Consider the following 128,637-nt stretch of genomic DNA (forward strand, 5'->3'; position numbering starts at 1 on the left):
CACACACACACACACACACACACACACACACACACACACACACATATACACACACATGCACATGCTTGTCTCCCTATACTGTGCTCATTAGGCTGCCAGCTCTTCCCTGGCCCACGATGAGTGAGGTGGGGTACAGAGTGGGGGAGGGTGAGGGGTGGAGAGAGGCAGGAGTGAGTGAGGGGGCTGGGGGCAAATGTCTAGTGGCTCATGGGAGAGTGGAGAGCCACCTATGGGCTAGCTAGGGGTGTAGATAGAGGGGGCTGGTGGCAGACGGCTAAGCATGCAGTTTCACAGATTAGGGCATGAGGTGGCAGCACATAACTGGCTGACACATATTGCGAGTGGTAATGGAAAAGGAATGGTGTGTACATACTGGATGGGGTGCTGGGGGGACAGCGAATTATCAGATGTTTACGCCAGGTTGGTCTACAGGAGTGGAGGATGTGCTGTAAGGATCGATACCATCTGCACAGCTTGGAAAAGTTGGTATTGGTGGGGAGGAGGTACTGAAATCTCACATGTTGCACTCTGCTGAATGTCGTGCCGCTTGGTGGCCCACTTAGCTTTTGGCAAATATTTGACAGTGGCCATTCATTGTGGTTGACAGCTGGTTGGTTGGCATACCAATGCAAAATGCTGTGCCATAGTTGCAGCAGAGCTGGTATATAACATTTCTGCTTTCACAGGTGGCCCAGCCTCTGATGGGGTAGGTTAAGCCTGTGACACAACTGGAGTAGCAGGTGCTGGGAGGGTGGATGGGGCAGGTCTTGCATTGGGTCTTCCATAAGGGTATGATCCCTGTGACAGGGGGCTGTAGGCTGGAGTGGCATAAGGATGAACTAGGATGTTGTGAAAGTTTGGTGGGTGGCTGAACACCACTGTGGGAGGGGATGGAAGTATCTAGAGTGAGATGTCCCTCATTTCAGGGCACGATGATAGATAACCAAAGCCCTGATGAAGGATGTGGTTCAGTTGTTCCAGTCCTGGGTGTTACTGAGTGACAAGGGGGTGCTTCTTTGTGATTCGTTCTTGGGATGGATGTGAGGATGAGGTGTGTGTGTGGTGATATGGCACGGAAGATCTGTTTGTGTATTAGGTCTGGGGGGTATTGCCTGTCTGTGAAGGCCTTTGGAGGCCTTCAGCAGCCTGGGAGAGGGAGTTATCATCACTTCAGATATGTGTGCAACATATGGTTGCGCCTATGGGTCACTAATTCCCTTTTTCAACCTGAAATGGAAAATCACTGTGAGGAATGATTTACTCAAAAAAATAATCAGCTTCATTTTTGCCTTCATAGTCCATATGTACAGCTTGTGATGAAGCAGGCTGGAATATTTTTACCTCCCCTCTTGTTTTGCCATCTGCCTCCTTAAAATTCATTTTTCATGTCTGACCAATTACCATTAACATAAGTGAGTATAATATGCATTTTCATAAGAGAAAAAGGTTGGTCCTCAGTTTTAAAGAACATAACAGCAGATCTAAATTTGTGCTTAGTTTTGTAATTATTTTCCTGATTTATTTAGACTATTCCTAGTTAATACTTTTGTTATAGGGTGAAAGCAGTAATTGTTTCATAACTTAGATTCTGTTATTGACTTATAAACAAATATAAATTCTATAATAATTATGAACATTTGGAGGAACAACAAATAGCATTCTGTAAGTATTTATTTGGCTCTATTCGAAAACATATTAGCAAAGCCAATCTCTTCATTAAGTCCAAAGTAATTACCAGTTTCATCAAAAGTATTGTTTGCCATAACTATATCTATTAATTTCATCATTTAAACTAATAAATTGGCTTAACCCCTTGTAGTAGAAGAAACTGTTAAAAAGAAAGGATCTTTCCATGTATTCAATTAATTCGGTGAGTAAATTAAATATCAAACAATGTATAGCCATGTGTTAAAACAATAACAGCACCTGTTCAGTACACACCATAATATTCTACAAGACTTGTGAACTGTGTGGTTAGGTTTTTCTGCTCATAGATATTCAACAGTAAATTATTGTAGAGTATGCTGATGTATGCATGCAAACTATTAATGAGGCTTATCGAAAGTTAAACAATAGTGCACCGGTCATATAACTGTGTATTATTGGGGGGGACTGTGAACAGTGAAAGTAAAGAACTGTGAAACGCAACTATGCATCTGTTGGCTACGTTATTTGCAGTAATCAGTGTTGAAATTCCACCCCCCCATTTTTCAGCCAGTATCACAATGCAGTATGTCGACACTCAGGACCATCAACGAAGAAATGAAGCACGCAAACATCACAAGCTACATCTGCATTATGAAAATCATATCAAATACATGAGTCAGAGTACTTTATCTTGTCCTGAATATTAGTGATTCACCAAATTCCATTGACAGAAGGAGCATGGGAAGAATAAAGAGCTTATACGCCTCTTTGTTTTTTTAACTGTGGGAGTGAGATGAAATGACTAGAAGGACACAGGGTGTGCATAAAGTCCACAAACATTTTCAATTATTTATTGCAAAAAAACTAAACATTGTACAGATGTCATACATATTGCATTTTGAAGAGAAACACTGAATTTTTTATTTATTTTATTTTTTATTTTTTTTACAAACATTCAGTATGTGAAGCATGAGTGACCCGGCAGACATCAATACAGTAATCGAATTCTTGCCATAAACGTCCCACCATGTCTTTATCGACTGTGGCAATTTCTTCCCATACTCTCTCCTGGAGCTCTGCTACATGATTTGGTAGAGGCGGTACTTACACCAGATCATTAATGTGTCCCCACAGAAAAAAGTTACACGGAGTGAGATCTGGTGATTGGGGAGGCCATTTCATGAACTCCAACACACAGAAAGCTTGCTCCGCACCTGAACTCACCATGTTTGCGACTAGCGCTATCAGCAAATTACCAAACTACACTGTAGTGGCATACATGAAAAAGAAAAACTTTCAGAGTTTCTCTTCAGAATGACGTATGAATGATATCTGTGAAATGTTTAGTTCTTGTGCAATAAATGATTGAAAGTGTTCCTGGACTTTATGTACACCCAGTATTTATATATTTTATTCTCTAAACTAGTCCTGGAAATTTCTAAGTCACTATTTATGAAATATTTGATTTTTTTGAGGAAGTTGAAATTGATCAGAATTTCTGTCACATTCTCCCACAATGCAAAAGGCCATATGGCGTGAGTCGTGCGTCGGTAGCTCAGATGGTAGAGCACTTGCCCGCGAAAGGCAAAGGTCCCGAGTTCGAGTCTCAGTCGGGCACACAGTTTTAATCTGCCAGGAAGTTTCATATCAGCGCACACTCCGCTGCAGAGTGAAAATCTCATTCTGGAAACATCCCCCAGGCTGTGGCTAAGCCATGTCTCCCCAATATCTTTTCTTTCAGGAGTGCTAGTTCTGCAAGTTTCGCAGGAGAGCTTCTGTAAAGTTTGGAAGGTAGGAGACGGATACTGGCAGAAGTAAAGCTGTGAGTACCGGGCGTGAGTCGTGCTTCGGTAGCTCAGGTGGTAGAGCACTTGCCCGCGAAAGGCAAAGGTCCCGAGTTCGAGTCTCGGTCGGGCACACAGTTTTAATCTGCCAGGAAGTTTCATATCAGCGCACATTCCGCTGCAGGGTGAAAATCTCATTCTGGAAACATCCTCCAGGCTGTGGCTAAGCCATGTCTCCACAATATCCTTTCTTTCAGGAGTGCTAGTTCTGCAAGTTTAGCAGGAGAGCTTCTGTAAAGTTTGGAAGGTAGGAGACGGATACTGGCAGAAGTAAAGCTGTGAGTACCGGGTGTGAGTCCTGCTTCGGTAGCTCAGATGGTAGAGCACTTGCCCACGAAAGGCAAAGGTCCCGAGTTCGATTCTCGGTCGGGCACACAGTTTTAATCTGCCAGGAAGTTTCATATCAGCGCACACTCCGCTGCAGAGTGAAAATCTCATTCTGGAGATATGAGGAATACAGAATGGTACTTCTGTGGATCAGTTTTGCTGCATTTATTGAGGCTACGTCAGCCCTGATCGCCAGTTCGTACTTCTTGCTGAGAGTCTTCTTAATTACATCCAGTGCTAGGTCACAAGCCTTGCTGAGATTTTAGCCGCAATCTCGCCTAACTGGCGACCAGGGCAGATGTAGCAAGCACATCGATGCTACGACAGCTTCCGATACTCACATCTTTGCGACCGCCGGCGCGCAGGCGCGGACGGCGAAGAGAGCGGCCCACGGGGGGAGGGGATTTAAATCGGCCGCCCGACCTCAGGAGCTCAGTTCGTCAGCACACCTGAAGATGGCGAAATGTCTGATCACGGAAATATTGTGCCCGTTGAACACTATGAACCGGCAGTATTCCCGTCGACTGTTTGAGCAACAGAGAGCAGTTATCTAATGAAGTTACCTATGTTGTATTATGGTTAACAATGGAACTAATTTGCTTGCAAATCCTTTGCCTTTCACATTATTTGTCTTTTAAATGCACTTTGTAAAGGTTTTCTACTGTTTCTTTTTTTTTAGTATATCATATATTGTGCCGGCCGCAGTGGTCTAGCGGTTCTAGGCGCTCAGTCCGGATCCGCGGGACTGCTACGGTCACAGGTTCGAATCCTGCCTCGGGCACGGATGTGTGTGATGTCCTTAGGTTAGTTAGGTTTAAGTAGTTCTAAGTTCTAGGGGACTGATGACCACAGATGTTATGTCCGATAGTGCTCAGAGCCATTTGAACCATTTATCATATATTGCAAGCAGGCACCTTTTCTTTTGCTGTAGTTTGCACTTTTATATTTGCATCCATTTGAATTTTATTGACAATTTTTTCCCAGTACCGTGTATTTTATTTTTGGTTTCTAAAATTGTTATTTTTTATGTCAACTCGATAGCTTTGATTTTAAGATTATACTTTACACTGTTAACCGATTTAATAAGTTTTTCCCTCACAACATTGGTGTCCTTATTATCTGTTATCAAGATGAAGATACCATTTGTGGTGGTTGCATGTGCACCTCTGCCACGGTGCTCAAAACTGTATTTGTATTTTTATTTCCAGTTGAGGCAACAACTGGTACATATGAGACAGTTGGTCTTGCAACTTGAGTTTTACATTTCCTCCTCTTCAAACAATTTTAGTTTTATCTTCAGGGTGGCACTGATTTTCTGACCAATTTTTCAGGTAGTTTCTGAGTTTAATGGTGAATGTGTTAAATTGGCTCTTGTATTAGCACCAGTTGGTGCCTCCACACATTCAATTTGCTTTTGATCTCTTATATGGTTTATTTTGGAATTTTCTTGTTTATGGCTATGTTTGGAACATACATTGTGATGTCAAGAATGGTGTTTTCAATTATGCTATTTTGTCAAATACTGACATTTTGAGAAATGTGCATGTAATACTGTAAAGTTTATAACTGAAACAGCAACCAGCTACAAGTATGGTTTATCAAGGTTTATGAAGTCTGTTAGAAAAGTATCCTATCTTTTTCATTTTTTTGCGAACACCTGATGGATTGAATATAGCTTGTTTGCATGAGCCAACCTTGAACCTTGATGCACATGCATAATTTTTTTACTGTCTGTCGATAGCCCCAGTTGCTTGTGAGCAGCAGTTGAGTGAGGCTGTGTGTAGTGCTTGCATTGGTTCTTCATTGCAAGGGAAATGACGGAACGACTTGAGCAGTGCTACTGCAACAGATTCTGCCAGAAACTGGGCAGCAGCCAGGTAGAACTCTCGGTGATAATGCTGTTGGCATCACACAGATGAAAGACTAGTACAGCAGTTTTAAAGATAGCGGTACATCAGTGGGGAGCGAGTCAACACCTGTCGGTCATCAACATGCTGAAATGACCATGTCATTGCTTAAGTAAACAGTGTGGTAATACGAAACTGTCACTCGACTATCAGAGAAATTGCGGAAGAGGTGGACATCAGCACTTTTTTGGCACATTCTGTTGCGACTGAAGATTTGGCTACGGAGAGAGTATCGGTGAAATTTGTGCCGAAGCTGTTGATGGTGGAGCAAATGCAACATCATGTTGAAGTCTCACAGGGCATGCTGGACTCTACAAACAGCAACCCTGGCTTTCTGACCACCATAATCACTGGTGACAAGTCCCGGATGTATGGGTAAGGCCCGAAAACCATATCCCAGCCATCACAATGGAACCATTCCTTGTCACCAAGACGGAAGTGCACAACAACAACAAAGAAATCCTGACTGCTTTTTTTTGCCTCCCACGGTGTGGTACACCATGCGTATGCGCCACAGGGTCAAATAATCACTGTCGCCTATGCAATGCTCTGTGGCTCAAGAGATCGGATTTGCGGTCAACAGGAAATTGGCGCCTCCATCAAGACAATTCTCCAGCACATTCCTCGCACTTGTACAGACTTTTGTTTTTAGTGAAAAACTAGATTCCTGTGTTTCAACAGACGTCCTAAGCTCCTAATATGGCCCCCTGCAAATTCTGGCTGTTCCTCAAACTCAAGGGACCACTGAAAGGAGTGTGATTTCAGAGAAGAGAGGATATTATGGCAGCAATAACAAAAAGCTACATTCCAAAAGAGGCTTTTTCGGCATGCTTTCAAAAATGGCGGCACTGCTGGGAGAAGTGTGTGGAGTCCCAAGGAACTACTTGGCTAGTCTTTATTCCCGGCTAAAGGTCTAACAGGCATCATATTTAGATTAACGCATGACCAGTGTCAGATTTCTTACAAATCCGTCTTCAAGTGGTTTTACATGTTTCATTGTTTTCTTGCTGGGGTCTCGTTTTGACTTTCTGCACTAGCACAGAAAGCTTTTTGTTTACTATTTGGTAAAGTTTCCAAGAGACTTATGTCTTATGATGTCTATTGAAGCATTTATGAAAAGATTTTAAAGTTATTAGAAAGCAAAATGTTGTGAAAAATTTCTTGCTGTATGATTCTGTGACGAAATTGCCTTGCGTTATTGTTGTGGTTTTTAAACTCAAATAAGAATTAAATCTCTGGTAAACTTTAACACATAGTGAACAAAAAAAATTTCTGTCTCTCCCAGAGGAGCAAACCAGTGACAGATATCAAACGATGCAGCAGCAAGAAAACTATGAAACGTATAACAGCCATCTGAAGATGGATTTGTAAGAAACCTCAAATCAAATAATAGTTTCTTAGAAATAAACATTGTCGAACCATACTTGCGGCTGGTTGCTGTTTCAATTACGAATCTTTTGATGTTTGTTTTCTATTCTGTGGAGTTGTGAGTGGTAGCAACCCATTTCCTTTCTGGGAGAACTTAGGCCCGCACACCCACCGTCATCGCGACAGCACAGATATCGCTTCGCGGTCCCCCCCCCCCCCCCCCCCCCCTCGCGGTTGCGGAGCTGATCTCAAAAGTTTGTGTATATATTGTCCCGGTTATTCCCTGCCGTGTGGGTCGGGCATAAAGCATCTCTGAATCACGTTGTGAATCTAGTCGTGTAAACTAGCAGATGAAAATTGATCGCGTTTTTACAGAGATTTCACACAGTTTCGACCATGACGGATCCAAAGAGTTTTGTTTTTTATTACTCTGGAGTAAGATATCAATTGAGTTCCAGTCTGTTTTTACTAATTTGTTTCCCTGAGTAATTTAATTTTCTTACTCTAGCAGTCTGTATGCGTTCGTTGAATCCTATTAAATATGTTTGTAAAAGGTTTATCAGCTTTCTTCAATAACTCTTGAATGTTCACAGATATTATTGTCTATGTACTAGCTGATTATGGAACTTAGTAAACACTGGGAATGTCTCATATATTTCTGTTTTATTGACACAAGTAAATTCTTAAATTAATGAGAGATAGCACTGGGGGATTAATGAAAGGAGAGTTGATTCTAGTGTGTATTGTTTCGGTACGATAACAGCAGTCCGTACTACATTCCTTCGTGTACTCACTACCAGAGATACGTTTTCCCATGAAGCTGTCCTTTGCCATTAATATCCGGTAAATTATAAATATGTCTCTCGGCCTTACAATGTCTAAGCTTCTCAATTCTCATGACACGACACTAATTATCGGTTCGAATCCTTTCAATGACTGTTCAGCACAAGTTTATTTTCTTAATGGGCACCATTTTTCACTTCTCGTTTATTAGCGGAATCACCTTGAGAACGCGCGGCAATGATACTAGTGTGATAAGGTTCAAACTATTTTAGGTCCCAATACTCTTTAATAATCGCATACAGCGAATAAAATTCTAATTCCACGTAAAAGTTTGCGTGTTGTCAATAAATCACTTCACAATTGTAAGTATACGATCGCAGCGTTTTGTTTAACACGTACAATCATCATTCACTTGAATATCAATGTTCGTACAGCCAATCACCTCCACTTGACTGCGTCGCTGCATTTATCCCAAAATCATCTATTCTCCGCCACTCCAATGTTTAATCCAGTTTTAAGAATGCAGTTTAATTAGGCTTCTAATACCAAAATTTCGACTGCCACGGAAGAACTGTGAACACATTCGACACCTTTGAAAACAAAAATTCAAGAGACCTAACAATGCTGTGCGTTGGTTTATATATTACATTCAAAACAAAACGCAGCTCTGTTATGTCTTCCTTGGATTCCCTTTGTACTACTTTGCGTTTCGCTATTTCGAATATTTACTCTTTATAAATTTTTAACTAACTATTACTTTGAAATACACCACTGGCCATTAAAATTGCTACACCACGAAGATGACGTGCTACAGACCCGAAATTTAACCGACAGGAAGAAGATGCTGTGATATGCAAATGATTATCTCTTCAGAGCATTCACACAAGGTTGGCGTCGGTGGTGACACCTACAACGTGATGACACGAGGATCGTTTCCAACCGATTTCTCATACAGAAACAGCAGTTGACCGGCGTTGCCTGGTGAAAGGTTGTTGTGATGCCTCGTGCAAGGAGGAGAAATGCATACCATGACGTTTCCGACTTTGACAAAAGTCGGATTGTAGCCTACCGCGATTGCGGTTTTTCGTATCGCGACATTGCTGCTCGCGTTGGCCGAGATCCAATGACTGTTGGCAGAATATGGAATCGGTGGGTTCAGGAGGGCAATAATACGGAACGCCGTGCTGAATCCCAACGGCCTCGTATCACTAGCAGTCGAGATGACAGGCATCTTATCAAATGGCTCTGAGCACTATGGGACTTAACTGCTGTGGTCATCAGGCCCCTAGAACTTAGAACTACTTAAACCTAACTAACCTAAAGACATCATACACATCCATGCCCGAAGCAGGATTTGAACCTGCGACCGTAGCAGTCGCGCGGTTCCGGACTGAAGCGCCTAGAAACGCTCGGCATAGGCATCTTAGCCGCATGGCTGTAACGGATCGTGCAGCCACGTCTCGATCCCTGACTCAACAGAAGGGGACGTTTGCAAGACAAGAACCATCTGCACGAACAGTTTAACGATGTTTGCAGCAGTATGGACTATCAGCTGGGAGCCCATAGCTGCAGTTACCCTTGACCCTGCGTCACAGACAGGAGCGCCTGCGATGGTGTACTCAACGACGAACCTGAGTGCACGAATGGCAAAACGTCAATTTTTCGGATGAATCCAGGTTCTGTTTACAGCGTCATTATGGTCGCATCCGAGTTTGGCGACATCGCGGTGAACGCACATTGGAAGCGTGTATTCGTCATCGTCAAACTGACATATCACCCGACGTGATGGTATGGGGTGCCATAGGTTACACGTCTCGGTCACCTCTTGTTCGCATTGACGGCGCTTTGAACAGTGGACGTTACATTTCAGATGCCTTACGACCTGTGTCACTACCCTTCATTCGATCCCTGCGAACCCCTACATTTCAGCAGAATAATGCACGACAGCAAGTTGCAGGTCCTATACGGGCCTTTCTGGATACAGAAAATGTTCGACTGCTGTCCTGGCCAGCACATTCTCCAGATCTCTGACCAACTGAAAACGTCTGGTCAATAGTGGCCGAGCAACTGGTTCGTCACAGTACGCCAGTCACTAATCTTGATGAACTGTGGTATCGTGTTGAAGCTGCATGGGCAGCTGTACCTGTACACGCCATGCAAGCTCTGTTTGACTCAATGCCCAGGTGTATCAAGGCCGTTATTACGGCCAGAGGTGGTTGATCTGGGTACTGATTTCTCAGGATCTATGCACCCAAATTGCGTGAAAATATCAGTTCTAGTATAATATATTTGTCCAATGAATATCCGTTTATCATCTACATTTCTTCTTGGTGTAGCAATCTTATTGGCCAGTAGTGTACTACTACCTTTTCTTGGCTCTTAGGTCATTACGTGTTACAGGATATAATCTAATACTCATTTCTGTATAACCACTCTCCAAAGAGCGATTTCACCCTGCATTTACTTGACCTTCAGGTGGGCGTGGTGGTGAGCTTGTAATGCTTGTTGACCTGTCTCGAGGCCGCTGATGACGCTGCACTGACGCATAAAGAGCGTCCAGCATTGACAGCACATCCGGCTCCGCTGACGCTCCATCACAGAGCGTGGCGACGCACAGCACTCCAGTGTGAGCAAACACGCGACTGCTTAGATAAGTAGGACGACGGTCACCATCAGACCTGTATACGGTGAACTCACCAGTCACTTATTTGACTAAAATTCCTTTGGCGTTTACTTTGTACTTTTGGAGCAGAGATTCACCACCATTGCCATAGACGTCCTGCACGATTGACACATATGCTGTAGTTCCCATTTCGCTCGTTTTGGTAAAAGCTCTACTTCGTTAGAGCGACAAGTCAAGTAATCTGATGGTGTGTGTAGCGAAGGTCTTACAGTACGCACACCACATGACGTAAACAAAGAACACGACGCATCACCAATTACTTGGATTCAGAGTCAGGTTCACGAATTAATCTGGAGAATGAGCTCCACACAGAGTGCCTGTGAGCAAGACTGCGTCATGATGACCATACCGGAAGTTGGTGACACTGACTGTGTACATCCTTTTTTAAAATTCACCGCTGTTTGATGACTTTTTTTTCATACGAGATATGCCATGTGTAGCGGCTCCTTTTCAGTCTATACCACAGTGCCCAACTAATTAATTAATTAGGCTGAGAGATAAGGATTGTTCCTGCTGTGACACGTTATTAAGTCGGAAATGCTGATGGTGCGAGCTTTTCCTCGTGAATTGTTGCATGTGGAGGGCTACATTGAACAGCTTGTAAAGAGAACCACCCTACCTGCAAGTTCCCTATCTCACAGAGAAAAGATTGTCGTACCTCGTTCCTAGTGAAAGTGTTTCCATGTCCCAATCGGTCTCCTTTTCCGTCGACCGCCGGTTTCAACATGCATACTGTCTACTGTGAATGTGGAATGATGGACTTCAATGAAAGTCAGTGTGGAATGATGGACTTCAATGAAAGTCTCGAAATAAAAGGATGCCGCCTTGTTTTTAATAAAACTAAGAAAAACTAACAGTCTTTAGAGCCACTCTTGAATCTAAATTGGCGATGCCTAATCTTCACTTGCCCACCCCGATAGCTGAGCGGTCAGCGTGACAGTCTGTCACGCCAAGGGGCCCGGGTTCGATTCCTGGCTGGGTCGGAGATTTTCTCCGCTCAGGGACTGGGTGTTGTGTTGTCATCATTAGCATTTCATCATCATCAGTGGAAGGCAGCGGGAAACCACCACTGCAATCGGTTCTCTAGACGCTCATGCGGTGGACCTCTCTGACGAGGCTTCCCCCATGACAAAACCTGCCGTAAGGTAGAACGCAAAGTTAAGTTTAATCTTCACTCATCGAGCACCATTCCAAGCTCTCCAAAATCTTCACGCGAGATCGTATATAAGCCATTTCCAAGGCCGAGTAATGCTTTCACTTAAGTAGAAGAACATAAAATACCCACTTACAGTGGGTAAAAGTTGTCGGCCTGATACTAATCGACGACTGCCTGTCAATAAACTGCTTGAAAGTTCGTGATCCGCACTAGCCTACACAGAGCGCGTTTTTGATTGGTCGGTTTAGTTGGCCAATGCCTAATAATATTATATAAAATTTTAATTAAAATGTTAAGCTTGATTTTGGAAAATGTCGAAAGTGTAGGTGGAGGCGATTATAAAAATTTAAAGAGTTAATACTAATAAATAGTTCTGCATTTGCTGCCAAACCTCGCAGTATGAATCACTGCATTCTCTGTACACTCCAGCAAGGCACGGCTCCTACCAGCTTATCTGTTCTCACGTTCAGTGACCATCTGTCTTTTTATCGGATGGGAACTGCTAACGATCTTAACTGTTTGCTGATATACAGCATTGTAAAGTCTTTCTACACTAAGATAAAATCTAATGCAATGGTTCAAAAATGGTTCAAATGGCTCTGAGCACTATGGGACTCAACTGCTGTGGTCATCAGTCCCCTAGAACTTAGAACTACTTAAACCTAATTAACCTAAGGACATCACACACATCCATGCCCGAGGCAGGATTCGAACCTGAGACCGTAGCAGTCGCACGGTTCCGTACTGCGCGCCTAGAACCACGAGACCACCGCGGCCGGCTAATGCATTGGTGGCTGACGTAATTTTTGCGTAAATATTTTGCCTACATTTAGTTGTATATAGCTGCAGATGACAAACGGTAAATACTCGTAAAAACAGACACTGTAAAAACGTAATGCAGCGGGATAACCACACCATGTGGTAAGAAGGTATGAGTACATAATTTAATGTGCTCTTCAAAAATCTGTAATTACGATTTAGAAACTAAAATTTCCATGTAGTTAAACAGTAAAGAACATTCCTTATGTTTAACAGCCATAATAATAAAAAAGCCACTGATGTTGCTGCAACTGCAGTGAAACATGTCTGCCGCCCAGTGTTGCCGTGCGGTTCTAGGCGCTTCAGTCTGGAACCGCGTGACCGCTACGGTCGCAGGTTCGAATCCTGCCTCGGGCATGGATGTGTGTGGTGTCCTTAGGTTAGTTACGTTTAAGTAGATCTATGTTCTAGTGGACTGATGACCACAGATGTTAAGTCCCATAGTGCTCAGAGACATACGAACCATATGAAACATGTCTGGGACAACAAGCAAAATCGTGTTTTGCTAAAGGAGGGTCCTACCCAAAAACATAGATCACCATATTGTGCATGGCAAAGGCTATCTTGTACTGGTGCTCGTCTTTCGCAAATGGAGCGACGAAAAGGCGACTTTTTATGTCCTTATCTTCTGTTCGCTATTCTTATGGAAGATGCAAACCGGTGGCTGTCAGGGGCGATTCTAGAAGTCGGTCGACTGGGGGGGGGGGGGGGGGGGGGAAATCTGAGCGAATGGGATATCGCTTAACAAAAGGAGAGCTGAGGTCCTCTCCCGACAAACTGGTAAAATTTAGTATTGCTTAAAGTAGGTTTTTTTGTCACTGTTTTGGAGTTCAGGGTAAAAATGCGTTTTAATAAATAATAACACGCCAATTTAAATTAAATGATATTTATTGGTTTAGATAGTAAGCTATCTGCCACTCTTACTCTTTTGTTAAAATGTGTTTGAAATAAACTGAAAGCTGTATTGGTACATAATTATTAAAAAAAAGTGATTGAACCTGTTGGAGTAATATATACGTGACCGCTGAAGTCATTTTATCCAGTGTAATATGATTCTCTATTGGGGGGGGGGGGGGGGGACTATAGCCCCCTTAGCCCCCCCCCCCCCCCCTCCTCTACAATATTATTTCGCCAAAGAAGGTCTTCTTCTCCTCAGAGGTCGCTGTTTGAGTGTATGGAATATTTCTGTAACACTCGAGTGTTGTTCGAACCTAATTGTAACAAATCTATCAGCACGCCTCTTAATTGCTTCCGTACCTTCCTTTAATCCGAGCTAACAGGGTAGCCCAAACAATGCAACGGTGCTCAAGAAAAGGTCGCACAAGTGTTATGTATGCTGTCTCCTTTAAAGATGAGCTACACTTTCGAGGAATTTGCCACAATAAACCGCAGTCGTCCATTCGTCCTTCGCCTTCTCAATCTGGCACCCACCTTACCAACAACACCTTTATATCATCATTCCACTTCAAATCGTTCCGTCGCATACTCCCAGATATTTTACAGAAGTAACTGCTCCCTGTGTTTGTTCTGCTATCATATAATCATACAATAAAGGATCATTCTTCCTATGTATTCACAATACATTACATTTGTCTATGTTAAGGGTCAGTTGCCACTCCCTGCACCATGTGACTATCCGCTGCAGATCTTCCTGCATTTCGCTGCAATTTTCTAATGCTGCAGCTTCTCTTTATACTACAGCACCATCAACGAAAAGTCGCATGGAACTTCCGACACTATCTACTAGGTCATTTATATATATTGTGAAAAGCAATGGTCCCATAACTCTCCCCTGTGGCACGCCAGAGGTTACTTTAACGTCTGTAGACGTCTCTACATTGAGAACGACATGCTGTGTTCTGTTTGCGAAAAACTCTTCAGTCGAGCTACACAGGTGGCCTGATAGTCCGTAGGCTCTTACTTTGTTTATCAGGCGACAATGCGGAACTGTATCGAACGCCTTCCGAAAGTCAAGGAAAATGGCATCCACCTGGGAGCCTGCATCTAACATTTTCTGAGTCTCATGAAAAAATAAAGCGAGTTGTGTCTCACACGATCGCTGTTTCCGGAATCCATGTTGATTCCTTCAGAGTAGATTCTGGGTTTCCAGAAATTGCATGATACGCGAGCAGAAAACATGTTCCAAATTCTACAATAGATCGATGTCAGAGATATCTTGACGATACTGTTCTCTCCGATGAACACTTGCTGTTCAGGACAACGCTCTGAGTTCTGTACTAACAACATCTTCGAACCAGTCACATATCTGGGAACCTGTTCCGGATGTTCATACATTCGTTAACAGTCTGCAGTGACGCATCCTATCAAATTCGTTGTGGAAATCTAGGAGCATGGAGTTTGTCTTTTTCCCTACATCCATGGTTTGCAGGATATCATGCCAGAAATGAGCTCTTTTCATTTATTCCGTTTACTCGCGTTGGATTTATTTATGTTCCTTATTCTTACCGGTCTTTAGATTGTAGAAGAGTTAGCCGCTGAAATTGTCAGCGTTTCCAGGTTGCACCGAACTCTAGATCACAACATTCTTCAAGGGAATTCCTTCTTTGCACCCCATAAAGCAATATGGACTGCGTTCGACACATGCTGCATTCCCAGAACACCCTCTATCGAAAGGTTTCTCACTTTTTTGTGGTCGCTATTTGTAGGTGTCCAAGAGTGTGACTGGATAGGACTGTAGAGGATAAAAACTTTAGGAGAAGACAGAGGTGGAACATACACAATAAATACACTACTGGCCATTAAAATTGCTACACCACGAAGATGACGTGCTACAGACGCTAAATTTAACCGACAGGAAGAAGATGCTGTGATATGCAAATGATTAGCTTTTCAGAGCATTCACACAAGATTGGCGCCGGTGGCGACACCTAGAACGTGTTGACATGAGGAAAGTTTCCAACCGATTTCTCATACACAAACAGCAGTTGACCGGCGTTGCCTGGTGAAACGTTGTTGTGATGCCTCGTGTAAGGAGGAGAAATGCGTACCATCACGTTTCCGACTTTGATAAAGGCCACATATTAGCCTATCGCGATTGCGGTTTATCGTATCGCGACGTTGCTGCTCGCGTTGGTCGAGATCCAATGACTGTTAGCAGAATATGGAATCGGTGGGTTCTGGAGGGTAATACGGAACGCCCTGCTGGATCCCAACGGCCTCGTATTACCAGCAGTCGAGATGACAGGCATCTTATCCAAATGGCTGTAACGGATCGTGCAACCACGTCTCGATCACTGAGTTAAAAGATGGGGACGTTTGCAAGACAACCATCTGCACGAACAGTTCGACGTCTTTTGCAGCAGCATGGACTATCAGTTCGGAGACCATGGCTGCTGTTACCCTTGACGCTGCATCACAGAGAGGAGCGCCTGCGGCGGTGTACTCAACGACGAACCTGGGAGCACGAATGGCAAAACGACATTTTTTGGGATGAATCCACGTTCTGCTTACACCATTATGATGGCGACATCGCGGTGAACGCACATTGGAAGCGTGTGTTCGTCATCGCCATACTGGCCTATCACCCGGCGTGATGGTATGGCTCTTTGAACAGTGGACGTTACATTTCAGATGTGTTACGACCCGTGGCTCTACCCTACATTCGAACCCGGCGACACCCTACATTTCAGCAGAATAATGCACGACCGTATGTTGCAGGTCCTGTAAGGGCCTTTCTGGATACAGAAAATGTTCGACTGCTGCCCTGGCCAGCACATTCTCCAGATCTCTCACCAATTGAAAACGTCTGGTCAATGGTGGGCGAGCAGCTGGCTCGTCAGAATACGCCAGTCACTACTCTTAATGAACTGTGGTATCGTGTTGTAGATGCATGGGCAGCTGTACCTGTACACGCCATCCAAGCTCTGTTTGACTCAATGCTCAGGCGTATCAAGGCCGTTATTACGGCCAGAGGTGGTTGTTCTGTGTACTGATTTCTCAGGATCTATGCACCGAAATTGCGTGAAAATGTAATCACATGTCAATTCTAGGATAATATATTTGTCCAATGAATACCAGTTTATTATCTGCATTTCTTCTTGATGTAGCAATTTTATTGGCCAGTAGTGTAATTGAGGACGTTTACTCTAAGAACCACTTGGTAATGAACTAGTTAGCAAAGGAGAGAAAGTCGTGGTGGACCGGGTAAAACCAGTCAGAAGATTGACGACAAGAAAGTTTTAAAAATTTCGACACAGATATCCATCAGGAAACTATTGTCGCTCGAGTACGTTCGCAAATAAGGACGCAATATGCGAGCATTGCTAGCAGAAACAGAATGCTTGATATCAGGCTGTGTCAAAAAGCGTCATACCACTGTGAGACACACCAAGATTTCTATGATGAAAGCATGGCAAAATGATTGTGTAGTCGAAAGGTGTCACCAAGATATTAATTTCCATTAGATTGTGATCGTATTTCTAGTGTGTAGAAAGATAAGGATGAAAGTGTGTAGCTGCATCCTGTTGCTAAAACTCCGACCATAACACTTGGTTCTGATGGAAACTTATTACTATTCTGAATTAAGTTGACAGAACAAAATATTGTAGTAATTGGAAGAACTTTGCAAACCAGGATCGCTAAAATGCGTTTTATACGATGACGGGTTTCAGCAGAGCTTTTGAGGTACCCTTGTCTGCAGATAAGAGTGCATTTTACTGTATTTCCAGTGTTGCTATTTCACATACACCGTGTAACTTTCTTTGAAAATAGTTTGAGCAAGGCTTATTTATATCACTTACTTTCATTGATGTCAGTGTTCCACCTTGGGATACACTTTGAAAGTGAACAAACATCCATTGTTTAGATGATTGCAATTTAAGATAGTTTGTGTTATCTTGTTAAGAATGGATTAGAGAGTAATTTCATGTCAGAAAATACGAGAAAGGTCTTGATAAGCGCTAGGGAAGAGGGCCCTGATAAAGAAGCTGACAATTTTGAGCAGGAGGCTATTTCGTTGTATGGCGAATGTCTGGGCTATGTAGATAAATGGTGTGTGTCCTTTTCAGAACTCAGTTGTTTTAGGTGGTTAAATTTAAATGATTAAGTATGCATGAATAATGTACAAAAGTGTATACAGTTCTTGAGTGATAAAGTCATTGTAATAGATGATGTCAAGTGTTGTGATGAGATATGTAATGTGAACCAGTTTTTGTAGCGTCTTAGTTCTGAAATTGAGAAATTGTCCTGTAATGATAAGTGGGTTAGACATTTTAGTGGTAGTAAGCGTGGGGACTGCCATTCTGAGCTGTTGAAACTAATTCAGTATTTTTTTGCTACTCCTGCACATAATGCTAATGTTGACCGAGTATTTTCACTAATACGAGCACAGTGGACAGATGAAAGGAACAGGTCATCTGTTGATTCCGTTAAAGGTATTGTTTTTGTAAAGCATAATTTTGAAAACTTAAGTGTTTGCAATTTTTTGATTATATTTCAAACAAACTAAATGTTTTGCACAGAATTAGTTCTTCAGAGAAATATAACTGACTGCTGTTGACTATCGTATTTAACATTGTATGTGTCAGAATTTTTAAAAAAAATTAATGAATATGTCTGTGGGTATTATAAATAGCATTTAAATTTGAAATTTACATAATTTTTTCATTGAGGGATAATGTCCTACACTTTTGACAATGTCCTATATTTTTACCAATGTGTCCTACATTTCCATTAGATAATCTGGTAAACCTACATACACGAAGTGAATGTATCAATGTTGCTGTGCATATGGAGTGAGGAGCTTGCGGTAGGTTACCACGTTGGCTAGCGGGGCGGTTAACCATCTGGCGCTTTGAGCTGGTGGGATGAGGTGATGATGTAGAAATCGTTCGTGACGTCAGCAAAGAGATACGTAGGGAAAGTACATGTCTTCTGGCGCGAATCAGGTAACTGTTATTAATAAATATTTTCTAACAAATGTAGCCATTTGCAATTCAGACATTAGGAGGAGTCTATGGGTCATAAATACTATCACCATCTTCATCCATACTCGCAAGCTACCTGACGGTGTGTGGTGGTGGGTACCTTGATTACCACTATCGATTCTCGCTTCTATTCCAGTCTCGTATTGTTCGTGGAAAGAAGGATTGTCGGTATGCCTCTGTGTGGGCTCTAATCTCTCTGATTTTATGCTCATGGTCTGTTCGCGAGATATACGTAGGAGGGAGCAATGTACTGCTTGACTCCTCGGTGAAGGTATGTTCTCGAATCTTCAACGAAAGCCCGTACCGATCTACCGAGCATCTCTCTTGCAGAATCTTCCATCGGAGTTTATCTATCATCTCCGTAACGCTTTCGCGCTTACTAAATGATCCAGTAACGAAGCGCGCTGCTCTTCATTGGATCTTCTCTATCTCTTCTATCAAACCTATCTGCTACGGATCCCACACCGGTGAGCAGTATTCAAGCAGTGGACGAACAAGTGTACTGTAACCTACTTCCTTTGTTAAGGGACTGCATTTCCTTAGGATTCTTCCAATGAATCTCAGTCTGGTATCTGCTTTACCGACGATTAATTTTATATGGTCATTCCATTTTAAATCACTCCTTATGCCTACTCCCAGATAATTTATGGAATTAACTGCTTCCAGTTGCTGACCTGCTATATTGTAGCTAAATGACATGGGATCTTTCTTTCTATGTATTCGCAGCACATTACCCTTGTCTACATTGAGATTCAATTGCCATTCCCTGCACCATTCGTCAATTCGTTGCAGATCCTCCTGCATTTCAGTACAATTTTCCATTGTTACAATCTCTCTATATACTACAGCATCAACCACAAAAGCCTCACTGAACTTCCGATGTTATCCACAAGCTCATTTCTATATATTGTGAATAGCAACTGTCCTACAACACTCCCCTGCGGCACCTTGAAATCACTCTTACTATCCTGAGGAATTTTACAATCACAGTAAGTGTTGGTAGTAGTAAATAAATGAACGACTTTGACGTAACCGAAAATGTACGATCTAATACAAACTATACCGATTGTACGCTCTAGTCACAGACTGTTTGCCATAGTCGCCAGTCGTAGATAGGATGCCTTCTGATCTTGTAACGCCATTAATAGATAGCTTCTAATCAGTGTGAACAAATTCACTTTATAGTGTTCCTTACATAAACGTACCAAATGACATCTTGTGTAAAATTTATTTGCACAATAAACTTCTTTCCGCTTCACTACGTAAAACATAGTAGTAATTCGGTTTCAGAACCAGACGGCGCTGCCACGGCTCTGCAAGGGGACACAAAACTACGAGAGCATCTCTACATAACTGGTAGGAAGAATTCCTACACTGCAACTCACTAAGTCAGTTCAAGGACGGACTGGCTTAATTATCGCAAAACTCGCGTGGGAAAGTGTGGCCAGTTACACTGTGCGCCCCTTGTACCACCATCTACGGACTCAGCGGCTAAGCTGAGACATTTCTGCAGGTTTAATACGAGTGGGGCGGGAGTTTCTTGCAAGCTATGCTGTCATCGTCGGATCCAGTGGCGGATATATACATAGGGGAGGGCGGGGCGCGCTTCCTCCCCCCCCCTCCCCCCTTGCGGGGCCACCGCATTGCCACCACACAGTATAGAAGGATACCCGCGCCGCCCCCGCCCAACAGCCCCCAAGCTATTCATTTCTTTCGTCAGCCGGCTCGACTGTATCGAGTTATCGAGTAGTTATACTTTCGTACGTAGCATGCTCGACCGCGTCATCGTATTTTATACGTTTCCATATGGCACATAGATAGCTAACACATACCTACGACAGAACTCGCGGCAATTCCAGTGATCTCGATACGTTATTCTGTCTGGCATTTGTTCGAGAAAAGTCGCTAATATTCTACCGTTTTCTTGTACAGCGAACCTTCGAGGTCGACAATGGAGGAGGATGGACTTCACGGCTTAGCACTGTTGAACACTCACCCCGACATTGATTATCCTAGTGACGATGTGACTAACAAATTTTTCAGGAAATAAATGATGTATTTTCTGCGTCTATTCTCCCTGAAAATTGTAACTTTTTTATGTCATAAGATGGCGCAGTTTAAATAAAACTTTCTTAAACTTTGCACTTGATTATTTTTTATTACGGTAAATGAGAAGGTAGCTCAAGATACCTTTAGCGCCCCTCCTTGTGGTTTTTGTGTATCCGCCACTGGTCGGATCTCATGCTTTAATTTTTTTACAACATTCTATCTTAGCGCCCGTTGCTTCACCCATGTTGACTTTACGGTCTGCACATATTCTTTTTGTTTTTCTTTAATCGAATTTTTATGTTGTCCGCAATTTGTAACACCGTTAACACTTTGCAAACTTTTCACGCTAATTTAGTCCATCATAGTCTGTTCCGAATGTTACATCTGATCAAAAAGCGATTCTGAACGCTAAAGTCCAAGGTTTTTGTTAATCGTGCCTTTTTGCATTCTTGTGATGATCTCTCCACAGAAAATTTCGACTCCTAACACATATTTCTCTACATCTTATCAAGAAGTGAAACACCCGTTTTCGTAGCTTTAAGACTTTTGTAGTATAATGAAATATTTTCTTGAAATTTTTCATCCTCTGAGGGGTTGAACGTCCAAAGACAGTGAAACGCAACTTTTTGTTTCTAACAGAGAAGCCAATTAAAAATTTTCATAGATTTAGCTTTGGAAATCATTTGATAATGAAATAATTTCCAAAAAATTTAATTCTCCTATTTCATTCCTTAGGTGCTTGAATTGCCGAAAACATCAGAACACTCTTATTATTTGTAACTGAGAAGTTAGATACCAATTTTCATAGCTGTAGCTTTAAAAATGCTTTACTGATTCTTGAAGAACGATTTATTTTCAGAAAAACCTTCCACCCATTATTTTAATCACTTAGTGGTTGAATTTCCAGAAATGCTGAAGCACATATTTTTTATTTCTGACTGAGAAATCAAATACCAGTATCCATAGTTCTACTATTACCTTAATAGTGACATATTTACAAAAAGCCATTCATTCCATATTTGCTCCCTTAGGAGTGGAATTTTGAACAATCCCTTCTTAAATGATGCCTACAATATAAGATCCACAACCTGTTGTGATATCAAGTTTCTATCCTCAGTTGTTTTAGCTGGGCCGTAATGAGTCAGTGGATCAGTCCGACCCTATTTCACCCCCTTATGTGTTGATTTCCCTAAAATACTGAAACATGCAACTTGTAAATAATAGATTTAAGCTATCAGTCGTCTTTTTTAAATTTTATTGGTAGATCTAGATTTCAGCTAAAAACTACCCATTCTCAATGCACTATCATTTTTGATCAATTTATGATAGTGCATTGAAAATGGTTAGTTTCTAGCTGAAATCTAGATCAGCCAATAAAATGTAAAAGGACGACTGATAGCTGAAATCTATTATTTACATGTCAATATAACAGTCGCTGAGTGCAACAGCCTTCCGAATGGAAGGTAACATGACTGAAACGTGTATTTTTCGTTTCTAATCGGGACCCAATTATGAATTTTCAAAGATTTAGCTTAAAAATGCTTTCACAATGAAATATTCTCGTAGAAAAATTCAACCCCTATTTCAACCCTTTAGGGGTTAAATTTTCAAAAACAGCGAAATGCTTTTCTTTTCATTTCTAAAAGACAAGCCAATTACAAATTTTCATGGATTTAGCTTCAAACATGCTTGCATATTGAAATATATCCATAACAAGTTTCATCCCCTATTTCATTCATTGAGTGATTGAACTTACAGAAACAGTGAAACATGTATTTGTTTTTGTTTCAGCTGGGAGTCGAAATACCAATTTTCAAAGACATAGCTTTAAAAACACTTTAGTAGTTTTTAATAATGATTTATTTTTAAAAAAATCACCCACTAATTCAACCCTTTGCATTTTAAATTACCAAAAATGCTCAAACATGTATTTCTTTATTTCTGATCCAGAAACCAAATACCAGTTTTCATACGCCTAGATTCAAAATTGCCTTAATAGTGATATTTTTTTTTTAAAAAGTCCCCTATTGCATCCCCTTAGGGGTGAAATACCGAAAAATCCCTCATCAAAGAACGCCTACAGTGTAAGATTAACACCCTCTCCAAATTTTAAGTTTCTATCCTTAATAGGTTGGGCTGTGCGGTGAGGAGAATTCAATCAGGACACTGCCTTTTATACACCAATCAGTCAGAATATTACATCCACTTACTCAATAGCCGGTATGTCCACGATTGCCCCGGATAACAGCGACGATGCGTCGTGGCATATAAGCCGTGACGCCTTGGTACCGTTAAGTCGCTGAAGGGAGTTGGCAGCACATCTGCACACACAAGTCACCTAATTCCCGTAAGTTCAGGGGAGGGCGACAGTGAGCTCTGATGCCACATTCAATCACGTGCCAGATGTGTTTGATTGGGTTCAGATCTGGAATCTGGATAGCTGGGGGGCCAGCACATCAATGGAAATCACCAGTGTGTTCCTCGAATCACTCCATCACACTTCTGGTCTTGTGAGATTATGCTGTTGCAGAAGCAACGAAAAAGCATGTCAAATGTAAGAGAACGCACAATCCCCAATATTGACAAAGTTTTGCAGAAATTCGAAATATAGCGCGTGCTTCAATGCGAGATGCTTTTAATAATTTCCACAACGAAACTCTGCCTCGGAATCGGGCAGAAAACCCAAAGAGGTTCTGGTCATACATAAAGCACACCAGTAGTAAGACTCAATCAATATCTTCACTGCGCGTTAAAAACGGTGAAGTCACAGATGACGGTGCACTAAAGCAGAGTTATTAAACACGGTTTTCCGAAACTCCTTCACCAAAGAAGACGAAGTAAATATCCCTGAATTCCAATGAAGAATAACTGCCAAGATGAGAAATATAGAAGTAGATATTCTCGGTGTAGCAAAGCAACTTAAATCACTTAATAAAGGTAAGGCCTCCGGTCCAGATTGTATACCAATCAGGTTCCTTTCAGACTATGCTGATATAATAGCCTCATATGTAGCAGTTATATACAAACGCTTGCTCATAGAAAGATTCGTACTAATAGACTGGAAAATTTCTCAAGTCACACCAATACCAAAAAAGGGAAATAGGAGAAATCTGCTGAATTACAGGCCCATGCCACTAACGTCGATTTGCAGTAGGGTTTTGGAACATATGCTGTGTTCGAACGTTATGAATTACCTCGAAGAAAACGATTTATTGACACATACTCAGCACGGATTCAGATAATATCGTTCTTGTGAAATACAACTAGTTCTTTATACTCATGAAGTAATGAGTGCTATAGACAGGCGATGTCAAATTGATTCCATATTCTTAGATTTCCAGAAGGCTTTCGACACCGTTCCTCACAAGCGTCTTCTAACCAAACTGCGTGCCTATGGAGCCTCAGTTGTGCGACTGGATTCGCGATTTCCTGTCAGAAAGGTCACAGTTAGTAGTAATAGACTGAAACACATCGAGTAAAACAGAAGTAATATCAGGCGTTCCGCCGGCCGAAGTGGTCGAGCGGTCCTAGACGCTATAGTCTGGAACCGCGCGATCGCTACGGTCGCAGGTTCGAATCCTGCCTCGGTCATGGATGTGTGTGAGGTCCTTAGGTTAGTTAGGTTTAAGTAGTTCTAAGTTATAGGGGACTGATGACCTTAGTAGTTAAGTCCCATAGTGCTCAGAGCCATTTGAACCATATTTTCAGGCGGTCCCCAAGGAAGTGTTATAGGCCCTCTTTTGTTCCTGAGCTATGTTAACGACATAAGAGACAATCTGAGTAGCACCCTTAGATTATTTGCAGATGATGCTGTCATTTACCGTCTTGTAAAGTCATCAGATGACCAAAACAAATTGCAAAATGATTTAGGTAAGATATCTGTGTGGTGCGAAAAGTTGCAGTTGATCCTGAATAAAGAAAAGTGTGAAGTTATTCACATGAGTACTAAAAGAAATCCGCTAAATTTCGATTACGTGATAAGGCACACAAATCTGAAGGCTGTAAATTCATCTAAATGCTTGGGGATTACAATTACAAATAACTTAATTGGAACGTTCACACAGATAATGTTGTGGGTAGAGCAAACCAAAAACTGCAATTCATTGGCAGAACACTTAGAAGGTGGAACAGGTCTAGTAAAGAGACTGCTTACACTACGCTTGTCCGCCCTATCCTGGAGTATTGCTGTGAGGTGTGGGATCCGAATCAGGTGGGACTGACGGATGACATCGAAAAAGTTCAAAGAAGGGCAGCTCGTTTTGTATTATCGCGAAATAAAGGAGATAGTGCCACAGGCATGATACGTGAATTAGAGTGACTATCATTAAAACGAAGGCGTTTTACGTTGCGGCGGGATCTTCTCATGATATTTCAATCAACAGTTTACGCCTCCGATTGCGAAAACTTTTTGTTGGTACCCACCTACATAGGGAGAAATGATCGTCGCGATAAAATAAGAGAAATCAGGCCCTGCACAGAAAAATTTAAGCGCTCATTTCCCCCCACACCATTCGACAGAGGAACGGTACAGAGACAGCTTGAAGGTGGTTCACTGAGCCCTCTGCCAGGCAGTATATTGTGAATAGCAGAGTAATCACGTTGATGTAGATGCAGATATGCATTATCTTACTGAAAAATGCCACTGCCGTTGGAAAACATGATCGCCATGAAGAAGTGTATGTGGTCTGCAATCCGTATACGATACTCCTTGGGCATCATAGTTCCTTGCATGAGTTCCACTGAACCCATGGATGCCCAGCGAATGTTTCTCAGAGCGTTCCCCAGAGCATAACGGAGCCGCTGCCATCTTGTCTCAGTCCTGCATTACAGGTGTCAACCAGCTATTCCCCCCGAGGATGACAAATTCACGCCCTTCCATCGGCATGATAAAGAAAGTATTGGAATCCATCAAACCATGCAATGCGCTGCCACTTCACCAACGACCAGTGCCAGCGGTCATGTGCTCATTTCAGTCATAGTTGCCAATGTCATAGTGTTAACACTGGCACATGCATGGGTTGTCGGCTGCAGAAACCCATCGTTAGGTGAGGTCGGTGCCTTGTGTGGTCAGACACTTGTTCGCTACCCAGCATTAAAGTCTGATGTTAATTTCGCCACAGTTCGCCACCTGTCCTATTTTACCAGTCTTCCCAGCTGCCAACATCTGTAATGAGGGGTGGCCATCCAACCTCACAATATCTGGACTTGGTTTCACCTTGGTTTCTCCACATATTGAAGACACTCACTACAACACACTTCAAACACCCAACAAGTCGTGCAGTTCCTGGAATGCTCTTGCCGAGCCTCTGGGCCATCACAATCTTCTTGGTCAAACTCAAACAGATCGCATGCCGTCCCCATTCTACATGCGGACAGCACACTCACTGATACGACACGCACCATGCATGTGTCTGACTATGTGCCATACCTCGCCTGGAGGCGCCTGGACTGGTTTACACCGATACATATCATAATGTTCTGGCTGATAAGTGTATATACAGATTACACATTTGTGTTACAAGTCGCTTCACACTGCTAATGTATCATGAAGATCACTACACATCGGCATGTCATATGTAAATGTAATATTTACAATACAGTGCGAAGTAACTTGTTACACTGATGGACAATATGCTGTAAAAATTCAAAAGTGTAAGATCTGATGATGGCAACAAAGCTCTGTCGAAACCAGTCATCCAATAAACTGCTTTTTTAGCGATCTTCACTTGTGAAGTTTTCTTCAGTTACCATACATTACAGGTCATCCCCAGACTGATCGTATCATGGATATATAACAAAACATTATTATCTACTTAAGCGAGCACTCTGGTCATTTTGGTGGGCGGTGGATGGTGTGGAACTGATACCAGATTGTCATGGGGCCCTCCATTAAAGTCATGACAGTCAAATGGTGTGCATGTGACAGTCATTTGTATAGCCTACAACCAGAGCAATAGGAGTCGATGTGGAGGCAGGGCATAATGAAAGAAAATGATTATCGTATTTGGACGTGCCCATGACCACACTATGAATGAAAATGTCTAATTTGATAGTATTTCAACATAGAGTCACGGTTAAAGCAGGCTCAGACATGGTAATTGGATGTCTCTATAGGCCCCCTGGCTCAGCAGCTGTTGTGGCTGAGCACCTGAAGGATAATTTGGAAAATATTTCGAGTAGATTTCCCCACCAAGTTATAGTTCTGGGTGGAGGTTTTAATTTGCCGGATATAGACTGGGAGACTCAAGCGTTCATAAAGGGTGGCAGGGACAAAGAATCCAGTGAAATTTTTTAAAGTGCATTACCTGAAAACTACCTTGAGCAGTTAAGCAGAGAACCGACTGGTGGCGATAACATATTAGACCTTCTGGTGACAAACAGACCCGAACTATTTGAAATAGTTAACGCAGAACAGGGAATCAGCGATCATAAAGCGGTTACTGCATCGATGATTTCAACCATAAATAGAAACATTAAGAAATGTAGGAAGATTTTTCTGTTTAGCAAAAGTGACAAAAAGCAGATTACAGATTACCTGACGATTCAACACAAAAGTTTTGTCTCAAGTACAGATAGTGTTGAGGATCAGTGGACAAAGTTCAAAACCATCGTACGATATGGGTTAGATGAGTATGTGCCAAGCAATATCGCAAGAGATGGAAGATAGCCATCGCGGAACAACAACTGAGTTACAAAACTGCTGCTGAAGCAAAGGGAACTTCACAGCAAACATAAACATAGCCAACGCCTTGCAGACAAACAAAAATTACGCGAAGCGAAATGTAGTGTGAGGAGGGCTATGCGAGAGGCTTTCAATGAATTCGAAAGTAAAGTTCTATGTACTGACTTGGTAGAAAATCCTAAGAAATCTTGGTCTTATGCCAAAGCGGTAGGTGGATCAAAACAAAATGTCCAGACAATCTGTGACCAAAATAGTACTGAAACAGAGGATGACAGACTAAAGGCCGAAATACTAAATGTCTTTCTCCAAAGCTGTTTCACAGAGGAAGACTGCACTGTAGTTCCTTCTCTAGATTGCCGCACAGATGACAAAATGGTAGATATCGAAATAGACGACAGAGGGACAGAGAAACAAAATCGCTCAAAAGAGGAAAGGCCGCAGGACCTAATGGGATACCAGTTCGATTTTACACAGAGTACGCGAAGGAACTTGCCCCCCTTCTTGCAGCGGTGTACCGTAGGTCTCTAGAAGAGCGTAGCCTTCCAAAGGATTGGAAAAGGGCACAGGTCATCCCCGTTTTCGAGAAGGGACGTCGAACAGATGTGCAGAACTATAAACCTATATCTCCAACGACGATCAGTTGTAATATTTTGGAACACGTATTATGCTCGAGTATAATGATTTTTCTGGAAACTAGAAATCTACTCTGCAGGAATCAGCATGGGCTTCGAAAAAGACGAAACCCAGCTCGCCCTACTCGTCCACGAGGCTCAGAGGGCCATAGACACGGGTTCACAGGTAGATGCCGTGTTTCTTGACTTCCGCAAGGCGTTCGATACAGTTCCCCACAGTCGTTTAATGAACAAAGTAAGAGCATATGGACTATCAGACCAATTGTGTGATTGGATATAAGAGTTCCTACATAACAGAACGCAGCTTGTCATTCTCAATGGAGAGAAGTCTTCCGAAGTAAGAGTGATTTCAGGTGTGCCGCAGGGGAGTGTCGTAGGACCGTTTCTATTCACAATATACATAAATGACCTGGTGGATGACATAGGAAGTTCACTGAGGCTTTTTGCAGATGATGCTGTGGTGTATCGAGAGGTTGCAACAATGGAAAATTGTACTGAAATGCAGGAGGATCTGCAGCGAATTGACGCATGGTGCAGGGAATGGCAATTGAATCTCAATGTAGACAAGGGCAATGTGCTGCGAATACACAGAAAGAAAGATCCCATATCATTTAGCTACAATATAGCAGGTCAGGAACTGGAAGCAGTTAATTCCATAAATTATCTGGGAGTACGCTTTAGGAATGATTTCAAATGGAATGATCGTATAAAGTTGATCGTCGGTAAAGGAGATGCCAGACTGAAATTCAATGGAAGAATCCTAAGGAAATGCAATCCGAAAACAAAGGAAGTAGGTTACAGTACGCTTCTTCGCCCCCTGCTTGAATACTGCTCAGCGGTGCGGGATCCGTACTAGATAGGGTTGATAGAAGAGATAGAGCGGATCCAACGGAGAGCAGCGTGATTCGTTACATGATCATTTAGTAATCGCGAAAGCGTTACGGAGATGGTAGATAAACTCCAGTGGAAGACTCTGCAGGAGAGACGCTCAGTAGCTCGGCACGGGCTTTTGTTGAAATTTCGAGAACATACCTTCACCGAGGAGTCAAGCGGTATATTGCTCCCTCCTACGTATATCTCGCGAAGAGACCATGAGGATAAAATCAGAGAGATTAGAGCCCACACAGAGGCATACAGACAATCCTTCTTTCCACGAACAATACGAGACTGGAACAGAAGGGAGAACCGATAGAGGTACTCAAGGTTCCCTCCGCCACACACCGGCAGGTAGCTTCGGAGTATGGATGTAGATGTAGATGTAGATGTAGATGTGTGTACAAGAAATGGTGCAACAGTCGTAGCATTGTGACGTGGGCATTAAAATAGCCGCCAAAGAAAGATCCTAACTGACGGGGCTGGAGATGAGCATCACACTTTGCCAATTACAGTCAGTTTCGAACCTGACAGTAACTGCTACACTATCTGAAACAGTTTTCGAGCAAGCATTAAGAAGCGAACTGCACGCAGTGGAGATCTGGAATTGGGTGCCTCGCAGACGGCCATTGCTCACAGTGGCATATAAAGATGTACGTCTTCGGTCGGCTAAATAACACAGATCTGGGCAGAAGCTGACTGGTCGGTTTACTGCTGTCCAACGATTTGCAATTTTACTTGCGCTTAAATGATGCAGGGCATCAGATGCAGAGATGGCCAAACAGTGCTCACTCATTCACGTTACCTGATCATGCACCATGTAGTTTATTTCAACACTTTTGATGGACAAATGTTGCCCTGTCTTCTACATCTTGACAGTAGTATGCTGGTGTGACGAACATTCAGGCACACAATCTCACCATAACCGGCCCGCTAAATCACCAGACGTTAATTCCATAGAAAATGCATGGAATATTTGGAATAGTGGGTGGAACATAGCGGTTAACATCCCTGTAGTTTGGTAGCTCTACCGATCGAATCGTTAATGAACGGTGTGATGTGAAAGCGACATATCACTGAGTGATACGTAATTATTTTTCTATTCATTTCCTGTATATTTTTAAGAAGAGTACAAGGCATGATGACTCTGGAGGGAGGCTTCAAATTGTTTGGTTAACAAACGAGCAGGCCCAGGCGTTCATCCTATGGTCTACCTTGTCACAAGAGGTTACAGGGGCTCTGGAGAAGGGAAGTGGGTGCCGAGGGCATTGCAGTTTATCGAAGCATATGCGATAAGCCCCTACCTCTCGCTTTCACAGTGAATGTGGTGGCTTTCTCCTTTGAAAGCAACTGCCGCTAAGCCACTGCAAGTCCCTTGAGTGCACCACAGTGACGAATGTCATGGGATACCTGCTAAAATCGTGCTGGACGTCCTTTCCTCCGGGATGCTGGAGCAGTTCGACGTGGCATGCGCTCAACATGTTCGAAGTTCCCTGCAGAGATATTGAGCCGTGCTGTCTCTACAGCCGAGCATAATTTCCCAAGTGTTGCCGGTGCAGGATTTTGTGCACGAACTGACCTCTCGATGATGTCTCATAAATGTTCGATGGGATTCATGTTAGGCTGTGTGGGTAGTGAAATTAATAGCTCGAAATATCCAGAATGTTCTTCAAACGAACAGTCAACAATTGTCGCCCAGCGACATGTCGCACTGTCATCCATCAAAATTCCGTCTTTGTTTGGGAACATGAAGTCCATGAATGGCTGCACATGGTCTCCAAGCAGCCGAACATAACCATTTGAAATCAATGATCGGTTCAGTTAGATCAGAGGATCCATTTCATTCCATGTGAACACAGCCCACACCATTATGGACCCATCACTAGCTTGCACAGTACCTTGTTGACAACCTGGGTCCACGGCTTCGTGAGTTCTATGTCACACTCTAACCCTACCATCAGCTCCTACCAACTGAAATCGGGACTCATCTGATCAGATAACGGTTTTCCAGTCGTCTAGGATCCAGCTGATATGGTCACGAGCCCAGGAGAGGCGCTGCAAGTGATGTTCTGTTGGCAAAGGCTCTCACATCAGTCGTCTGGTACCACAGCTCATTAACGCCCAATTTCGCCTCACTGTCTTAATGGATACGTTCGTCGGACGTCTCACGTTGATTTCTTCGGTTATGTCATGCAGTATCTGTTAACACTGACAACCCTACACAAACGGCGCTGCTATCGGTCGTTAAGTGAAGACCGTCGGTCACTACGTAGTTGTGGTGGGAGGTAATACGGGAAATTTGATATTCTCGGCACACTCTTGACGCTATGGATTTTGGAATATAGAATTTCCTAACCATTTTCGATGTGGAGTGTCTCATGCGTCTATCTCCAACGTCCATTCCGCACCCATTGTCGTGCGGCCATAATCATGCCAGAGATGTTTTCATGTGAATCACTTGAGTAAAAATGACAGCTCCATCAATCCAGTGCCCTTTTAGACCTTGTGCACGCAATACTATCGCCGTCTGTATGTATGTATATCCCATGACTTATCACCTCAGTGTATAATTGTGAGCGACGAATTCATCTTCCCATACGCAGATCTATAACCAGGCTGACACGGTACTGCTCGGCGACTGTGAGAAAATTTGGTGCCTTTCTCTACAACTCTTGCTATCGAATCAACTGAATCTTCCCCGTCACTGTGTTTGTGCACAAAGGGCTCGACTAATGAGTGGTACATGGTTGGGCAGCTGATACCAACCTCTGTAAGCCAGGAAGTGGACATTTCTGCACGGTTTCCCTTTATTTATGTACATAAAGCGAAGTTCTTGCTGGTCACTGTGTTAGTGGTTGGATGTCCTCTCCTCCGTGATAGTTTTTCAAAAAGACGGGAGCTAGGTTTGGACGAGGTGAATTTTGAGCGCTTTTCGCTGGGAAGCTGTCTGGGGCATACATAATCCAGAGGTCGTCAAGGGCAGGGCTTTTCTGCCGCCATTTTGTCTTTCTTTATGCTGTGCTGACTGGTGCGTTCTTGTGAACGTTTGCTTTATTTTGAGCAACTGTTGCATTTTATCTTAGCGTTAATCACTCTCTGAGCAGCTCATAGTTTGCGGCGTTTACTACGCAACTTGTGTTGCCTGATTAATTATACTGTTTCGCGGGTCTTGAGCTTGTTTACTATGCATTTGCAAGCTACACAGATTAGAAAAGCTTGTAGCATTTCCCAAGCAGTCTTTCAGGTATACTGGATACCTCCTCACAGTGTTAATGGGACATTCAAATTAAAGAGATCTTTGTGTTTCAATATTTTAGCTGACTTGGGCTCGATGAGTCTGACCAACTTATCGTTCAACATTACGAGATTTTATGTTCATTTTGTAGTTACCTTACTTATTCTCTCTCATTCTGATATGATATACGTCGAGATATTATTGTAAATAAATGAATTACTAAATTCACAATTGATCTGAATTACAGAATCAGTCCATTGTCATACAACTTATTCTGGTTAGGCAACCCTGTAAAAACAAAAGTAAGCCCTGATTCCTAATTAGTTTTCCACACTGTAGCGGTGTTCCATTGCCAAACAGGTGCCGACTCTTTTGTTCAAATATTAAATGTGAGTGTATTTTGATCTGTGGTAATGATTTGTAATTTACGAGCATTGAACTGAGCGCGTCTTCGATGAGCTAAAGGCAGCTTAAAGAGAGATGAAAGTAAAGATAGGCAATGCCCGCCCGGTTAGCTGTGCGGTCCAACGCACGGCTTTCCGGAGTGGGAAGGAGCGCCTGGTCCACAGCATGAATGCGCCCGGCGGATTTGTGTCGAGGTCCGGTGAGCTGGCCAATCTGTGGAAGGTTTTTAGGCGGTTGTCCATCTGCCTCGGCGAATGCGGGCTGGTTCCCCTTATTCTGCCTCAGCTACACTATGTCGGCGATTGCTGTGCAAAGGAGTTCTCCACGTACGCGTACACCACCGTTACTCTACCACGTAAACATAAGGATTACACTCATCTGGTGTGAGACGTTCCCTGGGGAAGAGGGGTGGGGGTCTACTGGCGGCCGGACCGCACAATAACCCTGAAAGAGTGGTTCGGTGTGGGGCGGCGGAGGGGTGAAGTGGACTGCGGCAGTCATCTGGACCACTGCAGCGGGAACAGAGCCTCTCCATCGTTTCTAGGCCCCCTGTTAAAATACAATACAATAAAATACAAAGATAGACAACGCAAGTATTGTTCATTTCGCCTCAGATAGAGGAAGCAAAACGGATATTATTCACTGAGTTCAGCTGGATGTGGAATTCCTAAAGAAACTTGTGGACTCTCTTCTTCACCGAAGCGAGGCCATTCTACTTTAGAGGTGGCATTACTGGGTATTAGTGCACTGTATGTCTGTATCGATAACCGAGGAATACCGGCACGGTAGCTCAGGGTGTTCGGTCAGAGGATTAGCAGCCCTCTGTAATAAACAAAACTAAGTGAACAGATCAACAAAGAACCTGAACAGGTGTCATAGGACGTCCGCCCAGAATAAATACAACGCAAAATGTAGAATAAAATGAGATTTAAAAAAAATGGTCAGTGACGCCGAATGCTGTGCAAAGGGGCCTGGGTTTGATTCCAGGCTGGGCCGGAGATTTTCTCCGCTCAGCGACTGGGTGTTGTGTTCTCTTCATTATCATTTCATCCTCATCGACACGCAAGTTACCGAAGTGGCGTCATCCTAAAAGACTTGCACCAGGCGACCGGTCTACAGACGGAGGCCCTAGCCACATGACATTTCACTTCAATGTACTGTATCCTGGGAGTGACTCATTTTTTGTTCAGTGTACTTACGTATCTTGATTTCTCTAGAAATCGCCGTGTACTTTCTGTGAGTTTTATACAGGTGTTTTCATTCAGATGCAAGTAATTTTGGAAGCTATCTTTGACATTTACTCATAGTTCACGTAATGTGTTTAAGCAGCTATGGAACTTTCGTTACAAATTCCAACTGCTTGGCTAAAATCCGTGTTTCCTGTTCTTTCGTTGACACATTGTCACAATGGCAGCGAAACGAGCAATCCTACACTGAGCAGAGATGGGAACTGTGATTGGGTTGTTAGGAGCCACAATGTAGCATTCCGTGAAGCTACTGCTAGTTGGTAGTACGGTGACATGCCGGTCAGAATAACATGTACGTTAATGGATTGTAAGACACGCTACCCATACTCAGCAGGAAACTGAACCACTTAGGAGTAATAGTTGTAGATGGCAGGACGGTGTCACCACACCAGGGAAAGACTCTTGTTGTGAGGTATGTTTCTGGGTGCAGGGTTCTAGTGTAACAACTGCGCACCGGAGCCATGTAAACAGTAGGGGATTGAGCAGAGGCATTTGGAGTCCACCATCAGAACTACGATGGATGGTCCACACTGGATGATTGGCAGACTGGGCTCAACCAGCTAGCTGCAGCCATGGGTTCGAGACCGGGTCGGACCAGCTGCCGCCAGCAGTGAGTCTCCTCTCAGTACTTGGTTCCACAGTGCTGCTGACTGGTCGTCGGCGCTTGTCATCGCCAGATTCCACCAGAGGGCAACGGGTTGTGTCCATTGGGTGGAAGTCTCCACTCGCCTCCACAGTGGATGCGTGGAGACGTGACGCTGAGAGCAGCCATTCTGCAGAGGAATTCTATCGCAGCAAAAGTAGGGGGACGCCGCTGGTGTTGACGCTGTGGCCTACAGTCAGGGTAATACTGACTCGTCCCAACGTCAGCATTACGGGGCACTTGCACGAGCATCCCCTCAATTAGATGAAAACAGAGACAGACGGGATGCTCTATTCTATACTGTGATATATGTATGTAGACTGAAGCGCCAAATGAAAATTTGTACCAAGGCCATAATTCAAGCGTGGGTCTCCTAATGATTAGGCAGATGTGCTAACCGGTATGCCACCCTGGCACAGTGAATTTGCACAACTGCGTGGACTATTCTAGCACACTACCTCCTCAATCCCCATTCACACTGCAGCCCACTTTGGTATTCCCCACGCAATGCTGTTTGAGTTAAGGGGGAATTGAAAAGTGGGCTGAGGCGTGAAAGGGAATCTGGATTGAGGAGGGAAGCACGGTAGAGTAGTCCTTGTAGTTGTGAAAATCTACTGTGCCAGGTAGCGCATATGCCCAGTAGGCAGGAGACATGGGTTCGAAACCTGGCCGGCACACTGAGCGGGGTATCGCAGTAGTTAGCACACTGGATTCGCATTCGGGAGGACGACAGTTCAATCCCGCATCTGGCCATCCTGATTTAGGTTTTCCGTAATTTACCTAAATCGCTTTAGACAAATGCCGGGATGGTTCCTTTGAAAGGGCATGGCCGCCTTCCTGCCCCATCCTTCCTTCGGATTAGTCCGATGAGACCGATGACCTCACAGTCTGATCTCCTCCCCAAATCACCCCCCCCCCCTCCCTTTCCATTCATCACTTCAGTCTTCATATATGCATCATCGTAGACTGTTATCATCCCGTACGGCTCTGCAGAGGCGACGTGACGTCTATTCGTTAAACGCTTGAGGTCGTCCTAGAAGGCGGCGAACTGGTATGGAAACCTCGTTCCTGCGATAGTTGGAGACCCACAGTTGCCGCTATTGACCTCGGAAACCCAAATTCTTGCGTTGTTTTCAATATGCTATGAGTCGTGTCTTACACCGATTATCACCCCACGTTCGAAGTCGGTTAACTCACGACGTGCTGTCATAACAGTGCGGTCACAGATCATGTCTACACTCGTCCCATAACGCACATCACGCCGCAACATTCAGGCGTCGCACGGGGGTATTTATTTTATTAAATGCTGCACTACCCTTCCAGTGGTAGACATACATGCACTAATTTTCAACACAGCTACCAAGTCTTCATAAACAACTGTTGCAACTTTCAACAAATCGTTCAAATCCTCGACGATAGACGTCCGCTCCTTTGTCATGAAGTCATTTGAGAACCGCTGCGTGAGCGTCCTAATCGTCGGAAAACCTACGATCGCCGCGATTCAGTTTCTTGACACCTTGGACTATGTCGTCTGTGGTCGATGTTAACGGTCTTCCTTCCTGATCAGCACCACCATGGCTATGTGGCTGTGGTCAGTTGTGCACCATTTCACTTCGGCTATACGTGGCATTGAATTTGTTCTATTTAGCGCCAGAAATTCGCTGTGAATCTGTGTGCAGTTAGGAGTAGTGCCCACAAGAACCATACTGATCCACGTACTTCAACTTTGGAGTATGTCTCCAGTTGTCACACCGTATCATATCACTCCCATTCTGTGATGCACTGTGATTTGTAGCGCAGTAGAATTGTCTGTAGGGAATCCAGACAAGTACCCCCGTCTAACAACAAACAATTCTTGTTGCACAATGGTGTTAGTGTGGGATGTCATGTGTAATTTACTTTTCCAAGTCCCCTCGTATGAGACACATCTTCACCCTGTCGGTAAGTAGGATGCACCACCTCATGTAATTGTCGACGTGTTTCTCTAGTGACATGGGCGTGAATCAGTGTGTACCGCAACTTGTCAATGCTGGAGACTGTTCTCCTTGCTTAGAGCACCTAATGGCAGTATTACCACACCTATGCTAATCTCTATCCTGTGAGGTGTCGTGAGGAAAAGCATACATTTGAGGCGGTGGCTTCTACGCCTCATAGTGATGAGGTAGTTCTGGATGGTACACATGTTGACTTGTTGTGGGGCTGGCGAATAACATACGGCTCTATTACCTGTCTGTTACAGTCCCACGTTGTATATGTGTACTCCAGCCATCAGCACGTTATGCCCATGGGACTTAAATGGCTGCGGCTTTACTCAAAGAGGAGTACTCAGTGGGCTTTGAAATGGTGGCCTGTGAAAGCCAATATCTGCCTGATGTCTGAGATGAAGTGTTCGTTGGCACGAGTGCCCACGATCTGGCTATGATTAAATACGCTGGTATTGGGCATTTTGCCCATCTTGCTCTTGGTAGTCATGCCGGCATTTAGTTCTAGGCCTGACTAGATCCTGATCACGTGACTCGTCAAAATATTATATGTCCAGCACTGCTGTTTTGAGTGGAGTCTTGTTAGTAAGTAAGTTGTTGGTAATATCTCGGTACGTTCTTCTGGTCTGACTACATAAAAACAAAAATGAGGTATGTAGTTTTGAAAACTACGAGAATAACAGTGCTGTTGTTTCCAGATAGCATTTCTTAGGTAAGGGATATGGAAGCAAATGGGATTGGAGACGAAGTCGTGTGGCCTGAGTATTGTAATGGGTCAAGAGACGGGATTTAGCTGGGTGGAGGTGGATAGGTTTACACTTATCCAGTGTTGGAATATTAATTTGGGAAATGGAGAGATTGGGTACGATACAGATGAAAGCAATTAGTTCATGTTCTTGGAGGAGAAGGTGGTAGAAGTGACCCTAAAAAATGACATGTAGTGCGTGGAGATATAAAGAATGTGAGGCACGTTGCCAGAGTCATGACAGCAAGGCAGTGTTGTCAAGGACTGACGATACAATTGGGTAAGCATTCTGATTTTACAGGAGACGATGGAGTTCTAGATCATTCGAGAGACGAATGACCTGCGAAGGTATTCCAGGTATTTGAGGACGCATGGCAACTTGGAGTGTAAATGGATTCAGAATGCGGAGTGCGTTGCAAGTAAGGAATTGGAGGGATTCCTGAAACATAGGAGGGTTGAACACTCCTGCGACATTCCCTGGGTGAGAAGGGCATGGGTGAGGGAGGGTCTTGTAAGTAGGCATGACAATCGAGAGATTTAGTGCCCATGGCTGGCCGGTTAGTAGTTTTAGTCTACTGTGAGCTTTCTTTTTTCTTTTCGTTAGTCGGCGTGGGAGGTCGTATTTGATCGAGTTTGTAGTCCAGTGTGTTTTGGTGATTCAGTTAGCTGAGTTGGGTGGTTGTGGATTCTATGGAGAAAATTTCGAGGACGTTAAGCTCTGGTAATTTATGCTATAGTTATTGCTTTGGTTTTTGAAGGCTTGACGAACAGGAACCACTAGTTAGACCAGGAAGTGAAATTATTGAGGTAGAACTGGAGGTGGAAACTGGTCGAATGGAAGGCAGGTAGGACAGCAAGCAAAGTGATCTCGTTGGCATACTGGAGTAGGTACACGAGAGAGGATGATTTAGGAATATCGGTTGTGTGTAGGATATGAAGGGGCGATGGCAGGATGAATTGTGGTGGACCCCCGCAGTTGGACGGGATTTGCCGGATATTTAGTTTGAAAAGATGCTGTTAGACCTTGGGTAGAAGTACATACTAACAAAATTTTAACGGGAGACCACTGTGGTGTACACAGTCGTAGGATCCGTAGGCTTTTTCCATGTCTGGAGATAGAAAGCGAGAGGGTCGGCATTTGTTCTGTTGTAGGTATGGGGCCTGCGGCAGCTGCAGAAGTTGATCATCAGTTGGGGCCAAAACTACACTTGATGACGGAGAGACCATGTTATTGTTCGTGTGCTCGTGGACGAGTTTGGAAGTGACGGGTTGATGCATCTTGCGGAGGGCTCATGGGCTGAAAGAAAGAAGGTTGTCTAGGAGCCTGGTTTCGCTAAGAGGAGCCTTTTTAGGCCTTCGGTAGTTTGAGCTGGAAAGCAATGTAAAGAATGATTTTACACAGAAATGTACGTGTTTCGAGGAAGACGAAAGAACTTTCTTCTGGGTTGCGGTATGTGACGTCATGATGACCAGGACCTTTCTTGTGCACCTTTGCAACTGATGCTTTTATGTGTTGTGACTGACGTACTTAATTCTGTGCGTTGTGTGGAAACAAGGAGAAACGGTAACAGCAGACACGATTTAATTTTTCTTTGTTGAACCTTATCATTGTGTTCTTGAACAATCATCATGAAAGAAGGCAAACGTTGATGGGGTGATCCTGCATAAACAAACTTCTCCTCCAACTCAGCACGTGCTCGTAGCTTCCCCACCCCTTTCACACGTCGGTAATTGGCTGTTAACGGAACGCCGCGAGTGCAACACCGCATTGTACGTACTCATATATTAGCGGACCGCTTCGCGCCTGCCAGCTCATCAGCGCCAGTCACAGGCGCCGTAGCCATGCCTTCGCTCGCTCCTACAGTGAAGCTCAACGACGGCAGGAGCATGCCGGCTTTCGGGCTCGGCACCTGGCAGGTAAACATTTAAAAAGGAGCGCTCTCTGAATGAGAACTCACTAAGTATTTTATATTCTGGGTATCTGCAGTTGCTGAAAGTCATGGTGTTAAGAAGAATTCCACTGACAGCTGGTAAAATTGTTGTTTTATTGTTTATAACCGGTTTCGTAGCCTAAAGCTGCATCATCTACTGCCGCGCGGGATTAGCCGAGCGGTCTAGGGCGCTGCACTCGTGGACTGTGCGGCTGGTCCCGGCGGAGGTTCGAGACCTCGCTCGGGCATGGATGTGTGTGTTTGTCCTTAGAATAATTTAGGTTAAGTAGTGTGTAAGCTTAGGGACTGATGACCTTAGCAGTTAAGTCCCACACACATTTGAACATTTTTGCAGCATCTGCTGTAATTGAATTGGTAAAGAGTAATATACAGTGTATAAAATTCGTGGTTTTTAAAATTAATAAACGCCGTCTCTAAAATACACACACAGTGTTAAAAGGTCATGTACCCCGCTCCCATTCAAAATATGTTATTCAGTAAATACTGTCTACATCACATTGGCGAACGAAGGGAGACAAAGGCGTGGGGCTATCCTGATTTAGGTTTTCCATGATTTCCCTAAATCGCTTCAGGCAAATGTCGGGATGGTCCTTTTGAAAGGGCACGGCCGACTCTTTTCCCCATCCCTCCCTCACCAGATGAGACCGATGACCTCGCTGTTTGGTCCCCTTCCCCGTATCAAGCAACCAAGCAACAATTAATTCCGTAAAAATCGATGGTGGCTGGATCACGTTGTTATAGACCCTTGTTTCAAATTTGCCTGCATCTAAAAGGATGAAAAAAAGGTTAAAATGAGAGGGCACCAAAAATTTTTTTGGGAATAAAAAATAGTTTCTACTAACGTGATTACTTGGTGCACAATGCAAGTTATTGTGTGGAACGGTAGAAGGTGGCACTTTCTTACTGGTGTGACGGCAGGGCGACCCGCTGTTGGGGAGAATAGAAGCAACCCGCACGAGAGACTAAGATGGAATAACAAGCTGGCGGAACGGAAACTATCATGTGGACGGTGTTATGTCACATACTCATGGCTAGGAACGCTTGGTCGCTCCCTTTACAAATCAGAATAATAGTGAACTTTATAACGTACTCGTTACTTAACCGTATAAACAATCCACGTTAGCCAGAATGCCATTGTAAGGCAACGGTTCGCGACAAGCGGAAGATCCGCATGCATGTTCGAAGGGATATTGTATCGTACTTTCGGACTACATAGGCACTGCAATATCGTATTGATTGACAGAGTTGTTGACATCCTCCTGAGGGATATCGTACCAAATTCTGTCCAATTGGCGCGTTAGTTCGTCGAAATCCCGACTTTCTCAGTTGTGGAGAGATCCGGCGACCTTGCTGCAAAGGTAGGGTATGGTAAGCACGAACAAAAGCAGCAGAAACTGTTCCAATGTATAAGCGGGTGTTATTTTGCTGAAATGAAATGGCACGCACCACCATCGAGCTTGTTGGACCATTTGGCGGGCGACAGTCACGTTGGTCTCCCACCGCCTTCTGAGTCTTCTCCTGACACGTCCTCGCTGGTCATCACGGGTAAGTTAGAAGCCGACCTCATCACTGAAGACAATTCTACTCCAGTCAGCGAGATTCCAGACTGAAAACGTGATGGTGGGATACAAACTTGACTGTCACCCGCCAAACGGCCCAACCAGGACTAATGTTCTGCTGTAACCATTTCATTTCATAGCAGGACCCCTTTGGTGTCGTCCGTGGCACCTTGAAGCACAGCAGTATGCCAGCGATATTCGACGTCCCATTTTGTTGTCCGTCATGGTAAGCTATCCTGAGCTTACATTTCAACAAGATAATGCCCGCCCACCCATGACGGAGAGTTTCTACTGCTTGTCAAACCCCACCTTTGCCGGATCTCTCCCTAACTGAGAACGTTCGGAGCATTATGGGTCGGGCCCTGCAACCAGTATGGGATTTTGACGATCTAACGCTTCAATTGGACAAAATTTGGCACGATATCCCTCAGGAGGACATCCAACAACTCTATTAATCAACACTAAAAAGAATAACTGTTTTCATAAGGGCCAGAGGTGGACCAACGAGTTGTTGAGTTGCGCAATCTGTGAAGCTCTTCCTCTTGAATACATCATCCATTTTTTTCTGAAATTGTAATCGTTTACTTGTCTGCACGTGTACTTCATATCCAGTGATTTCCATCCCGTTTGGCCAATTACTTCGCTTGACGTATTTTTAGATATTAAAAGCGTACTTTCACATTATAAGCGGTTGTGTAAAATTTTAATAAGTTGGCAGAAAATGCCCGAGCATTCAAACCTTGTATGAATCCGACATATCACTTAGTAAAATCAGTTCAGCATGGAATATTGTTACATAAGAGACAGAGGAAGAAGCCATAGAAGATGACATTATTCCTCTTAGTGAGTGGGGGCATTGTACAACACAGTTCACATGTAGCAGATACAGTGCAGCGCCAAAGAAACTGATGTAGGCATGCGTATTCAAATACAGAGATATGCAAACAGGCAGAATACGGCGGTGCGGTCGGCAACGCCTATGTAAGACAAGTGTCTGGCGCAGTTGTTAGATCGGTTACTGCTGCTACAGTGGCGAGTTATCAAGATTTCAGTGAGTTTGAACGTGGTGTTATAGTCGACGTACGAGCGATGGGACACAGCATCTCCAAGGTAGTGATGAAGTGGGGACTTTCCCCTACGACCATTTCACGAGTGTACTGTGAAACCGGTAACCTCCGACATTGCTACGACCAGAAAAAGCTCCTGCAAGAACGAGATCAACGACGACTGAAGAGAATAATTCAAAGTGATATAAATGTAACCCTTCCTTATGGTGTGACATGCTGTTGCCTCCTTGAGCCCCCCGGTTCTAGATGTACTCGTGTCCGTTTCTAAGCTACGCTACAGATCAGTTTCCAAACAAAAACTTTATTTATGAAAATATACACTACAATCACCAACAAATTTCACATATTCACATACACCTTTGCCTTTAACCCATATAAATACAGATTCGTTTATAGATATTTTCCTCCTATTACGAGTATATAATGAGAGAGAAAAAGGAGAAACATATGCTGATTTTCCAAAATCCTTATTAGCCAATTCAGAAATATGATACGTGCGAAAAGCAATAATGTCTCTGTCAACAAAACTTTCAAGTCCAGCAACACTTGGTACTCCTGTACCACCACGAACAATGGCTACGGTAAACCATCCGTTACCATGGCCAAATGAATCGTTTATATCTAAACTAAAATTGAGTCTACAACTGACGAAAACAGCAGGACCATCCAGAAGAGCTTGTGCAGCGACAGACTTAACTGGAATACGATTCTTCTTGTCTCCAGCTGTTGTAGCAAATTCGATGTTCTCGATGGTCTTGTAGACTGTTTGTTTAGAACGACGGCGATATCTTCTGTACGGCATCTTGGCAGCGTTCAATGCAGTGCTGAGCCATCCACAAGTGTCAGCGTGCGAACCTTTCAAGGAAACTTCATCGATATGTGTTTTCGGAGCAGAAGGCCCTCTCGTGTTCTATTGAGGACTCCACGACACAAAACTTTACGCCTCTCCTGGGCCCGTCAACACCTACATTGGACTGTAGATAACTGGAAGCATGTTGCCTTGTCGAACGAGTCTCGTTTCACATTGCATCGAGCGGGTGGAAATGTATGGGTGTGGAGACAGCCTCATGAACCCAAGGACCTTGCATGCCATCAAGGAACTGTTGAAACTGGTGGAGGATCTGTAATGGTGTGGAGCGTGTGCAGTTGGAGTGATATGGGACCCCGTCTAGATACGACTGTGACAGGTGACACATATATAAGCATCCCGTTTGATCACCTGCATCCATTCATGCCCAGTGTACATTCCGACAGACTTGAGCGACACCCCATACGTCCAGAATTGCTACAGAGTGGCCCTAGGAACACTCTTCTGAGTTAAAACACTTCCACTGGCCACCAAACTCCCCAGGTATGAACATTATTTAGCGTATCCAGATGCCTTGCAACGTGCTGTTTAGAAGAGATCTGCACCCTTCGTACTCATACGTATTTTTGGACAGCCTTGCAGGATTCATTGTCTGTTCTCTCCAGCAATACTTCAGACATTAGTCGAGTCCATACCACATCGTGTTGCGGCACTTCTGCATGCTGGCTGGGCCACTACACGATGATACGCAGGCGTACCAGTTCTTTGGCTCTTCGGTGTATTTTTAATAGTTAATTTCTAAAAAGTATGTGAAAATATTGTTGCTACCTAGTGGAGTGGTAAGTGAGGCTGATGCCATGCGGGTTCGATTCCCAGTACTGCCTGGGATTTTTCCTTCGTGAGTGGACTAGTACGAGTTGCCCTCAGCCTCATGATGCAAACTGTGGAGCTACTCGACCGATCTGTAGGGCTTCCAGTGTCAAGAAACCCAATAACGACTGGGAGAGACGTGTGCCGGCCGACCACTTGCCCCTCTATAGCGCTCACAGTAACGCTATTGATGAAGGATGCCATGGAGGTGGGCGAGCCCGATTGACCCATCAAGGGTCAGAGCGTTGAAAGTGGAATTTTTGCAAATATTTCAGAAGAGAAAGGAAACCAAGTCACGGAAGAAGCAGTGCAGAGGACAATAAATATTGATGGCACAACCCCATCTGAACTAAGGACTGTCATCATGACTCTAATAAGTGAAAGTTCATATGGGGCGGGTAACACCTCCAACGTGTTCATATGGGGTGTGTAACGTCTCCAACAAGACACTAACAGTTGTGGCCCAATATATACTTAACCACTTACGTAATGCATCATTAATTCAGGTTGGTTTCCCAGACAGATTAAAATTTATCACCGTTGGGCCCCTCTATAAAAGGGTGACTCCACGGATGACAGTAACTACTAGCCATTGTCACTCGTTACATCATTTTCTAAAGTTTTCCAGAGTTGTCATTCACCTGTGTAGTGGCGGGATACTTATCCAGGCACAATTTTGCATTTCAAAAGGCACTCTACGGAGAAATGAAACCGCCCATTTGTCGCTCTCTGATACAGTCGACACTTGGCAGCTTGACAGAAGGAAGAAAATATAGACATGTGTTTTGGGTTAGGTGCCAACACGCCATAGCTTCTGAGAGAAAAAAAGGTTGGAGTTTCGACGCGAGTTCATCAAGCAACTCAAGCGGCCTACAGCCAAGTGCGTTGGTGGTGCAGAGGCTAAGACAACAGTCCGAAATTTTGCGCCCTGTGATCGAATCCCATCTTAAATCTTTTTTGTTTCGTTGTCTCGAAAGTGTGTGACATCAATATTGGTTATGACATCGTGAAGTACAATGGAACTGATAGCTAAAGAAATAAGAATTTTATTAAAAATAGATTTTATCGTCACAGTTGACACTGATTAACTCTTCTAGAAAACCGCCACAAACAGTTTTCGTTTGTCTGCAAAAAGTTAGTGACAAATTTGGTCCTTGAGTAATCCAGTTAATGGAAAGACATCAGGAGGCGCGCGCAACAGCCGCACAATCTGGAAAGCTGACAAAAGGAACCTATCACCAGTTTCTGGACAAAGTTCGACGACCTTACGTTGCTCGAGGATGCGCAAGACGATCCCTTCTTATACGATGGGCTGTTTGTCGATGGACTCGGAACACCGACATGTTCTAGTCTTGAACATGGCTGACGTTCAACATATGTATTTAAGATCGCGAGGTTGTTTTCCTGAAGATATTTTTATGCTTTGAATGTTTTTATGAATGCGCTCATTCTCTTCAAGCACAAAATACAAAGCAAATGTCGAAATACTAAAATCCTTATGTTTTAGTTTTTCAACTACTATTAATTACATAGGGTGTCCCAGGTGGAATGGTCAGCATTCAGTGTAACGATCATTCGAAGCAAAAACGTCTCCACACAGCTTAAAAGATATGAGCGCTTCCTCATCTTCGATACTGTGAAACAAACCTCTTCTACTTTGCTTTATATAGTTTGAGAGGTGACAGTGTGGACCAAAAAACGGAAAAAATGTCCAATAAACATGGGTTCTAAAGTGCATACCTCATGAGATACGAGGACTTGTTCATATTCACTACTGTGCAACACATTTCTTGCACTGAACGAGTGCTCATAGCTCTTGAGGTACGCGTTTTAGAGCCTATTTTTACTAGATAATTTTTCCTTGTTATGATCCGTACTACTTACTCCCAAAACATGGGAAGAAAAGAACTCGCAGTAGAATAGCTACTTTTCACATTATCGAAGATGAAGAGCACCTCATAACTCTGAAGGTATACATTTTACAGCCGAAGTTCACGAGACTTTTTTGCTTCGAATGATTATTCCTGTCATGTCCTTGAGCATTGGCTGTTCGTCCTGGGACACCTGTATAATATCTGTGAAGATACAATCTGTTTTAGCCAGATTTGATACGCAAATTTGTTTTGACAACAATTCCATTTCATTTTACAACGTCACAAAAAATTGACGTGACATACTCGTACTTCTGCGTCAACAAAAGATAAACAAAAATTGGATTCGAACTCGGGGCACAAAATTTCGGAACTGCACTCTTGGCCATTGCGCTACCAACCCCACTGATATACTGATATTCTTGGTATACTGCGAGAATATATTGATGAAATAACGTCGAAGTTTGATCTTTATTTCCTCAAAAATTATTGAATGTTGGCACCTAAGCCGAAACAGATACACCTTTGTTTCCATCCTTCTTTTACCATTCCGAGTTTCGACTGTATTAGAGAGATACATACAGTGGGTTCCCCTTGCGAGTCAACTATTTACACATTTAATCAGCCATAATAAAATCTTTAAATAATAAAAATCATCAGTTGTGATCTTCTGGATTTCCGAAGGCACTTGACTGTGTCAGTCATAACATTCTATCTCGGAAGTTTTTATGGAGTATGTGGTTCTGCACAATACTATTTTAATTTGTATTTAAGAAAAAAACTCCAGAATGTTACTCTATGATGCTCAGTTAATATAAAGAGGAACGTCACATGAGGAGAAACAACAATAGGAATCCTACAACGTTTGAACATTGATTCACTGCTGTTTTTGCTTTATGTTAACGAGCAATCATTTTACTTGAATCAGGATACAGAATTATTCCTGTTTGAAGATGACAGAAGCACTGTTGTGAAGCCGAGCAAAGCATCATCAGTGAAAGTTTCTGAGTGGTTTCACACAAATGGACTATCTTTAAACTTTGAAATACGCACCTCAACTAGTTATGTGCAGCCGAAAGTATCTCTCCTCTTATTAACCTAGCATACCAAAAAGAAAGAAAGAATGAACAGGATAGAAAATTCTGAGTTCTTTGGTGTACATACTGCTGAAGAATTAAAGTGGAAAACTCATATAGTAGACCTACTATGTATCACGTTTAGGTTAGGCTACTTTTGCCAAAAGAATAACTGCAGCCTTGAGGACACAGAAGTCAGTAAGTTGACGTATTTTCATTCATTGATGTCTTATGGGAATATATACTGGGGTAAATCCCCACCTTGGCAAAAAGTATTCATTCCACAAAAGAAAGGAATTAGATTTATGTGTTGGGTTCACACGCACACCTTGCACCCATCTCTTTAAGCAATTGGGAATATTAACCGCAGCATTACAGTGTACTTATTCACTTATGAGACGGCCAGTGTGGCCGAGCGGTTCTACGCGCTTCAGTCTGGACCCGCGCTAGCGCTACGGTCGCAGGTTCGAAAAAAATGTTCAAATGTGTGTGAAATCTTATGGGACTTAACTGCTAAGGCCATCAGACCCTAAGCTTAATCACTACTTAACCTAAATTATCCTAAGGACAAACACACACATCCATGCCCGAGGGAGGACTCGAACCTCCGCCGGGACCAGCCGCACAGTCCATGACTGTAGCGCCGCAGATCGCTCGGCTAATCTCGCGCGGCAACGCAAGTTCGAATCCTGCCTCGGGCATGGATGTGTGTGATGTCCTTAGGTTAGTTAGGTTTAAGTAGTTCTAAGTTCTAGGGGACTGATGACCTCAGATGTTAAGTCCCATAGTGCTCAGGGCCATTTTAACAATTTTATTCACTTATGAAATTTGTTATGGACGTTCCATTTCGGTTTGAGAGTAACCGTGATATTCACGTACATACAATACCAGAAGGATAAATTATCTTAGTTACCATTTAATCAATCTCACTTTGACACAGAAAGGGATGAAGTAAGTAAGTACAACATTGAGCGACACTCGACCGACAGAAATACAGGTAAAGTATGTGACAAATACCGACGCAGAAACGTTTTCAATCGTTCATTAATGATTTTTTCTTAACAAGTTCTTCCACATTTCTTAGAGGAATTCTTGAATGGATATAATTTGAAATTTTTACACAAAAAAGTAGCTGACCAATACGAGGCCATCAAATTATTTGTGTTATATTTTTAGATGTGCGCTCTAACATAAAAAAGACGAGGCACTATGAAGGGGTAATCCGAATGGGATGGAAATCGATAGAGATTATGTACATGTACAGACAAATACATGATTGAAATTCCAGAAAAATTAGATGATTTATTCAAGAGAAAGAGCGTCACAAATCGAGCGAGTCAACAGCGTGTTGGACCACAAGCAGTTATTTGGATTGGCATTTATTGGTAGAGTAGTTGGATGACCTCCTGAGGGATTTCGTGCCAAATTCTGTCCAACTGGCGCGTTAGATCGTCAAAATCCCTGGCTGGTTGGAGGGGCTTGCCCATAATGCCCCAGACGTTCTCAGTTGGGGGGAGATCGCCCGAGCTTGCTGGGCAAGGTAGTGTTTGGCAGTCCCGAACACAAGCAGCAGAAACTCTCGCCGTGTGTCGGCGGGCATTATCTTGTTGAAATGTAGGCTCAGAATGACTTGCCATGAAGGGCAACAAAACGGGGTGTAGAATATCGTCGACGTACCGCCATGCTGTAAGGGTACCGCAGATGACAACCAAAGGGGTCCTACTGTAAAAACAAATGATGGCCCAGATTGTCACTCCTAGTTTTTGGGCCATATGGCAGGCAACAGTCAGACTGATACTGCACTGGTGTCTGGGACGTGTCCAGACATGTCTTCTCTAGTCATCGAGGCTCAGTTCGAAGACAACTATACTTCGGTCAATGAGATTCTAGATCAAAGACGTGCCTGAAGAAGACCCAGTAAGCGGTGGGATACCAACCTGACTATCGCCCGCCACATGGACCAGCCATGAGTGATGGCCTGGTGTACCATTTCATTCCATAACAGGACCCCTTTGGTTGTCATCCGCAGCACCCTTACAGCACAGTGGTAGGTTTACAACATTCTATGCCCCATTCTGTTGCCATTCACGGCAAGCCACCCTGGACTTACATTTCAGTAAGGTAACGCCCACTCGCACATGACGAGAGTTTCTACTGCTTGTCTTCGTGCCTGTCAAACCCACCTTGGCCAGCAAGGTCACCAGATCTCTCCCAATTGAGAATGTTTGGACTATTATGGACAGGGCCCTGCAACCAGTCCAGAATCTGAACAATACAACATGCCATTTGGACAGAATTTGGCACAACAACTTTACCAATCAATGCAAATCCGAATATCTGCTTGCTTAAGGGCCAGAGATGGATCAAAGTTTTATTGACACACTCAATTAGTAAAGCTCTTTCCCTTGAATACATCATCCAATTTTTATGATATTTCTGCCCATTTCACTCATAGTTGCTGACGTTGTGATGTTAAAATTGGTACATGCATGTGTCGTCGGCTGCAGAAGCCTCTCTTTAGGTGTGTTCATTGCACTTTTTTCCAGACACACTGTTACTCAGTGCAGCATTAAAGTCTGATGTTCGTTCTGTCACAGTTTGCCGCCTGTCCTGATTTACAAGTCTGCCCAGTCTACGACGTATGACATCTGTGGTGAGGGGTGGCCAACCACAGGACGTCTGGACATGGTTTCACATTGTTTTCTCTGCATGTTGAAGACACTCATGACAGCACTTCTCGTACATCTGACAAGTCGTGCAGTTTCTGAAATGCTCATGCTGAGCCTCCAGGGCATCACAATCAGCCCTCCATCAAACTGTTCTGGCTCATCAGTTACATGTTTTGTGATGTTGCAGGCAACTCCAGAACAAGTCGGGGAGGCGGTTAAACATGCAATCGATGTCGGTTATCGCCATATCGACACCGCAGCTGCATACTGCAATGAATCAGGAGTGGGCGATGCACTGCAGGAGAAATTTAAGGAAGGCGCAGTCAAGCGGGAAGATGTGTTCGTCACTAGCAAGGTAAGGGCGTAAGAAGAAATAATAATATACAGGATGACTTTTTGACGTGTACAGAAAGTCAAATGACATGCAGATAATTCAGAAAGAAAATGAAAAATGATGTGCGTTTTTCACACAAACCAATATTATGGAACTATAGCCACTTTTTGGCAGCTCACTAATGACATGTTGAAAGATCGTAAAAGTAACTATTACATACATAAAAGATAACATTATTTATATTTCACGTGGTTGCTTCGTCTAAAAGAACTACGTTTGTTGAAAAATGCACGAAAATCTGTGGCCAAGCGTCAAGCTGTGGAAACACCACACTTCCTGTGGGCTTGATCTCTCCATGTACATGGTGGGTAAAACACACTGCTCTGCAAAACCTAAGCACGTGACAGATACAGTAACATAACATTTTAAATACTTGGCCAAAATGAATGAAAGTACGGGAGCATGTTGTTAGAGATCTCCAAGCTGTGTACAAAAAGTTGGACATCACATAGCCCGAGGTTAGCTTGACTATAGCGCCAAATGGAGCTGACTCCATAACAAGAGGCTATTGAAGAAACGGGAAAATACTGTGTATGTGAATCAGTGAGCAGTTACGGTGCACCATGTTGGTGTTCTTCATTACAACATGGTCCGGAGACAGCATTTGGATGATTTCAGACAGGGTAGAGTCATCGAGAAACCGGAAGAAGGACGAAGTGTGACCAGTGTAGCCCAGGAGTTTGGTATTGCTTACAGGATTTTTCACTAGCATGGGGAGTGTTCTGAACCAAGCACACTGCCGCCAGAAGGAGGCGATGACTGGTACATTGTGAAACAGACAAGGAAGGACCCACTTCAAAAGCCAGGTGCAATAGAGTGACTACATTTAACAGGTCAAGAGCATTGGGACTGAAGCAAGGAGGGGTGGGGGTCATGAACTCCTTTCAGACGAGGGCAGATTCAGTCTGAGAAGTGATTCTGAACGTACCATCATTTGGTCCAAGGTGGGGATATGTAATGCACCCAGTAGCATTGAAAACGTGATTTTTTTGGTTGTCAGGTATTACGGTGTGGAAAATCACAATGCTGCACGGCATAATTGGTCTCTAAATTTTTGAACATGGTACACTCTGCAGTCAACATTACTGTGACACTGTACTCCATTCCAAAGTTCGTCTTTTCTGGGGTACATTCGGCTCTGATTTCATTTTTATAGATGACAGTGTGCAACCACATCAAACAATGCAGGCGTTTATTATAGTACTGTTAGAGACCAGGTGTTTCTTTTTCTCCCACATCTTCATGATGCGTATGTTATGGATACTTCTGTTTTCCAAGACGACGAGAACCAGGTTCACACATATGTTCCTGCTATGAAGAACACTGAGGCAACCTGGGCTGCTAAATAAACTTATCTTAATCCCATAGGAAATGCCTAGGACTATTTGGAACAGCATGTGAAATGTAGCAGTTAGGACCTTCTCAATCTCATAGCTCAACTGGACCTAACAACTGAATGGTTCAACTGGATATGGAATACCTTAAGAAACTTGTGGACTCTCCTTCCCATTTGTGTAATATGGAATTCAAGACTTGGTAATAGTGAATACACTAAAAGACTTAGCAGGAAAAACACGGTTTACGTTAGACTTACCAGGAGCAACACAGTTCACGTTTGTGTGTGTGTGAAGAGTACAATTAAGAATTATTATTTGCAAGAAGGTAGATGTCAAGTGCCAGTCATGGTAGAAATGTGCATGAGAAGAGTTGAGAGAGCGAGAGCAAGAGCAAGCTGAAAAGCAAAAGGAGAAAGAACGGTAACCCTCAGTGATGAGTTAATCTACTTCACTGTTCGACAGAGAAAAATGGCCAAACATATTAATCTCTGAGAGAAGATGTATGAGGAAGATGGAAGTGTTTCAGCTTTTACTAAATGCAACAGGATACTGTATTGTGTGTGGAGTACAAGGTACTTTTTCCAGAGGCAAACAGCAGTATGCGAGTATTCACATGACTCATCTGGCCACAAGCATTCTAAATGGGTATGTGAGGCACTAATATGCTCAACAGGCAGCTGGTGCATATGTGAAGCCCACATAAATTCATGACAAGTTGTAATGGTGTAGAATTTTCACTACTCATATAGTGTTAAATTTCATTGCAGTCGGGGATGTTTGTTTTAAAGTATGACTACGCAAATTCCACATCATGTGTAAATATGTGCTGGAATATCTGGAGGTCATAGAACTTAGCAGAAGTCTTCTTAGTGATTGAAAAAGTACACTGCCTGACAAAAAGAGTATAACACCCAGAAGACATGGTCAGATGTTACATTGTGCTGACAAGTGGATATCTACAGTCAAGATATTTATAAACTTGACTTGACTTGTGTATTGTGTGTGTTGAACCAGGGACCTAGAAATGATGGAGAGGCTTCGTCCTGCCATAGCCCTCAGTGGTTCACAACCCCACAACAGGCCACAGCAGTCCATCCACCTCAACGCCACCCCACACCGGACCCAAGGTTACTGTGCCTTTCGTCCCCCACAGTGTACGTGTATGTGGAGAAAGTGTTTGTGAAGTAGTTGCCGACATAGTGTAACTGAGGCGGAATAAGGAGAACCAGCTCTCTTTCGCCAAGTCAGATGGAAAACAACCTTAAAAATCATCCACAGGCTGGCCGGCACACCAGACCTAACCATTAATCCACTAGGCAGATTTGTGCCAGGGACTGGCATGCCTTCCCACTTGGGAAGCAGCACGTTAGACCGCATGGCTAGCTGGGTGGTTTGACTTGACTTGCTAGTCACTGAAATAACATCACATGTGATGTTTCATTTTGTTTCCTCTGCCCCTTCTGGGTGCTCCACATTTTTTTTGACAGGTAGTGAATGTCCTGCTCAGGTGAGGTTCTCATCCTGAGTTATGTACAACTTCTTCATCAGTTTCTGGTACTGTATTGTATCATCATAAAGAAGATTACAGAAAGCAAAAAGTATGGTGCAGTTACAATTTCCAGTAAATGTGAAGTAACATCCTGATACAGATGGAACAAACACTACAGCAAACTCATAGGATGTGGTGTCAGTAGTCCCAGTAATCCTGCAATATGACCACGATACTAGTGAGAGAAACACTGTGAAGAAAGCAGACAGTGTGGTGGTATTAGCAATCTCACTGAAAGTTGAGTAAAACACTGATGAACGTGGTAAAATCAATTAGACAAAATGAACAGAGTGGTGGTGTGGGTAGTAGTACAGAACATGCAGTCTACAAGTAGTGCAGACACTGTAAAGGAAGTACACAGTGTGGTTCTGTTAGCAGTTCAAGTGATTGTGTTATGACTGTGCTACAGGTGGGGGACACACTGTAAAGAAACTACATAGTGTGGTGCTGTTAGTTGTCACAGTGAATGCACAGTAAGACCCTCCAATAGGTGGGACAAACACCAGTGAAAGTACATAGCATTAAGTTGTTAGTTGTCCTGGCAAATATGCAGTAGGATCCTGTTACATGTAGGACAAACACTCTAGAACAGCACACAGCATGGTTCTATTGATAGTTCCAGTGAATGTTCTGTATGTGCATGCTGGATGTGAGACAAACACTGTAGAGATGGTGCACAGGATGATACTGTGGGTAGTTCCAGGCAATATGCAGTACAACAGTCTGCAGGTGGAACAAACACTGTAGAGAAATTTGATAGTACAGTGCTGTTAGTAGTCTCAACGTATCTGCAGAAAGACTGTGTGACAGGTGGGACAAATACTGAAGAAAAGTACAATGTCCAGTGCTGCTAGAAGTCCCAATGAACATACAGTAAGACCCTCTTACAAGTAGGACACTGTATAATAGTGCACAGTGTGGTTCTGTTGACAGTTCTGGGGAACATGCTACATGACTTTGCATGTGGGACGAATGCCACAGAGAAATCATATGACACGGTTACATTCCTGGTCCCAGTGAACATGTAGTACAACCCTGTTACATGTGGGGGAAAAGGAAGGCACATGGCATGGTGCTGTTGGTAGTCCTAGTAATAGTTCCAGTGAACGTGTAGTGATATGCTGCTGTGGAAGGAATGGACAGTGTTGAGAAAGTGTAATGTATTGTGTTTTCAGTGATCCTAATGTTGCTGCAGTAAGACACCTCTTCACATAATACAAAGACTCTGGATAGCACACAGAATGGTGCCGTTAATAATGACTATCACTTATTGCAGATACTGTTCTGATGGTAAATATAACAGCTTTTAGTGTTTGAATAAAATCCTGAACATGAGCTTCCCACAACAGCTTACCTCATATCTGAAACACTAGGAACTTTAATTGCTCAAACACACTAATTACATGTCCATTCTGTGTTATCAGAATGCCAGTTTTAATTGAATTGTGTATTACAAATTGTGAAAACTGAGTTTTACTGTAATTTGGCATCAGTTTACTTTCTACAAGCCATGAACTTATGTGTTCACCTGCACTATTTTATACATTGCCCATGTTGCACTTAATATATTTTACTACTAAGCTAGTGTCATCTACAAACAAAAATATTTTGAATTACTTATCATATTAGAAGACAAATCATTTATATGTAAAATAAATGGTTGTGGTTCTAGCACCAACTCCTAAGGCAACCCCTTGTTAACTGTGTACCAATCAGATGCCACTTCATAGCTATTAATATAGAGAATGAAATTTTGCTGTCTGCTTTTAAAGTAGAAGAGGAAATAATTGTGAGCTACCTCTCTTATTCCATAATGGTCCAACGTTTGCAGTAACATTTTGTGAGCAACAGAATAAAATGCCTTACTTAAATCAAAGAAGATGCCTAGTATTCATAACTTTTTGTTTAATCCACCCAGTGCCTCACAGAGAAAAGGTAATATAACATTTTCACATGTTACACCAATTCTAAAACCAAACTGCACATTTGATAGAAAATTATCTTCATTTATACAGCTTTTTCAATAACTTTTGCAGATACTGATGGCACAGCAACAAATCTAAAATTGTCTATATTACTCCTTCCTCCTTTTTATGTGGCAGTTTCACTACGGAGTACTTCAACATTCAGGAAAATAAATATTTCTATAGGAAAGGAAGTTATTACAAATGTGGCTAAGTACTGGCCTAACATAAGCAGCACATTCCTTTAGTCTCCTGGTTTATATCCTATCATATTCACGACAGTCCTTAGTCTTCAGTGATTTAATTATTGACTTAATCTCTCCCTTATCAGTATCATGAAGGTGTATATCAGCTGACGGTCTTGGAAAGCTGTCTTCTAAGATTCCCTGCAGGAACTAAATTTTTATTTAGTTCACCTGCTACATTCAGATAGTTATAGTTAAATACTGTACATATATCTGACTTACCAGTAACAAATACAGTTTTCCTATGAACTGATGTTATACACATGCCCTTGTGCTGTTTACCAGATGCTTCCTTCATGACTGACCACATGGTTTTAATTTTTTCTTGGGACATAACTGTTCTATTTGTATATTTTATGCTTTTTACCTTCCTAATGATATCTCAAACACTTTACAGTATGATACCATTTTAATGGACCACTGAAGCTTGACTGTGATTATACACAACTGGCCATTAAAATTGCTACACCAAGAAGAAATGCAGATGATAAATGGGTATTCATTGGACAAATATATCATACTAGAACTGACATGTGATTACATTTTCATGCAATTTGGGTGCATAGATCCTGAGAAATCAGTACCCAGAACAACCACCTCTGGCCGTAATAACAGCCTTGATACGCCTGGGCATAGAGTCAAACAGAGCTTGGATGGCGTGTACAGGTACAGCTGCCCATGCAGCTTCAACACGATATGACAGTTCATCAAGAGTAGTGACTAGTGTATTGTGATGAGCCAGTTGCTCGGCCACCATTACAAGGCATTTTCAATTAGTGAGAGATCTAGAGAATGTGCTAGCCAGGGCAGCAGTCGAACATTTTCGGTATCCAGAAAGGCCTGTGCAGGGCTTGCAACATGTGCTCGTGCATTATCCTGCTGAAATGTAGGGTTTCACAGGGATTGAATGAAGGGTAGAGCCATGGGTTGTAACACATTTGAAATGTAATGTCCACAGTTCAAAGTGCCGTCAATGCGAACAAGAGGAGACCGAGACGTGTAACCAATGGCACCCCATTACCATCACGCCGGGTGATACGCCAGTATGGGAATGATGAATACATGCTTCCAATGTGTGTTCACCGCGATGACACCAAACACGGATGTGACTATCATGATGCTGTAAACAGAACCTGGATTCATCCGAAAAAATGACGTTTTGCCATTCATGCACCCACGTACGTCGTTGAGTACACCATCACAGGTGCTCCTCTCTGCGATGTAGCATCAAGGGTAACTGCAGCCATGTTCTCCTAGCTGATAGTCCATGCTGCTGCAAACATCGTCAAACTGTTCATGCAGATGTTTGTTGTCTTGCAAAGATCCCTGTCTGTTGACTCAGGGAACGTGACGTGGCAGCATGATCCGTTACAGCCATGCGGATAAGATGCCTGTCATCTCGACTGCTGGTGATATGCAGAAATTGGGAGCCAGCATGACATTCCGTATTACCCTCCTAAACCCACCAATTCCATATTCTGCTAACAGTCATTGGATCTCGACCAATGTGAGCAGCAATGTTGTGATACGATAAACTGCAATTGTGAGAGGCTACAATCTGACCTTTATCAAAGACAGAAACATGATGGTACACATTTCTCCTCCTTACAAGAGGCATCACAACAACGTTTCACCAGGCAACACCGCTCAACTGCTGTTTGTGTATGAGAAATCAGTTGGAAACATTCCTCATGTCAGCATATTGTGGGTGTCGCCTCTGGCGCCAACCTTGTGTGAATGCTTTGAAAAGCTAATCATTTGCATATCACAGCATCTTCTTCCTGTTGGTTAAATTTTGCATGTGTAGCATGTCATCTTTGTGGTGTAGCAGTTTTAATGGCCAGTAGTGTAATTTTTTGATGGACACTATCCAGTTACAATAATGTGACCACCTATAAAAATCCTGAATAACCAGCTTTGCAGTGTGGACCACTGCAATATGTGTAGGAAGAGAGTCAGTGAGGTTATGGAAGGTACCAACAGGAAATTGGAAGATGGAAACTGGAACGAGAACCACAAAATGAGACTGAGGTGTCAGTTAGACAGACCTGAAAGAATGGTGAACTTCAGTTTCTTAGAAGTCTTTCATTGGTCCTTTCACCCAGTCAAGTGAACCATTCCTGTGGATCCATTCCTTCACAAAGGACCTATCTGCAGTGGGCACTCTGTTTGCTTGCTAGGATGTCTCACCCAGGATGTGGAGAGGCTCTGCAGGTAACTATCAAGAGCACTGGCACAGCCTGTTGCAAATAATGGCTTGTTCACCATTGCTGTCACCTGCTGCTTTGGTTCATAGTGCACACTCAGCTGCTTCAGGTCACTGACTGCTTTGGTGAAGTCAACTAGCCTCATGCACTGGGTGGAAGCGTAATTCCAAGAACTGATCGTAGTCCTCTGGTTTGGAGCAGAGTGGAAGGCTTAAACCAGAGGCTCATATGACTTTGAGACACCCTTGGTTGTGGATTCCTTGGTATCTGCTATGAGATGGAGAACTGTAGGACCTTCTCCTCACCCTGCAAATGATTTTGAATGACTAGGCTAGCACCACACTCAAGAAGCAGCAACTAAGCTAGCAGAGTACATGTGGCATTCACTTTTTTTTCCTTTTTTGCCACAGAAATCCCTCCATGACCCCAATAAGACACATTCTAATTTCAGACAGGGAAGACTGTCAGCCACATTATAGAAAAATAATAGCATTCATCATGGGAGATCAGAACAAGACTATTAATACAGTATTGTGTAGCCACAGGACAATCCACAGAAGGCCCCAGAAAAATAAAGAATAGCATTCATCATGGGAGATCAGAGCAAGAATATTAATATAGTATTAGTTTACCACAGGACAATCCATGGAAAATCCCTGACCTAGTCTCACTTATAAACAGTACTAATGCCCATATAGCACTAGGCACAGAAAGCTAGTTAAACTAAGTTTTAACAGAAATTAAATTCTAAATCCTGACTGAATGTATATCACAAAGATAGGATGAGCACTGGTGATGGAGGTGTGTTTATTGCCTTAAAGAATACATTACATCATGATGATTTCATTGTCACCAATGCACAAGTCGCCCAATGTGACATCACCTGAAATAAAACTTACAATCCAGCAGGCAAACTTCCCTGGTTGGGGCCACTGGCCAACAATTCTACATCATCATTTTTTCTACTACAGATACTGAATGTGAACTAATTTGGGTAAAGACAATTATTATATGTGGATCAAACATGATAATCAGTTCCTTTAATACACCCCCTACCTCAGAAGCCTTGGAGGTGGAACATTTGAGTGGAAACTAGGATCAGATTCTGCGTAAGTTTAACAGTCATGTTGCAGTATTGGAGGAGATTCCAACTTACCACTTGTGGATTGGGAGTCTCAAATGATTGTAGTATGTAATAGGGACAGGGAATCACATGAAACTGTTATTCAGGCTTTATTCAAAAAATACCTTGAATTGTTAATTGGAGAACTGCTTCATGAAGATAACTTCTGAAATATTGTGGTTGCAAACAGGCCTGGACTTTCTGTCACAGGGAACATAGAGAAAGGACTCATTAATCAAAAGAACATTATAGCATTACTGAATACAAATCTAAAATGGATTGTAAAGAAAGTTAAGAAGAGATTTCTGCCTAACATATTTGACAAGAAGCAGGTTTCAGGATACCTGAGCACATGTATCTCTGAGGCTGGAAATGTGCAGTGTAAATGGACAAAATTCAACAGTATTCCACAACACTCTTTGAATAGCTACCAGTATGTTATGAGCATAGCTGTAAGGGGTGGTACTGACCTTCTGTGGTTCAAAAACTGTTTTAGAAAGCTGCTCCAAAATCACAGAGTGCTTTACTTCAGATGCAAATGTAGTCAAAGCTTCATAGATAAAAACAAACTGAAAAAGTAAAAATTAGCATAAGGAGTGCAATTTGCAAAATGTCAAATGAATTCAAAGGTTAAATTATTATATCTGCTGATTTGACAGAAAATCATAAGAAGTTCTGATATTCTGTTAAATCAAAGCCATCTGTACAAATATTCTGAATCCATTATGGCAATGGAATGTTTCACACAATGCCGGCAAACAATTTAAAGGATGACGTTGGAAGTTTCATCAGGCTTTTTGAAGAAAGTGTTGTATTGCAAAATAAACAGAAAAAACTCATTAATTTATTATTATATGATTGCATAACACTCACAGGAAACATTCACAGCAGTAAAATATCTTTGAACACGTGTATGGAGAGTTTTTAAGTGCAACAGTGACATAAATTATTATTATTATTATTATTAAACCAATAGCTGGTAAGATGTACAAGTATGCTGCACTGAGAATCACTGGAATCTTCAGGAAATGTAGTTCATCCAAAAAGGATGTATCTTACAAAACACTTGTCCAATCAATTACTTTGATATTTTTCATCAATTTGGATTCAGTACTAGACGTATTTAGCAGAGGAAAAGAGAAGATACAAAAAAGAGCAGCATTTTCATCACAGTTTAATGTAGTAAGCTCAAAAGTCTCATGAAAATGCTGTTCCATTTCCACTGGTAGATGCTACAAGAGGTGAACCCTGCATTATGGTATAGTTTAGTGTTAAATTTCTGCAACTGTACGTTTATAGAAAAATCAATAGGTATATTGCTTCCTCTTACATGTATCTTGCAAAGGGATGAAATTGTAGAAATTTGAGCTGACATGGAGGCTTAGTAACAATACTTTTCCTGAGGACAAATCTTAACTAGAATAGAAAAGGTGAGAAGTAACCATGGTGCATGAAGTATCCTCCACCACACACCCAAGGTGTGAGTGTAGATGTAGATGTAGATAAACACATAATTACTTTGTACACAGTACTTGCAAACCAAGGCAGAATTGTAAATGATATTTAAATGTGTTTAACTTTCATTTGTTACTGTAGGGCGAAATGACATAGGATGACATTCTGTCTGAGAAATCATTATTTTGAAAATAATGGTTAGAGTCTGCACAGAGAGCCATGGCTGGCAGATTCACAGTCAGCAACAGTTGGCACTGCACATGTGGGGAGAGCAGTAGTGGTGGGGGTTATGGCCAGACACTTAGGGGAAATGCCGAGAGCTAGAGGGGAAGTGCCATTCTAAACTGAAGCCTTCACTAACATTTTTTTGTAAATATTAGGTGGACCCCCTCCTTGCCCATACTTGCTTGGTGACCAATCAAAACAATCTGTCACCTCTGCTTTGGCTAGCATCTAAAAAGAATTCCAATGAAAATGGACCGATTTATTTTTACCTGGCTTGCTAACCATTTGTAACTTTCAGAGAAGTATCAAGGGTGATGAATTTTTAGTAAAACCTGCACATTTCACTTGTTGTCATGTTAAAATTTGCTTCTTTTGCCAAAAAAGAGCTGAGTTGACACAGTGTCACCTCTCTAACATGTTATACAGATGCAATTGCAAGAGAACTCTGGAACGGCTGTTGTTTAAGTTTATTAAGTGAGGAACAGAGAAAAAGTAAAGTAAGTATCTTATGAAAAAGCGCATCCTTCATACAAAACAAGCATGGAACCTCTCCTTTATGTTGTTCCAAAACCTGTAGCATTTTTCATTTCACCAGCTATCAATGTCCCCCAAAAATTAAATTCTTTCATCGAAAAGTTTGTAGTATGTGGAATAACAAGGCAGATAATGGAGATGAATAATAAACACATGGAAAAATGCTCTCCTCTTTGTGTGCTACCATTCTCCAAAATCTAATTTCGATATCTTGAACCAATTATGAAACACGAGGAATGTTGTGGATATTTCACTCTGGGTTTATCACTGGCAGGATGCAATAGCAAATGAGTGTGCTATATAACATAAAATTTCTTGAGATTGGTGTCAGATTGGGATCTCCACCCAACACTAAACATTTTTACATAATATGCATCAAATGCAAAGTCATAGCAACTCCTATTTTTAACTTAAAAATTTTTCAAATTTCATGCATGGCCTTACTTCCATGTAATTATGATAAGAACTGACACCATTAATGAAATCATGATCATATTACTATGGACCTGACATACAAAGCTATAAGCAATGCAAAAATGAATTTCTTTTTTTACTTAATAGTTTCTGTAAAAATGTTTGAAAGAGATTGTAGTGTGTGCGCTTTGATTCTGCCACTGTCAGTCAGCTGAAAGCTGGAAAATATTGTTGGCCTCCCCTTCTGAACAAACAAACGAACGAACTCTCCCAGTACTTTGGAGGAGAACTAGTCACCATGTATTGGCCACTGTATTCTGTGTGGACTATAACTTCACCATTACAATGATTTATAAACTGGTTGTTGTTTAGATATTACGCAAAACAATGGATTTTATTACTAAAATATAATAAAGGAATTTGAAAAAATAAAATACATGACTAAACAACAAATTTAAGCTTTAAAACAGGGTTTGAATATTTAATTTTATGCTTTATTTATTTACTTAGCATCTTTATTATGCAATTATCACACTGATCCCTTTACAGTCATCGTACTTACACCTGCTGCTTAAAATTATTTGTAAGTAAATATTCTACTAAGACTTTTTTCTCAGAAAGAATTTTAATTCTATTATGAATTATTTTCTTTAACTTGTTGCAACATCAACAAAAATGGCCTTACTGGAGATGGCTAGAAAAGCATTCCTGACAAAGAGAAATTTGTTTACACTGAATATAGACTTAAGTGTTGGGAAGTCTTTTCTGAAGGTATTTGGCTGGATTGTAGCCATGTATGGAAGTGAAACATGAATGATAAACAGTTTAGACAAGAGTGGAAGAGAAATTTTTAAATGCAGTGGTACAGAAGAACGCTAAAGATTAGATAGGTAGATCACGTAACTAATGAGGACATATTGAACAGAACTGGAGAGAAAGGAAATTTGTGGCACAACTAGAGTAAAAGAACGGAACGGTTGATAAGACACTTTCTGAGAGATCAGTTTGGTATTGAAGAAAATTGGGGGTGGGGGAGCTAAAAATTGTGGAGGGAAACCTAGAAATGGATACAGTAAGCAGATTCAGGAGGATGAAGTTTGCAGTAGAGATAAAGAGGCTTGCACTGGACAGAGCAGCATGGAGAGCTGCATCAAACCACTCTTTCGACTGTTGACCACAACAACAATGACAACAAGAACAACCTGTTTTGATAGTGAAGAGGAGCTTGTTAAACCGAATTTGATCACTGATATTTGTGTTATGGGTCTGTTATTCTTTATTTAGTTGTCTATCCTTTTTCCCTCTAAGCAAATGTGGCCTAAAGTGTAACATTAACACAGGAACAATACTATCAGATTCAGCATGTGGTAACATTATTGTTACAGTGAACTTTATCACTGATGAGAAAAAAACAATAAGTATAATAAACAATGGAAACCCCAGGATGGAACAAATACAGTATTATAAAAGGATAGTTGTTACTCACAATATTGCAGAGATACTGAGTTGCAGATAGGCACAGCAAAAAGACTGTCAAACAAAGCTTTCAGCAAAACAGTCCTTCATTAGAGTAGACAAAACACACACACACACACACACACACACACACACACACACACACACACACACACACACATGCAAACACAACTCACAGACACATGACCATAGTCTTTGGTTGCCAAGGCTTATCATTGTGTGTGTGTGTGTGTGTGTGTGTGTGTGTGTGTGTGTGTGTAATCTGATGATGGCCTGTTTGGCTGAAAGCCTTGTTCACAGTCTTTTTATTGTGCCTATCTGTGACTCAGCATCTCTGCTATATGGTGAGCAGCAACTATACTTTTATAATATTGTTAAAAGAATAAATATGTCATTTAGCCTAATATGGTGTCTAAGGTGTTTTACTCTATTATATTTTCCGCTGACTTCCACAACTGAATGACTAGTTTTGTCTTTTCCAAGATTAATTTATTTTTTGTGCTTCATATGCTATATTTATTTTGATTGCTCTTATGTGGTAGAAAAAATAAATTTGGTGTTCTTTATTAATTTGGTGGAACTGAATACTACAACCAAAATTTCAGGACACTGAACAGTTTTTTAGATAATTATTATTTGGTTGGTTGGTTGTTTGGGGAAGGAGACCAGACAGCGTGGTCATCGGTCTCATCGGATTAGGGAAGGATGGGGAAGGAAGTCGGCCGTGCCCTTTCAGAGGAACCATCCCGGCATTTGTCTGGAAAACCTAAATCAGGATGGCCGGACGCGGGATTGAACCGTCGTCCTCCCGAATGCGAGTCCAGTGAATTATTATTTCCATGGTATAAATATGTCCTGTTATATATTTACACTATAGTATTTTTAAAACACAAATGTGTCAAAATTACTTGAAGCTTGTTGTTCTACATAGTGCAATAATACAGTTTAAGTGAATTGCAAATGTCTCAGAAACTTATGGAGAATAAATTATTGTTTCAGTTGTTGAACACCTGTCATAGCCCAGAATTGGTTGTTCCAGCCTGCAAGAAGACATTAACAGATCTTAAGCTAGATTATGTTGACCTCTATCTTGTGCACCGGCCATTTTCAAACAGGGTGAGTTGATCAAATATGGAACTGATAAAGTAGTCATGGTAAAACACTCTGATTCTTGCTGTAGGAGAATGACACTGTTTTAATCATTAAACAGGTACAAAAATATGATACTTAATGCACAGAGACATTACATGAAGAAGGTAGTCTCTCTGCCACTGAGTTCAGTCTGTAAGTCTCAGATGGCAGCATAGTATAAGCAACTGGAAAGTATGTCAAATACAAGTGTGAAAATATAACAATATTTATGAATATCAGAGAAACACACAAAAAACATTATTAATTGATTACCATAACAATCCCATTTCAATTAGTGTCTTTTGTCTTTAAGATCTTCAATGTTGACAACAAGAACTAGCTGTCCTAGTTTATTAAAGATGCTTCTAGTAAATAGATAGGTGAGAGTACCTGCTTGCTGATCTGATTTAAAATCATACTTCATATCTAGGTGTTATGTTTGCCTATGATGCTCATGGTACTTGATCAACCAGATATCACTTTGACAATCCATATACAAGTTGGCAGATTTCATTACAGGAAGAAGGCTGTCTCTCTACCATCACAATGACTCAGTAAGTCTCAGATGGCAGACAGTATAAGCAACTGAAAAGTGTGCCAAATACAAGTGTGAAAATGTAACAATGGATATGAATACAAGAGAAACAAACAAAACAAAACATTATTAATTGATTATCATAACAATTCCATTTAAATTAGTAAGTGTTTTAACACTTGCACTGTCTTTTGTCTCTAAGACCTTCAATGTTGACAGCAAGAACTAGCTACACTGCATGGAGAATTAGTAATTTGTGAACTGAGTCCTAGCTCAGAGTGCACTTGTCCATGTCACACCATTGGCATTCTCCATGTTGTAGTGTTCTGGAATAGGTCTTGCATATGTCTCTTGATTCAAGAAGATAGAGCCCTCTTGAAACTTAACTGTTTGAAACCCAAGATAGTGACTAACACTTTACATAGATACAAAAAATTCCTCCTCAAGATAATTCAGCAACATACTGATGACTCATCTGCTCTGATTGATGTGAACAGCTAAAATGGTCAAACGTCCATTGTTGTCATTTCCAAAAATGTAAGAATCTGCAGCTGTTGCTGTCAGACCAAACTGATATAGCATACTGGAGAACTAATGATGCTTGTTCATTCAGTTCCACAGATAATTTTCTTCAAGTAGTATACTCTTTTTTGTACTCTCCTGAAAACCCTCTGGTTGTTGCATATATATTAAAAACATAGATTCCAAGACTTACCAAGCGAGAAAGCGCCAGTAGACAGGCACAATAAAAAAACACACAAACACACACACAAAATTTCGAGCTTTCACAACCAGCGGTTGCTTCGTCAGGAAAGAGGGAAGGAGAAGAAAAGATGAAAGGATGTGGGTTTTAAGGGAGAGGGTAAGGAGTCATTCCAATCCCGGGAGCAAAAAGACTTACCTTAGGGGGAAAAAAGGATAGGTATATACTCACACGCACACGCACACACACACACACACACACACACACACACACACACACACACACACACACATATCCATCCATACATACACAGACACAAGCAGACATATTTAAAGGCAAAGAGTAAGGGCAGAGATGTCAGTCGAGGCGGAAGTACAGAGGCAAAGATGATGTTGAATGACAGGTGAGGTATGCGTGGCAGCAACTTGAAATCAGCAGAGATTGAGGCCTGGTGGATAACGAGAAGAGAGGATATATTGAAGGGCAAGTTACAATCTCCGGAGTTTGGATAGGTTGGTGTTAGTGGGAAGTATCCAGATAACCCGGACGGTGTAACACTGTGCCAAGATGTGCTGGCCAAGCACCAAGGCATGTTTCGCCACAGGATGATCCTCATTACCAACAAACACTGTCTGCCTGGGCCCATTCATGTGAATGGACAGTTTGTTGCTGGTCATTCTCACATAGAAAGCGTCACAGTGTAGGCAGGTCAGTTGGTAAATCACGTGGGTGCTTTCACACGTGGCTTTGCCTTTGATCGTGTACACCTTCCGGGTTATAGGACTGAAGTAGGTGGTGGTGGGAGGGTGCATAGGACAGGTTTTACACGGGGGCGGTTACAAGGGTAGGAGCCAGAGGGTAGGGAAAATGGTTTGGGGATTTCATAGGGATGAACCAAGAGGTTACGAAGGTTAGGTGGACGGCGGAAAAAGACTCTTGGTGGAGTGGGGAGGATTTCACGAAGGATGGATCTCATTTCGGGGCAGGATTTGAGGAAGTCATATCCCTGCTGGAGAGCCACATTCAGAGTCTGATCCAGTCCGGAGAAGCATCCTGTCACAAGTGGGGCACTTTTGTGGTTCTTCTGTGAGAGGTTCTGGGTTTGAGGGGATGAGGAAGTGGCTCTGGTTATTTGCTTCTGTACCAGATCGGGAGGGTAGTTGCGGGATGTGTGTGTGTTTGTGTGTTATTTTATTGTGCCTGTCTACCGGCACTTTCCCGTTTGGTAAGTCTTGGAATCTTTGTTTTTAATATATTTTTCCCATGTGGAAGTTTCTTTCTATTTTTTATATATAGTGGGAAACATTCCACGGGGGAAATATGTATCTATCAACAAAGAAGATGTGACTTACCAAATGAAAGCGCTGGCAAGTTGATAGACACACAAACATACACACAAAATTGAAGCTTTTGCAACCAACAGTTGCTTCATCAGGAAAGAGGGAAGGAGAGGGAAAGACGAAAGGATGTGGGTTTTAAGGGAGAGGGTAAGGAGTCATTCCAATCCCGGGAGTGGAAAAACTTTGCATAGGGGCAAAAAAGGACAGGTATACACTCGCATACACACACATATCCATCCGCATATACACAAGCAGACATTTGTAAAGGCAAAGAGTCTGGGCAGAGATGTCAGTTGAGGCAGAAGTACAAAGGCAAAGATGTTGTTGAATGACAGGTGAGGTATGAGTGGCGGCAACTTGAGATTAGCGGAGGTTGAGGCCTGGCGCGTAACGAGAAGAGATATATATATATATATATATATATATATATATATATATATATATATATATATATATATATATATATATATATCACTGTAGAAACATGCAACTTTAACATCACCCTTCCTCATGTTCATGGATGTTGATAACACAATATATAAGATTATTCTTACAGAGTTCTGGGGACACTAGCACAAGTAACACCACTGACCAGAGAACACTCAGCTGAGTACAATATCTGGCTGAATCTCAAAGAAGTCTGTTCAGTTTGTAATCTGTGTCATGTGGATGTTGTATATGTCAGGTTATGAGCAATAAAGTAGTATTGTCATATCAATATGTCATTTCATTGTTGATACAATCGCTGCATCTAATAGGGAAAGTTGGCATATAGTCAAATTACCATTGGACTGAAGTTTTCAGTATAGCCCATGACACGCATCTGTCAAAGTCCTGTAGCAACACGTTGAGCTTTGAATCTATTCATAACTCCATCTGTTTTCCTCTTCAGTTTGAGTACCCACTTACTGTTAGTTTTCCTTAGTTTTCTGGGGCTAGTCATGATCAAGTTTCATTCCTGCTTGCATGAGTGAGTTCCAATTTTCCAGGTTGTCACAGCCCACTGCATAGTAGTAAAAGACAGGTTCTTAACACTGTGCCACATATTCTCAGTTTACACTAAGGTTGGGATATCTTTATTTGCTTTTTGATTTTTGCACTGTCCCATAGGTTTCTTCCTATTTGATTCAAAGATTCTGCACAATTTTCATTGCTATTCTGTTTGGTACAGCTGATTTTAGGATATGGTACATCATCAAGGAATTTAATTTCCTCTTATTCTGCCTGATTCAGGCTTTCTTCTTGAGTATGCTGTGCATCCTCGGTGGTGGTGGTGGTGGTGGGGGGTGGGGGAGGGGGGGGTGGTGGGGGGTAAGACAGTAGTTCTAAAACTGTGGGGCATGACCCCTGGGGGATATGGGAGAGGGGGCAGGGGCATGAATGGCATGCAACAAGGGGGTGAGGCATACGAGGTCTGTTAGAAAAATTCCGGAACTTCGTCCATAAAATTTTTGTGCATTTACCTTTTTCTTATTGTGAATGGTCTCCTTTGAAATACTCTCGTCCACAATTGATATGCAGGTCTCAATGCCACTGCCACATCTAGAAGCAATCTTGGTAAGCCTCTTGTTGGATCGTGCAAAGCACCAGTTGCAAATTTTATTTAACTCATCTATCATTGCAAATCTTTGTCGTTTCAATGAGATTTTCAACTTTGGAAATGAAAACAAAAGAACATCTGCAGGGCCAGTTCTGGATAGTATGGAGGATAAGGCAGTACAGTGATTTCACTTATTGTGCAATAATCATGTGTCGACAGGAATGCATGTGCGGGTGTGTTATTGTGATGCAAGAGCCATGAATTGTCTTAACACATTTCAGGCCGTTTCCTTGGCACATTTTCTTGCGGACATTCTGATGGCACCATCAATTAACAGTTTGTCCCTGTGGAACAAATTCATGATAATATAATCCTTCAAAGTCAAAGAAAACTATCAGCATGGATTTGATATTTGACCTGACCTGTCCTGGTCTTGGAGAACCTTTTCTGACCCCTTTGTGAAGACTGAACCCTGGTTTTAGCATCATAACCAAAGACCCACTTCTCATTACCAGTTGCGATTCTCTTAAGGAACATCTTGTTCTCATTTGTGGAATCCAAAAGCTCTTCACAGATTGTGAGGTGAAGGTCTTTCTGATCTTGACTCATGAGCTGTGGGATGAACTTGGCAGCAAAATAATGTATTCCATGTTGCTGTAGCAGTATTTCATGACATGATCAAACTGAAATGTTACATTCTTCTGCAGTCCCTTGAATGGTCAGTGTTCGATTGGCACTGAGCCTGGCTTAACCACTTATCACTGAGACTCCCTGCATCATTTGATGTATCTCTGTAAAGGTTCTCATGAGTTTCACACAAAATTTAATGCAGATGTATTACTCATCTAACTGTGCCATTTCAAAATTCGCAGACTGTGTGACACAATGTTCTATTCAATACAGCACTGAACAATATATAACAGACACAAAACAATGAAACTTCTGGCAGTTACACATCAAACACAGGTGTATGCAGGGATACCACTATTTATTGATAGGCTTCACAAAAACTACAATCAATGGTGAAGAACAACTGCAGTGTTTAATCGTTTAACCTTTTTAGGTGCTAACAGCATTAAGCCTAACAGTTTAAGATGACATCTTGAAACCAAACATCTAGAATTGACGCGAAAGCTAAAAGAATTTTTTGTCAGGAAAGTCAATGTTTTATTATTTACCTAGAAGAACCTTGCTGAAACAATGAATGTCACTTCTGAGGTCCTTTTGTGTCACTGTTAGAGGACATGGATACATCTTACATCCTATTGGAGATTAAAGCATGCGTTCTTTGTCACCTTACAACACTAAAAGTTCACTTTGAAAAGTGTTTCTGTGATGATTTTGAAAAATTTATTTGGACTGAAAATCCTTTCAAAACTCTCTAGTCATACCTACAAATAAAAAGTGCAAGAACAACTTATTGATCTCACTTGCGATACTTCACTGAAGAGTGAATTTAATAAAGTGTCTTTGTTGGAGTTTTAGAGACATATTAATAAGGAATTTTCAATACTGAGCCATAATGCAATGAAGATCCTGATTCCTTTTACAATAATATACTTTTACAATAATATAGACTGGCGTTTCAGCTTTGACACCTTTGAAGTGAAACTACCACTCAGAGATAAAATTAAGCACAAAACTTTGAGTGGCTGTTTCTGCTATTACACATGATCTTGAGAAACTTTCCTCTCAAAAGCCAGCTCATCCAACACACTGACATTCATAATTTAAAATATTAATGCTCTTGTCATCATTGTTTGCTGAATTGTAAATGCTGTTCATTTTATAATTCTTGAATAAATGAAAATGTGGTACATATAAATTTTTTTTCCATATTTTAATGATAATAATTTACATAGTTTTGGTTTCTGCTATGTAAAAATCTTATAAAATGAATTTAAAAGATACTGTTTCTATTAATACAGTAACACAGGCTGGGATGACCTAATACTATTTTTCCTCATGAAGCGGGCTCCAGAGTAAAAAGTTTGAGAACCACAGGCCTAAGGTATTAGTAATGATTCATCTTCTTCAGATTGACAATTGTTGTATAATTTGCTCATGAAAACTACACATGATGTATTTTAACTTGATCTTCATGATGGAACCAAACACAGTATTCTTTTAGTTCTGTATCACATCCAACTAGAAAATCTTTTTCAGCTTTGGAATTCTGTTCATAGTCTCTCCTTTGGGATGTGTATGTAAATCAGATGTCCAAATGTCCTGAGTATGGCCACATGTCAGTCAAGTCCAGTCCATAATTTGTGAGATGATTTTCCATCAGCACTGTTTGTGCCAGGTTTGTTCAAAATATAAGTTGCCATTTTTATGGCTTCAGAGCATAATTGTACAGAATAGTCATATAGTCAGCTGTCTTGCATGAAGCATTGCACTTGTAGTCTCCACCAAAATTCTATTCTCCTGTTCAGCTGCACCAATCTGTTTTTTTTTTATTTATTATTTATTATCCCAGAATGTTGCACACTATCTGCTTCATATCCTGCATCTACACTTGCTGAAAAACATTGATTTTATAAGTGATCCTGTAGTCAAAAATTATCTAAGGTTGGCTACTATTGGGAATTAAACACAAAAGTTGATAATTGTGGAGAGAATAGCTTGCTGCTCACCATAAAGGTGAGACATTGAGTTGCCGGCAAGCTCAATGAAAGGACTGTTATACATTGAGCTTTTGGCTAAAGTATTTGTCAGAAAAGAGAAACACACCTGCATTCATACAAGTAAGCACACCTCACACTACATGACCACTATCTACAGGTGCTAAGGCCAGACTGAAACTGAAGCATGTAGAAAAAAAGCAACAATCCATAGGGAGTGGAGAAGGGGAACGAATACAGAATATGGGTTATTGATGGGGGAAGAGCAAGCACTACTGACTGGCGGAGCGTGTAGGGCTACAGATGGCAGACAAGGCTAGCCGGTGCAGTGTCGGAAGGCTTTTGGGGATGGAGGCGAGGGAAAAAAAGGGAGCTGAAAGGAGATCAGAGAAGGGGAAAAGATTTGCGGGTGTTCTGGCAGAGAGCAATGCATAATGAGGGTCAGGATGTGAATTGACTGGAGGGTAGGGGATGGGGGTAGGGGTGAGGGTGTAGGGGGGGGGGGGCAGAAACTGTTGGATGGAGGGCACAGGGACAGTAGGTTACCATAAGTTAAGGACAGGATGACATAGTGTAAGGATGATTCCCATCTGTGTGCTTCAGAAAAGATGTTGGTGGAAGGGAGGATCCCCCCACCACCAGCTGTCCCTCCATCACCAGCTTTTCTGCACTGCGCAAATGGAAGGTATCCATACAACACATTCTCCACTCCCAAAATCATCCTGGCCTCAACCTATGGTAACCTACTGTCCCCACAACCTACATCCAACAGTTTCTGCCCCCTCTGTCTTATCACCTCCTCCCAACTCTGATACACCCACTGATCTTTTCCCCTTCTCTAATCTTCACCTTTCTGCTCCATTTTTTCCCTTTCTTCCCTTCCCCACAACACCCTGGCATGGCACAAGGTAACATTGTCTGCCACCTCTAGTCCCTACTTGCTCCCCCAGGCAGCACTGTTTCCACTTCTCCCACCTGTAACATGTAATGGTCTTTTCATTGTGCGTGTCTGCAACTCAATGTGTCATCTCTATGGTGAATAGCAATGTATGCTTTCCATTATCATTCCAACCTGGACTTTCAATTTTTGAAACATAAAAGTTGTATAATTAATAAAGAAATGTTACAGATGATTAAATCCTTTTAGATAAATAATGGTAGGGTATATGAAATGTTTTAATTTTAACAAATTGATGATTTTTTTCCATCTAATCAACATACAACAAAATGAAACAGTGGTTGTACAAAAATTGCAAATAAAGCATACAATAAATAAATATATGAGGGAGGCTGAGAAAGTAATGCACAATAATTTTTTCTCCTCTAGTATTGCAGCTGGGGTCCTGAAATTTCAGAATGATAGTCTGAAGTTTGCGCTACAGTAGGAATTTTGTTTTTGTGTGCAGCTCTAGTGAGAGAAGCTTGAAACAAATGTGGCACACATTTTACAATCAACTTGTGAAGAGCAGCAAGTGTAGTTTGATATTTTTGGGCATAAACCAAGTGACATTCACAGGGACATGTTTGGGTGTGTGGGGATAAATGTATAGACCATAGAAATGTCTCTGGTGATGTGTATTTATCCAAGAAGGTTGTGTGAATCTTAGTCATTTGCCAAGCTCCAGGCAGTTTGTAACAGCTCAAACCCCACAGAATGTCAGAGCCATTGTACCAGCGCTTTTGTACGACTGTCATGTGCAGTTGTGAACCTTATCACACCTGTTCAATGTTTCCTATGGAGTAATGTGTTATATTGTTCATGGCACATTGAAATTTCATGAAATTGGTATTTGCTGGATGCCTAAGAACCTGACAGATAGATACAAGGGCCAGTGATTATAATAAGCTTGGATTACTTAAACATTACGCCTCAGAAGGGCATGATTATCTGAAAGGAATCATCTCTGGTACAGAGTTGTAAACATACCACTACATGACCAAAACCAAGCACGGCTGTATGGAGTGGGAGCATGCTGGTTCATCAGGATGAAAAAAATTCAAAGCAACTCAATCTGCTAGGAGAGTGTTTGTGATAGTGATCTTGGATGTGCATGGTATGTTAATGGTGGACTTTGCTGAATACAGGACCACTGTGAATGCTGCAGCCTATATTAAAACTTTGGTTAAGTTGCATTGTGCCCTTCATGACAAATGTCACAACATTAATGCTGGGGGTGTCAAAGTTCTTCATGACAATGGTTGCTTCCATGTTGCTAATCCTGCTCATGAGAAAATCAGCAAATTTGTGTGGGAGGTGCTCTAGCATTCACTTTACAGTCCGAATCATGCACTGTCACACTTTATCTGTTTGGTTCCACGGAGAAATTTCTGGCCAGCCAATACTTTGCAACAGATGCGGAAGTGAAATCAGCAGTCCACAGATGGCTATACTCCAAGCAAATGGACTTATATGTACAGAGCATATTGAAACTGATACCATAATGGGAAAATGTGTTGCGAATGTTGGTGACTATGTAGAAAAGTAGGTACAAGATGTAAGTTCATTTGAGATTTTTTTTTCTTTTGTTACCTATTAAATTTCTTTCCAATAAAATTATCAGATAAAATTATAGCTTGAATGTGATAAAAGTGCTAACAGATCCCCACAGTTCAAGTAATCAACTCAAATGTGTGTATTACAAAGCTCTATACCACTTAAACAGTTTGCAAATCAGTTGCTATCTCATGTACGCTTTAAGTTCACTAGTGTGATAAATACCTCTAAACTCCAGCAAACATTGATAGAGACTTTCAAGTTAACCCACTGCAAAACTCAAAAGCAGTCAAAATAATTAGTCATGTGGTGCCGTATTCTAAATTCAACTTAGCAGGATATTTTTCTATGTCACCACAAATGTCAAAGTATTGCATGGCCACCTGTCACTCAGAATCCATTAGTTTACAAGCTCAAATCAACCAAAACAGACCTTAGCAGACAAATTATATTCATGGTAGCTTGGAACAGAATGACCACAAGTTGCTTTTCCCCTCCCATTTCTGCATTTTTAAGCTGACAAAAATACATAATTGGACCACAACTTAAAATATAAATCGTTCATGTACATGTTGAGAGGAATGCTTCTCTGTCCACCTAACCTTCTCAGACCACCACAATATTCAACACCTAATAGTTTCATCATCTACATTTTAAATACAAATTATGCAAACATATGCTTAACATTTACAACAAAAAAACCTCATAAATAAACAATTCCCATGAATATGTCCTGCCCATGAGAAGCATCCTTTTTAGCTCTGTTCAGTGGTAGTGTCTCAATGACATCAGTATCACCAATTTCATGTGACTTACGTCTTTATTAATTGTCAAATGAAAATTTAATTAATTAATCTATAAATTAGCCTAAAAACTATACAAGTAGCACGTTTAACAATAGAGTATGATTCAGGTACAACACAGTGCATTCATTCTGAGTGTACGCGTGGAGGGATTGTTGTTATGACACAGATGCTTAATTTCCAATAACTAAAACATGGTACCATTTAGGCTGTATAGTAGTTAGCAATGAATGACTTTCAGTGACAATAGCTGGTGTCCTCAGTTACAGCCTAATATCTTGCCTGTAAATGTCACTCTAAGCATTCCTGAGACATTTCTGGATTTCTGAAAAGTATTTGAGATGGTGCGGCATTGCACACTGTTATTGAAGGTACAGGCATAAGAACAAGTGGCCCAAAGACATCTAGTAATAGAATCCAGTATGATGTCCTGAATGGCGAGTGTTCCTCAGAGACAAAAGTCACTCCAGGGAAGTGTGATTGGACTGCTGTTATTTTCAGGTGTATGATCTGGCAGATATGGTGGGCAGCAATCTGTGATTGTTTGCTGATGATGCTATAGTGCATGGGAAGGTGTCAAAATTGAGTAACTGTAAGAGGATGCAAGATGAGTTACACAAAATTTCTAATTGGTGTGATGAATGGCAGCTCAATGTAAATGCTGAAAAATTTAAGTTAATGTGGATGAGTAGGTAAAAAACCTGTAATGTTAAGATATAGCATTAGCAGTATCCTGCTTTATACAGTCACATCATTTAAATCTCTGGGATTAATGTTGCACAGTGATATGAAGTGTAATGAGGATTGTGGTTGTTGTTGTTGTTGTTGTAGGGAAGGCAAATGGTCAACTTCAGGTTATTGGGAGAATTTTGGCAAAGTGTGGTTCACCTGTAAAGGAGACTGCATGGAGGATCCTAGTGTGACCTATTCTTGAGTACTGCTCAAATGTTTGGGATATGCACCAGGTTGGATTAAAAGAAGACACTGAAGATTCCATGGAAGGCTGCTAAATTTGTTACCAGTAAGGTTGAACAACATGCAAGTATTATGGAGATGCTTTGGGAACTCTAATGGAGATCCCTGGAGGGAAGGTTACATTCTTTTTGAGGAAAACTATTGAGAAATCTTTTCATGTTTTTGGGCCACACTCATGTAAAAATGTCTGAAAGATATTTCCATCATTTGATTGTACAAACTTCTTTATTTGAAGAAGTTTCTACGGTCAAATGGTGGAAATATCATTCAGAAACTACTGAGGAAATTTAGAGAGCTGGAATTTGAAGCTGACTGCAGAACAGTTCTACTGCCACCAACATACATTTCACATAAGAACCATGAATATAAGATACAAGAAATTAGGGCTTGTACAGAGGCATATAGACTACCATCTTTCCTTTGCTCTATTTGGGAATGGAACAGGAAAGGAATTGACTAGTAGTATAGAGTACTCTCTGCCATGCTCCATATTGTGGCTTGTGGGTTATGTATGTACAGGTGGATGTAGATGTACACTACTGGCCATTAAAATTGCTGAATCATGAAGATGACGTGCTACAGACACAAAATTTAACTGACAGGAAGAAGATGCTGTGATATACAAATGAATAGCTTTTCAGAGAATTCACACAAGGTTGGCTCCAGTGGCAACACCTACAATGTGCTGAAATGAGGGAAGTTACCAAACAATTTCTCATACACAAACAGCAGTTGACTGGCGTTGCCTGGTGAAACATTGTCGTGATGCCTCGTGTAAGGAGGAGAAATGCGTACCATCACGTTTCCAACTTGATAAAGGTTGGATTGTAGCCTATTGTGATTGCAGTTTACCGTATTGCAACATTGCTGCTTGCGTTGGTCGAGATCCAATGACTGTTAGCAGAATATGGAATTGGTGGGTTCTGGAGGGTAATACGGAACGCTGTGCTGGATCCCAATGGCCTCATATCACTAGCATTCCAGATCACAGGCATCTTATTCACATGGCTGTAACAGATCGTGCAGCCACGTCTCGATCCCTGAGTCAACAGATGGGGAAGTTTGCAAGACAACAACCATCTACAGGAACAGTTCGATGATGTTTGCAGCAGCATGGACTGTCAGCTCAGAGACCATCTCTGCGGTTAGCCTTGATGCTACATCACAGACAGGAGCACGTGTGATGGTATACTCAATAAAGAACCTGGTTGCACGAATGACAAAACATCATTTTTTCAGATGAATCTAGGTTCTGTTTACAGCATCATGATGGTTGCATCCATGTTTGACGACATCATGGTGAACACACATTGGAAGCGTGTATTTGTCATCGCCATACTGATGTATCACCCGGCATGATGGTATGGGGTGCCATTAGTTACACGTCTCTATCACCTCTAGTTCGCATTGACGGCACTTTGAATAGTGGACGTTACATTTCAGATGTGTTATGACCCACGACTCTACCCTTCATTCGATTCCTGCGAAACCCTACATTTCAGCAGGATAATGCAAGCCTGCATGTTGCAGGTCCTGTACAGGCCTTTCTGGATACAGAAAATGTTAGACTGCTGCCCTGGTCAGCACATTCTCCATATCTCTCACCAACTGAAAACGTCTGGTCAATCGTGGCCGAGCAACTGGCTAATCACAATATGTCAGTCACTACTCTTGATGAACTGTGGTATCGTGTTGAAGCTGCATGGGCAGCTGTACCTGTACATGCCATCCAAGCTCTTTTTGACTCAATGCCCAAGCGTATCAAGGCCATTATTACGGCCAGACGTGATTGTTCTGGGTACTGATTTCTCAGGACCTACGCACCCAAATTGCGTGAAAATGTAAGCACATGTCAGTTCTAGTATGATATATTTGTCCAATGAATATGTGTTTATCATCTGCATTTCTTCTTGGTGTAGCAGTTTTAATGGCCAGAAGTGTAGTTATGTTTCGTAGAATAGAAATCTCAGGTAGTCATTGCTTGATAAACTGTAAAATGAGACAGTCATCACCTCTCCACCTCCTATATTCTCAGAATTCCACCGATGCTTGTACCTGATGGCTTACTAGTGTGGCTGCTCAGCCAGCCTCTAGCAGCAGCTAGTGTTTACAGACTATGCCCAGTGACAGCTCATAGAGGGGACATTACCTTAACATGTCTGCAATAATGTTCACATAGCACACAGCTACCAAGGTTCCTTTTCTTACTCTCTCTGGCTCTAAGAAATCTCAGGTCACTGTACCCCACAGATTAATACTGCCACCTCCAACCTAAAACAGTGGCAGTTTGATTGTTTTAAGCGCTATTCACCTGTATCTGTGCATAACTATCAACAGAAAGATGATTCGTTTGACCAGATACAACATTATCATTGATGCATAATCCAATCTTGATGATTGCATGCACATATTCAGTTGTTGTTAGTTCAACATGGAACATATGTGGGTCATCTGCTGTGGAGCTCCATGTTCAGCAGTGTGCACTGACTGGTATGCTCAAAAACAGTTGTGACTGCATGAACAATGTACTCTGTCATCAGACTTGCCACAAATTGCCACCTATCATGCTTTCAGAGCTCAGCTTCACATTCTGTGGTGATGTGAGAATGTCCAACACCATATTTCCTGTTTGTGGTTTTACCATTCTTCATCCTCTTTCCATAGATGCTAAAGACACATGGACAACTTATTAGTTCACCAATATGAAGATGCTTCTTTTCAAGTGACAGGTGATTACAGTATGCTCTTTGTCAATCTCACTTATGTCAGTGGATTTCCCCATTTGTGACCACATTGTCTGTAGACTGGTTCTCCATTTGTCTCTGCTTACATACTTTTCTCAATGAGTTGCAAGCTTGCCACACCAACAGTTGGCTAAGTCTCACAGCAGATAGTGATCATAATGTTTTGATTCATCAATGTATATTCCATTATACTATGATTTTTTTGTGTTAAATGATCATCAGGGAGTAAGAATGTCTTGTCACTCATAAAGGCTTACAGATTCTGAGGCAGACACTTTACAAGTTGTACAACTTTGTATCAAGCACATTTTTCAACTTCCAGTCTGTGTGGTATATTTCTCAACTGCTTTTTATTTCTTGTGTCATATGAGTCAGCATTTGCATTTTTTCTAGTAATGTGTTGGCTCTGTATAATACATAGATGGAAATGTCAATATTTTTAGATTTTGTGAGACAATTCTGCAATAGTCAGTTTGCTTCTTATTCAGGATACTCATAATAGACTTTCTCAAAATACATAAATTCTATTTGGATAATTACTGCTGAAGTACACAGAAGTTGTTTATTGGCATGGTGTGAAAACAATAAATGTTACAGTGCTTAATTTACAGCACACATTTCTGTATGTTTTCTCAAGTGGAGCTTAATACTTAATATAACTCCCAAAAATTTTATGGAGGTAACTTCTTCAGTCTTTTCATCCATCAATATATCTATGTGAGTTTCCCTTTCTGTATCAGTAAAGATCATGGACATTTTTTGTTTGTTTATGATTTACAGGCAAGACACTTTCTGTGACCCATTATACTGTAATATCTATTGAAATAAATGCACTTTTTTCAGGTGTTTTCAGATTGTTTGTATGTCATCAACATACAATATTTTTGCCCCTTCTCTCTCACTCCTTTGTTGGTTTGAAGTAGTCTCACCAAAAGTGGCTGAAGCACTGAGATCTAAGGCACACTATACATAGCAACCTTGATTTCAGGTCTGCATCTGACCCTGCATAAAAGGATCAGGAAACATGATATCCAGGTCAGGAGTTAATGTGTTTTCTATCATGGAAACATTCCAACCAAGCAGATATAGTTCTGAAACTTACCAGTGTGCAGACTGCTTTGCAAATAATCAGTGCACTGTTGCTCAACACTACACAGCATGGTTTTGCATTAAAATTATAAAAGTAGCAATTGAGAGGCTCCCTATTGCCAAATTTACCATTTACAATAAATTTTGTATTAAAAACATATATCCCTACATACAAAAATGTCAAAGGAGAATATTTGTTGGCATATCATCATCATCAAATGGTAGTGTAAAGACCATCAATTGCAATCAATGGCCTGAAGCAGTATTCAATGATGTCATTGGTGGTTTCTTCACCACCAGAGACACACAAAGAATATTGGCCTTATCTACCCCAATCCAGGTTCACTTTTGTTAGTTTGTGCTCTATTTGGAAGCATTTACACTGAATTCACAGCTTCCTCAGGACCACAAAACACAACAGATTTACCATTTCCTTAGGAACAATTCCATCATTTTGTCTTCAGTTCCTGCACAACTCCTCCTTCAAATCAAAGTTATTGTTGATGGGAGCTATCCTTACAGCACATTCTTCATTCCTGTAATCATCCTGGCCTCAATCTACAGTAACATAGTGTCCCCACACCCTCCTCCCAACAGTTTTTACCCTCTCTGTCCTATCACTCCTCCCCATTCTCGTCTCTCACCCTCATTGTTTACCACCCTCTGCCAATATGTCCGCCAGTATTTCCCTGCTTCTTTCATTTTTTGCTCCTTTTTTACCAATGTCCCTGCCCCACAACTTTATGATGATCCACCTATTCTAGTTCCTCCACTCTCTGCCAGACAGTGTCTGTCTCTTCCTCACGTGTACACTACTGTCCCTTCCCCGTGTCTGCCCCTCCAGATTGCTGCTTGTGTCCCATATGATAGCTGCATTCTGGGTCAAGCTGCCAGAGTTGGTGGTCATATGTGCATGAGGTGCACTTGCTTGTATGTATGAGTGAAGTGTGTTTCTCTTTGCTGATGAAGGCCGTGGATGAAGGCTTTATGTAATTGTCTTTTTATTGTGTCTATCTGAAACTTAATGTGTCACCTTTAAGGTATATATCTTTTCCTTCATTGTTGATATTAGTAGCTGGATTTCAATTGTTTGGTTATTGTTGATTATTTCTTCTGATGCAAGGTAATATGATGTTGATGATATGTGGGTTAGGATGCTAAACAGCAAGGTCATCAGCACACTTGCTTGAAATAAATGGAAATGAGAATGATGAAACGGTAGTAAAAAACAATAAATTTGACAGTCAAGTCATATGCACACATAAATGAACTCAAGATAGTTACAGTTGCTGTAGGACAGAGCGGAGAAGAAGGTCTGCAGTGACTTTTGCTCTCTTAATATGTTTATACAAAAGAATAAATATAAGCTTCCTCCTGCAAATTAGTGGAGGAACAGGATTTGGAAGGAAAGAAACCATCTAACGGGTAGAGACTGCACTTCAGATTATGCTGAAAACTGACAAAAGCAGTTTTTCACTGAAAGTGCAAATGTTTAGTTGTCAAAAAGCATTTTGAAAAGTAAGAAAAATTGTTGAGCATGAGGAATGCACATAGTGCACATCACTGTCTCACATTTAAGGCTATGTTGCTAATATGTAGCTGATTATGTTCTACTACCAATGAGTGGGTGATTGATAGTAAAGCAAGTTAAAATTTTAAAATCAGGCACAACACAATTTTTTAATTTCTCATGAGCTTTTGTAGCATATGAGAAATGAACCTGTTTTTTACTTATTATGAGATTCTGAGTATGACTCAAAGTTAAGATAGAAGACCTCTGAGTAGCTCATTTTCTGATACCCTTAAAGAAGAATGACAAAATAATTAAGTTAAAGAGTAAGCAGATAATCATTTTCTTATAACTGTTCATAATGAGTTCACACAGTGACAGTCTACAGTTAAGGAGTGGAGAGCTGGGTTCATTTGACTTACATGGTTGACTTGGACTTTGTTTAATAAAATTTGGCAAAAGGAGTAAAATCTACAAGGAACTTCTGGCATATCTTTTGCCTAGCAGCACGGTGAACGTCATCTGCCAACATGTGCAGCTCCAACAGTAAAATTTGGAGGCAGTGGTGTTATGGTGTGGTCATGTTTCCCATAGAGGGGGCTTGCACCCCTTGTTGTTTTGCATAATACTATCACAGCACAGGCCTACATTGATGTTTAAAGCACCTTCTTGCTTCTCACTGTTGTAAAGCAATTCGGGGACTGTGACTGCATTTTTAAACACAATCGAGCATATGTTCATAATGCACGGCCTGTGGCACAGTGGCTACACAACAATAATATCCCTGTAATGGACTGGGCTGCACAGAGTTCTGACATGAATCCATAAGACATCTTTGGACATGTTTTGGAATGCTGACTTCATACCAGACCTCACTAACCAACGTTGACACCTCTCCTCAGCACAGCACTCCATGAAGAATAGGCTGCCATTCTCCAGGAAACTGTCCAGCACCTGACTGAATGTACACCTGCGAGAACAGACCTGTAGGGACTATCTCTCTCACACCTCTCACGAGACCCACATTCTCACCTTATATGTCCACACACTACATTCATAGTGTCCCACCCCAACACACTCATTATTCATGGAAGACATTCTTACCAAGTCAAATAAGAGTTCAGGGAATATGTGTGCATCCGCACAGAAGAAGAAGGTCATGGCTGGTATTGCCAGAACTATATACTTATATGGATATGATGCCTGTTCTTTCAGACATGTCTGACATGGAAGACATGACCAAAAGAACAGACACAATATCCATATAAGTATATATGTAATGATGTGTACTAACAGCTACTCTCTCTTTTTCTTCCTGTGTAATGTGTAAGTCTGCTTGTGCATGTATATGGTTGTTGTCAAACTGGACTTGGTTTCATTTATAATGTTGCTTGTGTCTGCTTATTATTTGAATCAATCCATAATGAAATTTGGAAAGTGGGACAGACAGAGCACTGTCAGAACAGGAGCTTTGAGAATGGGTCGTGAGTTCATCTGGGAAACTCAGTTAGTAAGAGGATTGCCCTTAAAAAGCAAGGGTCCATATTTGAGTTCCAATCCAGCACACAATTCAGTCTAGTAGTGTGAAGACTCCTTGCCTATTAATTATTTGTACTCAGTTAGTATGCTCACTAAATCTAAGAATTAATATGTTTCTTGTGAAACTTTGTGACTGTTGCCCCGGCTACGTATGGAATCAATCCTGGGTCATTACTCAATATTTATTGTGTGTTTTGTCATATATTATTTCTTTACATTTGCTACTGTAGGTTTATGGTTGGTCATTTCATTTATAAGAAAGGAGACTGATGTGAAATGCCAGCATTGTAAGGTCATAAAATATATATTATGAGAATTAGCATAGAGGCTTGATTAAAAATCAGGCTACGAGAAGGTAATACACTTATGTTTGGAAATTTAGCTCAACTTCATGTGATGAAAGTGTGAATATATCAGGGTCAAAAGAGGGAACAACAACACTTGCATTCTAGGAAGTTTGCTCTGTAAGTAACTCAAGGCCAAGCTGATATAAGTAGGAGCCATCTTTGTACTCGTGGATTTATTCTGATTCATTTGTATGTCTTAAGCTGAGCATTTTTTGCATCTAATTAAATTCTTTCTAAACATTTTAATCCTTCCTTGCATGTTTTATCTTTTATCAGTCCACTAAAACAGTATTTTCTCAACATGTACTACACTGATAGTTCTTTGTTCTTTTCTGTGTCATCAGTATATTCTGTGAGTTTATTTAGTGCCATGAGTAATAATTTCAGACTGGTAAGTGACAGATTACTATTTTTATAAAATTGTAAAACAGAATTTCTGGCCCTTACTTACTTCGGGATGATATTTAATAATGCCAGCAGTTCTGTACCATAATTTTATAGTTCTCTCAGGTGAAATTCCTTTTGATACAGATGACTATTTTTGATAGTGTATAAGCTTTTGTAACTGAGTGCTATTGTCTTAACAGGAAGGGGATGACTTTTATCCCTTAGAGAATGGTACCACAGTGACTACTGACATTGCTTTTGTAGTTGAGTAACTGAGTTCTATTGTCTTAACAGGAAGGGGATGACTTTTATTTCTTAGAGAATGGTACTGCAGTGAATACTGACATCGATTATATGGACACATGGAAACAAATGGAAGAGTGTGTAAACTTAGGTCTGGCAAAAAGCATTGGTGTCTCCAATTTCAATAGTAAGCAGCTCAGCAGATTAATTGAAGCAGCTACCATTAAGCCAGTTATAAATCAGGTAACAAAATGCAGATATTTTAACAATATTTTGTTTAGTGTAGAAAGCAAGGTACAGTTCCATATTTTCTTAAATTGCTTTTAATAATAGAGTAATTCTTCCAGATATAAACTCTTCATAGCTGTAAGATGGTTCATGACATCTTAAAAAAGCTTTCTCAGGCATAACTGAAACAGGTGAATCTTTTACCTGAAACAGATATGCAGTAATACTGCTGGGTCATTGTGAAAAATGAATATTTACATACTTGAAAAACACTTTCCCATTATGTACAACACAATGCAGACCTTTACAGAATACACATGTGCATACTGACAGATGTTGCAAGTGTCAGCTATTAAATATCACTAAAGATGTAAAATACATCAACATTCCTCTGCCAGTCAAGGTGGCCATGCGGTTCTAGGTGCTCAGTCCGGAACCGCGCGACTGCTACAGTCACAGGATCGAATCCTGCCTCGGGCATGGATGTGTTTGATGCCCTTAGGTTAGTTAGGTTTAAGTAGTTCTAAGTTCTAGGGGACTGATGACCTCAGAAGCTGAGTCCCATAGTGCTCAGAGCCATTTGAACCAGTTTTGAACATTCCTCCTTTGTGTAATAACACGCAAATCCCCTTATTATTACACAAATACTGAAATCTAATAGAAAACAGCAGTTTTTTTAGTATATCAGCATGATGTTTTCCACAGTCCATTTTTGAAACTGTTATTTCACTAGCACTAACTGATTCATGAACAAACAAATGTCTTATTTTATAGTAATCTCGGGTGAAATTCCTTTTGATACAGATGACTATTTTTGATTGTGTATTAGCTCTTGTAACTGAGTGCTATTGTCTTAACAGGTGAAACTCAGGATTGTGGGCAAGCCAGGCAGTAGCTTTGTTGTGAATGTGTAAATTTGGTATTGCTTTCAACTGTCCCAGTTCCATTAAAAGCTTCTTGATCCAGACAATTTCTCAAGCAGCTTCACAAGCAGTCATAGCTTTAGCTTCAGTTGTGAAAATGCCAACAGAAGCTTGCCTTTGACTAATTGAACAGACTGGTGCCTCAGAATACAAACAAAGAATACCTAATATCGAATGTCATGGGCAAAGATCAGCACCATAATCAGCATCAATATAACATTCTAAAAGCCCATTTTTAGAACTGTTTTTGTAAACAAGCATGTAACTTGTGTGCCTTTCAGGTATTCTAGGATAATTGTGATTCTGACTACATTACAATCTGTTTGATTTTCAAGATTTATTGATACAACACTGACAGCGTATGCAAAATCATGTGTCATGAAAAGACAAGGACCAGCTTTGCATCTCTTGAAGCCCAATCTAGTGACATGATTACTGAATTTCTCATCCAGCAACAAGGAGCATATTTTAGTCATTATGGATTTTTCTTCAAGCAGTATGCTCTTCCAGATACATCATCACATTATTCAGGTTGCTTTATGTATGTGGTTTCTTTCACACTGCCATAAAGAAAAGCAGTTGAAACACCAATATGTACAGGTTTCATGCCCTCACTAGCAACAACAGTGGGTAATGACTGAATAGTAGACATTCAAGCTATACGACTAAAGATTTTGGTCATAGTCAATTCATCTTCACTGGAAATAATCCTTAATCACCAATCTTGCCTTTGTACCATAAGCTTTTGGTTTCAATTTGTAAACCCATCTCTTGGGGATTGGTGCTGTTCGCAGGTGGCATTTCAGCCAAGCCCCATGTTTTATTTTATTGAAGAGCTTTTATTTTGTAATCCATGGCTTCATTCCAGAAATAATTCTGAACATACTACATGGTTTTACTGTACGTTTGTGGTTCCTGGAAAAAATTTTGGAACATTCATCACATAATCTCTAAACTTTTGTGGAGCTCTGAGGGTTAATTGATCATGCAAACTTGGTATGTTTTCTTTTCTTATGTCTTCTTGGTCTTCCTTCTGAGGGTGTTCATCTAAATTCAATAAACTACCATCCTCGCTACTCTTGTTGTCAATAACAGACTGGTACTCAGTCTCAGAGGCTGGATCCTACTGATTAAATAAATTTGCTAGAAAAATTTAACCTTTATTGCTCTTCAGCAGCCTCTCCTCAAGGATGATATTTTATGATTTAATGCATTTGCACTCCTGTCCACAATGAATTCTGTAGCCTTGATTGTAGTCATATCCGATAAGAATTCATTTCACTGCTTACTCATCCATCTTCCTTCTCTTTTGTTTTGGAAAATGAATGTAACAGGTGCAGCCTATTACATGTAGGTATTTCATTCGTGGCATTTTGCCATACCACAATTCGTGTGGAGATGTCCCTGGAATATTGGAAGGCTCTGTTTGGTTCAGGATATAAATTGCAGTGTTCACTATGTAAACCCAAAGCTTTTGCTTTAATACTTCTTTCACTATATCAGTTATGTCTGAGAGTGTATAGCATTGTGAGTGCTGAATAATACTTTCTTTCTGAAGAATTTCCTCTGCTTGCCAGTTATCAAATTCTTTTTCAAAGTCATGCAAAAATTCCTTGTTGGTATGTTCAGCAGCTTTTACTTCAGCTATGAACTGACTTGACTTTTCTATAACTCCAGATTTTTCTTCAATCCCCAACCCTAAATTTTATACAATCATCTTTGGAAAGTACAAAATACTGATACCTCAACACTGAACTGTGAAACAGTCATACAGATCTGTGTGAATAAGCTTACCTGATTACACAGTCTTCTTTTTGGTCCTGAATGGGAAATGATGAGCCTCACCATTGCTACAGCCTTCACACAGTTTGCTGTCCATTTTGCCTTGATATTTAGCTCACTGTAAAGTATGGACTTAACATGGTGTTTGTTCTGATGTCCAGATTTTTAATGATAAATCTGAAAATTACTATCTCTGTGAGTGACATTGACTTCACTGATGGAACTAAGTTTCTCTTTTCTCATAGCCAGGTTGAAAAGTCCTCTAAAGTGATCATGGACACCCATCAGCCTAATAACTTGGTCAGGCTTGAAATTACAAATTCTACAGTTAGCATGAATTTACTTTCTGGATGTTTGTCTTAGGTGCAAGAATGTAAAACAGATTCTTGTGAATCTGAGGTACACATCATACATTTGACTACTGCTGCTTCACTGTCTATTGCACTGTTTCTGAGTGCTTCAATTGTGTAACCATTAGCTGCAGTTACTGAGTGTTTTGTTGAAAAAAAGGTGGAGTGCCTTGAAACCATTTCTGTCATTTGTAATGTGACTTTTGGACCATTGTATGTACCAGTCATTGTTTCAGCATTTACGAGGATGATTTGAAAAGTTCTTCGAATCACCACGGGAGGTCAGTGCTGGCGCAATGAATTGTTCGCATGATATTCATTGGACTGCTACCTGTGAACACGTGCCACATCAGTGCTCTTGGAAGAGAGCTGTGGCAGTGATGTGGCTCTGTTGTTGTTCCTGTGTAGTGATTTGCGAAGATGGAAAAAATTGAGATTCGAGCAGTGATTAAGTACTTCATAAAGAAAGGTATGAAAGCAAAGGACATTCATGCCAATTTCCAGAATACACTAGAGAACTCTGCTCCTTCATATTCAACTATTACCAAGTGGACAAATGAATTTAAATTTGTTTGGGAGAGCTTGGATGATGACCCATGCAGTGGTTGACCAAGATGTGTCACTACTCTAGAAATCATTGATAAAGTTCATGGAGGATTGCTGATTAAAAGTGCACGAAATTGCTCATGCTTGCCAGATGTCATCTGGAAGGGTATATCACATTTTAACTGAAGAATTATAAATTAAAAAATGAAATGAAAAAAAAATATATCTGCTAGATGAATGCCACAACTCTTGATGTTGTATCAAAAGCACATGAGAATGGACATATCGGAACAATGTTTGGCCTGTTTTAGGAGAAATGAAGAAGGTTTTTGCTCCAGTTTGTGACCGCAGATGAAACTTTGGTGCACTACTATACCATAGAGACAAAAAAACTGTCAAATGAGGGGAAACATGCTGATTCGCCACCACCAAAGAAAGCAAAGATAATTCCTCTGGTGGGAAGGGTCATGACATCAGTGTTCTGGGATGTGAAGGGGATTCTGTTTGTAGATTATCTCGCCACTGGGCAAACAATTACTAGAGAATACTATGCTAGCCTCCTGGAAGAAACTGCAACAAAAGATATGAAAAAAAGGTCAGGTTTAGCAGTGAAGAAAGTCATCTTCCAATCAAGACAATGTGCGCCCGCACATGTGTGCTGTGGTCATGGTAAAATTACAAGAACTAAGGTATTAATTGTCTCCACACCCACTTTATTCACCTGATACGGCTCTGTCAGACTTCCATCTCTTCCCAAAGCTGAAAATTTTTCTTGGTGGATGATGATTCACTTCAAACAAAGAACTGATAGCGAGAGTTGACAACTATTTTGCAGGCCTGGAGGAAACTCACTTTTGAGATGGGATCAAGGCACAGGAACACTGTTGGACCAAGCGCATTAATATACAAGTAGTCTACATTGAACATAAAAAAAAAGTTTCAATGATGTAAGTACTTTTTTTCTATTCTGGTCTGAGAACTTTTCAAACCACCCTTGTAGAATTCATTAGAGGATGTAATACCAAGAAGTATCACATATGTATATGTGTTACCTGGTTCTTGAGGTTTGCCATCAGTTACCAACTTCTTGCATACTTTAATTGTGTTGTTGTGTTTCTTACAGTAATTACATACTAATTTCATTTTCTTCTTTTCTCCATTCCTGAGATGATGACAGCCTTGATAAATATGTAGTGAGGACTTCTTGTTTACTGTCATCCTCCTCCTTTGTTTTAAAAGGCTTCTCATATGCATGCCATTGATTTGGCAGACTGCCAGCTGTCTGTCATCTCCAGACATTGGCATCCAGCTAGATTGAATGAAAAATCTTCTTCTGTTAGTATACCAAATATTTTACAAATCAAGAATAAATCAGGCATATATGGACTATTTATGGCATCCTTCCTGTTTGATTTCACTCCACACATTTTTCAGCTTTGAAATATGAGTAACGATAATCTTCAGCAGCCTTTTTGTAACTAAATAACTACAAACTAAAGTTGTAAACTTGGTCTTCAGAGACACCATCAAATACTCTACACAATTCTGTCCACTGTTTGTAAGCTATTTTCAGACACACTATTTTCTGCAAAGTTTTTTCCAGCAGATTTGTAGTTAAAACATGTAAAGTGTTATTGTCTGCTTTATGGAAAACTTCTAATGCACTTTTGTAGGTTTTCCTTTGTTCAATGATCATGCTTTCTATTAGTGTAGGCAACTAGATATTACTAACCTGCCTTCCACAACATCCAGAGTGCCAGGAATTACTTGCAGACAAATAACTATTGTGTGTTTCCAAGTATTGTAGTTCATTTTGTCTTTCAGAAATCCTGAAGTTGATAATTTTCAATGTATTTTACACTGGTTGCTTGGCATTATTAACCTCAAAGAAACCATGTTCTTGGAGATAACTTTAAATACTTGTAGCACAGAGTTACATTCTCATTTTTCTGCAAAAATACTTTGAAAGTGCACCTGGGCCCATAACCTGCTGGGATTTAGTGAAAAACAAACATTTACTAGTTTGAAAAACACTTGCTTTACTTATTGTGTCTGGTTTCTTTGACACTGAGTGGCTAGTAACAATGCAGTTAATTAGAACACTCTGAATAAGTAATACTTTATTAATCACAATAAAACTTATCTTTTCCCACAAGGCTCATCTGCAGCTATGAAACTGCACATGTAGATTTGTAGTTTAGAACACATTAAATGAGCCAAGATTACCAAGATGTGAATTGATACAAGTTCAGAATGGCAATACTATGGCTTCACTTCAGCCACTACAAAACATAAGTTCTTAGACACTTGCTGATACAGTTGTGGTAGTGTTGGCATGTAGACACAATTCACAGCAGACAGAAGTCTCTTCACTCCCCAATGGTTGATATGGGCTGTGTCATAGCAAGTCAACAGCACAATTATGTTACTGCAACAGGAACTTCCTGAAAGTGGGCAGGATCTGGTCTCAAACAGAGCTGCCCTTCTGGCCTCTGGTGACATTATTTCAGGTCAGAGGTGCAGTGGTGGCACCTCAGAACTAAGGGAGGCACAGTTTCTTCCTAGCATCTCATTGGCAACTTGTTATACCACTTTGCCATCGTCAGTACTCCTTGCACTGCTACTCATACTCAATGATGCTGCATTATTAAATATGACACAGTTTACAGAGAAAAAACAAATACCAGTATCTGCTGAATACAAGAATACAATCTTCAGTTATTAAATAATACTGAAGATGTAAACTAAATCAACAAACAGAGCACAGATTACATATTATCATTTTGCCTTCTAGATCAGTTTGTCACTAACAAAAATATGATCAAAGGCACAAATATGCTTATTACTCAACACGATATAACTTTTATTATGGATATATCTGAGATGCAAATTATGTTGTATTTATGGTCTCTCAGATTGTAATACATCAAAGTGTTACCAAGAAATATTGCTATGCAGATTCGAAACTTTCTTTCTAGTATTTCAACCTGAAATACCAATTTTTTAAAAAAATTATCAAAGTGGAAGACATTGCACTGAAACAGTACATGTAGCAATGCAATTAAACTGTGACAGTTTATGTAATGGCCACATTATGTTATTGAAAAAAAAATCAATTTTGGTTTTGGGAATAATGTTGTCAGTACTGAAATAACATAACAATCAGTATTATTCATATTACATAAATTTTATGTACCTGTAGTCCATTATGATCCAAGTGACAATTCTGCAAACAATTTACCATAGTAAAAGATATTTCATCATATTAGGGAGTTATCTTTTTTGAATAACATAGACTAGATCACAGTTTTATTTATATATGTTATTATACATTTTCAAACTTCATTTACGTGTAGTACAGCATTTAAACACAATAATCAAGAAATTGACTATCCCAGATGGCGAGCTTGTAAGGACAGCCCACTTTCAGGACATGGAGAAGTGCACTGGTCCAGAATGGAATATGCCTCACAGATTAACAGTAATGACCAGTGTACTAACCAACCAGGATGTGGTTTTAGGTGATTTTACACATATATCTAGGTAAATACTGGGCTGGTTCCCATGTCCTGCTTCAGACATACGACGAGTAATCTCTGAAAAACAATGTCACATTTGACCATGAAATGAACAATATATTTAGGCAGAAGGGGTATACAGATGCCTCCCCAGGCTGGTGCTGGCACTACTGTTAAAACGCTTTTGTGAGTGGTAACCTTACTGTAAAAATAGTCAATATGCAAGATTGTTGGTTCTTCATGAACTTTGGTGACATACTAAACCAGTCCTGACCAAGCATTGGCTGGAGGTAGATCACTAGAAAGGAAAGAAGAAAGGAATCAAAAAAATTATGAAATCAAATATGATAACTGTATGCTGTAACAGAATCCAAGAACTCTGTGGTTAAGCATCCATAATTAATTTTAACAATATAACACAAACTACATGTACACATCAAAATTGCATACATTATATCTTGCATGAAAATAAGGAGCTTTCTTGTCTTATGATTCACATGAACTGGAAAGCTGCAGTCTCACAGTGAGTATTTTAAATGTGTAATTATCAGTGTGAATTGTAATTGTCACAGATTGAATGCCACCCTTACCTTAACCAGAAGAAACTAATTCATTTCTGCAAGGAAATGGACATAATAGTAACTGCCTACTGTCCACTTGCAAATCCATCTATGATAATGCCAGGAGGGGAAGTGCCAACATTGGATAACCCAAAGCTGAAGTTACTTGCTGCCAAGTACAAGAAGACAGTTGCTCAAGTTATTCTTAGATATGTGGTAAGATACATGCATTAAAATTAATAGTAACAATAAGAACTAAAGAAGATCTTATCATCATTTTTATGTTAGTATTGTTTACATTGGAAAAATAAGCAAAATTCTTCATACATGTTTTGGCACACATTCTCTCTTTGAGAATGAACCCCACTTCAAATTTTCTTTTGTGTTATCCTTTGCATGACAGTAAACTGGATTTGTCTTTTTATCAGATAAGTTATCTGGTATGTGTTTCTAACTGTTTAGTATCATTTAAAGTTCAGATTGCATTGTTAGCTGAATAATACAGATTACAAATAGCATCATTCAGAGACTGCACTCAAACTGTGCATCAGCTGCTCTTTGCTCAGTCTTTAAGTACCACTACATAGAAAATATTCTATTACTGTAGAAGTGTGGTGGACCACTGCCCAGATTGTGAAACAAAGTGATGTAATTCTGTTGATTATGACTGCAGGTGAGTGACTGACCCTCAGTCCTTTTATACTCTCACTCCTGTCTTATCAAGAGATGCTCTTTAACAGTGTGCATCTTTCAAATTATATGTAGGGTGGCATCATTTAACCTGGGTCAGTCACTCACATGTGGTCATAGGCTATGGAATCACATAACCTAGTTTCATCGTCTGGACTCTATAATTATTGGTAGTGGTATGGCACATAGCTGCAGTGATAGAATATTTTCCATTAAGTGTAACTTACAGACTAAACAGTAATCACCTCATGCACTGCAGAACCATGTGGGTCTTAAACTGGTCTCAGTGAGAGCAATTATATAATAAAGAATCAAATAAATTTATAATGGGTCTTCATGACTTCACACAGTCAAATGTCTGAGACATGTCACAAAAAATTTTGTTACATAATGTTTCTAAAATTTGGTAGGTAATGCATAAATGGTGTTTTCAGTAGAGCAACATTTCTGAAAGGCAAACTGTATTTACTGATCATATTATTGTTGTTCAGGTGGGATACTATTCTAGAATACACCACCTTCTCAAAAATTTTGGAAAATTACATCAGTAGAGAAACAGATCAGTAGTTATTGACATCTCTCATACCGTCTTCCTTATCGAGATGTTTAAGAAAGGGACATTTCAGTCTCTCTGGAAAAATGCTTTGAGTAAGTGATGTATTACATATTTCAGATAAAACAGGGCTTATTATGTGGAAAAAAAATCTTTAGTGCTCTGCTGGAAATACAACCATATCCATATGAGCTTTTGTTTTTGAGGGAATAATAATTTTCTTAATTTTGGAGAGAGATGTTGGTGATATGTTCATATGATTACATTTGATGAGAACTACTGTTTCAGCATATTGCTGTGCTTTCTCTCTTGAACTGTTTGTCTATGTATTTTATACTGTCTTTAAGAAATGATGGTTAAATGAATTTGTTGCCTGTGACTAATCATTTATTGCCCTTTCATTTAAGTCAACAGTGATGTTATCCTTCTATTTTGCTGGTTCTCCGATGTCTCATTTCACTAAACTCCATATACTTTAAGTCTGTTGTTGGAATTAATGATCTCTGACATAATATGCATTTTCCTTTATTCTTTAAGAACTTTTCTTAGTAATTTTGAGTAGTTTTTATAGTTTGTACCTACTGTAGGAGCTTTGTTTGTTTTTACCATTAGATGCAATTCCCTTTTCTTTTCACAAGATACTTTAATCCCTCTAGTCATGAATGCTTTTTTACATGGCTGTTTAATATTCTTTGTGATTACATTATACAGAAAGCTATTTTCAGATAATGATATGAACGTATCATGGAACAGATTAAATTCCATGTCAGCATTTGGTTCATTGTAAACTTCATCCTAGGTCATCTCTTGTAAACTATTCTTAAAAGCATTTGTTCTGAAGTCATTAATTATTCTAAATGTGAGGAACTATCTCATTTATTTCAACTAATTGTGCATCATAATTAGAGAGAACATTTGTTACTGGATATATGATTATTTCATTTCTTTGAGGTTCATAAAAGAAAAGATTATCAATTAGGATCCTACTGTCTTTATCCACCTGTGTTCTCACAAGCGGTTCAAAATTTCCCAATGGGGATTTATATACAGTTAGAATTAAAAGTGAAGTATTTTTCATGTTAATTCCCAAGAACACACTTCTATGTGCTTGTAACTATAAAACTACTTGTCTCAATGTTCCTGAACTTGTGTTCTATCTTAATATATTTGACAACTTCTCCTTTTCCCATATTTGTTCTACGTGAGTAAGACACCAGAGTGTAATCTTTTACATTTAACTGCTCTGATCCTGTGATTATGTTGTGTTGAAATATTCACTGGATGCCTATTTTTTTCAGCACTCTTTAAGTTTTCTAAACAGTCAAGATGCTCTTTCATCTATCTCAGTCCCCTAATATTCTGATGAAATATGCTAACCTTACTTTTATGTGTGTCTATAAGCATTTTGTGCGATTCTTTTGTTATTTTAACTTATTTTATCAGAGGGTACCTGAATGCTGACCTTTATCTAAAGAGGCACCACCTGACACCATTAACAACAGGGATATTGTATTGTCTGAGGCCCTCCCCCTCCCCCCCTTCCCCTCCTTGTATATTTTCTGCAAGAAGCTCAGACAACATATTTTTCCCTCTCTTATTAAGATATAGGCCATATCTCATCGATTCCCATCTCCCAATTGTAGCAACAGGCACTGCACTCAAGTGCAATTTCATTTCAGTCAGCAGCAGCCAGCTCAAGTCTGTTTTCACACAGCTCACAGCAGTATTAACATGTGGTTGGTCATGGCACTGCAGGATCTACAGCAATTCCCTACAACCTCTGTTGCCTGGCTTAGGCTAGAACTTGGCTTCACAATACTTGTGACCTAATACTCCATTCCTAATTTATCTTGTACCATCTTGCTTACACTTCTCCCATGGCTTCTACATAACAGCAAGACTCTTTCCTTCTTACTCTCTTTTGGTACTGACCTACACTTAGGTTCTTTACCAGAAGTGTACTGGAACTTGCTGTGACCTACAGCTAGATGAGGCTCTTCCCCCCAACTTCTGGTAACAAGTCAAAGCTACTGGGTAGTATAGATGAAGCTGCAGAGGTGTTCCTCTTTCTCCCATTACTTGTTACACTTACCCATTTCCCATGACCTTTTTTCCCCTTCAACTTATCTAGCTTAAATAATTCAGCCCTCGGGGCACAAGTCTTTGCCTCTTGTTCAATCGTTCTCCTATCTTTTTTGCGGAGCCTACATTTCCATGGGAAGGCCTCACTGAATTCCCTATCCAACTCTCCGCTGCAGTTACCCCAGTGAAATTCCAGCCCACAATCTACACACACCACTCCCTATCTGACTACCTTACAGCAATATTCACACTTATCACGCATTTCAGCACAGATTAAACAAATAGAATTAAAACACTTAACACACTTTACACTATATGAATTTTACTAAGCTCAAAATAAGCACAAAAATTAGGCCTACAGGTAAAGCGATTCACGTGTATGTTGCAACATTAAAAGTTGATTATTATAACTTAAAAAAGAACTCAGCAGTCTCTTAACTGTTAATTAACTTATTCACAATAAAATGTAACTTTTAATTGCTACATATAATGAGTATTACTTGGTATTAGACAATATTTGCTATTGGCAGACTTTAATATACTTCTCAGGAATGGTATATTCTTTCAGATTCTGACCTCTCCCACCATACACATGAATTTACATGGTTTTCTCTCCATCATACGTGTTTCAAAGCTGAGTTACCTCAGTGCATTCTCACACTAACTTCTTATCTGGTGTGGAATTCTAATTCCTGCCAATAGCATAATAATTTTAATCAACAAATTATAACATCTATCTCACGAAATGTCATTCTCCGTAACAATTCAGTTCAACACATCATGTAGGCCCATTTTCATTAAATGTTAAAGGTGATGCTTTGGTTCACAAGCTATCCTCCCATTACATCACTTATGAATCATCTCCAATATTTCATCAACAAAATGACAAATTATAATACTGTGCTGCTCCCATGGTCTGCATAAGATACTTCTGTAAAAAGCTCATTCAATGTTCTAATTTCTCCTTCCTGGACTCTTTTGCATGACTTTTAATGCTACCACCACAAATTTACAACATGTTTGGAAACAGATTGTAGGTATTATTACCCTACAAAATTGTCACTGCCTTTAGCTGTCAAACACTGACACAGCCAATCATATTTTATTCAGTCTGTTAAGTAAGATCAATGTCACATTCATCAGTAGAGAATGTATTTTACAAAAAACTGAAACATATACATACATCATACATGAACACAAGAAAAATACAATTGCAATTAATAATATGTCCAGTACTACTACAGTGGCACTCACCTGAAGATGGCCAGAAGACACTGCACCAAAATATCGTGGCAGGAAGTTACTGATATCCGGCAGCTCTCCCGTGTTTTTATGGAACAATAATATGTCCAGTCACCCACAGCACTGATAATTGCTTGCTATCTCTGAGGCACGCTTGACACCAAATTTTCCACACATTAATATGGAAGAGGCCTCCAAATTCATCCAATCTGTGGTGTCAGCTGTTTCAAAGTGAAGATATTTCTTCCCTGCAAATTCTTTTTGATGTAAGACCATATATTTTCAATAGAATTAGCGTCAGGTAACTGTGAGGCTCAATCCAGTTCTTGCGCACCTTTATCCTTTTACCAGCTGCTGCAAGGACTGCTGTGATGCTTCAGATCATTGTCCTTCTGCAGTATCCAATCTTCATTTTTGTTCATGAATCAACATTTGGCAGTCAGCATCAAAACTTTTTGATAAATGTGATGCATAAGCTGCACTCATGCCTCTTCTTGTGTTCCACAGTCAAGAATTCAAAGTAAACTAATGCTTTTTGTACACTGCAAAGGAAAAAAGTTCCATGTGTTGGGTTGTGAAAAAACTAAGGCAATATCTTTTAACATCTGTGTGTAATGCTAACAATACTCTTATTTAACAGACTGTAACTCAAAATAATGGTCTCAAACATATCTCATCTCATATAAATTCACTGGCTGACCTGTCTGAATAAATATCTGTTCTTAAAATTGTTCCCATCTTCTACTTAAACTGACTAGCAGTTTGAAACCCAATCACCAATTTTAAGTCTTTTCACTATTTCTCTGACATAGTTCCAAATTCTCAGTAATTTCAGTTAACATAATACTAAGACAAACTCTCCATCATCACACCTCTACCTGGTTCTATTATCTGTTTGATTATTGACAAATTCTGCTGGACAGTGCTCAGACCTGAGAGAGTTCACTGCCTAATTGATGGACAAAAATCACAACACCAAAATATAATTAATGTACAGAAATGAAAATTCTGGATTACATTTGTCTAGGTTACATACTTATGTGATCAACATTGCCAGATGACAGATTAATGTAACCACAAAATAAGTCTTTGCAAATGTGAAATGCTGGTACATTAATAACCAGTGTAACTGCCAGAATGTTGGGTGCAAGCATGCAAATGTCCATACATTGTGTTGTACAGGTGTTGGATGTCAGCTTCTGGGATCGAGTTCTATGCCTGTTGCACTTGGTCAGTCAATACAGGGATGGTTAATGCTGTTTGTGGATGAGGCAGGAGCACCCATCCAATGATGTGCCATATGTGATTGAATAGAGACAGATCTGGTGATCGAACAGACCAAGGTAACACATCAGCACTATGAAGAGCATGTTGGGTTACAAGAGTGGTGTGTGGGCAAGTGATATCCTGTTAAAAAATACTTTCTGGAATGCTATTCATGAATGGTAGCACAACAGATTAAATCACCAGACTGACATACAAATTTGCAGTCAGGATGCATGAGATAATAACAAAGTCTCCTGCTCTCATATAAAATTGCATCCCTCTGGCTCAGAGCTGTCCTCGAAATAACCAATTCATAAGAGTTTTTTGTGTGACTGTGCTGCCAACTGCTGCTCAAACTGCTGCTGCAGATGCAATACGGTGCTGCATATGCCAAAATGGTGATCCACCCACTCTGTTGTCCAGAGCCCAGTCTTCTTGGAACTGTACATTCTTGTGACCACCACTGCCAGCATCATGTACAGTGGCTACATTCTTGCCAAATATTTCTGTAATATCAGAAAAGAACATCCAGCTTCTTGTAGCATTGTTACATGACTTTGTTCAATCTCAGTGGAGGTATTAATAGTGGCACATTGGTTCAGTGAAGTGTTCATAATGCCATTTTTGTTGCCTTAAAGGCATTCTTAACAAACATCAGCTCACCACATCCAATGTCAGAGTAACTAATGCTCACAACCATTAGAGTGTATATTTAAAGCAAACCTGGTCTGTTTCCTGATAAAAGTGTTACTAGTGCCACTCTTATGCGACTGGCACAAAATCAGAATAGACATCGTCTTTCAAAGTATAAACATGCCTACCAACTTTTGCCTATGTTGCACAACTCCTTCTTGGCATTGTGATTTTGTTTCATCAATGTACTTGTTATGAAGCAGGTCAATGTTGTATCTGAACATTTAATGTCATCTGACACCTGCTAATTTAAATCTACCACTGTGTTTTTGGAGTGGCAGTGACTGCATCTATTCTGAATACATCTTCTGTGATCTCATGTCCTGTGCATCACTTAATGATGTGAAGATCATGAGGAATGAATCTTTTGATGCTGTGTCAAAAGATGTGGCATCATACTCTACCAGATCAGGCATCTCAAAACTATCAACTACTGGTGAGCTAGTAGTGATGCACAGTCTAGAAGGACTGCTGCTATCTCTGGTTACAACTTCACATTGCAGCATACCTGTTTGTTTTGGTCACAAATCAATCTCCTGATGTAGTACAACTTGCACTACACAACACTAACTCGATTTGAAGTGTCATCAATCTCATCGGCACTATCCATGATTTTTTTGCAGATGTCATACATTATTTGCTCTTCTGCATCTGGCTTCAGTACCACACAGTCATATTTTCATCGGTGCTCCTGATTTGCATCAGTCATTTCATGTGTGGAATTACAATGCAATTCATCTTCTGTCACAGTATTTTTTTTTCACAAATTTGTGATTATAATCTTCCCAGATCTGTTTGAGAGTATCAGTCAATCTTTTGGTGTCTCTGAGAATATTGTATTCATGTGCACAATGAGTTGTTCCTCTCTATGATACACATCATCCTTCAACATTGCATACAATTGCGTTAATATTTCATTCCGTATAAAGTTTTTGGATTGACTTGCTCCCTCACTATTTACCTCTCTACTATCATTATGCCTTGCCTCTATCTTAGTCAGATTTATTTCCAAAGTTCAACCCTTGTCTTGTCTGAAATTATCTTCATTTGCTATTCACTTCAAAATATCAGTTAAATTCACTCCTTAGTTCCACTAGTCTGGCAGGCTAAACAACTGACTTATCCTAATTTCCTCCAAAATAAGACAGTCAACACAACACAGATAGACAACTCAAAGACAACACAACTGACACAAATAGGAAACATAAGCACCCACAATTGAACCACTACCTGAAATCGTTATCATATACAGACAATCTACAGCATGCATTCATGCATTATGTTTGTAAGTCTGCAGCTAACTAATTGTCATACCACTCCACTAATTTACGTTAACATAAAAGAAGAATTGCTTTAATTCAGAAAATCAAATGTCAATGAAAAAGATCTGTGCATTTAAAAAACAAAATTATCTGCAACTGGCAATTAATGACAAGACATATTCCATGTTGGGCACCAATTTATGTTGTTGCCAAAATACCACCAATATATTATTAAATTAAATTGCACCTGAGTATGGATATTGAAAATGCATAAAAGAATAGGACTGCCAGATGCAAGAATGTAAAGAGATCAGTCATAAATATTTACTTATAGAAGCAAAATGGATTTGGACCATGCTATTCAAGTAAATTTACAAATTACCTTTATACATAAGAAAAGGAAATAATAATTTGCCCATTAACAATTACAATATTTTCAGGACCCCTACAGGGATATTTAGATTGTGGTTGTTACATGAGAGCAAGAGGTATACTGCATTTTACCAGATGACAGTTGTTCTGTTGGCGATGATGCTGACAGCGTGCTGGATTCAGTTAGTGGTGTCTCATAGCACTGTGAAGGGAACAGGCAGGTATGCTGCAGATGGCTGGTCTCTTCTCTTGTGGCTGGCAGCACTTATCAGGCAGGTGGTGTGTGTGTGTTTGGTTGTAACCAGCACTTGATGTCCGGCTCAGATGCCCACCAGGAAGTATCACTGTTGCTGTCCCAATAACAACTGTCCCTCCAAGGTGGTCTTTTTTCTCCTTCCAGAACTATGTCTTGGGCATGGCCACATATTCAATGGGCTGGCTAATATTCTTCTTCTGGCCAATTGCATTATTGTTCACTGTCACTGTTAAACATTTTTCCACTTCCCACAGTTCCCAAATTCGACAGTAAGAAGGGAGGGCCACATTCAGATCTTACTGTGGGGAGAATTCCTTCACTGAGCAAACTCCATGTCACCAGTTGAGAATAAATATCCTGTGTCCCATTCTTTTTTTGCCTCCACTGGCTCCTCTAAAATCGTCTTCCACTTCAGTGTGATATTTCTCACATTTCATCTTGTAAAGAAAGCACGTGCAAGTGCTAAAAGGCTTTTTATACCCCCAAACTGTTAGCTCTGTCTATTGATCTGACACTGTGTCCTTTCTATTCAGCAGCATAGAAAAATATTCAGGTAAACAAAGTGGGGATGTTGCAGAGGGGGTGTCTCTCGGGTCTGTTGACTGCATGTCTACCTCCCACAGAGGACCAGGAGCAAGAGTGGCCAGCGGCTATCCTCAATTCTATTACAGGCTCTACACAGTACATGAAGCTTCTTACTTCAATACATTTTAATTTACTTTACATTTTGATGGTACTCTGTCGCCAAATGAAATGGTTCAGTGAACTACCCATCATATACTTTAATCAGCTAGAAAAGCTCTGATGAGATTGCAGAAAAATTACTGTCAGTTGAAAGACAAAAAGATTTATTTATATCTGGATGGAATGACATTCTCTTTTCATCAAATGGCTCTTAAACACTATTAAAAACCTCTTGACATTTGTTGATCCACTTCCATTTCTCATTCTTGTTCAATAGTGCATGTACAATTTGGTTATTAAAAACTTGTTCAGAAGCAAATTTTCTATAAAGCTCAATAGCCCCCTGAATGACTTAAGCTATCTCTGGCTGTTTGGTTCTGGGAACTCTGTAATTGCCCTTTTCTCCTCAGGAACAGACAAAATCTGAACACCACACTTTATATCGCCAAGAAAATTTACTCTTTCCTAACATATTCAGTTTTATTCAGTTTTGACCATGTCAGAATCAGTCCTCCTTTTATTAAATGTTGAAATAGTTTGCACAGAATGTGACAATCTTGGTCCAACCTTTTGGTAGCCCTCGATAGGTCATCCTCATAAATAGTAATCTTCACCATTAATTTCTTTCCCAATGCCTTGACAAAAACCTCTTCCATGAAAGAATGATCAGTACGTTTTGCTCTGTATCACTAGGGGAGCTTCCCAGTATCAACAAGTCAAGTCACAACTCGTCATAAATTCAGATTCCATAATCTGTGTATGTATGCGTGTGTGTGTGTGTGTGTGTGTGTGTGTGTGTGTGTGTGTGAGATGTACAGAGAGGGGTGGAGGAGGTGAAGGATAGAGAGAGGGGGGAAGAAGAGGCGTGTGCTATATATGCGACATATGTCGATGCAAGTGGGTCTACAATTTGTCACTATCTTTCTAAAAGGGTTAATGAGCTAAAATAATAGTAACAACCATGGCCAAAATACATTAAATAATCTTCTACAATTTATGAATCTCAATAACTTTTCAAACCAAGTTTGATTTTGATGCTAACATGAATCCAACATCTTTACACTCAGCTGAACAAGAATTAGAATCAGTTTCCTGTGTACAAATTTAGTAAAAACAAGTTTTAAGATTCTATTAATTTAGTTCACATATTTTTGGATAGTAGTTATATTTCAACACATTTTTGTTATATGTTATCAAAATTATATTCCAGGTATTTTAATTACGTCAGTGTATTGAATTTATAGTGTTACAATATACCGGGTGATCAAAAAGTCAGTATAAATTTGAAAACTGAATATATCACAGAATAATGTAGATAGAGAGGTAGAAATTGACACACGTGCTTGGAATGACATGGGGTTTTACTAGAACCAAAAAAATACAAAAGTTCAAATGGCGCTTCACCTGATCAGAATAGCAATAATTAGTATAACAAAGTAAGACAAAGAAAAGATGATGCTCAATATGTCCACCATCATCCCTCAACAATAGTTGTAGTCGAGGAATAATGTTGTGTATAGCACTGTAAAGCATGTCCGGAGGCATTGGCGTCAAATGTTGTCTTTCAGCATTCCTAGAGATGTCGATCGATCATGATACACATGCGACTTCAGGTAACCCCAAAGCCAATAATCGCACGGACTGAGGTCTGGGGACCTGGGAGGCCAAGCATGATGAAAGTAGCGGCTGAGCACACGATCATCACCAAGCGACGCATGCCATAGATATTTCATGCTTCTAGCAATATGTCATTCCAAGCATGTGTGTCAATTATTACCTCTCTATTTACATTATTCCATGATTTATTAAGTTTTCAAATTTATACTGACTTTTTGATCACCCGGTATGTTCATGTGTTTGTACTATTTTGCATAAACATGGCAGGATAGAATACAGTGCTTCGATAAAGTGTGAATCAATTTTCATTAACAATCATCCCAGTCTACTACTTTACAAAATTCAAATGGCTCTGAGCACTATGGGACTTAACATCTGAGGTCATCAGTCCCCTAGACTTAGAACTACTTAAACCTAACTAACCTAAGGACATCACACACATCCATGCCCAAGGCAGGATTCGAACCTCTGACCGTAGCAGTCTTGCGTTTCTAGATTGAAGCGCCTAGAACTGCTCGGGCACTTCTGCCGGCCTACTACTTTACAGCTGGGTAGTACAAAAGGCAGGACATGGTTCTTAATAGAGTGTGTGGCCACCATGGACAGCAGTGAATGGTCTGCAAGATGCTCCTATGTTGCCCACAAGATTGGTAAGGAGTTCTTGTGGTAGAACAATAATGGAAATTCCTGGATAGAGCAACACTTAAAGTAACAGAAAGGTGATCACCCACCTGCCTCAGATTGATGTGTGGAGCACAGGAACACATAACAGAAATGTGGTCAAAAAGAAGGCTGATTATTGATACTCAGTTACTGCTTTCGGTAGTCAAGTATCAATAAGTAGTCTTTTTGTGGCCATGGGAGTATGCATTTGGGATTCTATGTGGGTTTGTGTGTGTTTGAATGTATGCACTAGTGCTACAGGAAGAGTTAGTGCTTGAGACCTAATGTGAATGGTGTTTTCTCTTATGTGTTTCTGTGCCCCATACATTGATCTACTATAGGTAAGTGGTTGTCTATCCATTATTTTACATATACATCTTGTGGTAGGGTATCCCATTACTCTACTAGCGTGTTTGGCAACTGCTGAGTGGTCATTGATGTGTGTGGACATGCTGTAATACATCTCCCCATCACATCCCAGAAGTGCTCAGTGGTACGTAAGTCAGGGGATTAGGCAGTCCATTTTGTTTACCAAATATCCTCTAGTTCCATGAGCTTCTCCACCTGTGCAGTTCGATACGGCGGCACACTGTCATCATAAAAAATGATGTCAAGCCTGAATGCACCGCTGAAAAGCTGTAGTGTCACAATAGTACAGTGTCACACTGCCCCTTCTCTGCCTGAGCCCTTGGTGAAGACACATCTCTCCACACCGTGCGTGCATCATTGTTGATTCTGTAATATCTTAACTATGACATCAGTCACTTCATTATGTTATGTTTCAGTCTGCCACAGTACACATGTAGCTAATGGAACTCTTGAATTGCTGAATATGGATATTTAGATAATTTGTAGAGTGAGTGGCTAATAAGGTATGTTTCTCATGTTCTTTTGAATGGGTAGGGATTCCCAGCTTCTTGATTTTTCTTATATGAGAACCTGTTGAATATCTTTCCAAGAGAGTAAATAACTCAATTTTAAATGATGGACATAGAGGCTAAGTCAACATAAGAATTGTTTTTGTGTTGTGACTGTGTAAGTCACAGTTTAGTTCAAACTGATTTTTACTATCATTAGCAAAAACCACTAATGATTAAATATAATGAGAAGTGAGTGGAATAATACCAAGATTTTAAAAACACTTCTGCAAGAAGTAGAGTTATCTACTTTACACAATGTATCAGCATCTCACATATGGCAGTAAATTGACACAGTGTACAAAACTGTCCATTTTTACAAGGTGGAATGTGGGTTTTGCAATAAGTGTTCACTTCTTTTAATGGTCATCATCTGATCACTATGAACAACATGTAAATTTGATGAGAATGAGTTTGTGAATTATACAATGAATCCATGACAAACAAATTAAGGTACAGGAAAGAAATACATGCAAATATGAAGGAGTACTTGAGAAAGCACTAAAAACTAATTTAATTACTAATATGTGATTTTAATTTGGTCTTTAATGGAACAAACTAAGAAACAAAGTAACTACTAATTGACTGTACTACCAATATGACAAATAATACATTCTAATTTTTGTTGGTATTTATGGTGTCTACAAGGATCCAGACAATACAAATTGTTTAGTGAATAATCATGTATGTTTGTATTTCCACTTAGGGACAACAATATATTAATTATTTAATACAAATTCTCATTACCATCATACTGTGCTAGTCAACATATATTTCTGAATTTTTCTTACAGTTTCAACTGGGTGCAGTACCAATCCCAAAGCCCTTCAACAAGAAGTCAATTGAGCAAAACATCCAGATATTTGATTTTAAGATCATCAGTAATGACATAACCTACATAAATACACTTAACAAGAACTATAGGATCTTTCCATTTACTGAGTAAGTATGTGAGACAAATTAGATTCCATAAAAACAAACTGCTTGCCTATTATTATTGATACTAGTCATAAGAAAAAAAAGATATTTTGTATGACACTTGCCAATAGCTTGATTAATTGTTTATAGACATAAAAACTTGCTGTGTACCTGAGTATGATGGCCATGGACACATATTAGTGTACTATACCATACTGTGAAATGTTTGTAATGGTTTGCACATTTTTTTAAAAACTTATGAAACTATATAAAGCTGTGGTGTGGGGCACAGTGTAACACTGTTGCAGCAACATGAACAGTGCAGTCCCTATTCTAGGAGCCTGCTGATAACAGTCCATTCAAAGCAATGTGTTATACCTCACCCTTTCAATCTGAAAAATGATGTCTGCAAGTTTTAAAAAGGAGCTTTCTCCTTTAGTTTGTAATATCTCTTTATATTCGATGAATTATTCTGATACAATTCTACCCTTGAATGACGTTTACAAAATTTCTATCTTCATACTCCATGCACAAAATAGTTTCATACAATAGCTATGCCATGAGTGCATAATTATTCTTTGTAGTACACTCTCTGGTGGTTATTAGAAGAAAAAGCTTTCGAGATTGTCTTCATGCCGATTAGCCTGAGCTTGGTTTGAAGAATTGTAAAATGAATATTGAGATTTATGACAAAAGATAACTGAGACGGAATGGTACGATTAAAAGGGATATATATATATATATATATATATATATATATATATATATATATATATATATATATATATATATATATATATATATATAAAACAGAAAGAAACTTCCACAAGGGAAAAATATATTAAAAATAAAGATTCCAAGACTTACCAAGCGGGAAAGCGCCGGCAGACAGGCACATGAACAAAACACACAAACACACACACAAAATTACGAGCTTTCGCAACTGGCAGTTGCTTCGTCAGGAAGGAAGGAAGGAGAGGGAAAAATGAAAGGGTGTGGGTTTTAAGGGAGAGGGTAAGGAGTCATTCCAATCCCGGGAGCGGAAAGACTTCCCTTAGGGGAAAAAAAAGGACAGGTGTACACTCGCACACACACACACATATCCATCCGCACATACACAGACACAAGCAGACATATTTACATCTGTAAATATATATATATATATATATATATATATATATATATATATATATATATATATATATTAAAAACGAAGATTCCAAGACTTACCAAGTGGGAAAGTGCCGGTAGATAGGCACAATAAATAAAATACACAAACACACACACTGAATTTCTAGCTTTCGCAACCGACGGTTGCTTCTTCAGGAAAGAGGGAATGAGAGGGAAAGACGAAAGGATGTGGGTTTTAAGGGAGAGGGTAAGGAGTCATTCCAATCCCGGGAGCGGAAAGACTTCCCTTAGGGGGAAAAAAATGACAGGTGTACACTCGCACACACACACATATCCATTCGCACATACACAGACAGAAGCATATATATTGCTCCTTCATAAAAAAGGTATTTGACATTTGAGAATTAATGATATTCATCGATATATTGCATAGTTGTTAATCAGAAGGGAACTTCCGAAAGACTGGATACGAACCTGCATTTAATAATCCAAGAGCTCCATTACTTCTTCGGAAGGTTAAACTTCATCAAAGCCAAATATCCACTTGATCTGAGGTTTCCCGACTGATTATACAATGCTCCCAAAATTACGAGGCATTTTATTTGTACAGATTAGCAGACTGCCACAAAGCACGAGCCTGCAGAGAAGAAGAATCATCACCTGATGTCATTCTAACAAGTAAAATTTCTGAATCATTTTGAATGACTGAGCTGTGAATGTGTTTCCTATCATGAGTGAGTGATTGCTCGAACGAATTGAGAACTACATAGATAGGAGGAAATATTACAAGTTCATTATATGCAATTATGAAGAGGAACTGGAGAAGACACTACAAAACTAATTTCATTACTCATACATGATTTTAATTTAGTCTTTAACAGAACAAACTAAGAAACAAATCAGTTAATTGTCTTCTGTTTTTGAGATTTTTGTTAGGTTTGTACATGTACCATATGCTGAGGTGAACGCAGCACACCTGTGAAATGGAGCGGCAGGTAACGATATTATGGCATGGTGCAGCACTTGGTGCAGTAAGTGATTATTCCAAGCCACTAATGTCCCACTTATGAGATGTGCTCCAATTCACACAATCTCCAAGGACTTGGAGACTTGCTTGTTGACATCTCTATGAAAATAAGATGGCCATTGCTTGACAACCAGAATACACAAGAGTTGATCTACAAGACAAATATTTTATAACTTGGAGTAAAACCACTTGCAACAATGCAATGTACTTATTTGGAATAGAAAGTGAATACATATGTAGCAAAGAAGAAGAGTCTGAAATCATTCAGCAATAGGTGGTATCTTAAGTAACTTCCCACTCTGACACAGGTATCACAACAGAGGAAAAGGAGTCCGAAGCCAAGATAACTGGGCCACAATACTTTTGTAACTACTTCCAACTGCCAGAAAGTAAAGTGACTGTAAAAAGACATGCAAATGGACCATTATACATGCATGCTACATCACAAGCCCCTGACAATGATATGGTTTTAGTGAATCACATGAAGACCCTTCTAATACACCAACGAGGAAGATGCACCATGTCAGTATTTAACTGATCCTGATATTTTTATTGATATGAAAGAATGAAAGTAGTGGTGGAGAGGGAAGGGGAGGGCGGAGGAAGAGGCGAATGAGTTGCACTGCAACACATAACCAAGTTGAAAAAATGTTTGAAAATCATTCAAGTGGCAACAAAAGACGAAAAGGAAAATAAAACTAAAATCAACAAGATAAGTCCACTTTCAAAATAATCTGACTTGCCTGAAACAATGGAAGACAAAATCTGTGTTTCTTTAGATTACTCAGTGGCACTATCAAACTTCAAAATGGAGCCAGTTGTTCCAAAATGATTATGTTTTACTAGGGTATTCTGGCAAGTATCCAGTTCACTTTACTGGTAAACTGGTCAGGAATAAGAATGATGGTGGTTTCTATGAAGTGGAATTCCTCCATTTGAGGCGCAAAATACATGCAAATTTGTATATCTTCACATAGCTGACACAACATATGTGTCAGAAAAAAGTGTAATAATGATACCACCAAAACCTCTTTGATTAGAGAAAGCCAAAAGGCAGTATGAATGTCTTAAATTGTATGTCAATAAAAATTGTTAATGTTTGATGAATATTGTAAAAAACTGTTATTATTTTCAAAGATTGTAAATATTGGCTTTTTCTGGCATTTAATTGCAATTACGGTCAGAAGTAGGAAAAAATGTGAGTTATGTCATTTTTCTTGCACTGAGGCACAATGTCACAATGCATCCAAACTTAATATTTTCAATAAATACACCAACGTCAATGCCAAATCATGTCTTTGAGTTTTAAATGAGTATTATGAGAACCTAAAAGGTAAATGCATGAAAAGAATAATTAATACTTTCACAAATACATTTTTCAAAATTTAAGAAAATATCTTTTCTGTTACAGTGTGCCTACCTTCCCCTGTTGGCTGAAAGAGCCACAAAAAATGGACTGTTATAAAAAATCACTGACGTATCCTCATTTTCACCCTTTGGTACTTAAGATATGCCTCTCAAAGTTACCTATTGTCAATCATCAATATAATAACTAAGCAGTCACTGACACTAAAGACCATGCACTTTTGGTGAGTTACTTCAGTCTCTGTCAGTTTAGAGCCACAATCTTCATGAAATACCGAACTCTTTAAGAGTTTTTTGAACTTGTCCCACCAGCATAATATTTTGATTTACCAAGTTTGTATGATTTTGTGGCAACTGCTCCAATACAGCCCAGAGAACATTGGTATCAAACAATGGAAAATTCAGGATGGAATGTAACAATACCTTCGTTAGTCATTGTCGTCACCCATCTAGTACCTTCCCTGTTCCCATACTGGCACTTAACACATAGCCCTCTATTCCATCAATGCACTCAGTCTTTTTATTTCTCTCCTTTTCCACAATCCCCCCACCCCCCACCCCTCCTTCGATCTCCATCTAACCTCCCGACTGCACCTATCTGCCCTACCCTCTCTCCATTTCATCTCAGCATGCTCCTCAACAGCACTTCACTGTCCACCGCCCCTACCCTGCTATCCTTCCCCTCCCTGCTCCACCCACCTTCTTATCCCCATCCAGTTACCCCTCCCATCTTGCCTCAGAGTGTGGCTTCATCTGCCAGAGACTGTGTGTGTGTGTGTGTGTGTGTGTGTGTGTGTGTGTGTGTGTGTGTGTGGTGGGTGGGTGTCTGTATCTATGTTTTGTTGGCTGAAAGTTTATTTTATGACAGTCTTTTTATAGTGCCTGTCGGTGGCCCAGCGTCTGTGCCATATGGAGAAATTTGGTAAAGTTATTCTTGTAATGTGGCCAGATATTGGATTAGCTTGCTCTTCAATGTATTTTTAAGTCACTGACTTCTCATTATTCTATGTCCCTCTTCATATGTCTGTCATCTCCATTCTTTATCATATTTTATATCTAAAAACAAAGATGATGTAACTTACCAAACGAAAGCATTGTCATGTTGATACACACACAAACCTACACACAAAATTCAAGCTTTGGCAACCAACGGTTGCTTCATCAGGAAAGAGGGAAGGAGAGGAAAAGACGAAAGGATGTGGGTTTTAAGGGTGAGGGTAAGGAGTCATTCCAATCCCAGGAGCGGAAAGACTTACCTCAGGGGGAAAAAAGGACAGGTATACATTCACACACACACACATCCATCCACACATATACAGACACAAGCAAACATTTCTTCTGTCTGTATATGTGCGGATGGATATGTGTTTGTGTGTGTGTGTGAATGTATACCTGTCCTTTTCCCCCCCTAAAGTAAGTCTTTCACTCCCAGGATTGGAAAGACTCCTTACCCTCTCCCTTAAAACCCACATCCTTTCGTCATTTCCTCTCCTTCTCTCTTTCCTGATGAAGCAACTGTTGGTTGCAAAAGCTTGAATTTTGTATGTGTGTTTGTGTTTGTTTGTGTGTCTATCAACATGCCAACACTTTCGTTTGGTAAGTCACATCATCTTTGTTTTTAGATATATTTTTCCCACGTGGAATGTTTCCCTCTATTATATTCTTTATCGTATTTTACTAGACTTAGGATTTATCTCAGAATTTTTTCAAAAATGTTGAGCTGCTCTGTATCAGCCATCCTCCTTGACCACATTTTTGGTCAACTGGTTGGAAGATAATGTTATGTAGATTGATCTTAGTCCAGAGTGTGAACTACGTGGCTCCTAGTGTACTTCATAGGCCAAAATAGCAATTGCATTCTTCTAAATTTTCTTTTATAATAAAGTATATGTCTCTGTGTAGCGTAAACCATTTTCATAGGTACTTAAATTTATTCATTTATTTAAATGTCAATCTGACTGCAGATAGTGAGAGTTGCCTTACTCAGACAATGATATCAACAAGTATTTGGTGTTGCTTTTTCACTGATATGTAAACACACTTTTACCACCTATTTCATGATGAGTTTTACCTCATTTCTCATATCATCCTTGCTGTGGCTCAGCAATGCAGTATCATATCTGTAGTCTCAGAAATTATGATGACCATTCAGGATGACGCCAACCCATTTTCATCAATCTGCCTGTCTGATGAACAGTTCTAGATGTCCCTGAACAATACAGAACATATTTTATAACAGCTGTCTACATTTCTTTGTGAAACTGCTATCATCATTATTATCCATATTTACAGATTATCACAAAAATATTTCTATGAAAAAGTTACAACCATGCTTTCATATTGAAAAGCCAAGATTAATGCATTAGGCTGGTGATAGTGTGTAGCATACAAAAGTTTTATCTAAACTTGTGGAAATTTCTCTCTCTTACAGAGCAAAAGCTTCTAAATATTACCCTTTTGATGATGAATTCTGAGGCACCACAGAAGATGTACCTGAACAGAAAAAATTCTGCAAAGAAACTACAAAGTGCTACAGATTTTTTTAATGTTATTTTACTGTTAACCTTTCTGTAGCAGCACCATGTGCCACATAACTGTGATATTTTTGTAAATATACTACTTCAAGAAAGCTGATGATATGTTACTTCATTATAAAAATGACCAGGTAGCGTATTTCACTTTTTAGTGATGTTACAGAAAATTGTAAGTTGATTGGGACAAATGAGGACAACTGTCAACAATGCAGAAAAGGTATAGATTGCCTCTAGACCTGTTTTTATAAGATTATCTGCAAATCAGAAATCACACTAGCTTTGAATGTGAGGAACAATATATCAAACAGCTTCCATTAAATCTTAAAATTCAACTGTGTTTGCAGCCATGATGGAAGCTGGGATGTTCCTGTTATGTTTCTTCCATTTAATTCCTTTAAAATCTGATGATTAATCTTTCAGTCTATTGCTTATTAGTTTTTGACGTGATAATAGAACATCATTGTATGGGATATGTCACTGGGAAAATCATCAGTGTTATTTGTTTTGTCTCCACGGTTCATTTCTTAAACTGCATTTACTTTATAAGAGTCACATTAAATGCAATATTCAGGGTACTTTTTCTTATACTGAATATTCATCAGATTCCACTGTCAGAACTAGCACATGTTTTAGTAATTTTTTTCATGAAACTTCATGCATTTTTGAAATTTACTTCATTTCTATGAGGGTTATATATACTGTAGTGACTAGAATAATATTTTGTATGTTTTATTGTGTAAACTGGTTCTTGGAATTAGTAGTAGATCATTAATCTTGTACATGGAAAATATTGCATTTTTTGGTTTCATGACATGTACAACTTTATACTTCTCTACATTAAGTGTTTGTCCCTATAGCTTGCATGAATACCAGACACAATAGAAGTACAATAAAAATTTCTCCATGGTTAACTAATAAGATGGTATTCTTGAGATGTATTATGACTTGTAATTTATTTCAAAAGGCCAATAATGAATCAGACACTAGCTACTCAGAAATTGCAGCAGTGTATCTAGAAGGAATAAAATAACAGTCAAATGGCTACAGCATTATCATTTAGATAACATTTACTTGGTAACTCTCAGCTTAATATGTCAGCAACAGCAACAGTGGTCACATTACAGACTTTCATACTACTGTAGACCTTGGGTGTGAAACTAGCAGTCCACAGGCTGTCTGTGGTATGTGGTGAATATTTTTGCAGCCCAGTCCTGCAATTGCCAAAATGCTGTGCAGTGTGTTAACAGCAAGGTGGCTGACTGCCAAAGGAGATTGTGAAGATTGGAGGAAATGAGATAGATGCCCACATAGGATGCCATGGGGTGAGTAGTAGTACAAAGGGTGGGGGTGGAGATAGGGGGTGGGGGGGGGGGGGGAGGAGGACAAGTTATACCTGTATCAAAGAATGTAGACACCTTAACCTGTGCTTTTTGCTTCCACTGAAGTCATGCACAGAGATAAAAACTGCTTAATTGTTGTTCACAATAGAAACTGAACTCATATTATGTATTGACTTAGGTAATAAATAACATAACTGCAACAACTATGAACACTTGTCACTAGAAAAGGAAATAGTAGAAAACAGAATTAAGTACAACACAGCAGAAAACAGTGATTATCTCATACAGTACATCAGCTAGATAAAACTGACTAAAACAAAAACCAAATGACTAGTCAAAGTTTCTAACTTTAACAGTTTAAGACTAACAGACTGATTTGTCCACTTAAGTGAAGAGCATGTACACACTTTTCATATACACTCAGACTTGCAAATATGTAATAGAACTGGGTCTTTCAAAATTTACCAGCCACATTATGTTATTTATTGAGAATTTATTATGTGTGATACCTTAATCTTCCTTCCTTTCTTTGTCCTCTTACACTGATATCCATTTATATTCATCCTCCAAGATCATTAAATATTTCTGAGGCTTCTTCTTCAGCTCTTAGGAAATAAAAATCAGGACACAAACATGACTGCAAGATTTATCCTTCATGGTTGATATGATAAAAATATTTGCATAATTTAAATTTGAAACTGCAAGGAAAAGATCAGATAATTACAAATGTGATGATGTTAAGGCATTGAAACATAAACTAGTTCTTTGGGAAAAAGTACTTGAAAAATGAATATTTCATCTACCTTTTGACATGTCATATGAACACATTCAGATCAAGTGAAAATATATCGTCTCATAACCATACAGAAACAATTGTACAGTTATAAGTCTGTAACTAAATTTGAAATAAATTTTGCCAATTTCACAATATTTGGAAATAAGTGTTGCTTGTCTTATTATAATTTTTCAGTAAATGATAAAGCAGTGCCTTGTTCATATGCACATGAGGTACTGTGTGATTCAGGTTTGAGGACAAGATTCAGTGAAGTTTGTGAGCCTAGATTTCACCAATATTTCTATACCAATTTTGAATGTACCACAAAATCAGCATATCCCTATTTACAAGAACATACTAGTGGGAGCTGTTATTTATAATCAAGAGGAGAAGTAAGTCTCCTGTCAGACCAGAATTACTGACATTAATTCTGTATCAGTTCTGAAAGTAGTCACTACAAACAGAACCTTCCTTGAAGCTGAAAAGGTGATACCAGTGTTTTCTAGCAACACAAACTTATACTTGTTTTTTTGGCCAATGTTAGCCACAGAGTTTATGAGTTGCTGTAGAATAAGCTGTTTCCTTCAAAGTGTCAATTAAACCAAAATTGATGTTCACATTATCCAGATGAAGGTTATCTTGGACGAATAACAACGTTATTGACAGTTAGACTCAGATGAGCATGGAAGAGGGTGATGTCATTTTCTCATTATAAACAAGCAAAATATTATCGCAACACTAGCAGCTGCATAATTCCATGCAGCATCAAATTCTGAGTTTTATTTGCATATTGTAATATCCTTATTGCTGCTCTACACACTTTCACTGCTAACTTAAGATGTTCAGTATGAATGCAAGCTTCCACTGTTGTTAAATATTCCCAAGAGTGCAACCCTATTGTCTTGTTGTTTCATAAATTAGCATATCGATTGATGTACAAGTGGCCACTGTAGGGTTATGTTTATGTTCATAACCTACAGTTCTGTAAATAATTATTCTTTATGTTAACTTTATTTTTCTTTTCAAAACAAATGAAATTTTGAAAGGCACAGAGTAAGAAATATAGAGTTCAGTAGTTTTGTTGGTGGAGTGTGATAGTGGTTCTGTAACAAAAAAGGAAGTTTTCAAATAATAATTTTGAATCTAAGATATAATGTTTTTGTGAATAACTGTACAACAAGACCAACAGCTGGTGACTCCAATGTGATATAAACAAGAAACAAATTTGATGGCACATAGCGTGAGCACTAATATCCCAGACAATGATACAAAAATTGAAGAGGACAATGGTAGTGTGAAATTTCCTCCATTCTGAACTGAAAAGCCGGTTTTGTCAAGCTGAAACATATTCTATAATTGTGAGAATACAGACTTAAGCAACCAAATTCAATTATTTGTTAGCACAGTTAGATCCCTGATTTGTCGAAAATACATGGGATCATGTAAACAGTAATAAAAGTAACAAATATTCATTAGCTGAAGAAGGACTGTTAAGGAAAGTAAACAATGTCAAATTAAGAAATTAATTAGTGAATTAGAAATTGATGCTTCATAAAATGAATCATGGAGGAATGAACGTTTCAGATAAAATTTTAAAGACACACTGGCTAGACAAACTTCCTGGTAGTGTTAGAAATAATTTAATAAACTCTGAAGAAAATGTAGACTGATGTGTGATTCTTCTGCATCATATTCTGGTAGGGATTGAAAAGCTGGAAACTGAAGCCTGAAAATCCAGATCGAGGTAGTGGCAGTATCAATCACAGTGATGTTCTCGTAGCAGAGGCTGCAGCAAACCGAGAAAGAGTAGTTCATGCAAGTAGTGCTGTTATACCACAACAATTATACCGTGCCACCAATATTAATTGTTTGTGAGAGGGTTTTCTGGTTGAGAGTGATGTTGATGTTTGCATTATAGCAGCATGTCCCAAAGTTAAGGTTACAGAAGCAGACTGTAAACTTTATGCTGCCAATAGATCTGACATTAAAACGTATGGATCAAAGTTATCAAATCTTGATTGAGGTTTAAAAGGCAGATTTGATTGGCCTTTCATAGTAGCTAACACAACAAAAGGCTTGATTGGCACAGACTTTCTTGATCAGTTTTGCTTACTGATAGACCTGAAAAGAAAATTATTAGTTGACTTCAGTACTCCGTTACATGTGGTTGCGCTACAATGTGCAGCTGATTTGTCTGAATCCATCAGTTGACTTCATGCTACTGTAAATACTCTGAACTACTTAAAAAATTTCCTGACTAGACAAAATCCATTATTACACTGGGAGAAGTTAAGCATGATGTGGAACACTATATTGCAACCACAAGTGGCCTGTCAGTGCATCCAAAAGCCCACAGGTTAGGTCCACATAAACTAAAGTTGGCTACACAAGAATTCCTGTTCCTAATGGATCAGAATACAATTCACCCATCTAAATCCAAGTGAACTAGTCTGCTGCACACGGTAGAAAAGTCAGATGGATAGTGGCGTGTTTGTGGAGACTACCAACATCTTAATGACTGGACCCTTCATGATAGCTATCCAGTTTCTCACATAAATGATGTAAATTCCATCCTTGTAGACAAGAAAATATTTTCTAAAATTAATCTCTCCTAAGCATATTACCAAATTCCACTGGCTGAAGTGATACAGAAAAAGAGTACTGCAATCACACCTTTTGAGCTTTATGAATTCAATTTCACACCATTTGCCTCAGGAATGCATCCAGTACCTTTCAGAGATTTATTAATAACCTTATGAGAGATTTCAAGTTCTGTTTTGCACATTTAGATGACACAGGCTACTGATAGCTTCTAGCTATAAAGAAAAACATACTCATCATTTAACTATCCTGTTAGAATGATTAAACAAATTTGGTTTGAGGGTTGATATTGGAAAATCCATGTTTGGAATTCAAGAAATAAATTTTTTTGGTCATGTGATTACTGCTGAGGGTACCAAACCACATCCAGAATGAGTACAAGAGATGACTAATTTCAAACTTCCAGGAACTGTGTCAGCATTATGTCATTTCCTTGGCATACTGAATTTTTATTGAAGGCATTTGGAACATGCTGCAGAACATCAAGAAGAAATATGGAAACCAAATGGTTACTACTCTGAAAAGTTCTCGCCCTTCCAGAAGAAATATTTGTCATACAATAGGGAACTTCTCAACAACTACATGGTAATAGGTATCTTAAGCAGCTCCTTGAAGGCGTTCATTTGCAGTATGTACTGACCATGCTTCTTTAACACACACTTTTAAACAACAAAATGATAAAACAACTTCTATGTCAGAGACAGCAAAGGATTTGGAAGAGCAGTTGAACGGAATGGATAATGTCTTGAAAGGAGGATATAAGATGAACATTAACAAATGCAAAACGAGGATAATGGAATGTAGTTGAATTAAGTTAGGTGATGCTGAGGGAATTAGATTAGGAATGTAGTAAAGGAGTTTTGCTATTTGGGGAGCAAAATAACTGATGATGGTTGAAGTAGAGACGATATAAAATGTAGACTGGCAATGGCAAGGAAAGTGTTTCTGAAGAAGAGAAATTTGTTAACATCGAGTATACATTTAAGTGTCAGGAAGTCATTTCTGAAAGTATTTGTATGGAGTGTAGCCATGTATGGAAGTGAAACATGGACGATAAATAGTTTGGACAGGAAGAGAATAGAAGCTTTCGAAATGTGGTGTTACAGAAGAATGGTGAAGATTAGATGGGTAGATCGCATAGCTAATGAGGAAGTATTGAATAGAATTGGGGAGAAGAGAAGTTTGTGGCACAACTTGACCAGAAGAAGGGATCGGTTGGTAGGACATGTTCTGAGGCATCAATTTAGTATTGGAGGGCAGCGTGGAGGGTAAAAATCGTAGAGGGAGACCGAGAGATGACTACACTAAGCAGATTCAGAAGGATGCAGGTTGCAGTAGGTACTGGGAGATGAAGAAGCTTGCACAAGATAGAGTAGCATGGAGAGCTGCATCAAACTAGTCTCAGGACTGAAGACCATAACAACAACAACATGTATATGTGTCACCTACAATTCATATCATAATTTGTGACAGATATCATACACATTTCTGGAAAAGAAAGTATTGTGGCTGACAACTTATTCAGACCAGAAGAAGCAGTATCAATTTATTACAAGAATATTACAGATGTTCAAAAGAGTGATGATGAACTCAGTAAACTTCTCTCTAGTACTCATTCCTCATTGAAATTGAAACAGCATGAAACTACTGGTGGAAGGCTGTTATAGTGTTATGTATCAGTAAGTAACATTTGTCCTTATATTAGTGAACAATTTAGATACTCTGTTGTGGCAGATCCTGGTATTCTGTGTCTTCTGTGAAATTAGTCATGTGCAGATTTATTTGATGAAATGAGGTATCCAAAACGGGCGACATCATGCATAGAATGAATTGACTAGACATACTAAATCTGCTATTGCCCAGTTTCCAATCACAGGTGCATGGTTTAAGATGATAAACATCACACTAATTAGCCCCCTGCCTCCCTCAGATGAATTCATATGCTGTTTAATGTGCATCGATCAGTTCAGTAAATGGACAGAAGTCATTCCAATACGTGATGTTCAAGCAGAAACTATAACACAAGAATTTTATAACTCCTGTATCATTAGATTTGGAGCATCTGACCAAATAATGACTGACCAAGGAACATAGTACCAGTCACAGCTGTTCCACACATTAGCAAAGATGTGAGGTTCTAAACTAACTCAGACTCTGGCAATGAAATGGGAAAATAAAAATATTCCATTGAACATTGAAGGTAGAAGTAAGAGCACATTGTAAAAATAAATGGAGTGACGTAATTCCAACAATTCCCCTAGGACTGCGTTACTGTGTGAGAGAAGAAAATAACTCAATGGCTGTGGAAATGCTGTATGGCACAACTCTAACAATGCCTGGTGATTTCACTGTAAGATCAGAAAACAAACTAGAAGTAGATCTACCAGCATTCACTTCTCAGCTACGCTAACATATGGATAAACTACACCCTTCAGAATGCTCCCGCGAGGTAAAGGAAACACCATTTCTAAGTAAAGACCTGAATAATACAACTCATGTATTAGTGAGGAATGAAAAAGTGAAAGCCAAACTAGTGCCTCCCTTTGAACGCCCCTATGAAGTCCAGGAGCGAATAACAAAGTATTTCACTCTAAAAATTAAGGATGTGCTAACAAACCTCTCACTTGAGAGATTGAAACCTGTCTATAACATTGTAACTCAAACACTAGTGGTTTACATGATAATCTATAGAGCACTTCACCACTGAATGAGTTACCTATGCCTCCAACAGTCTCATGAAAGAAAGTTAGCTGATTTGATTGATTTGTGAAATTTCTTGAAAAATTCAAGTAACTGACTTACAGACTGAGGAGAGGGGAGGGGGGGGGAGATGATGTAGCGTTACGTTTATTTTCATAACTATAGTTTTGTAACTAACTGTTTTTTGTGTTAATTTTATTTTTCTTTTCAAAACATATGACATTTTGAAATGCACAGAGTAAGAAAACAGAGTGCAGTTGTTTTGTTGTTGTCATGTGATACTGGTTCAGTAACAAAGAGGAAGTTTCCAAATAATAATTTTTGTGATTAATTGTGCAAGATATGCAACAGCCACCTTGTACCATTATGCAAAACAGCGTAATTCTTCCCAGCACATGTTAACCAAGAGGGCATTTGGGTTAGTGATGCAAAAAATTGTGATACATTTTCTGAGCCAATGGCTATAATAATAGAAAAATGTGTAGAATTATAACATCACAAAGTAAAACCAAGTGTTACTACTATGCTTTGGCGCTCTTACTGATTTGAAGACGCAAAGAATGAACCTGATGAACATTGTAAAAGCATTTGTGTCAAAAGACTGTGATAAAGACATTAGTAGACAAATAGGGAGAAGGACGTAAACCAAAAGCACGTCATCCTCTTGTCACATATGCAACACATTAGTGGATTCGTGGATAAAGTTCTCTACTGAATGGGCATCACATTGATCTATTGAAGTGGTAACAAAACCAGGTAAGTGATTGGCTCCACTAAGGATGCTATCAACAAGGTGTACATTCCTGGTGCCTGTGAAGTTAGTGTTGAGTTGTGCACTTTCATCCCCTCTCACCTGAATTTCTGTAAATATTACTGATTACATTTTTAATTAAAGGCAATCAGAAATTATTTAGTTGTGATGACTAACTCAAATAGAGATGAACAAGGGAAGGTTAAAAACTTATCGTGTGTTTAATATCAATCACGTACCTTTCTTGCATTTGCACATCCCACTACTTTTGCAATACTGTCTGAACTCCAGTTCAGGCGGACCCCCCCCCCCCCCCCCCCCCAATAATTTAAGAAAATTATTAGTTATATTTTGCTTTGCAAAATCACAAAATTATGTTGGAATTTTTTATTTTCCTTGTTTGACGATAGTTACCTTTTAAAATACATTCAGTAATGAGTTAAAACAAATAATAATTACGGTAGTAAGCAGGTTAACTGAAAATGAGTGGTGTGAATGATGATAGTGTTACGGTGCTGCGGGCACACTTAGAATTTGTCCCGGTGGGTGAACCTTCGGATAAAGTCTTGTGCCGGCGGGCCAGCGCTGCGGCCGCGGCGACATCAAAAGGACTGGAGCAGACGCCTTGAACCCTCTGCATCGCGTCGCCTTGGCTCTTCGAGACATTACGACGCCGCGCCTATATAAAGCCCACCCTGATGTCGCAGTCATTCAGTGTGGATAGTTTCGTTCAGTGCATGCTGCAGACGTGTTTAGTGTTCCGACTGTAGTGTCTAGCAGACTATTTTATATGACTATATTTTACTCATTTACTTTAGTCTCTTAGCGTATTGTGAATTAAGTTTACAATGCATAAATTTGTTATCAAAAAGTCGTGCTTAGAAGTTGACGATGCTGCAAGTCAACCTCCAGCAATTTTTGTGTCATCAATTGCTTCGTCGTCTTCAGGAGAGAACCATTCACAGCCGAAACCTGGACATTCAGGTAAGCGAAGATCATATAAGAAGTCTTGGTTGATCAAATATACATGGCTAGAATATGAAGCATCTTCTGAAAAAGTTTTTTGCAAAACCTGCAAAGAGGTAGATGCTAAAAATTTATTACAATTTTCTTCAAAAAAGGAAGATGCATTTATTTCTATAGGGTTTTCTAACTGGAAAAAGGCTTTGGAAAAATTTCACCTTCATGAAAATACGTTTACGCATAAAAATGTGTTCTGAAACTAAATTCTATCGCTAACTGAAGTCTGGCCATCCAATTTAATGGACAGTTAGATACTGATATGAAGATAGGGCGTTTAGCTCTTGAGACAGTTTTTACTATTTACAATTTCTATGCCGGTAAGGACTAGCAATTAGAGGGCATGAAGATGCAAATTCAATTTTTTTTTCAGTTTTTGGAGCTCCGAAAGAAAGACATACCTGAGTTTAAAAATTGGTGAGGGCGTTTGGGGTATAAGTGGGCGTCCCACGATATTCAAAACGAGATCATTGATCTACTAGGAAAGTCTGTGTTCACAAAGGTATTGGCTTCAGTCAAGAAGATTGAACATTTTTCTGTTGTGGTTGACGAAACAAGTGATTCTTCAATTCACGAACAAGTGTCATTTTGTATTCGTACTGTCGATGATAACATAATCATCAACGATTAATTTATTGGCTTATACGAATAGGAGACCTCCAACACTGAATCACAAACTCTGTTTAATGTTTTAAAAGACATTTTTGCTTGTCTTGATTTGTCAATGGATAACTTAAGAGGGCAGTGCTATGATGGTGCCTCGAATATGAGATGTAAGTTCAAAAGACTAAAAAAAAGTTATTTTTGGATATACAACCAAAAGCACATTATGGGCATTGCACTACTCACAGTTTAGACTTGGCAGTTGAAGACAGTCTCCGCCATCTTAAGTCTATGAGGGACATTACGGCTATAGCCAAGGACGTAATAAACACAGTAAGGGAATCCAACTAAAGGATGGGACTTTTCAAAAACATAAACTGTGAGGGCGCCAATGACCGATATGGTCTACGACCCCTTTGCCCAACTCGATGGACTATTTGAGTTTCTAGTGTCTTGAGAATATTGAAAAACTTCGAAGAACTTCTGGAGTTTTTGAAACATTTTCTGCAGACGACAAACCAGTGGCAGGCTACAAATGTGCAGGCAACCATGAGTGAATGTTGCAATTCAAGACTTATTTCTTTTTACGTCTTTATTGGCATGCAATGAGCCCAGTAGAGGATGCCAATGAAAAAATTCAATGCCCTCATTTAAGTGTTGCTGATCTGGAAAAAGTATATGAGGGCTTGATTTGTATATTGAATGGAAGATGTTTTGAACACTTTCGGGAATTGTGTTTAAAAGAAAAACCTTCACAACTTGATAATTCATCGTTTCCTCGGAATCGAAGTATACCAAAGAAGTATGAAAACAATGAAGCCAGCTCACTGCACACTTTCAAAACCCCAAAGGAATACTACAAAGCTATTTACATTGAAGTTTGTGCAACGGTGGAATCTTGCATTACTGAGCGGTGTGCTTCAACTGCACTCACACAGGTCATTGCAGTTGAAGAAAGGTGCTTGCTTTTAGTAAGCAGAGGTGAAGAAAATTTTGAAAAATCAACTGCGTTTTTCAAAAATGACCTACACATTGAGAGACTGCGCTTATACTTGAATATGTTAGCCGATATCGCTAATAAAAAGACAATAGGTCTTAAAAAACATACATGACACGAGGAACTACATTACACAAGAGCCTGCAGTTGGAGAAATGTTATGTGAAGTAGTGAAGTGCATTATGGTTCTCCAAGTACACTACAAGCCGTTAAAATTGCTGAAGAAGAAATGCAGATGATAAACGGGTATTCATTGTACAGTTATATTATACTAGTAGTGACATGTGATAACATTTTCACGCAATCAGTATCCAGAACAACCACCTCTAGCCGTAATAACGGCCTTGATACGCCTGGGCATTGAGTCAAATAGAGCTTGGATGGCGTGTACAGGTACAGCTGCCCATGCAGCTTCAATACGATAGCACAGTTCATCAAGAGTAGTGACTGGCGTATTGTGACGAGCCAGTTGCTCGGCCACCATTGACCAGATACTTTCAATTGGTGAGAGACCTGGAGAATGTGCTGGCCAGGGCAGCAGTCGAACACTTTCTGTATCCAGCCACAGGTCGTAACACATCTGAAATGTAACGTCCACTGTTCAAAGTGCCGTCAGTGCGAACAAGAGGTGACCGAGCCGTGTAACTAATGGCACAACATATCGTCATGGCGAGTGATACGCCAGTATGGCAATAATGAATACACGCTTCCAATGTGCGTTCACTGCGATGTCGCCAAACACGGATGAGACCATCATGATGCTGTGTTTTAAACAGAACCTGGATTCTTCCTAAAAAATGACGTTTTGCCATTCGTGCACCCAGGTTCGTCGTTGAGTACACCATCACAGACGCTCCTGTCTGTGATGCAGTGTCGAGGGTAACCGCAGCCATGGTCTCCGACCTGATAGTCCATGCTGCTGCAAATGTCGTCGAACTGTTGGTGTAGATGGTTGTTGTCTTGCAAACATCTCCATCTGTTGTCAGGAATCGAGACGTGGCTTCATTATCCGTTCCAGCCATGCGGATAAGATGCCTGTCATCTCGACTGCTAGTGATACGCGGCCGTTGGGATCGAGCACGGCGTTCCGCATTACCCTCCTGAACCCACCGGTTCCATATTCTGCTAACAGTCATTGGATCTCGACCAACGCGAGTAGCAATGTCGCGATACGATAAACCGCAATCGCGATAGGCTACTGTATCAAAGGCGGAAACGTGATGGTACGCATTTTTCCTCCTTACACGAGGCATCACGACAACGTTTCACCAGGCAACGCCGGTCAACTGCTGTTTGTGTATGAGAGATCGGTTGGAAACTTTCCTCATGTCAGCACGTTGTAGGTGTCGCCACCGGCGCCAACCTTGTCTGAACGCTCTGAAAATCATTTTCATACCACAGCATCTTTTTCCTGTCGGTTAAATTTCGCGTCTGTAGCACGTCATCTTCGTGGTGTAGCAATTTTAATGGCCAGTACTGCAGTTCCTATCAGGACAGCAACAGCAGAACGGTAATTTAGCGCCCTTAGACGCCTGAAGTCATATCTCCGATCAACAATGGGACAGAAGTGATTGAACAACTTGGCTGTTCTTCATGCCCACCATGATGCTTTGGATGGTCTGGATATCCGACCAGTCATCAACAACTTCATATTCAGTAATCCAGTAAGACGGTCAACATTTGCACCTTTCTGAAGATACTCTAGCCCTAATAATGGCATTTAGAGCAACATTAAAAATCTTTATAAAATAGAGGATTAAATACATACATAATGTTAAATTTTCAGTTTCGAAATATTAGTATTAGTTTAGTACTGTATTACTGCATTAGTTATTTTCAAATACTTAAATATTTTTGGGGCGTAAGACCCAATTAGAACCCGCTATTTACATACTTTTTGACTGAAGGTATTGGGCATACTTATTAACTGTGTTAAAGCATTAGCTTCACTACTTGAATTAAGGCCCACTCAACTTAAACGTCCTGGGTCTGGTTGACAACGAGGTTGTACCCCTCGCTACTACAGCCCTTCCATCCGACAGTGCGTGTGTGCTGCCAGTGGTGCCGGCGTGTTCTCGCGCTGTGCGGACCTGGTTGCTCGTCCATCCCCAACTGAACTGCTAACACGACACAGAAACACCACAACGTCGCCCCAAATATAGTACCACCGTTACTTGATCTCGATAACCGCTGCTGCTGCCACTAGCAGACAGACAGCACTTGCAAACAGAGTGGCGCCAATGAACACAAGAAGAAGACGACAATTGTAACTATACCAACTAAACGATGCCAACCTAGCAACGGCACCAGCAAGAGCTGCAGCACAGCTCAGCAATGGTTCACCTCTGCCCCTTACGCAAACGGTTCCTCAGGTTCCCATTGATTGATGCAATTGCTGGACGTCGTTCTGAGGAATATTGTGCCAAATTCTGTCAAATTTGCGTGTCAGATCACAAAATCCGGCGACCTTAGTGGCCAAGCACGAGAAAAAGCAGTAAAAACTCTCACCGTGTGCAGACGGGCAGTATGTTGCTGAAATGTAAAGCCCAAGATGGGTTGCCATGAAGCGCAACAAAACGGGGTGTAGAATATTGCCGACTTACCGTTCTTCTGTAAGGGCGCCGCGGATGACAACCAAAAAGGTCCTGCTATGAAAAGAAACGGAAGCCCAGACCACTAATCCTGGTTGTCTGGCCGTATGGCGGGATACCCGCGGGTTACTGTCAGGTTGGTATCCCACCACTGTCCGGAGTGTCTCCAGACACGTTGTCGACCTGGATTCACATTGATAGGAGTAGAACTGTCTTCAGCTGAGTCCCGCTTCGAACTGATCCCCGATGACCAGTAAAGACATGTTTGAAGACGTCCCAAACAGAAGTGGAATACCAACCTCCGTAAGGCCGGACAAGCATTCTATCACGAAATGTGTTCGCAGTTACGAATATGGACAACCATCAGCTGTATAATGGAATGACGAGAACGAAAATTTGTGCAGAACTGGAACTCAGTCGCGGATTTCCGGTTTATCGCGAGCGGCTGCCTTACGATTTGGTTCAAATTGGTTCAAATGGCTCTGAGCACTATGGGACTCAACTTCTGAGGTCATTAGTCCCCTAGAACTTAGAACTAGTTAAACCTAACTAACCTAAGGACTTCACACACATCGATGCCCGAGGCAGGATTCGAACCTGTGACCGGAGCGGTCCCGCGGTTCCAGTCTGCAGCGCCTAGGACCGCACGGCCACATCGGCCGGCTTACGATTTGGCTATCCGAGGATGACTCGATGCCATACCCAGACTTCGTCAACCATGTGTCTACAACCTGTACTCGTACATCCATTATGTGTATTCCCATATAGGGGCGACCTTTTACTTTAAAGTCGCTTCCCTGGTAACAGCGGATAAACACGATATTGCAGTGTCTGTTTTATTCCGAATTACCATGTAATGTTACTCAGGTTGCGAAGCTCTTTCTCTTGAACAAACCATGCGGTTTTACTAAAATTATAATCATCTTTTTGTCTATACATGTTCAACACATCTACCGATTTCTGTACAGTTCGGATAACCTTCTTCGCAGTGCGTCTTTTTTTGCCCTTAGAGTGTATTTGCAAAAGCTTTCTTTAACTTTCCGTCTGGATGTCAGTTTGAATTTGATTCAGCTTCCCATGAATGGCGAAACCCAAAGAATTGAAGAGATCCACTCCTATTGAATTATTGCTTTATTTGGCATTACAACTACGAATTTTTCGTAAATTGTTTATAGTCAACATCTATTCAGATCTGTCCCGTTACTAGAATCTCCTTACCGCTATAAGTGATCAGCGAACATTTAAAGCCTGTTAACTTTGACGATTCTAATTTTTGGTAGGCCTCTTGGTTAACGACTGAAATAGACGACTCCTTGAAAAGTGATCAACATTTTCTTAACACGAAGGGTCACAAACAATGATTTGTTATTGACAAAAAAGGTGGCACTGACGTGAAGTTTTGTCCGTGAAAGTTTTTGAATTTTCACATGTTAGTAATTAACATTACTAGTATTTTTATTATTAACCACTACCGTGTGCTTGAGTGTCTGACTTTTTTGTCGGTTGTACCTCTTTTTGCACGTCCATTCTTTTCACAGTATTTACAAGGGTGAGTCAAATGGAAACCTTAATGTTTAAAAAAATATTATTCATTGTGCAGAAGTGGTACAAAGTTGTATCACTTTTCAATATAATCTCCCCCTTCCCCCACACTCAATGAAAGTGTTCCAGCGCTGACAAAGTGCTTAAATTCCTTTAGAAAAAGATAGTTTTGGTAGTCCGCGCAACCACTCGTGCACCGCATGGCGTACCTCTTCATCAGAACGGAACTTCTTTCCTCCCATTGTGTCTTTGAGTGGTCCAAACATATGGATATCACTTGGGGCAAGGCCTGGTGAGTGAAGTGGATAAGGAAGACACTCAAAATGCAGGTCTGTGATTGTTGCAATTGTTGTACGGACAGTGTTGGGCCTTGCATTGTTATGTTGCAAAAGGACACCTGCTCACAGCAGTCCACGTCGCATTGATTTGATTGAGGCCGCAGATGATGTTTTAGGAGATCTGTGTATGATGCACTGGTGACATTGGTTACTCTAGACATGTAATGCTTCAAAATGACGCCTTTCTCGTCCCAAAAGAGAGTCACCAAAACCTTCCCTGCCGATGGTTCTGTTCAAAACTTCCTTGGTTCTGGTGACGAGGGATGGCGCCATTCCTTGCTTGCTCTCTTCATTTCCGGTTGGTGGAAGTGAACCCAGATTTCGTCCCCAGTAACGATTCTTGCAAGGAAGCCATCACCTTCTCGTTCAAAGCGCCGAAGAAATTCTTCACAAGCATCAACACATCGTTCTCTCACTTTAGGAGTCAGCTGCCGTGGCACCCATCTTGCAGACACTTCGTGAAACTGGAGCACATCATGCACAATGTGGTGTGCTGACCCATGACTAATCTGTAAACATGCTGCAATGTCATTCAGTGTCACTCGGCGGTATTCCTTCACTATGACTTCAACTGCCGCAATGTTCTGTGGAGTCACAACTCGTTGTGCCTGACCTGGACGAGGAGCATATTCCACTGAAGTCACACCATTTGCGAACTTCTTACTCCATTCGTAGACCTGCTGCTGTGAGAAACATGCATCACCGTACTGAACTTTCATTCGTCGATGAATTTCAATAGGATTCACACCATCACTACGCAAAAACCGAATAACAGAACGCTGTTCTTCCCTGGTGCAAGTCGCAAGTGGGGCGGCCATCTTTATACTGATTCCGCGACGGTACGTGTGCATCTGCATTATGCTGCCACCTACAGGCCATTCTGCACGCTGTTTGTAGCACTTTTACCAGCTTACAGGATAACGGCGTGAAATTTCAACTTGTTATTACAAATTTAAGGTTTTCATTTGACTCACTGTCGTATAACGTGAGTTCTTATAGAAACAACTGTCCCTTTTGTGGTGTACGCCATAGCGTTAGCAAGATTGTAATTTCGTATTTTTAAGCTGCTTGACTGACTGTTACAGAAGGGTCTAGAGCGCGGTTTGAATTTTTCGAATCTGACCGTTTTGGTCGCTTAGCCGTGCTGTGTGTTGTCGCACAGTGAATATAATGCTTCCTTAAAAACATGTGTTGTTAGTTCCTATGCCCAGATCAATGGCAAAAAGTCTTGTGAAGACTGATTTGTCAGACTACGCAGGCCCATCTTTAATGTATCGTCGGGGGAGTTCATGTAAAGCTACCCCCAAATTAGCTAATCTGCAAGAGATTTCTTACATTGGCCATTATCAGAATCAAATTTGCGTTCGCTACTCAGGTCCTGTACTTGAGTAATCCAAGCTGAATGGGTACGATTCCGCTTCTTGAAACACTGAAAGAAATCTGTGTTTGGCAGCAGCAACATGGACTCGCGGGTCAAAATACACTCCTGGAAATTGAAATAAAAACACCGTGAATTCATTGTCCCAGGAAGCGGAAACTTTATTGACACATTCCTGGGGTCAGATACATCACATGATCACACTGACAGAACCACAGGCACATAGACACAGGCAACAGAGCATGCACAGTGTCGGCACTAGTACACTGTATATCCACCTTTCGCAGCAATGCAGGCTGCTATTCTCCCATGGAGACGATCGTAGAGATGCTGGATGTAGTCATGTGGAACGGCTTGCCATGCCATTTCCACCTGGCGCCTCAGTTGGGCCAGCGTTCGTGATGGACGTGCACACCGCGTGAGACGATGCTTCATCCAGTCCCAAACATGCTCAATGGGGGACAGATCCGGAGATCTTGCTGGCCAGGGTAGTTGACTTTCACCTTCTAGAGCACGTTGGGTGGCACGGGATACATGCGGACGTGCATTGTCCTGTTGGAACAGCAAGTTCCCTTGCCGGTCTAGGAATGGTAGAACGATGGGTTCGATGACGGTTTGGATGTACCGTGCACAATTCAGTGTCCCCTCGACGATCACCAGAGGTGTACGGCCAGTGAAGGAGATCGCTCCCCACACCATGATGCCGGGTGTTGGCCCTGTGTGCCTCGGTCGTATGCAGTCCTGATTGTGGCGCTCACCTGCACGGCGCCAAACACGCATACGACCATCATTGGCACCAAGGCAGAAGCGACTCTCATCGCTGAAGACGACACGTCTCCATTCGTCCCTCCATTCACGCCTGTCGCGACACCACTGGAGGCGGGCTGCACGATGTTGGGGCGTGAGCGGAAGACGGCCTAACGGTGTGCGGGACCGTTGCCCAGCTTCATGGACACAGTTGCGAATGGTCCTCGCCGATACCCCAGGAGCAAGTGCCCCTAATTTGCTGGGAAGTGGCGGTGCGGTCCCCTACGGCACTGCGTAGGATCCTACGGTCTTGGCGTGCATCCGTGCGTCGCTGCGGTCCGGTCCCAGGTCGACGGGCACGTGCACCTTCCGCCGACCACTGGCGACAACATCGATGTACTGTGGAGACCTCACGCCCCACGTGTTGAGCAATTCGGCGGTACGTCCACCCGGCCTCCCGCATGCCCACTATACGCCCTCGCTCAAAGTCCGTCAACTGCACATACGGTTCACGTCCACGCTGTCGCGGCATGCTACCAGTGTTAAAGACTGCGATGGAGCTCCGTATGCCACGGCAAACTGGCTGACACTGACGGCGGCGGTGCACAAATGCTGCGCAGCTAGCGCCATTCAACGGCCAACACCGCGGTTCCTGGTGTGTCCGCTGTGCCGTGCGTGTGATCATTGCTTGTACAGCCCTCTCGCAGTGTCCGGAGCAAGTATGGTGGGTCTGACACACCGGTGTCAATGTGTTCTTTTTTCCATTTCCAGGAGTGTATTTCTGAAGCATTTTTGTTTAATGTCAGAAAACGAGAGCGTTGCAGTGTCACAGGTAGGTATTAATTTCTAAACAAGCTTAGATACAGTGGAGCCTGCACGTACTCGTAAAAAGGATTTTCGTTCCACATCACCTGATACACTACGTGATTAAAAGTATCCGGACACCTGGATGAAAATGACTTACAAGTTCATGGCGCTATCCATCAGTAATGTTGGAATTCAGTGTGGTGTTGGCCCAGCCTTAGCCTTGATGACAGTTTTCATTCTCGATGGCATATGTTCAGTCAGGTGCAGGGGAATGGCAACCCATTCATCACGGAGTGCTGCACTGAGGAAAAGTATCGATGATGGTCAATGAGGCCTGGCATGAAGTCGGCGTTCCGAAGCATCACAAAGGTGTTCTATAGGATTCAGGTCAGGACTCTGTGCAGGCCAGTCCATTACAGGGATGCTATTATCGTGTAACCACTCTGCCACAGGCCGTGCATTATGAACAGATGCTCGAGCGTGTTGAAAGATGCAATCGCCATCTCCTAATTGAACTTCAACAGTGGGAAGCAAGAAGGTGCTTAAAACATCAATGTACCTCTGTGTTGTGATAGTACCACGCAAAACAACAGGGGGTGCAAGCCCCCTCCATGAGAGACACGGCCACATCATAACAACACCGCCTCCAAATTTTACTGTTGGCACTACACACGCATGCAGACGATGTTCACCGGACATTCGCCATACCCACACCCTGCCATCGGATCACCACATTGTGTATCGTGATACATCACTCCACACAGCGTTTTTCCAACGTTCAATCGTCCAAAGTTTACGCTCCTTATACCAAGCGAGGCGTTGTTTGGCATTTACCGGCGTGTGTGGCTTATGAGCAGCCGAACGATCATGAAATCCAAGTTTTCTCAACTCCCGCCTCAGTCATAGTACTTGCAGTAGATCCTGATGCAGTTTGGAGTTCCTGTGTGATGGTCTTGATAGATGTCTGCCTGTTAGACATTACGACCCTCTTCAACTGTCGGCGGTCTCTGTCAGTCAACAGACGAGGTCGGCCTGTACGCTTTTGTGCAGTACGTGTCCCTTCATGTCTCCACTTCACTATCACACCGGAAACAGTGGACCTAGGAATGTTCAGGAGTGTGGAAATCTCTCGTACAGACGTATGACACAGGTGAAACCCAATCACTTGATCACGTTTGAAGTCCGTGAGTTCCGCGTAGCGCCTGATCCTGCTCTCTAACGATGTTTAATGGCTACTGAGGTCGCTGATATGGAGTACCTGGCGGTAAATAGTAGCGCAATGTACCTAATATGAAAAACGTATATTTTTGGGGGTGTCTGGATACTTTTGATCACATAGTGTATCTTATGGCGTGACGCAGTGTACCTCCAGACGCTGTACGCTCAATTTACCGATCGAACTCTGGAAAAGCTTGGGGCGACATCTTAAATTGCAGTGGTTGGTTTTCGCCTTCGTACTTGCTTTCTCCAAGTCTGACCAAGTGCGCTACCACGAGC

At 40.6% G+C, this 128,637-nt stretch overlaps 1 protein-coding gene across 3 annotated transcripts; it reads left to right on the forward strand.

Annotated features, from left to right (window-relative positions):
• Positions 1-38,758: 38,758 nt before the first annotated feature.
• LOC126283956 (aldo-keto reductase family 1 member B1-like) lies at positions 38,759-110,154 on the forward strand. 3 transcript variants are annotated; one of them, XM_049982394.1, is made up of 8 exons: positions 38,761-38,889; positions 49,032-49,199; positions 62,767-62,883; positions 81,823-82,014; positions 89,691-89,894; positions 102,769-102,917; positions 104,635-104,702; positions 108,848-110,154. In XM_049982394.1, exons 1-8 carry the CDS (start codon positions 38,815-38,817, stop codon positions 108,988-108,990), a joined length of 1,116 nt encoding a protein of 371 aa, XP_049838351.1. In that variant the 5' UTR covers positions 38,761-38,814; the 3' UTR covers positions 108,991-110,154. The 3 variants fall into 3 exon arrangements, with proteins under 3 accessions (XP_049838352.1, XP_049838351.1, XP_049838353.1); XM_049982395.1 differs by lacking the exon at positions 104,635-104,702 and having other exon boundaries at positions 38,759-38,889; XM_049982396.1 differs by lacking the exon at positions 89,691-89,894 and having other exon boundaries at positions 38,788-38,889; positions 108,848-109,992.
• The last annotated feature ends 18,483 nt before the right edge of the window (positions 110,155-128,637 follow it).

Source organism: Schistocerca gregaria, chromosome 8 (assembly GCF_023897955.1).
Source record: "Schistocerca gregaria isolate iqSchGreg1 chromosome 8, iqSchGreg1.2, whole genome shotgun sequence".
NCBI classification, from domain to species: domain Eukaryota; kingdom Metazoa; phylum Arthropoda; class Insecta; order Orthoptera; family Acrididae; genus Schistocerca; species Schistocerca gregaria.

Coding starts and splice junctions, on each gene's coding strand:
- LOC126283956 (XM_049982394.1), top strand. CDS start 38,815: ATGCCTTCGCTCGCTCCTACAGTGAAGCTCAACGACGGCAGGAGCATG. Junction 38,890..49,031: donor TCGGGCTCGGCACCTGGCAG/GTAAACATTTAA, acceptor GTGATGTTGCAG/GCAACTCCAGAACAAGTCGG. Junction 102,918..104,634: donor AGGATCTTTCCATTTACTGA/GTAAGTATGTGA, acceptor TTATTTGTACAG/ATTAGCAGACTGCCACAAAG.